The sequence below is a fragment of the Muntiacus reevesi genome, chromosome 17, assembly GCF_963930625.1.
Source record: "Muntiacus reevesi chromosome 17, mMunRee1.1, whole genome shotgun sequence".
NCBI lineage: Eukaryota > Metazoa > Chordata > Mammalia > Artiodactyla > Cervidae > Muntiacus > Muntiacus reevesi.
In genome coordinates, this window is record NC_089265.1 from 36,225,482 (window position 1) to 36,345,741 (window position 120,260).

Consider the following 120,260-nt stretch of genomic DNA (forward strand, 5'->3'; position numbering starts at 1 on the left):
GCAAGAATACTGGAGTGAGTTGCCATTTCCTTTTCAAAGGGATCTTCCTGACCCAGGGATCAAATCTTCATCTCCTGCATTGGCAGGTGGATTCTTTACTGATGAACAAAATTAGAGAAGTTTAAAATATACCCTGCAATAAGCGAAAACCTCTGATTGTGTTGCAAAATCAAGAGTAATTATGGGGAAGTGGTATGGTGAAAGAGCATTGGTGCTGCTTTCAGAAGAGGTGGATTTGAGACTCAGGGTGTGTCATCTTAGGCAAATCCCTTAACCATCCTGAGTTTCCATTTTTCACCTAAAATTAGTATTAAACCTATCCTACCAACCTTGCAAACCTGTGTAATGGTTAAAATGATAGAGTGGGAAGGCCCATACAAAAGTAAGATCTAATCATTGTTAAAGTAATGATGACTGTTTTTTTTTAATGTATTATTTTATTTATGTATTTTGCTGTTTATTTTTGGCTGTGCTGGGTCTCTGTTACTGTGCAGACTTTTCTCTCATTGCACCAAGCAGGGTCTACTCTTTGTTGCAGTGGGCAGGCTTTTCATTGAACTGGCTTCTATTGTCGCAGAGCACTAGGCTCTAGGACACACAGGCTTTAGTAGTTGTGACTTGTGTGCTCAGTAGTTGCAGTTCCTGTTTACCCGGCTATAGAGCACAGGCTCAATAGTTGTGGCACGAGGGCTTAGTTGCTCCACAGCATGTGGCATCTTCTAGGACCAGGGATCAAAATTGTGCCTCCTGCATTGGCAGGTGGATTATTTACCGCTGAGCCTGGGTAATTAATAAGCCTGGTAATTCCAGGGAAGCAACCCTTCCTGAATTAAATAAACAATATTTAGCCTCAGGAGCATTTATTTCTCAGAATAACCTCAGTTGCTCTCTACGAAAAGGAAAACTGTAAAAACATTTCATGTTTGCAAAGAAAATCTTGAGTGACAAGACCAGGGATTCAAATCAATTTTGAGACAACACCAGGATTCTAATCTTACTAACCCACGTCACTTTTCATCATACATTACTCAAATACATTTCTCATTCTTTATTATAATCCACAGAGCAAGTGATTCCGACACACACCTGAATCTGAGCACCTCCGCTCTACTGCATTAGGTGTAATAGTGTAATCGTTGTCTTTATCTTTTATTGTACTTATTTGATAAAAAGCTTTATTGAGGCATTATTCACCAATGCTTACAATTCGCCACTCTAAATTGTACAATTCAATGGTTTGAGTATAATCACAGAGTTGTGCAGTTACCTCCACTATCAATTTCACATTTTCATCACCCAGAAAGAACTTCCCGGACAGCAGTCATTCTGTATTCTCCCTTCCCCTCAGCCATTGCCAAACACTAATCTACTTTCTGTATGGATTTTCCACTTAAGACCTTTCATATAAAGGGAAACATATGACATGTAGCCTTTTGTGATTGTCTTCTTTCATTAGCAGATTTTCACGGACTACGCTCTCTTTTAAAATTATCAGTGTATCAACCGTAGATATAGTTAAAGAAATAAGACGAAACAACCCATAATCCCATTCTAATAGTCATTATCATACTTTTATTTTTTCCCCTCTGTAGGTGCATTTTCATCTTATTGGAAAACAGATGGAGAGCGACCCTCGCTCCCACCACGACCCCACGAATCCCGCGCCACCGGACTCCCAACGTCCCAAAGCCCGGGCCAAGGGGAGCCTTGGCAAGGGAGGAAAAAACGGCCCCGCCCCGCCCCTCCCCGCCGGCGCCTCACTGACGTCACTGCTCCGGGACGCAGACCCCCGCCCTCCTTCCCCGTCGCGGTTGCTTTGACAGAACGCGATGGCGGCGTCCGGGTCTGCCGGAGTACCGGCGACCGTGTCGGGAAAGCAAGAGTTTTACCAGCTTCTGAAGAACCTGATCAATCCAAGCTGTATGGTGCGGCGGCAGGCAGAGGAAATCTATGAAAATATCCCAGGTCTGTGTAAGACTACATTCCTCTTAGATGCCGTCAGAAATAGAAGAGCGGGTTATGAGGTGAGACAAATGGCTGCCGCCCTGCTACGACGGCTTTTGTCCTCTGGGTTTGAGGAAGTCTATCCAAATCTGCCTTCTGATGTTCAGAGGGACGTCAAGATTGAACTGATACTGGCTGTTAAGTTAGAAACACATGCTAGTATGAGGAAAAAACTTTGTGACATTTTTGCAGTGCTGGCCAGAAATTTGATAGATGAGGATGGCACTAACCACTGGCCTGAAGGTCTGAAGTTCCTTGTTGATTCAATCTACTCTAAAAATGTGGTTCTATGGGAAGTTGCACTTCACGTTTTCTGGCACTTTCCGGGGATTTTTGGGAACCAGGAGCGGCACGATTTGGATATCATCAAACGGTTGTTGGACCAGTGTATTCAAGATCAAGAACATCCAGCAATCAGGACATTATCTGCTAGAGCTGCAGCTGCATTTGTACTTGCTAATGAGAATAATATTGGTCTTTTCAAAGACTTTGCAGACTTGCTTCCTGGAATCTTACAGGCTGTGAATGATTCATGCTACCAGGATGATGATTCAGTGCTAGAATCCCTTGTGGAGATTGCAGATACTGTACCTAAATATTTGGGTCCTTATTTAGAAGATACTCTGCAACTGAGTCTAAAGTTATGTGGAGACTCTAGACTTAGTAATCTGCAACGCCAGCTGGCACTTGAAGTAATAGTGACCTTGTCTGAAACTGCCACCCCAATGTTGAAAAAACATACAAATATTATTGCACAGGCAGTTCCTCATATATTAGCAATGATGGTTGATCTACAAGATGACGAGGACTGGGTAAATGCTGATGAAATGGAAGAAGATGATTTTGACAGCAATGCAGTTGCTGCTGAGAGTGCATTAGACAGACTGGCTTGTGGGCTCGGTGGAAAACTTGTTTTACCAATGACTAAGGAGCATATCATGCAGATGCTACAGAGCCCTGACTGGAAATACCGACATGCTGGATTAATGGCCTTATCTGCTATTGGAGAAGGATGCCATCAGCAAATGGAATCAATTTTAGATGAAACAGTTAACTCTGTTTTGCTTTTTCTTCAGGATCCTCATCCAAGGGTGAGGGCAGCAGCCTGTACTACACTTGGACAGATGGCTACAGATTTTGCACCTAACTTCCAAAAGAAATTCCATGAAACTGTGATTGCAGCTCTGTTGCGTACTATGGAAAATCAAGGTAATCAGCGTGTACAGTCACATGCAGCTTCTGCACTTATTATTTTTATTGAAGACTGCCCCAAATCATTGCTGGTTCTATATTTGGATAGTATGGTAAGAAATCTACATTCCATCTTGGTGATTAAACTTCAAGAGTTGATTCGAAATGGAACTAAGTTGGCCTTAGAACAGCTTGTGACAACCATTGCCTCAGTTGCAGATACAATAGAAGAAAAATTTGTACCATACTATGATATATTTATGCCCTCACTAAAGCATACTGTTGAGCTTGCTGTTCAAAAGGAACTCAAACTTCTGAAAGGAAAGACTATTGAATGCATTAGCCATGTTGGTCTTGCTGTTGGTAAGGAAAAATTTATGCAAGATGCATCAAATGTGATGCAGTTATTGTTGAAGACACAATCAGACTTAAATAATATGGAAGATGATGACCCTCAGACCTCTTACATGGTTTCAGCATGGGCTAGAATGTGTAAAATTCTTGGAAGTGATTTTCAACAGTACCTTCCACTGGTTATTGAGCCTCTTATTAAGACTGCTTCAGCTAAACCTGACGTTGCTCTCTTAGACACACAAGACGTGGAGAATATGAGTGATGATGATGGATGGCAATTTGTAAATCTTGGAGACCAGCAAAGTTTTGGAATTAAAACTTCAGGACTTGAAGCAAAAGCAACTGCTTGCCAGATGTTGGTTTATTATGCTAAGGAGTTAAGAGAAGGATTTGTGGACTATACAGAACAAGTTGTAAAACTGATGGTTCCTTTATTGAAATTTTATTTCCATGACAATGTTCGAGTGGCAGCTGCAGAGTCCTTGCCTTTTCTCCTGGAATGTGCAAGAATTCGTGGGCCAGAGTACCTTGCACAGATGTGGCAATACATATGTGATCCCTTAATCAAGGCTATTGGGACGGAACCTGATACAGATGTACTCTCAGAAATAATGAATTCTTTTGCAAAATCCATTGAAGTAATGGGAGATGGGTGCCTTAATGATGAACACTTGGAAGAACTGGGAGAAATACTGAAAGCAAAACTTGAAGGGCACTTTAAAAACCAAGAACTAAGACAGGTTAAAAGACAGGAAGAAAACTATGATCAACAGGTTGAAATGTCTCTGCAAGATGAGGATGAATGTGATGTTTATATTCTGACCAAAGTATCAGATATTTTGCACTCATTATTTAGTACTTACAAGGAAAAGATTTTACCGTGGTTTGAACAGCTACTTCCATTAATTGTAAATCTAATTTGTTCTAATAGGCCATGGCCAGACAGACAGTGGGGATTGTGCATATTTGATGATATCATAGAGCACTGCAGTCCAACCTCATTTAAATATGTTGAATATTTTCGGTGGCCAATGCTCCTAAATATGCGAGACAACAACCCTGAAGTCAGGCAAGCTGCTGCTTATGGCCTGGGTGTTATGGCACAGTTTGGTGGAGATGATTATCGTTCTTTATGTTCAGAAGCTGTTCCGCTGCTGGTAAAAGTTATTAAGTGTGCAAATTCCAAAACCAAAAAAAATGTCATTGCTACAGAGAACTGTATCTCAGCAGTAGGGAAGATTTTGAGGTTTAAGCCTAACTGTGTAAATGTAGATGAAGTTCTTCCACATTGGTTGTCATGGCTTCCATTGCATGAGGATAAAGAGGAAGCTATTCAGACTTTGAGTTTTCTCTGTGACTTAATTGAAAGTAACCACCCCATTGTACTTGGTCCAAATAATTCCAATCTTCCAAAAATAATTAGTATAATTGCAGAAGGAAAAATTAATGAGACTATTAACTATGAAGATCCTTGTGCCAAACGCCTAGCTAATGTTGTACGTCAGGTACAGACTTCTGAAGAATTATGGTTGGAATGCATTTCCCATCTTGATGATGAGCAGCAGGAAGCCTTACAGGAATTGCTAAATTTTGCTTGAAGCACTTTAATATTACTTGAATGTCATCCCCCATAAAAGTAACTCCAAATAAGTGTTGTGAGTGGATTCCATTATGATTGAGAGATCTGTTCTCTCCCTGCTAAGCAGTTTATATTCCTTCCCAGTGTTTCTCCATGATTAGTCAGTGTTATAGCCTCTGTTTACCTCGCATGTTTTATCAAACACAGACCTTGGTGATAACCTGTGCTTCTGTTGTCTTAAAATGTTTGTCACCTATTCTCTATTTGATGTGAAGTATGTACGTTGTTGCTATTTGTCTAAAATCCTGATGCTGGGCAAGCAGTGTGCTTGGTGTTCAGGGTGTCATGCTGCCTAACACAAGATGTTAAGAGTGCACAAAGATGGGATAGAAGAACTTCCAGGACAAACTCTTTGGAATTGTGAATGAAGAATATAGTGGCAGGCTTATTCCTCTATGATACTCCTAGTTTTCAGAGTAATGGGAGGATACTGGTATTGGAAAGGAGTTTTGAGATACTGCAGAGGATGTGGTGAGTTTTCTCCATAATCAAAGAACTTTTTAATAATGTCCTCCTGAGGCTGAGACATATCCATATTCTAGTTCCCAAGGTGTCCAGCTGATAGTTAAGAGAACTTTAAAATCTTGGCCAGATCAGCCTGTCTTTTTTAACTTATCCAGGATCACAGGACTCTTCAAGGACTCTTAAGGACCACAGTTACTGTAAAGGGTATCCTGGTACATCTAACATTGGTAGCATATAATGTACTGTAATACAGTATTTGACAAAGAGTAAATGATTATTTGTGGGAGTCAATCACTGTTAGGTGTTTGAGAAGAATATTGCATTGTGTGTGTATGTCATTTTTCCCTGCAAAGCGTTCAACAAGAGAAGCCCTGATTCAAAATGGGGCTTAAATTTCTATTTTGAAGAAACTCTTAGTTGTATAGTAGCATTAAAGAGAATTCAATTGTGGTCATGAAAGGGAAGCAAAATTAATCTTTAAACATGAAAAAGAAAACAGCTTTGAGACAACCATTGATTTAGCAGTAAGCGTGGATTCTAAGAAAACAGTTCTATAAATCTGGGGTTACTTATATTAATTACAATGTTGGTCTTTAATCTCAGGCTTTTTGTAGGGTAGAAAAAAAAGCTTTCTACTCAGCAAATTATTTATCCAGAATTTAAGAACAAATACATCTGTCACGGATTTCCTGGGGCTGTTATGAGTACTGTGTATGTAAAGTATTTAGTGAGTACTTAAGACCTAGTAAGTGCTTAATAAACGGTAGCTGTTACTACTGTTGGTGTTTGTACCTCTTCTGTGTTCTCTTTTATGGTCTGGAATTCCTTTTACATTAAAATTTGTTTCCCCTCCTACTAGTTCATGAGCAGGACATCTAGGCCACTATGGACAGAGATATGAAATTTAGATTTTAAATATGTAATTCCTATACATTCCCTGCAATTATTTATTGTTAATGAAGGGGAAAAAAAGAAAAGGACATTGTTGGGGTATAGTCATAATTTTAATAAGATTAAATTTAAAAGTATAAATGAATAAATAGGAAAACCCCACCACAAAGTATCAATAGAGGTTTTCTATGGACGGTCTGATTGAAAGGCAGTTTTTCTTCTCATTTATCTGTACTTCCTAAAAGCTCAAAGACCTAATTCTACTTTCATAATAGTTAAGATAGAAGTTAAGATAGAAGTATAGTCCATGGGGTCCCAAAGAGTCCACAGGGCTGAGCGACTTTCACTCATGGGCTCTGAGAGAGAATGCTGTAAATGCCTAATAAATTACAAATGTCTGATGAGGTAAGAGAAGATCTAGATAAACTAGATGATGGGTGTGTGTTTGTGTGGGGGGGTTGTCAATACTCTAAAACCTTAAAAGCGCTGCCATTCAACTCTTACCTAAGACTGCTATCTAACATACTGGACCCCTCTCTCCCCTGCCCCCCAAAAAAGGAAAAAGCTTTTTAGTTTTGAATTTTATCAGTGCTTTAAAGGTCCACACTGATGGGAAGTAAAACAGTCTGAAGAGTCAAAATATCCCAATCATTTTGTTATGCATCTTTACTTTTAAAATGTTTACTTTCTAAAATTTTGATTTTGTATTCAAGTAATTCCACGTTTCAAGCAAGAGCGTCCTGTGTAAGCAGAAAAAGGAATATGTGCATCTTTGAAAAAGAACATGAGAAAATAGTAATATCTGCATTAAGGAACCGTTACTTTCTCCTCATTTTTAAGCAATATGTCAACTAATGGAATGATAACCTCACTTCTTGGACATTCCCTAAACAGTAATTTTAAAATGTGAGATTGAAAGGTCATGCTAACGACTGTTAAATGCTGCAGTTCTGATTTGAAATATTTGAAGACTAAGTCCCAAGGACTTTAAATAAGGTTCCATTCCCTTCCTTTACTCTTCTTAGCAGATGTCAAAAATTGAGAAGGTGGGGATGTTTCTTCATTTTAACGGAAAACATGGGATTAATTTCCAAAATAGGAACTGATGTTAAGACTTGGGGACAGGAGTTTTAGAAATTCGAGTTCTACACATCTTTTTCTTTTGCATGTGAACATATGTTCCAATTAGTCGAGTTCTTGAACCTTTCTAAACTTTACAAAATGCCAATTCTACGTTGAAAAAATAGCAGTCACGGGGGGGAGGCAGTGTGCAAAGGGAAATTTTTAACAATAGGATAGGATTTACACTCGATGTCTACTTACAATTCACTTTCCATCAACGAAAGTTGTCTAGCAAGCGCCTGCAGGATTAATTTTAGCGCTAACTGGTGTCTCGCGGAACAACTATCCTCTTAGCACAGCCCACTTCTAAAACCCTTTCAACCTCCCACTCAGGAGGTGGCGAGCAAAGCCCGGCGGCCGCTTTGCTTCTCTCTTCACTCCGCCCCTTCCAGTTGGCTACAAACTGATGACATCATTGCTCCGCGCAACCTACCAGGCCTCAGGGTCTGAAGCTGAGACGAAGTCCTGGCTTTCACGTAGCGGTACGTGAGGTGGGGGTGGTGGTGTTCTACTACGCATGCCCACCGTCGACGGCGACGGTGCCTCTTTCTTTGCTTTTTTCCACAGCTCGCCCCAACCTGGAGAGCCGGGGCAGGGGGGGGGGGCTGAGTGCCCTCCCCCTTCTCTCCCGGCCCCTCCTCTTCCCCCCGCCCAGTAGGGCTTCTAACTGACAGTTGTCGCCAGGCCCCGTCCGCGCGCCGCCTCCTCCTGCCTGGGTCCCCCGCAGGTAGAGAGGGGCGGGAGGGGGTGTGAGGGAGAGGAGGAGGAGGAGGAGCCCGAGCCGCGGTGGCCCGGCGTTTCGGCGCCCTCCGGGGAGGCTAGAGAAGAAGCCCACTTTCCTCCTCGCCCCCTCCCTGCCTTCAGGCCGGCCCGGGAGGGGGTGGGGCGCGGAGACCAAGCCAGGCCTGGCGGGTTAAGAGCGGCCGGGCGGGGCGCGGAGGGGTGAGGCAGGCTAGGGCCGTGCGCGCGCGCCGCCGCCGGGGGGAGGGGAGAGGAGGGCACCTAGGCTCTCCTCTTCTCTCCCCCCTCCCCCGCGCCCCATGTAACCCCGCCCCGCTGGCGGCAAGCTCGAGACCCCCGCGCGCACCGAGCCGAGCCGGCGGCTGAGGAGAGCGAGGCCCGATGCGGCTGAGGCTGCGCGGCGCCCCTGAGCCCTGAGGAAGCGGTCCGCGCTCACGCGTGCCCCGGCGCCTCGAGCGGCCCCTGCACACCGCCCAACCTGGGCCTGCCGGAGGCATGAGCGCGCCCGGGAAGCCGGGGGAGATGGAGCCGGCTGGAGAAGAGGAGCGGCCGCCGGCGGCGGCCGAGGAAGAGGACGACGACGAGTTGGTGGCAGCGGCCCCGGCCTCACGGCCAGCCCGAAGGAGTGCCTCCTCGAGGGAGGACGCGGACGACGACGAAGAGGAGGAGGCGATGGTGGTTGGGGGCGGTGGCTGCAAGGAGCAGGAGCTGACCTACGAGCTGCAGCAGGGCTACCGCATCCTGGGCGAGTTCCTGCAGGAGAAGCACCGAGGCCTCACCGCCCCATTCCTCCAGCCCTTGGGGGGCGTTGCCACCAGGGAAGAGGAGGCGGCCGAGGGGCCGCGCGGCGGAGGCCGGGGCAGTCGCGCCCTCCCGCAGCAGCCCGGTCAGGGCATGTGTCTGCTGAAGATGGAGGAGAAGTTCGCCAGCGGCCAGTACGGGGGCATCACCGAGTTCGTGGCGGACTTCAGGTTGATGCTGGAGACGTGCTACCGCCAGCATGGAGTGGACCACTGGATCTCCAAACAGGGCCAGAAGCTGGAGATGATGCTGGAGCAGAAGTTGGCGCTTCTTTCTCGGTGAGTGAGCCCAGTTCCCGGCGGGACTGACGGACTGACACAAACACACCCTCGCACGTGTCCGAGGATGGGTTGGGCCAGGGGCCGGGGGGCGTCGCTGATAGGTGCTGAGTCAGAACCCCGGGAGGAGGAGCAGTGCTGGGCGGGGGCCCGCAGGGGTGTGGTGGGTGTGGGCCGAAAGAACCCCACGCCCAGGCGGGAAAGAACCCGAGGAGAAAGCCGAGAACCGAGCGCTGAAGAGCAGGTAAAGTTTGTGGAAGTAAAGTGAAAAGGTGCCCGTAGGAAGAATTACAGGAGTAGGGAGAGAAAAAGTTTTAGTGGGATGGAAGTTGGCTTTGCAACTTTTATTAGACAGTTTTGGCAAGAAAATTTTAAACGTTTTTGGAATGAAATATCATTAGAAATTTATTTTGGCGCTTGTAAAAGGTGGTTTCAAACTTAAGGTTATATCGTTTTAGTATTCAGCTCGGTTATTGGAGATGTATAGTGTTATTAAGTGGTTAACAGTTACTGTGGCATATTCTTGGTTTTTTCTCTCAGCTTCATCTGAGAGGACTGAATTTTTGTATTAACACAAACATTTTAATACGCTTAGGATGTTGGTGTTCATTCTCCCAGAAGTCATAGGCAGGTCAGGTAGCTCGACGCTCTCGTGCACTCTAGGTAGGTGGGTGAGAGGGTGAGTGGGTGTGTGCGCACTCGGTACACTCCAGGTGGGGGGGTGTGCTTGGTCGCTCAGTCGTGTCCGACTCTTCGCGATGCCATTGACTGTACCCCGCCCGGTCCTCTGTCCATGGGGATTCTTCAGGCAATGCTGGAGTGGGTTGCCTTGCCCTCCTCACACTTTAGGTATACTCCACCCGTATATCTACTCAATTATTTTTCCTTTGTAAGAAGTGATAATGTAACACAGGAGGCTACCAAAATAAACATTAATTTATATCTCTGTGATTGATAGGAGTCAGTTGAATTTTTCTAGCGGAAATTCGTCAGGAATAAAAAAGTAATTGAAAGTTGTTGGAAATTGTGGTTGAAAGTGATCCAGTTGTTTGACCCTTTACTAGTGGAAGTGAACTTGCAAATCACTCTACCTTTTTGGCCTCAGTTTCCTCATCTATAAAATGAGGATAATGACAGTACCTGATTAATGGGGTTGCTGTTTATTAAATGCATTAATAAATGTAAAGTCGAATGTGCCAGTCCCATATAGTTAGCTCAAGATAAGTTTTAACCATTATAATACTAGTAGTGGTAGTTGAATAAAATGAATATTCTCATATCTGAAACTGGGACGTGTGCGAGTACTTTTATCCAAAAGTACCTGAAAAGTTGTGTTAACTTTTCTGTCCTTGATTTATAATTGTAATTTTAAAATAATCTAATCTGTCGCTGGCTTCCAGTTATGCTGTTTTCGAGACTACCAGTGACTTTCACTGAAAACAATGGTTAACTTAGTGCTTCACTCATTAGGGCGGCTCTGTTTAAGGAACCTCTTCTTGAATCTTTTTCTAATAGTGAATTATTTGGTAATAGAATAATTCACAAATTTGTATATTACTTTTAATACTTTAGTGGTGTTTTATTTGTGTAGTGTGTTTGTTACCCTTGTCTTCACAGTGTTTCATAGCTACGACTCACATAGGAAACAGTCCATTCACTTTATTTTAAGTAGTAAAGTATATTCCAAGTTGATGTCACAAGATTTTAGATGTGGAAGAAGCTAAAGAGTTTATCTAGTCCAAGCATCTAGTTTTACAGATTAGAAACAGGGATTTAGGGAATTCCCTTGTGGTCCAGTAGCTAAGACTCTGTGCTACTGATACAGGGGGGCTGGGTTTGATCCCTGGTTAGGGAACTAGATCCCACATGCCACAACTAAGACTCTATGCAGCCAAATAAATAAAAATAAATGTTTAAAAAAAAGAAACAGGGATTTAGAATGAGGCTATGATCTAACAGCATCCATACTTAAAATATTCTTTTGTTTATAAACATAATAATGTATTTCTGATGTTCTTAGTCCAGGAGAGAGAAAATTCTTGCAGTTTAGTAGTAAATAGTAACATGATGATCTCAAAGAGATAATTAAGGCTCTTTGAGTCCCTCACTTTTTTTTGTATTTGATATGTACAAACATTTTGTAAATAATAGGTTCGACAAACCACAGTTGTAGATCTAGGAAATCATTTCTTTTTCTGTACTAACCTAAAATCCGAGTCATTACTAATTAAATGCTTTGAGTGAGCACCACTTCAAGAAAAGCGTAGATTATGACTATTTAGTATGCAGTTAGGATATATAGATGCTCCGGAACAATACTCTATTATAGTAGGCTGTCCATGTGACTATGATTTTCAGCAAATAGATGATTCAGATACTTTATTTCTAAATAAGTGATATGTCATATTTTAGTAATAAAAAACACTTAGATATTAAATTTGTTCTCTTTTGTCTTCTCATATGTATTTGTAAGATACTGAATTAACCTTTATTTTCAAATTTGGAGAATTTTACAGCTGCTTCATATATTACTGAGCAAGAAATGAGGTACATCAGATAGAGAGGGTGTCACATTATTGCAGAGCAGTCCAGTAGCATGTACCTTGGGCAGATTGTATAACTTGAATCTCAGTGTTTTCATCTGTGCTTTGAAAGTATTGATTGCACAAATGTGTGTCTTTCAGAACTAGACATTCAGATATCAAAAGAGAGGTTTTCTACTCTTTTAAGTGGTATATAGTTGAGTAGGGGAAAAGACACTTAAAAACATTGATGATTCTACAATATAATGGAGTTAAAAGGTATAGAGAAGCTTATATTTGAACTATTTCTTAAAGAAGTTGAAGATTGCTTCTGGATTTTCTTAGAGGGTTTGAGAGAAACATTCCAGAATATTGAACTACAGTGAATGCAAGGCATGGGATAGCAAGGTGTTTCTGGGAACTACAGGTACTTCCTCTGGCTACAGTATGGTCTCCAGAATAGTGTCTGCTTCTCAGCAGTTATGCAGGATGATCAACTGGGGAGAAGAAAGAAAACATTACAACTTTAGTATATTTTATTTTTATTTTATCCTGTTAACATTTCTAAATTTTTTGGTTTGTGTCTTGTGTTTATGATAGCACTACATGTATATGATCTACAAATGACATTTTATCATAATGTAATTATATTAGTAATGTATAACAATATGTTTTATATATATAATATTTGTGATAGAACTACGACTAAGACTAGCATATCTAGTCTCATAGTTACATATTTTAGAAAGGATCTCATTTATGTATTTGAGGCAACTGAGGGCTTCCCAGATGGCGCTAATGGTAAAGAATCCACCTGCCAGTGCAGGATATGGTTCAATCTCTGGGCTGGGAAGATCCTCTGGAGTAGGAAATGGCAACCCACTCCAGTGTTCTTGCCTGGAAAATCCAATGGATAGAGGAGCCTGGTGGGCTACAGTCCATGGGGTCACAGAGAGTCAGACTTAACACGCCCACACACCCACGAGGGAAATAGCAATTAGCATTAAAGAATAGGGAGAAAATCATCTAATAAGTGGAAAGGAATAGAAAATACTTAATAGGAAGTTATGCCTACTAAGAATTTTTGCCTCTTCTGAATTTTAAATTATATTTTTGAATGCTTTTAAATTTTAAAGTATTTTTGAAAGCTTTAAGAATGTTGCCATGTAGTTTTAATAAGTTATAATTACAGAGTAGGCATCACTAGTGACCCCAACAGAGCTGAATTTGAAGTTTTAGTTTTGGCCATTTAAAATAATATTTTGGTGAAAATAAGCTTGAACATGATATATCCTTGTTAATTTCTGAGTTAAGTTGCTGTTAAAGAGAGGCACATATAATGGGTTATTTTTTTTAAAAGGCTCCCTTAAAATATAGGTAAAGATAACTTAGTTTTGTAATTGCTTTTTAGTCAGACATGAACATACAAAAGCATCATTATGAAGTCTCAGAAATTTAAAAACAGAGGTTTCCAAGTACAAGTAGTAAGTGAACTACATATGGATTTTGACCATTGATTTTAATCTCCTTCTTAGTTAAATTTGAAATTTGTTGGCTTGCTTATTCTCGGCTAAGATCAAAACCCAGAAATTAACTGAGGATTTTAACAAGGCGTTTCTTATTCCCTAGTAGTTCAACTCCCACTGGAATGTGTAATTCTATCTTTTTTATGTAAATCTTTAAAAATTGATACCTTTGGTAATAGAATCTGGGTTTACTTCTTGTTCAGAATTATAGAATGTTAGTGCTTGATATGCCATGTAGTTCAATTTATTATAGTTGCCATTCTTTTAAAAAAAAAAGTGCTATTTAAGAAGATTTAGAAAATGTTTTAAGTGCAGTGATAAAAGGATGAAGGAAGGATTTCAACTAACAAGACATTTTTTGAGCTCCTGCTTTGTTCTGTGACTTAAGGGACAGTTTTGGCCCAAGAGGTTTGCATTCACAGTTATGGTAAAGGGTTAAAATATGTTAAAACTGATTTTCAGACGTGATCCATTGTCAAAACACCTGGAAGTCATGGGGCTGTTTACAGTGCATCCTGAGATATTGATATATTTAGTTGTATGATTTTTTGCTAGGGGATAAAAAAGGCTTAAAACAAATTATGGGAGGAAACCCTTAATGATGAGATTCTGCTGAGCTCCTCAGATTTTTCTCCCTACAAACTGGGAGAACATAATCATTTTTGGATTTTTGGTGGTATATGTTGGTTTTGATGCAGTTGAAAATCTGCATCTAACTTGACCCTGCATAGACCTTCCACATATTTTGTTGTTCTGTGACACGGTCATATCTGACTCGTTGGGACCCCATGGATTGCAGCACGCCAGGCTTCCCTGTCCTTCACCGTCTTCCGAAGTTTGCTCAAACTGATGTCCATTGAGTCGGTGATACCATGCAACCATCTCCTCTATCGTCCGCTTTTCCTCCTGCCCCCAGTCTTTCTCAGCATCAGGGTCTTTTCCAGTGAGTCGGCTTTTCTCATCAGGTGGCTATAGTATTGGAGTTTCAGCTTCAGCATCAGTCCTTCCAATGAGTATTCAGGGTTGATTTCCTTTAGGATTGATTGGTTTGATCTCCTTGCTGTCCAAGGGACTCTCAGGAGTCTTCTCTAGCACCACAGTTCAGATGCATGTACTTGGTTCCTCTCTATCGGGGGTTCTGAATCTGCAGATTCAACCAGCTGAATCCAACTGAGGACCGTGTAGTGCTGTAGTATTTCCTGTTGAAAAAGATCTGTGTTTAAGTGGACTCAAGCAGTTAAAACATCTGTTGTTCAAGGATTAACTATATATTCTAAGGGTGCGTTCTTTGAGGACTACTTTATTATAGAGTTTATTATTGAGCTTTATTATAGAGTTTTATGAAAGTACAGAGGAGGGATTAACTACTCGAAGGAGGTGGGAAAGCTGAAATTGAAAAAAATATTTTATTAGATTTTATTTTAGAGGTCATAATTTTGAAAGGTGAGTAGACTATTGATAGGTGAAGTTGAAGAGTTCATGAAGCAATTATTTGACCTATGATGTAGTTTGTGAAGCCCTGTGGTTACAATGATAAACATGACTTTATCCCTTACTTAAAGGTGATATGTAGACAGACAATTACATGTATGGAGGCAGAAGAGGGTATATTGCAGAGGAGTGGTTTATATCCAGTGGTTGGTTAGTGTATAGAATGATGAGATCCTGTAGTGGCAGATAAGTCTCGAAAGATAAGCTGGGACTAATTATGGCGAATTCGTTCAAAAAGACCCTGATGCTGGGAAAGATTGATGGCAAAAGGAGAGGGGGGTGACAGAGGGTCAGATGGTTAGATAGTATCACCAACTCATTGGGCAAGAATTTGAGCAAACTCAGGGAGATGGTGAAGGACAGGTAAGCCTGGTGTGCTGCAGTCCATGGGGGTCACAAAGAGTCAGACATGACTTAGCGACTGAACAACAGCAACAATAATTACGGAGGACCTTGATTGCTTGCTAAGGAATTTATAATGTAGGCATTGTGGATTCATCACAGTTTTTAGCTAAGAGAGTGACATGATTGTACTACTGTTTGAAAGCTAAAATGGAAGAAGAGAGAATGAAGGAAACCTATTAAAAGGCTTTTGAGTTAATACCATCAAAAAATAATAAGCAGTAGAAATAAATTGGTGGATAAAGCTATAAGAGAAGTAAATTCCATAAGTAAAAGTAGTATAGTAGCAAGCTACTGGATGTGGGTGTGATGGAGAGGATGATGTCCAAAATATGAATAAATTTGAGCCCAAGTGATGGTGATGTTGAGGGAATGTGAAAGGAGGTATGCATTTGAAGATACGAAGCTGAGAATTATTAGAAGGCTGAATATGGAGCTCAGAAGTGACTTGTGCTAGATTAAAGGTGTTTAATTAGGAATTAACCTGCAAAAGGAGAATGGTTGAAGAAATGGGAGGGAATAAGATTGCCCAGGATAGAGTCTAGTAAAAATATAAGGGGATCTAAGACAGAACCTTGTGTAAGGATTTGTCTTCAATTTGGAAAGATTAGAAAAATATGATTAAATTGTGTATAATTTTATATTAAAAGTTGAAATGCTTAATTGAGAAAAGACAGTTAATGAAGCTGAGAAGAGTTTATTCTGGAGTAAATAAGTGCTTTGCTGGTGTCTCAGTGGTAAAGAATCTGCCTGCCAATGCAAGTTAACACAATTTATGTCCCTGGTCCAGGAAGATCCCACATGCCATGAAGCAGCTAATAAGCCTGTGCACCAAAAAAAAAAAAAAACGTTGTGGAATAAATAAAAGGTATCAGTTGGAATATAGTAAAGTTACAGGCTTTAGTATTTTAGGAGATTTTGTTCCATTTGAAAATGATTTAGATATAATATAGTAAAAAAAAATGCCCTAATAGACTGTAAAGTGTTTTGCCTCAAAGTTTGTTTCTCATTGTATTTGTGCCCTTGTAATTATTTTTATTTCTAAGAAAAAAAAGTAGAGCAAGGGTAATAAATCATGTTTTTGGAGAGAAGATTATGTTTTTTTGTATTTGTGTTTTAGCTCTCAAATGATCTCTAGGTTCTCTCCACAAGAGTAGAGAACAAATAATAGCTGTTTTCATTTCCAAGGAGCTTCCATAATAATATGAATCTTTAAAACGTATTTTAAATTACTTGAAGAAGTTGTTCTTCTTCTTTTTTAATGGGAAGCACTAATAAACCCCAGTGGTGGTATTATCTGATAACCAAGCCCTTTGTTACATCATCTTCCACTTGGGACCAGTAAATGTTCCACAATTAATTGTGCTTAAAATCAAGATATTAGTGAGAACTCACTACCGTCTCCTCATCGAAACTGAGGTCCAGCACGTTGCCAAAAAAAAAAAAAAAAAAAAAAATCAAGATATTAAATATATACACTTTGAAAAAAAGACTTATGAAAACCAATAAAGTGTTAATGGTGGTTATTCATTTTCCTTTTAAAATTTTCTTTATGTCAGATTTTCTGTGATAAGCAGATTACTTTTATAGTTAATAAAAAATTATATTTAAAGGAAATTAGAATCTACAACTTTGAAAAGAATTGGGTTAAAAATATGTATTATCAGAGTTGTAAGACAGTACAGTCATGTTAGATGCTGTAACTGGGTGGTATAACTGTGGGTGATTAATTTTCCCGTCCACTTTATACTTTTTTTTTTTTTTAGCAATATGTGCATGCGTGCTAAGTTGCTTCAGTCATGTCTAATTCTGCAATCCCTTGGACTGTTGCCGGTCAGGCTCCTCTGTTCATGGAATTCTCCACGCAAGAATACTGGAGTGGGTTGCCATGCCCTCCTCCAGGAGATCTTCTGGACCCAGGGATCAAATCTGTGTCTCTTATGTCTCCTGCACTGGCAGGCAGGTTCTTTTACTACTAGCACCACCTGGGAATCCCTGATTGTGTGTTATTGTTGTTACTTTTTATAATATCTTTTTTTTTCTTTTTTTTTGAACCCCCTTCCCACCTCCCTATAGTATCATTCAAAATATAAAATCTTCAGATTTTGCAGGTGCAGTTTGAAATGCTTGAAATAGCTAGTACTAAGAACTCAATTCAAGCTTTCATATTTAAAGCTTTTGAGTAGAGCCATCTGAATGTACCTTCATACAAAAATAACTCTTCTGATAGCTTGTTTTATATCTCTTCAACGGTAGTATATCTGGAAATTCAGGCTTGTTCATTTCTCTCTAGGCATCCCTCTAAAAGATAAAGAAAGGTGAGAATATAGATTGAGATAAACTAGTTTAAGGTGAAACTACCTCTTGTTATACTTTGTAAGTACTACTTTATTAATGTTGCTCTTTTGTGGAAGTTTAAGCCTTCTAAGTTACAATCAGTGAAAAAAATTTTGCCAGGATATAATTGCAGAAAGTATTTGAACTACTGTTTAGCACATGAAGTGTTTTGGAGAGCTTCTCTTTCCAAAAGATAGCCCCCTTTCTCCTTCAGATATGTCTCATCTGCTAGACATAAGGTTTCTTTCAAATGGTAACACGCCGATTTGTAATTACTACAGTTTAAGTTTGCAAAAGCTTTAAAGGTAAATAGTTGCGGTTCAGCTCTACAGTTTATACCAACCTAATACATTGACATTTATGGTAATGATGTATGTACATTTTCAGTTTTTTAAGGTTGAGATTAGAAAGAAAATCTCTCTTACAAAATGTGCATGCAGGTAGAATATTGGAATTACTTTCCCTGCAGCATTTCATGCTTTATGTTCTTAAACTTGTTTTCAATTTCAGTGGTAGCTTACTTAACAAATGCAGTAAGGTACACCAAGATTCTGCTAAATATGTAGTTCCTAGTGAATTCAGGGTCTGTTCTTGTGTCTTCATAAAATAAGAACAAATCCATTTCATTTGGCACTGAGGAGAGAAACAGATCATCTCAAAAACTTATATTACATAGAAGCGTTTCCCCATAGACATAAATGTGGATTGTTTCCATGTTCGCCCACGAGCCCAATTTTTAACATGTGAGTTACTAAAATTGGAAGATAAAAATACTAAAATATAATCAGTAAACAAAATAGAAGGCATATTTTATATCTATCTTCAAATACTTGTGCTTGAGGAAAAGCAAGTTTAAATTTGACTCTTCCCACAGATAAGCTCATTTTCTGTCTCCCTCACTTTCTACTCTGTTGCTACCTTATATGCAAGTCTTTCCCTCTGTCTGATCAGTATGTATCCTTTCTTAACCTTCTTTGTCTTCTTTCATAGCATTTATTGCAGCATAATGTATAATATGATTTAATTATATATCTTTTTCTCTTGTCTCACTAGAATATAAAACCTATGCAGGCAGGGACTTTTTCTGCTTGACTTGTTACTATTGACTTCTATAAATGTTAATTAAAAATTAAGTAGTAGGTGGCTATAAGTTGTACCGGTCATTTTAAAAGGTTTTGGGGCTGTGCCTCTCAAGAGTATTTCCTAAATCACCAGCATTAGAATTGTGTTAAAGGCAGAGACCTTGGCCCCAGAATAGCATACTTAAATCTGTTAACCCAGTATCTCAGGGTGGGGATAAGGAAGCTACATTTTTAATAAACTCCTAAATGATTTTTATGCAAAATAAAGTTCCAGGACTGATACCTCAGGATATAGTATCACTGTTTCATGCCTGATTTCACCTCAGAATTTTGAAATTTCTTTCATTGAAGTATTTTTTTTTTAATCACTGCTTTTACACTTGTCAGCCTTTAGGCAGAATGAAGGGAAGGTAGGAGAGAATTAAGAAGCAGATTTCATATAGTCATGTGTTCTGTGAAATACATAGAGCTTGAAGAAGTGGTAACAAGTGAGGGATAGTGTTGGGGGAGGGGTGGGGACACAGGATACTAGGTGTTTGCATTTCTATTCCTTTGAAAAAGAAGGGAGAGACCTTTAAAGTCACATGTTTATCATAGAATATTACACAGAGCAATGTCTAATTTAGAATTAAAATATTCTATGAGTAATTCCTGTTACATAGGGTTAATGTGTTAAATAGTACCAGAATTTTTAAAAGCCTGAAATTAAAGATCCAAGATTCTATTCCTGTCACTTTTATGCATTTAAGCCTATTTGTATGATCTTACATCATAAATCAGCTGTGGATAGTAATGGTTTTTGTGTTTCTTATTTGATTTTGGGGAGCAATGAAAAGAGATCTAGGTTAGCTCTCATAGCTTTGCTCTGCACTATATCAGGCAAAGTAATGTACTAGTTGACCTTATAGTCTTTTGTTTTTTACATTTTGTATTTCTCTTTTATAGTTCAGTTTGAGTTCCAAGCCTTTATGATATTTAAAAATTAGAGTTCTAAAACCCCCTACCCCATACTGTATGCAGAAGTGTGTGTGGGACTGTGGACTGGTGCCTACATTTTATCTAGGGAGAGGGTACAAAACTTTTTATTAGATCAGCAGAGGAGCACAGACCGAAAAAAAGTTAAGAACTGTAATTTTAAGACACAGAATTAACAAACATTCAATAAGTTATGATGATGTTTGGTTAAAGTAGAGCGAATTCCAATTAAATGAAGGAAGAATTAGGCTTTTAACAGAAATAACAGAATTTGAATAGTACCTGAAGATAGTCTTACATTATGCCTGTGTTTATACTATTTGGTGTTCAGAGAGACTTGTTTATTAAGTAGTAGTGTTGCTCTGCATTAAATTGAGAGGAAAAATGTTTTAGAAATTGCCCTCTTGGTATTCTAGAACTCTGAAAGAGTTAATATATGACTTACTGTACTGAAGATGTCTTAACTTTGGGAGTAAAGTGAGTTTAATTCTGGTTTTGCCACCGACACTTGTGTTGAACTAGACATTGACTTTCTCTGGAATTCAACTTCCAGTTGTTGCCATCAATGTCATCAAATTCAGAGCAATTTCAAAACATCAGGAGTGTCTTTTCTTCTCTTTTTTCTATGTCTCGTGAAATACTAATTATTATCTGAGGCTCAGCTCCGATTTTACCTCTTCTGTGAAGTCTGATACAGAATTGTTTTTTCACTGCATTCCATGATTCTTCGCTTTGCATTTGGTTATAACACTTAAAAATTGCATGGTAGTTATGTGTCTGTCTGTATTGTGATATTAATTGGTAATTCTTCAGTTAATGAAATAAATGAGCTTATCAAAATCAAATAAATACTCAGTTATATCAAGTCAGAATTGCTGCTTTTTAAAAAATATTCAGCAAAATTGTTATCTCATAAGGAGAATCGCACAATTTCTTCCTCCTTTGTTTCAGCTTGGTTTAGGTATATTCCTCTGTTCTTAGCCCACTTTTTGTATTCATATGATTTGTATTGAAGTTTTTGAATATCATGATATTGAAGCTATCTGTTTGCCCCACCAAGTTTAAGATTTTCTGATGCTTTTGTATTTCTAGAAACCGGCTCTTCAAGGGCAGAGAAACTCAGCATATATTTAATTAAGTTGAATTCAGATACCATATCCTGTCTTGAAGGATGGCTACAATAAATAAAAGCATGATAGAAGGTAGAGTATGGTTAATGTAGAAAGATGGGTAGTGTTCCTTACAGTCAACATATATTTACAATGCTTATTATTTGATCAGCAGTGTAGAGGGGTTCAAGGTGAAAATGGAAAGATGAAAGCTGATAAACTAAGTTGATGTGGAGGTCTTTCCAGGCAACAAGAATAGCATACTCCAAAGTGCAGAGCAACAAAGTCACTGTATGTAGTTAGGGAATGGTCAGTAGTTTAGTTTGGCTAGAGTGCTAGTTATATATAGAAAAGTAATGACAGTTGTGACTGAAAGAGCCAGATTATGGAGCCAGATCTTAAAGGGTCTAATATGCTGTGCTAATAGAGAGTTTGATATTCCTTGATAGTGAGTTATTAAGTTAAAAGGTTTTAAGCTAGAGAATTACAAGAGACACATAGATGGGATGAATTAGAAGAGAAAACTAACATCAGTTTGATGTTTTCACATCCCTTAATTTTAAGCTTAGTTAATAGATTTTAATTTTACATTTGACTTTGCTTCTTTTAGCAGATTTGGTGAAGGATTAAATAGAAATGTATCCATTTGCATTACAGAAAAGGATTTTTTATTAAGCAAAAATCTTAGAATAATGCTAGAAAGAAGAGACAGTATTTTCTTTTGCTAAATAACTTGGATAATATGCCATGTTTAAATATCTAAGTTGGAGTTAGTTTTATTTCTTTAAGTGGATAATTTCAGTCTTTCAGTTTTCAGGGGAAAAAATATGTTAAATACAGAATTTTACCTATTTAAATAACTATATCTTCCAAGTTATTTTCTATAACTTTGTTTACCAGTAACCAAAAAAAAAAAAAATGCATAGGACAAATATAATTATTACATTGTAAGTACATATTGACAATATCAGCTAGTTATGTTTAATTTGTCAGCTTGATTTTTATAGACCCAAACCTATATTTGTAACTGATAGGTATTTATAAGAACATAGTCTTAAACATCATAACAAGCTAAATAAAAGGTTTTTGGAAAAAACTAATTATGTTAAATATGACATTATTTCATGATGAGCCAAAGAGCACTCAACAAGTATGAGAACCATTAATATCCTCCAGTTTATCTGAATCCCTGCTAATGATACAACTGCCTGTACATTATTAAGTTCCTCTACTTACTAATTCCATGATAGGAAATTTGGTTGGTAGTGAAAATGAAATTAACTGTTATTTTTAAAGTTTTTTTGGCAAGTGGGTAAATGATAGGATAACTGAGATCTGTTTTTAATTTTTTAGTTCAGTTCAGTCACTCAGTCATATCCGACTCTTTGCGACCCCATGGATTGCAGCATGCCAGGCCTTCCTGTCTAACACCAAATCCTGGAGTTTACTCAAACTCATGTCCATTGAGTCAGTGATGCTATCCAACCATCTCGTCCCCTTCTCCTCCCGCTTTCAATCTCTCCCATCATCAGGGTCTTTTCCAGTGACTCAGGTCTTCACATTAGGTAGCCAAAGTATTGGAGTTTCAGCTTAGATCAGTCCTTCCAATGAATATTCAGAACTGATTTCCTTTAAGATGGACTGGTTGGATCTCCTTGCAGTCCAAGGGACTCTCAAGTGACTTCTCAAACACCACAGTTTTTCAAAAGCATGAATTCTTCGGTGCGCTTCTTTCTTTATAGTCCAACTCTCACATCCATACATGACTATTGGAAAAACCTTGGCTTTGACTAGATGGATCTTTGTTGGCAAAGTAATGTCTTTGCTTTTTAATATGCTGTTTAGGTTGGTCATAACTTTTCTTCAGAGGAACAAGTGTCTTGATTTCATAGCTGCAGTCACCATCTGCAGTGATTTTGGAACACCCCAAAATAGAGTTTATCACTGTTTCCATTGTTTCCCCATCTATTTGCCATGAAGTGATGGTACCAAATGCCATGATCTTAATTTTCTGAATGTTGAGCTTTAAGCCAACTTTTTCACTCTCTTCTTTCACTTTCATCAACAAGCTCTTAGTTCTTCTTCGCTTTCTGCCATAAGGGTGGTGTCATCTGCATGTCTGAGGTTATTGATATTTCTCCCGGCAATCTTGATTCCAGCTTGTGCTTCATCTAGCCTGGCATTTCACATGATGTCTTCTGCATATAAGTTAAGTAAGCAGAGTGACAGTATACAGCCTTGTCATACTCCTTCCCTGATTTGGAACAAGTCTGTTGTTTCATGCCCAGTTCTAATTGTTGCTTCCTGACCAATATACAGATTTCTAAGCAGGCAGGTCAGGTGGTCTGGTATTCCCATCTAAGAATTTGCCACAGTTTGTTGTGATCCACACAAACAAAGGCTTTGGCGTAGTCAATAAAGCAGAAGTAGATGTTTTTTTGGAGCTCTCTTGCTTTTTCCATAATCCAACAGCTGTTGGCAGTTTGATCTCTGGTTCTTCTGCCTTTTCAAAATCCGGCTTGAACATCTGGAAGTTCACGGTTCACGAACTGTTGAAGCCTGGCTTGGGGAATTTTGAGCATTACTTTGTTGGCTTGTGAGATGAGTGCAATTGTGTGACAGTTTGAACATTGTTTGGTATTGCCTTTCTTTGGGATTGGAATGAAAACTGACCTTTTCCAGTCCTATGGCCACTGCTGAGTTTTCCAAATTTGCTGGCACATTGAGAGCAGCACTTAACAGCATCATCTTTCAGGATCTGAAATAGCTCAGCTGGAATTCCATCACCTCCACTAGCTTTGTTCGTAGTGATGTTTCCTAAGACCCACTTGACTGCGTTCCAGGATATCTGGCTCTAGGTGAGTGATCACACTATCTTGATTATCTGGGTCATGAAGATCTTTTTTGTATAGTTCTTCTGTTATTTCTTGCCACCTCTTCTTAATATCTTCTACTTCTGGTAGGTCCATATCATTTCTGTCCTTTATTGGTCCCATCGTTGCATGAAATGTTCCCTTGGTATCTCTAATTTTCTTGAAGAGATCTCTAGTCTTTCCCATTCTGTTGTTTCCCTCTATTTCTTTGCACTGATCACTGAGGAAGGCTTTCTTATCTCTCCTTGCTATTTTTTAGAACACTGCATTCAGATGGATATATGTTTCCTTTTCTCCTTTGCCTTTAGCTTCTCTTTTTTCTCAGCTATTTGGAAGGCCTCCTCAGACAACCATTTTGCCTTTTTACACTTCTTTTTCTTGGGGATGGTCTTGATCCCTGCCTCCTGTACAATGTCACGAACCTCCATCCATAGTTCTTCAGACACTCTATCTATCATATTAATCCCTTGAATCTATTTGTCACTTCCACTGTATGATTTTAAGGGATTTGATTTAGGTCATACTTGAATGGTCTAGTGGTTTTCCCTACTTTCTTCAGTTTAAGTCTCAATGTGGCAATCAGGAGTTCATGATCTGAGCTACAGTTAGCTCACAGTCTTGTTTTTGCTGACTGTATAGAGCTTCTCCATCTCTGGCTGCAAAGAATATAATCAGTCTGATTTTGATACTGACCATCTGTTGATGTCCATGTGTAGAGTCTTCTCTTGTGTTGTTGGAACAGGGTGTTTGCTATATGACCAGTGCATTCTCTTGGCAAAATTCTGTTAGCCTTTGACCTGCTTCGTTTTGTACTCCAAGGCCAAATTTGCCTATTACTCCAGGTAATTCTTGGCTTCCCACTTTTGCATTCCAATCCCCTGTAATGAAAAGGACATCTTTTTTGGGTGTTAGTTCTAGAAGGTTTTGTAGGTCTTCATAGAGCCATTCAACTTCAGCTTCTTCAACGTTACTGGTCAGGACATAGACTTGGATTACTGTGATACTGAATGGTTTGCCTTGGTAATGAACAGAAATCATTCTGTCATTTTTGAGATTGCATCCAACTACTGCATTTCGGACTCTCTTGTTGACTATGATGGGTACTCCATTTCTTCTAAGGGATTCTTGCCCACAGTAGTAGATATAATGGTCATCTGAGTTAAATTCACCCATTCCAGTCCATTTTAGTCTACTGATTCCTAAAATGTTGATGTTCACTCTTGCCATCTCCTTTTAGACCACTTCCAATTTGCCTTGATTCATGGACCTAACATTTCAGGTTCCTATGCAGTATTGCTCTTTAACAGCATCAGGCTTTACTTCCATCACTAGTCACATCCACAGCTGGGTGTTGTTTTTGCCTTGGCTCTGTCTCTTCATTCTTTCTGGAGTTATTTCTCCACTGACCTCCAGTAGCATATTGGGCACCTACTGACCTGGGGAGTTCATCTTTCAGTGAACTCTCTTTTTGCCTTTTCATACTGTTCATGGGGTTCTCAAGGCAAGAATACTGAAATGGTTTGCCATTCCCTTCTCCAGTGGACCACATTTTGTCAGAACTCACCACCATGACCTGTCTGTCTTCGGTGGCCCTACATGATTTGGCTCTTAGTTTCATTGACTTAGACAAGGCTGTGGTCCATGTGATCAGATTGGTTAGTTTTCTGTGTTTGTGGTTTTCAGTCTGCCTGCCCTCTGATGGAGAAGGATAAGAGGCTATGGAAGCTTCCTGATGGGAAAGACTGACTGAGGGGAAACTGGTCTTGTTCTGATGCGCGGGGCCAGGCTCAATAAATCTTTAATTCAATTTTCTGTTGATGGGTGGGGCTGTGTTCCCTTGCAGTTTTTCACCTGAGGCCAAACTATGGTGGGGAGAAGGCAATGACACCCCACTCCAGTACTCCTGCCTGGAAAATCCCATGGATGGAGGAGCCTGGTAGGCTGCAGTCCATGGGGTCGCTAAGAGTCGTACTCGACTGAGCGACTTCACTTTCACTTTTCACTTTCATGCATTGGGGAAGGAAGTGGCAACCCACTCCAGTACTCTCACGTGGAAAATTCCATGGATGGAGGAGCCTGGTGGGCTACAGTCCATGAGGTCACAAAGAGTGGACTCGACTGAGCAACTTCACTTTTCTTCAAACTACGGTGGAGTGGTAATGAAGATATTGGTGACCTCCTTCAAAATGTCCCATGCACACAATGCTGCACTCAGTACCCCAAGCTCTGCAGCAGATCACCACCGAATTAGCATGTAAATCCTTTTTTACAAATAGTTAACATTTATCCCTTCTTTCTATATGTGATTATAATACTTTTCTAAGCATTCTGTGTGCTCTTTGAAGAGGACTGGAAACAAATGAAAAATTGTCAAAAAATAAAAATACAAAATCACCTATCCCATCAGATATCACTTGTTAGTCTTCTTTACCTCATCTGTATATGTATGTATTGTTTACTCACAAAAAGTTCAATACAGAATTTGAATTTACCATATGCAGTTTATGTATTTTGACATATATTCTGCTTATCACTTACTAGATTTGATTTTACTTGTTATTTGATTGTTATGTATGTATTGTTACATGTCAGATTACAGATAGCAAACTGTAGGACCCTTTCCTTTAGTGATGATGTTGTTTTGTTTTGTTTTGTTTGACTCTGTAGTTTTTTCTTCTAAGGTTATTTTTTCATCATGTGGATTAGCCATCTTATGCTTTGAAAGGCTACCAACAAAAAAATGCAAACTGCTTTTCACTAAAAATTAGCATAATTTATTAAGAAATAGGTTGAAGCCATCAGTGATGGCATGATGAATTTGTGAAATTTATAGATATTAAAACTATTTTTAAGTGTTTTCAGTCACACAAATTCTAATATTTTCATTACTGTATAGCTATTCTTTTAAACAATACATGTGATTAATATTCCAGTTTACAACAGGGATTAGCAGCAACCTGCCTTGGCTGCATTATGCCAGTACTTCCACTCTGTTTGATAGGCTTTATCTATATTAAATTGTTAATTCTCACAACTCTTGAAGTAATTAATAATTTACATAACCTATTTTACAAATGAAGAAATGAGATACAGGAAAATTAGTTTACCCAAACTAATTAGTGGCAGAACCTGGATTTGAATCTGTTTAGCTCCAAAGCCTAGGTGCTTAATCACAGTGCTTGCTGTTTATGATCTAGAGCTATAGAAATTGCGAGAAAGAAGCCTTTCTACCTGAAAGAGAAACTGGAGAGAATAGGATCATTAGAGATTTCAGGGTAGAGGGAGCATTTAGATATGTGTGGTGGTGAGATTGACAGTATGTGTTTGCAGTATACATTATTAAAAACTATGCTCTTGAGAAATCTGTATGCAGGTCAGGAAGCAACAGTTAGAACTGGACATGGAACAACAGACTGGTTCCAAATAGGAAAAGGAGTACGTCAAGGCTGTATATTGTCACCCTGCTTATTTAACTTATATGCAGAGTACATCATGAGAAACGCTGGTATGGAGGAAGCACAAGCTGGAATCAAGTTTGCCGGGAGAAATATCAATAACCTCAGATATGCAGATGACACCACCCTTATGGCAGAAAGTGAAGAAGAACTAAAGAGCCTCTTGATGAAAGTGAAAGAGGAGAGTGAAAGAGTTGGCTTAAAGCTCATTCAGAAAACTAAGATCATGGCATCCGGTCCCATCACTTCATGGCAAATAGATGGGGAAACAGTGGAAACAGTGGCTGACTTTATTTTCCTGGGCTCCAAAATCACTGCAGATGGTGACTGCAGCCAGGAAATTAAAAGACGCTTACTCCTTGGAAGGAAAGTTATAACCAACCTAGACAGCATATTAAAAAGCAGAGACATTACTTTGTCAACAGAGGTCCTTCTAGCCAAGGCTATGGTTTTTCCAGTGGTCATGTATGGATGTGAGAGTTGGACTTATAAAGAAAGGTGAGCACTGAAGAATTGATGCTTTTGAACTGTGGTGTTGGAGAAGACTCTTGGTGTTGGAGAAGAGTCCCTTGGACTACAAGGAGATCCGACCAGTCCATCCTAAAGGAGATTAGTCCTGGGTGTTCATTGGATGGACTGATGCTGAAGCTGAAACTCCAGTACTTTGGCCATCTGATGCAGAGGGCTGACTCATTGGAAAAGACCCCGATGCTGGGAAAGACTGAGGGCAGGAGGAGAAGGGGATGACAGAGGATGAGATGGTTAGATGGCATCACCTACTTGACGGACATGGGTCTGGTTGGACTCTGGGAGTTGGTGAAGGACAGGGAGGCCTGGCACGCTGAAATTCATGGGGTCGCAAAGAGTCAGACACGACTGAGCAACTGAACTGAATGATGCATGAACTGATGCATATAAAGTATAACTTCTGTGATAATCTAAAGGAAATAGTGTAACTGATGTACACTGACTTTGCTTAGCAATTCAGTAGTGTTTGTTTTGTCAATAGTTTATTAATTTAAAAAATAATGTATACATCTTGGTGGCAAAAAATTAAATGGTAGGAGAAGTATTACAGTAAAAATGTCTCCTCTTCATTTGCCTGGTCCCCTACTAAAATAGGTTAATACTCTCACTAGTTTCCTATATTCATTTGGATGTCTCGGTTTTGTTTTTTTTTCTGTTTGTGGGAAGTTTTACCATTTTTTTCTTTTTTTCTTATTGAAGCATAAATTGATTTACAATATTAGTTTCAGGTGTACAATATACTGATTGAAAATTTTTATACATTATACTCCATTTAAATGTATAAAATATAAGCTATATCTCCTATGTTGTACAATATATCCTTGTAGCTTATTTATTTTGTACCTGGTAGTTGGCATCTATTTAATCCCCTACCCCTATGATTGCCTCTCCCTATTTCCCTGTCTCCACTGGTAAATGTTAGTTTGTTTTCTATATCTGTGAGTCTGCTTTTGCTAATTTTATTTATTTGTTTTATTGTTTGGATTCCACATATAAGTGATATCACACAGTATTTGTCTTTCTCTGTGTGACTTATTTCATAAAGCATAATACCCTTCAGGTCCATCTGTGTTGTTGCAAATGGTGAAATTTATACTTTTTTATGGCTCAGTAGTATTCTGTTGTGTATATTTTATACACATACACACAAACCACATCTTTTTCAATCCACTCATCTGTTGATGGACACTTAGGTTGCTGTCATATTTTGGCAATTGTAAGTAATGCTACTGTGAACATTGGGATGCATGTATCTTTTTGAATCACTGTTTTCATTTTCTTTGAATGTATATCCAGGAGTGAAATTGCTGGATCATGTGGTTGTTCTGTTTTTAGTCTTTGAGGACTGTGCTTGGGCCAGTTGACATTCTCACCAGCAGTAGGTAAGGGCTCCCTTTTCTCAATATGCTTGCCAGTATTTGTTATTTATGGTCTTTTTGATAATAGCCATTCTGACAGGTATCAGATGATATCTCATGGTGATTTTGATTTCCATTTCTCTGATGATTAGCAATGTTGAACATCTTTTCATGTGCCTGTTGGTCATCTGTATGTGTTATTTGGAAAAATGTCTTAGTAGGGCTTCCACCCATTTTAAAATTAGTATTGGTGTTTTGATACTGAGCTGTATGAGCTGTTTGTATATTTTGGAGAGTAATCTCTTGTTATTTGCATTGTTTGCAAATATTTTTTCCCAGTGTAGGTTGTCTTTTCACTTTATTGGTGGTTTTCTTTGTTGTGCAAAAGCTTTTGGTTTAGTAAGACCTCGTTTTTAAATTTTTGCTTTTGTTTCCTTTGCTTTAGAAAAGGAAATATCACTACAGGAAAGGAAATATTTAAAAAACATTACTATGAATTATATCAGAGAGTGCTCTTCCTATGTTTTCTTCTGGTAGTTTTATGGTTTTCCATCTTATGTTTAGTTTTTTAGTCCATTTTGAGTTTACTTTTGTATATAGTGTAAGAAAATAATCTAATTTCATTATTTTACTCCATTTGTTGAAAAGACTTCCTTTCTGCATTGCATATTCTTGCCTCGTTTGTAATAGATTAATTAGCCATAGTTGGGAGGGGGGTTGTATTCTATTCTGTTGCATTGGTCTGTGTGTCTGCTTTTGTGCTAGTATTGTACTGTTTTCATTATTGTAGCTTTGTAGTAAAGTCAAGGAACCTGATACCGCCATCTGTCTTCTTTTTTTCTCAAGATTGCTTTGTCTCTTCAGTGTCTTTTGTGTTTCTGTACAAGTTTCCAAATTCATTGTTCTAGTTCTGTGAAAAATACTATTGGTATTTTGATAGGGATTACATTGACTCTCTGTATTTTCTTGGGTAGAATAGTTATTTTAACAATACTAATTCTTCCATTCACTGAACATGGAGTATCTTTCCATCTGTTTATCATTTTCAGTTTCTTTCATTAGTCTTATAATGTACACTGTACCAAGTACAGATCTTTTATTTCCTTAGATTTATTCCTAGATATTTTTCCTAGATATTTTATTCTTTTTGGTTTGATGGTAAATGGGATTTTTTTTAAATTTCTCTTTCTGAGAGTTAATTGTTTGTGTATGGAAACTCAACAGATTCCTGTATATTAATTTTGTATTCTGCAACTTTACTGAATTCATTGATGAGCTTTCGTAGTTTTTTGGTGGTGTCTTTACAATTTTCTGTGTATGGTATCATGTCATATGTTAACAGTGACTGTTTTACTTCTTCCTTTCCAATTTTGATTTATTTTCTTTTTATTTTCTGGTTGCTGTGATAAGGATTTCCAATACTATGTTGAATAAAAGTTAGCCATTCCAAATTTTAGCATATTCAAAACGGAACTTTAGGGACTTCTCTGGTGATCCAGTAGCTAAGAATCTGTGCTCCCAGTGCAGGGGGTCCAGGGAACTAGATCCTGCATGCAGAAAGTAAAAAGGATCCTGAATGCCATAGTGAAGATCAAAGATCCCGAGTGCCACAACTGAGACCGGGGACAGCCAAATAAATAAAGTATTGAAATTAAAAAAAAAAAAAACACACCACTTAGCTTTAGGTTTGTTTTTTTTTTTTCTAAGCCTATCCTTGCCTTCTGAGCAAATGATTCCACTATCTGTGAAGTTACTCTGACCAAAAAACTAGCTCTTTTCATTGATTCTTCCTTTTCACTTGTTTCTCATTTTAAGTATATCAACAGTTTCTGAGTTTTCTTCCTCTGAAGTATATTTAAATCTTGCACATTTCTCTTCACTGTCTCCCCTTAAGTACAAACTTTATTATATATTTCTTGACTAGAATACTGCTATAGTTTGCTGATTTGTTTTTCCTGCTTCTGCTTTTTTCTCTTAGAGTCCATTTTCTACCCAGCAGTCAGGGTAAACTTCAAAAAAAAATGTCCATTGAGATATCAGTACCTTGCATCAAGCACTTCATTGGCACTTAGGCTATAGTTAGGAGTTTAGCTTACTCTTCTTTATATACCTGCCAAGCCATTTCTCACCTCTGGGCCTTTATACTTGCTCTTTCTTTTACCTAGAACACTCTTATCCCCAAAGTTTTCTTCGGTTTTTTGGTTTGCCTTTTTTGTTGTTTGTTTTGATCATGGCTGGCGGCTCCTTATCATTTCCTCGGAGAAATTATTCTTGACTGTCTTTCACAGAACTTAGAGTATCTTATAGTTAGAACTTATGTGTATGTATTTGTTTGCTCACTTTTTGTGAGTTTTTTTCTTCTTACTAGCATGTAAGCTCAGCAAGGAGGAATTTTGCCTGTAAGTTTTGATGCCTACACCTAACTCAGTATCTGTGAGAACTTAGTGTTGAAAAAAGGAATAAATGAGTCTGGTCAAGGAGTGAGGCTGAAGTTAAGCTTTATTTTTTACCTCACATCCAGCTATTTGTCACAGCATCATTTTTTTCCCCATTGCTTTGATATACTGTTTTGTAATATTGATATATTAAAGTATTTGGATCTACTTTTGAACTCTTCACTATACTCTTGGTATGTTTAACTCTTCATCTTCCGGCATTAAAATTCTTTATTACTGTGACTTTTAAAATCCATTTTAATATCTGATTAGATGAGTCCTCTGTCAAATGATTTTTTCTTAGTTTTCCAGAAATGAAATTTTTATGTTCTTATTTTTACATAAGGTTCTTTTTATTTTTTTTTTTTTTATAGTATTATGGAATCAGCATTTGAACCACTCATTTTTGGGTCACTTGGCATAAGAAATAAGTAAGAGGTGGAGAGATTAGCTAAGATGACAGAGTAGAGAGACCCCAAGCTCACCTCATCTCACAAGCACACCAAAATCATAACTATTTGCAGACTAGCCTTCAATGAAAAAGACCAGGACCTCCCAGAAAAGATCTTCTGTAACTAAAGACATAAAGAAGGGACCACAATGAGATGGAGTTGAATGATTATTGTCAAAGATAGAGAAGTCTCCAAGGAGGGAGAGATTTGGCTTGGGTTTTGAAGAAACAAGCTCACCAGATGGTGAGGGGAAGAAAGAAGAGAGAAACTGGTGCAGAGGTGCAATACCAAGCTGCATATCTGAATGGAAAAACGCAAGAGAGCAGTAAGTACCTGGAAGACAAAGACCACTGCCTTCTGAATCCCCAGCTCCCAAAGCAGAGCCTGGGACCCAGCAGTGCTCACTAAATGTTTGTGGAGTAAATGAGAGGCAGTACAGCCGAATAAAGTCCTGTAACACACACTAAACCTTGCAAAATCCAGAGGGCAAGGTAAAACAACTGAAGATTTTTTAAATCAGAAGAAAAATATAATTCAGAAATGAAAATTTTAAATATTTGTTTTTGGTTATGTGACCCAGTGGAGGTGTTAGCTAACCCTCTGGTAATCATTTTGCAAAATATTTGTGTATCAAATCATCTGGTAATCATTTTGCAAAATATATATGTATCAAATCAACACATCATACTCCTTAAACTTATGCAATGGTTTATGTCAGTTATATCTCCATAAAGTAGGGGAAATGAAATGTTCATTTTTGAATTAAAAGTATATGAGAGAACAATAGGAATTACTAGTTTGTGGGGAGTAAGAATGACATTCTTCCCATTCTTGAACAATAGAGAAGTTGGTAGCATTACTTATTTTCTATAAACACCATGATATCCACTTTCTACATCTTCCTAATTTCTTTTAAGTCTTCAGCTCTTGTCAGGTCCCTACATGTCTTTTTTTATGATCTGTTATTTCAAGTAGGTAGAGGCAAGACTCACTCTAGCTTTCCCAGTTTTCTTCTTTGTGTCTTTGTCACATCTGAAAGTATTCTGAATTTACAGTATCCCACTTTAAATTCTCATCAATACTTCGCAGATATTTTGAGACATTAGCCAAGAAAAGAAGCCAGAGTATCTGCCTGCCCATTTTGCAGACTTGTCACAGATTTAGTGTTTTCTAGGGAAAAATAGCATAACCAGTCTCTGAAAGATAGTGACCTAGGGAGCCCTCTGTTCTGCCTGTACTGAGAACTCCTGACTGCTTCTGTGTGATAAGGAATAGCTGTAAAGTTAGTAAAATGTTCAACAGGGCAGCCCTAACTTACGGAAAATGCATATCAGAGCCCTCAAGGTTGGTAAGGCACTTCTCAGTATCCTTCCTATGTAAATAAAAACTTCACATTTACCTTTGTGCCTTCCTTAAATTAGAAAGGGAAAATCAAGAAATGGACATTTATTCTAAGCAAAATGATTGGTTTTGAGGGGTGGTCTTTGGTGCTTCTTTGGGGGAGGGGTGTTATTGTCAATTTTTTTGATGCCCACTTCAGGTATGAGCAAAAATTCTGAGATATTTTTTAACTTACAAAGTTATTTCTGATTATTCCCTTATTAAAGTTGCCCTCTTGAATTTTACTAATGAATGTATTCTTGCTTAATCCTTGGCTTTTACTTAGTACTTTCCATCTCCCTGGAGGATTAAGTAGTTTAGATCACTTGATATTAAAACTTTTCTCTTTGTTGGTTATTGCGCTATTTCTTGTCTTAAAAATAACTTATCTTTTGAATCTTCCTCTTCTTTTGCTACGTTTTTCTTTATAATTATGGATGATCCCTAATGTTATGCTTCTAGATCATGTCTCCCTATATTTGTTCCTCTGTGGAGAGATTGTTTTTTATGACTTTATCGCTAAGACTTCCACATCTATATCTTCAGCCTTTCCTTTTGTTTTAGTTTCCTATTTCTGTCCATAGAACTTTCACAGCTGGTTGTGTAACTGTTATGTGAAAATGTTAAAAACTAAGTGTGTTTCTAACCCAGGCTTCCCAGATTTCCTGTTTTTCTTTTCAACTCTCACTTTTATTTTCCCCCAGTGGTGTCACCATTGTTTCAACCTGATTATATGCAAACTGTCAGCATGTCCTTGCTGAATCCCAGTTGCTCAGTAAATATTTTGAATGAATGAATTTGAATACTATGAATGAATAGTTTTCTTCTTAATTAGTATTACTTCTCCACTCTTGCCTATCCATCTAAAACTATTCTTTCTGTAAAGTCCAGGTTAAAGTCTTGACAGGAGAGTAATTGGATGGTATAGAGAAGTTGAGTGAATAAGAAATGAAAAATTATCATTTGAATTACATAAGTAGGAGATCATTTGGGAAGAGGAATTTCAGTGGAGTAAGTGTAGGCAAATGATAGTTTGAAGTGTGAAAAGTGAAACAGACCAAGAGTTTAGATGTGGTACTTCTTGAGGGGAATGGTTTGTATTTAATAAAAACTTGGACATGTTTATATGCTAAAGGCAACTAGCAGGGACAGGCTGAAAATGCAGGAAATAATGAAATACAAATTCTGAAAACCTACTGCTGGATTAGTTTTTGATAAGCACTTTTTTGCAAGTTAAAATTCAGATAAATTTTGTTTGAATTCAGATAAGTTAATTTTTTGAGAAACAAAGTTAATGGAACTCTTTCTTTAAAACTACTATTTTCTGTGTGAAATAGTAGTAAGCAAAGTCAGCTATTACGTGATAATGGATAGTGAGGTGAAGCTTTTGAATAATGGTGACATTTGTAGTTGCTGTTATGGATAACCAAAGAGGGAGTTGCTTCCTTCAAAGAAGTCATCTTAGGTGAGTCCAGTGTAGGTTACAGTTAGACAGTAGACTACAAAGTGGTGATTTTTTTTTTCTACTGTCCTTAGTAGTGAAGGTATAGGAGTGACGGATCTTTCAGCTGAGATGCAAGAGGGAGATAGGGTGCCTGAGACAGAAAGATATATTGGTCAAGGGAGGTGAGATAAAAGAAGAGGTGAGTCATGGGACTTCTCTGGCAGTCCAGTAGTTAAGACTCTGCACTTCCACTGCAAGGGGTACAGGTTCTGTCACTGGGGAGCTAAGATCCCATATGCCGCAATGTGCAGCTGAAACAAAAACATGAAAAAGAGAGGTTTAGTGTCATATATGATGATCAGTGGACCCCAACTAGTTATCTACATGAGGCTGAACTACGTTAGAGTAAATGGAGCAAATAAAGAACTCAAACAAGGAACTGGAGGGTTGGATAAAGAGAAGTTAAAAATGCACAGGGAATAAGAGTAACAATTGGGAGAATAGAAAGTAAAGAAGATCAATTAGGAAACAGATTTAACAGTCTGTGATAAATGTGTGTTTGGATGAAGATTTCTTTGTTCTGAAAACTGAGATATCAGATATATTATATATACCTGAGATGAGAGAAGTCTCCAAATTTTTATGGTCTGGCTCTTCAAGCGGAAGAAGTTTCCAATATGTATCCCAATTGTATGCATATTTATTTATAAATTATGTATTGATTCTTCTGTCCAGTTGTACTGTATATATTGTAAAACATTATATAACATTAAACTACATAATTGAAATGAGATTAAGCATATTTTATTTTTTTTTAAAATACCAATTTTAAAAAAAAGTTATTTTTTGTAGGATGTTTTGATATTTTGTTAGTTTTTAAACATCTTGTTTTAATCCTTGACTCTAGGGCTATTTGAAAGGTTTGTTTTAAGTTGGGGTTCTTTTGGTACTTGATTTCAAAGACTGTTGTAGTTCGGAGTGGATAGCCTATCCCTTCTCCAGGGGATCTTCTCGACCCAGCAATTGAACCAGAGTCTCCTGCATTGCAGGCAGATTCTTTACCAACTGAGTTATCAAGTAAGCTCATTTCAGAGTTCATAAAGATTCACAAATACAGATGGAAAAAGTGCATGACAGACTGGGCTAACTGCATAATGATGCTTATCTATCAAACATGCAAAAGGTTTTGTTCAAATCCACCAAAAAAAGTTCTACCTTCCCTAATTTCAGTCAGTTACTCTTGAAAACCAGTACTAAACTGTTGTGCTGGTTATTCTTCATTCAGTTCAGTTCAGTCATTTCCGACTCTTTGCGACCCCATGTACTGTAGCACGCCAGGCCTCCCTGTCCTTCACCAACTCCCAGAGTCCAACCAGACCCATGTCCGTCAAGTAGGTGATGCCATCTAACCATCTCATCCTCTGTCATCCCCTTCTCCTCCTGCCCTCAGTCTTTCCCAGCATCGGGGTCTTTTCCAATGAGTCAGCCGTCTGCATCAGATGGCCAAAGTACTGGAGTTTCAGCTTCAACATCAGTCCATCCAATGAACACCCAGGACTAATCTCCTTTAGGATGGACTGGTCGGATCTCCTTGTAGTCCAAGGGACTCTTCTCCAACACCAAGAGTCTTCTCCAACACCACAGTTCAAAAGCATCAATTCTTCAGTGCTCACCTTTCTTTATAAGTCCAACTCTCACATCCATACATGACCACTGGAAAAACCATAGCCTTGGCTAGAAGGACCTCTGTTGACAAAGTAATGTCTCTGCTTTTTAATATGCTGTCTAGGTTGGTTATAACTTTCCTTCCAAGGAGTAAGCGTCTTTTAATTTCCTGGCTGCAGTCACCATCTGCAGTGATTTTGGAGCCCAGGAAAATAAAGTCAGCCACTGTTTCCACTGTTTCCCCATCTATTTGCCATGAAGTGATGGGACCGGATGCCATGATCTTAGTTTTCTGAATGAGCTTTAAGCCAACTCTTTCACTCTCCTCTTTCACTTTCATCAAGAAGCTCTTTAGTTCTTCTTCACTTTCTGCCATAAGGGTGGTGTCATCTGCATATCTGAGGTTATTGATATTTCTCCCGGCAAACTTGATTCCAGCTTGTGCTTCCTCCATACCAGCGTTTCTCATGATGTACTCTGCATATAAGTTAAATAAGCAGGGTGACAATATACAGCCTTGATGTACTCCTTTTCCTATTTGGAACCAGTCTGTTGTTCCATGTCCAGTTCTAACTGTTGCTTCCTGATCTGCATACATTCAGTTCAGTTCAGTTCAGTCCAGTCGCTCAGTCGTCCGACTCTTTGCAGCCCCATGAATCGCAGCAGGCCAGGCCTCCCTGTCCATCACCAACTCCCGGAGTTTAACTCAAGCCCATGTCCATCAAGTCAGTGATGCCATCCAACCATCTCATCCTCTGTCGTCCCCTTCTCCTGCCCTCAGTCCCTCCCAGCATCAGGGTCTTTTCCACTGAGTCAGCTCTTCGCGTGAGGTGGCCAAAGAACTGGAGTTTCAGCTTCAGCATCAGTCCTTCCAATGAACACCCAGGACTGATCTCCTTGAGAATGGACTGGTTGGATCTCCTTGCAGTTCAAGGGACTCTCAAGAGTCTTCTCCAGCACCATAGTTAGCCCCCTTCAAATCTATCCTCTACCCTTGTGCACTATGCTGTGTGTCCTGGAAGGCTGATGTCTAAGGACTCCTTCAGTTTGTCTGCCTTGTTCTCTGGCTTCTAATTGGATTCAGTGAATTGGAGGCACTGACAGAGATAGGAATATTTATTCTAACAGCTTCATTTTTGCTGTGTTGCAGGTTGTCGGTAACTGTGCATCATCGTGTGTGGCTCTCTCCTACAATGGCAGCTTCTTGGTTTTAGTAACTACTCCCTCCCCTCCCCTATTGAGTCTAGAGTGATCAAATGCTCTCTGGCTGGTCCACAAGTGCTCCTCCATCCCTTCCTAGTTTCCCTTAAGCTTAGTTGCACATTTGTAAATAGATTCTTCATTAAACATCACCTCCTTTTGAGTATTCGCTCTTCCTTGTCCCAACCCTGAGGGCTGTATTGCATTTAAAATTTTTTAAGTAAATGGGTTTAAAAAAGGTTGAAACTGTTCATATAGAATATTTTTAAGCAGATTAGATCATTCTGTTTCCAACTTTTAAGTATACAAAATTTTATAGGTGTCACTTTTACATTGTTTTAGTAACCTAAAGTCATGTAATAGTGGAAACGTTTCCAAATATCTATATTTAATAGAGGGTCAGTGTTAGTCCATATGTTAACATTAAGTAAAACTCAGCTCATTTCCATCTTAATGTTTACTTTAGTCATTTTAAACAAAATTGCACCTCTGAATTCTGAAATTTGGAATGCATCAACAGCACAGAAAAGACCTTTCATGCTTTGTGAGTGGGAAAAAAAGGATAACTATAAAAGTCAGTGAATCAACTATAATTGTTGCTTAGCTTTTACTTACAGTTAGCAATCTGTTATTTTCAAACTACTGCCAGACTGATTTCATAGAATAATTTTCCTAGTAGGAAGGAAAAAGCTTCAATTTTAGAAAAGGGGAGTTATTTTTTGTATAACTTGAAGGTTGATTAACTGTCTGACAGTTCCTATTTGGAAGTGAGACTTATGTTCATCTTATTTTATTGCCTTTTATTCTCTGATGAATGAAAATGAAAACTACTGGTTAGCAAGAGATGTTTAATAAGGATTCTTTTACTGTGAACAATAGAAAAGACAACTGGAATTTTTCAACTTTATGTGTGTAAATTTAAAATATAGTTTGGCTTGTATCCTTTTTTTTTTTTTTTTTTTTGGCTTGTATCCTTTCAAATACTATGTATATTTAGTATTTGAGGCTCTGAAGACAATGGCCATTAACAAAACAAAGTCCTTATCCTCCTGGAGCTTTCATTGTGGTGAGGAGATGGATAATTACCAAGTAAATAGATAATTATATCATGTAATTTATGATGAGTAACATGAAGAAAAAGAAACTGGAGTAAGGGAATAGAGAATGACAGGGAATCTGTTACTGGTTGTGGTAACAGACAAGAAAGCCCTCTCAGATATGGTGACATTTTAATAGAGATTTGAATAAAGTGATAATGCCTAGCCATACAAATATCTAGGGGGAAAGTGCCTTATAGGAGAGCGATCAAGTGCAAAGCGAATGTTGGTGTGACTGAGAATCATAAGGAGACATTTGTGACCAGAACACAAAAAGCTAAAGGCAGAATCATAGAAGATAAGGTCTGCAGAGGTAAATGAGAGCCATATCACACTAGCTCTTGTAGACCATCGAAACTTAGCGTTGTATTTTAAGTATAACTGGAAGGCTTTAGAGGAGACAGAGCAGGGCATTGACTTAATCTAATTACCTTTTTAAAAGGATTACTTGGTTTGTTGCCTAAAGGATAGAATGTAGAGAAATCTGAGTAGAAGCCAGGAGACTGTCACAGAGAGACTGCAATAATCTAGGTAAGAGTTTGAACATGTACACAGACACCCATTACTGGATGCCATATGTATGTTTACATGTGAATATACTTGTATATAATTCCTTTGGGTTAAAAAAATATGTTTTGGCCAGAAACAACTTTTTTACATTCAGCAGTATAATAAGGACATCTTTTATAGAGAGTACATACAGATTTACCTATTGCTTTTAATAGATGATGATATTGTGTGGTGTGATGTGCGTGCTCAGTCATGTCTGACTTTTTGCAACCTCATGGACTGTAGTCTACCAGGCTCCTCTGTCCATGAAATTTTCCAGGCAATAATACTGGAATGGGTTGCCGTTTCCTTCTCCGGTGTGATGTTTTGTGACTTTATTTGATCTCTTACTGAAAGACATTTGTTTCTATGTTGTTCTTTTTGAATAACAAACGCAATTGTATGTGTGTATTATTGCTCACAGTCGTGGATATATGTCTGTAGGCTAAATTCCTAGAAGCATGATTGGTCTAAGGATATGTGCACATTAAATCTTAATGATTATTACCAAAGTGACTTCGAGAAGACTGTGACAGTTTTACATACCCACTCATGTGGGATAAGAATTTTTTCCTTAGACTCTTTTATCTTTACATATTGATACAAGACAAACAGTTTTCTTTGTATTTGAATTTTGAATGATAACTATCAAAGTTTATAAATTCTTATTTCTGATGAGTAATAAAGGATATTAATTTCTCTTTGTTCTGAGAAAATAATGTTTAAAAAAGTAGTTTGAAACTTCATCTTCTGTACTTAAATGACTGAAGTTAAAGGGTAAAATTTAGTTTCTGACTTGTTTACATAACAGTTTAAGCATATGACTTAATGTTTCCCTTATCTCTTCTTCGCCCCCGTGCTCCATGCCCTGTGACTTCTGACATGTCTCCATATTTTAGTGTAATATTATCCATTAATGTCCTCTTCTATTAGTATTGACGAGGAGATAAATAAAATTACAGAACTAGTCAGTCTGCCAGTGTGAACACACTACTAAAATGAACCCACAGATACCCAGTATCTGTTGTTGCCAGTTTATTTTCCTTGGGCCCACATTTCTTACTCCCAGCCCTATTAACTATTATACAGATGTATGCTGTTGTGCTTAAAAGATCACAGCCTAAAATAGTATGGCTCAAGTTCTTTAGCAACACTGGAAAACCAGTTTAAAAGTTCATGCCCTGCCAAAAACTGAATTAATTAAAATGTTATTTCCTCATAGTAAAGAAAACACGTAACAGTGCCACAGTTCAGTAGACCCTTGAAGTCATACTATTCATGGGACCTAGATGGCCTGAGAGTAAGACTGTTATAAAGTTATTCTAACTTAGAGTAATAAACCACTGTGGATACAGTCCAAGACGTACAGGAGTTTATTTCACGCGATAAAATCTTGTTTTGGTGATCCTTTAGCTTATTTGTATTAAAGAAAGCTGTGCCTGTAGGACAGTAGGGAAATAACAGCTACAGGATCGACTTCTATTCTAAATTTATATACATTCCTTTCCAGCATAATGAATGCTTGCTTTTAAGACTAATTTGATTTTACCATTGTAGAAACAACCTGTACAAAGCTTTCAGAGGCTCTGGCATGTTTTGCAAAGGTACAACAGCAGTTATTTTCCCTAATGCTTTTCACAATTAGCTCATAAATTCAGAAGTCAGTTTTTGGTCTAGGCTTAAAAATTTGTAAGATTAATTTAGTGTTTCTCTGGTGTAAAAAAATAGTTTTTATTCAATTATGGTAATTAAGCAAACTGCTGAGAAACTTTTTCATCATTATCTTTAAGCATTAGGTTAGTTTGTATTACTAAATATAGGGTAAGGGAGATATTTATGGTGAGGTTGAAGAAGAACTCTAGATTAAGTTCTTTATATAGTTTAGTCAGAAAGTTTCTAAATTTACAATTATATATCATAATGCTTACCACTTAATATTGATATATTATAATGCTTCATTTGTTTATAATTTCTTCAACATGTTTATGTATCATAAATTTTCTCTCCCAAAATATTTTTTTTTATTATATACTTTCCCATACCGATGATAAGTAGTAGGAAATCTATAAAGAGATGTAAAGATGTGCTACATTTAATTTTACAAATTTTTTAATTAAAGAAATCTTTAATTCTTAATTTACTGCTTCAGTTTTATATTTTTTAATGTAGGGAAGACACTATCACTTAGACTGATTTTATGACATGAGTAAGGAAAATGAGAAATTATGTAGCAAGGATAAAAATCTGAAACATAGCTAAGCATGGTTTAACTAAGTTTTATGTAGTTAGCAAAAAGGATTCTTCTTAAGATGCTGGTTGAGGGGGTTTATTGCTTACCCAGAAGATTTGACCTGTGAATGACTTATTCTTCTCCAAGGCACTTGAGAGAAAAGACAACGATAGCAGTTACATCTAGAGGCTATTATGGATTGGAGGATGAGAAGGGAACTGCATGTACTTCAACAAGGCGTCGGTCAACACCACGAAGTTTGGCAGGCTTGACAAGTGGAGTTTTTGAATCTGTAATGGTTCAAGTTTTGAGACAGGAAGAACAGCTGAGAGCAAAAGAAGAAAAAAGGTAAATGTTAAAAAAAAAAACACACAAAAAAAGCAGTTAAGTTTCATGTTGTTTAAATTCTCAAGAACTACATTTCAGAGAGTAGCTGTGTAACTTTTGTGTGCCCATATCAAATTTCTGGGCCCTAAATATGAGTTAATACTGAAATATCAAAATGGAATTTGTTTCAAAGTACAGTTTTAAATATTAAATCAAATTATTTTAAAGCTATACAAAAATAATTTTTATGAAAGATTTCAGGTTGCTTTCTATACTTCTGGAATTAGTCTCAATTGAATTATAAATTTTAAAGGAGAAGAATTTTGAATAGATTTGTAGAACTTTAGAATAGAAGCACAGACCTCTAACATTTAAAATTAGGAGAACCTCTGGAGATAATGTAGTTCAAAGTGACATATAAGTTCACTTATGCCAGTTCCTTCAATGGTATTAATTTCCTGGATAACTATGCTTACTCTGAACTCATCAGGAAAGAATGTTGTGCTCAATTAGTATTAACTTTTAGGGTCGGGGGTACATAGATTGATGACCTATCTATAAGGTTTTTTAAATAGCAAGAGAGTAGGGCCCAGAGAGGTAAGTGATTACTCAGAAAAGACTGATAATTTTTATATTAAATCATATCTCAAACTATATTAAGAGCAATTGCTGATGTAATAGAAAACTACTAATGCTCGTCAAAGTCAATTTATTATATATTGTTACTCCTCTTGTAATAATAAATTTAGCTTGCTTTGTAAGATTAAAATTCAACCTGAGACTTTCTGTACCACCATACTTTTTAATAATGTTAGTTATTAAATAAATTAATAATGTTAGTTAGTTGAGAACCCACAGTATTCTCAGAAAAAAAAAAAAAGCCACTTCTTTTCCTTGTATAGAGACTCATAAAACTACTCCTGCTATAGAAAAGGGGGTTGTATGGAAGGGGCTAAAGATTAATCTGATAATAGTATGTAATAGATTAGTGTAGAGAGAAATTGAAGAAAAGGAAAAGGAAGAAGGCTGTAGGAGTCTAGTGCTCCACTGCTGATGACCAGAAATAGGAAGAAGGTCAGATTGTTCTGGAAACAATCAGCAAAACTTAGTACCTTCCTTGATATAGGGGGAACATAGGAAGGGACAAAGAGGAGTCTGGAGATAATTGTAATAGTAGCAATAAGAAGAAAATAAAAAAGAATAGTTAACGTTTACTGTGCAGGACTATTTGCCAGGTTCAGCTCTAAGTACCTCGGATGTATTCAGTATTTGTCCTGAGGCAGATAGACGAGTAACTTGCCTAAAGACAGGCAATTTTTGAATGGTAAATTTAAGATTTGAACCAGAGCATTGTGATTATAGAGTTTGTACTCCTGAGAAGTATACTGTCCCTGTGCCCTAAAAATGATGGAACCATCAAAGAAAATAAAAGAGCTTGAGTCCACGGTGTGGAGACAGATCCGTGAACTGCAGTCTTTGATAAGTGGTTTGAAGTGATGAGGAAAACATTTAAGCAAGTAAGTAGGAGTGGCTAGGAAGAATCTGGAAATATGAGAATCCTTTTCTCTTCTCCAGTTATATATATATATATGTGTGTGTGTGTGTGTGTGTGTCCTGTGCTTAACATCAAATAAACATGGCTGAATTAAGACATGGGGGAAAAACCCTCCTTTAAATGTCTAGTAACTATGATAATTTAATATGAATTAAGCTTGCTTTTTGGGTAAAGCATGAACCTTTTCTAACTAGGGATATTTTAAGCATGGAACAAAGAATAAAATCAAAGGCCTTGGTACCCACTACTCAGCAGTTTTTAAAACAGTTTTAAGTTTTGTTATTTATTATTCATAAGTTACTTTTGCATCTTTGCTAAAAATCAGTTGAACATATGTTTGTGAGTTTTTCTGGACTTTCTGTTCTTTTCCATCTATAGATCCGTCCTTAAGTTATGTTGACTTGATGACTGTGGCTTTATAATAAGCTTTGAAATTTGGTAGTGTGAATATTCCAACTTTGTGTTTTGTTTTTTGTTTTTTTTCCCCCTAAAATTTTTAGGCTATACTGGGATCTTTGCATTTCTGTATAGTTTTAGAATCATACTGGAAATTCTACCAAAAAAAAAAAAAAACACTTGAGGGAATTTTGATTGAGATTGCATGTAAGTTTTGCTAATCTTTTTTTAATGTAGTGTCTAATCCAGGAAACTTTTTTATATCAGAGTTTGTATTTTTTCAGCTCCAGAAGTTACATTTGTTTTTTTTAATATCTTCATTTCTTATTATGTTCCTTTTAATATCCTTTTCTGCTAGCTCCATCACCTTTGTCTTTGCTAAGCCAACTGACCAATTTTTCTCCTTGTTATAAGTAACATTTTTCTGCTTCTTGACATGTCCAATAATTTTTTATTGGAAATTGTATGTTGTGAACATTACCTTATTGAGTATTTAGATTTGTATTTACCTTCTTAAAAGAGGATTGAGCTTTGTTCTTCCAGGGAGTTAAGTTCCTTGTGGATCAGTTTGATGATCCTTTCATCTCCGGGTTTTAAGCTCCTACAGGTTGGGTCTAGAATAACCTTCATTCCAGTTCAGCACTGCTACTAACTAAAAAGCCTCTTGATGAAAGTGAAAGAGGAGAGTGAAAGAGTTGGCTTAAAGCTTAACATTCAGAAAACTAAGATCATGGCATCTGGTCCCATCACCTCATGGGAAATAGATGGGGAGACAGTGGAAACAGTGTCAGACTTCATTTTTTGGGTCTCCAAAATCACTGTGGATGGTGACTGCAGCCATGAAATTAAAAGACGCTTACTCCTTGGAAGGAAAGTTAAGACCAACCTAGATAGCATATTAAAAAGCAGAGACATTACTTTGCCAACAAAGGTCCGTCTGGTCAAGGCTATGGTTTTTCCAGTGGTCATGTATGGATGTGAGAGTTGGACTGTGAAGAAAGCTGAGTGTCGAAAACTTGATGCTTTTGAACTGTGGTGTTGGAGAAGACTCTTGAAAGTCCCTTGGACTGCAAGGAGATCCAACCAGTCCATCCTAAAGGAGATTAGTCCTGGGTGTTCATTGGAAGGACTGATGTTGAAGCTGAAACTCCAGTACTTTGGCCACCTCATGCGAAGAGTTGACTCATTGGAAAAGACTCTGATGCTGGGAGGGATTGGGGGCAGGAGGAGAAGGGGTGGACAGAGGATGAGATGGCTGGATGGCATCACTGACTCGATGGGCATAAGTTTGAGTAAACTCCGGGAGTTGGTGATCGACAGAAAGGCCTGGGATGCTGCGATTCATGGGGTCGCAAAGAGTCGGACACGACTGAGTGACTGAATTGAACTGAACTGAACTAAGATCTAATAAACTTTCCTGGTGGCTCAGCAGTAAAGAATCCTCCTTCTATTAAGGAGATACTGGAGACAAAGGTTTGGTTCCTGGGTCTGAAAGATCCCATGGAGGAGGAAATGGCAATCCATTCCATTATTATTTCTGGAAAAATCCCATGGACAGAGGAGCCTGGCAGACTACAGTCCATAGGGTTGCAAAGAGTTGGACTTGACTGAGCAACTAAGCACATACTAAGATCTGACCTCTGTGGAGTCTCCACCAAATGCCCCCAAGTGATGACAGAACTCCGCACTTCCTCTGGTCTCCCTACTGTGTCTATGAACTCCTTGATCTTACGATTTTCTAGTCATTCTTGTCCTACTTTGTACCCTTGTATAGATTTCTGAAGCTCTTTTCTGCACAACTTCCTTGTTTTTAGAATTATCTCACAACTTCTCGGTGCCTTACTCCCCTAATGCTGATTTTCATCTCCCACTCAACTCCACTGGACTATTTGGTTTTCTGCTGTCTCTTCTCATGGTCTGGAAATTAATTGCTTTTAGTTAGGACACCAGTCAATAGTAGGGATCACCTCATTTGTTTCATTTCTTGGGGATCACAATCTTGTACTGTTTGATAATCAATGTCTGAAAACATTTGTTTCATGTATTTTATTCAATTTGTAATTGTTTACAAAGTGAGGGTAAGATTGGTTCAGTTACTGCATCATGACCAGGAAAAGGAGGTCATTTCTGGGCATTTTTTATGTATATATTAATAGATAATATAGCATTGTTTTGTATGTCTTTAACCTTTATATAAATGGCAGTCTTCTGTTTTCACTCAGCAGTATGTGTCTTGAGATTTAGCTGTGTTGAATTATTTCATTGTATTTTATTTCCAGTGGTAGTGTATAATATTCCATTATTTGACTGTATTACAGTTTATCCATTTACCTGATACGATACACATTCTGGATTAGTTCTAGAGTTGCATTATTATGGAATGCTACAGTAAGCATTCATGTACGTGTCTTCTTTAAGGATGAGAATATGGATAGATAGATGTGTGGCTGTATATCCATTCTACTTTGTTTTTAATTTTGTTTTTCTTCTTTATGTTTTGACTCACTCAACCTGTTTTCCCAACTCTCCCCATTCTCCTCTGGCAACCACCAATCTGTTCTCTTTCTCTCTCTTTTTTTTTAGACTCTACATATAAGAGAGATCATACAGTTTTATCATTCACTGTCTGACTTTTTTGTCACTTAGCGTAATGTCCTCAAAATCCATCCATGCTGTCAGAAGTGGCAATATTTCCTTCTGTTTTGTAGCTATATAGTATTCCATTGTGTATGAATACCACAATTTCTTTATCCATTCATGTATTGATGGATACTTAGGTTGTTTTTTTTATCTTGACTGTTGTGTATAATGCTGCAGTAAATATGGGAATATATATCTTTTCAAGTTAGTGTTTTCATTTTCTTCAGATAAATGCTCAGAGGTGGAATTGATGGATTATATTGTAGTTTTGCTTTTAATTTTTTGAAGAACTTCCATACTGTTTTTCATAGTGGTTGCACCAGTTTATTCTAACATCAACAGTGCTCAAAGGTTCCCTTGTCTCCACATCCTAACCAATGATTTGGTTTTTTTTGTCTTTTTGATAATGGTCATTCTGACAGGTATGAGGTGATATCTCATTGTGATTTTCATTTGCATTTCCCTGATGATTAGTGATGTTGAGCATTTTCTCATGTACCTGTAGACCCTCTGTGTCTTTGGAAAAATGTACATTCTGATTTGTCCATTTTTTTAATCAAATTGTTTGTTTTCTGCTATTGGGTTGTATAAATTTTTTTATATATTTTGGATTTTATTCTCTTACCAGATACATGATGTGCAGATATTTTCTCCCATTAATATCTTGCCTTTTCATTTTGTTGATGGCTTCCTTTGCTGTAGAGAGCTTTTTAGTATAATGTATTCACACTTAGTTATTTTTTTCTTTTCTTGCTTTTGCTTTTGTTGTCAGATCCAAAAATCTTTACCAAGACCTATGTCAAGGAGCTTACTGACTGTCTTTTTCTTCCAGGAGTTTTATAGTATAAGGTCTTACATTCAAGTCTTCAATCCATTGGAGTTCATTTTTGTGTATGTTGTAATATAGTGGTCAAATTTCATTCTTTTACATGTAGCTGTCCAGTTTCCCCAACACCATTTATTGAAGGGGTTGTGATTTCTGCACCATATGTTATTGTCTCCTTTATCATAAAGTAGTTGATACAAATACATGGGTTTATTTCTGGGCTGTCTGTTCTTTTCCATTGACCTGTGAGTCTGTCTTTGTGCCAGTAACCAACTGTCTTGATTACTGTAGCTTTGTAACATCACTTGAAGTCGGGGAGCAGGATGCATCCAGTTTTGTTTGGTCTTTCACCTTCTAGGTACTTCACTCTTTTTCATTCAATTCTATATTCATTCTGCCTTTAATCTTATGGTCATAGCAAGTTCTTTAGTGCTTTAAAGAGTGTTGCTACACTAATAACTACAGTAATATGTTCTTAAAGTTGTTGTAGGCAAGTTATATTGATAAAGTAGTTACCATCATATTGGTTTTATATAAAGCATTTAATTAGTTATGATAATAAAGTATCTTATTATGTATATTTAAAGAGTAAATTTAATATACCTATTTTCCTTCCCAAGAACACATGAATATTTAAACTTTTTAACTCTAGGCACTCCCCCTCGGTCTTAAGTGCCATCATTGTTCAATATTTAGTTCTTTCTGGTTCTTAACTGCCCAACAGTTACCACAGCTCTAGTTTTTTTCTAAGATTCTCTCCTTTCTCATGTTATACTTTCTTCATAAGTGATTTCATTCATTCCCATACCACCTATATATAGAAGACTTACATGTCTCTTGCCCAAACTTCTCTAAGTTTGAAGCCTAATTGCATACTTAATATAGTCTTTGGATGTAAAACCTATTGGTGATGTTATCAGTGTATCTCATCTCTCAGGAAATAGGTGGCAAATTCAAAATGGGATAATTCAAGAGGGTTTATTTCCAAAGAAGTTGAAATATAGCTGAACGTTAAGACATGAAGCTGAGATACATTCGTTAGATCACTCCTTTCTGCCCTTGGATGCTGTCAATAAGCATCATCGACGTCTCCCCACTCCACTGCTGTCATGTCTAAGTCAGAGTCTCCCAAAGAGCCCAAACAGCTGTGGCAGCTCTTCATCGGAGGACTGAGCTTTGAAACAACCACTGAGGGTCTGAGAAGTCATTTTGAGCAATGGAAAATGCTCTCGGACTGTGTGGTAATGAGGGATCCAAACATCAGGCGCTCCAGAGGCTTCAGGTATATCACATATGCCTGTGAAGGAGGTGGATGCAGCCATGAGTGTGAGGTCACACAAGGTGGATGGAAGAGTTGTGGAAGCAAAGAGGGCCATCTCAAGATTCTCAAATACCTGGTGCCCTCTTAACTGTAAAGAAAAAGTTTTTGTTGATGACCTTAGCAACACTGAAGAATATTACCTGAGAGATTATTTTGAACAGAATCGGAAAATTGAAGTGATTGAAATCATGACTGGCTGAGGCAGTGGCAAAAGAGAGGCTTTGCTTTTGTAACTTTTGATGACCATAACTCCATAGGCAAGACTATCATTCAGAAATACCACACTGTGAATGGCCACACTGTGAAGTAAGAAAAGCTCTAAGTTAGAGATAGCTAGTGCTTCATCCACCGAAGAGGTCCAAGTGGTTCTGGAAACTTTGGTGGTGGTCATGGAGATAGTTTTGGTGGGAACAACAACTTTGGTCGTGGAGGAAACTTTAGTGGTTGAGGTGGCTTTGGTGGCAGCTGTGGTGGTAGATATCATGGCTATGAGAATGGCTATAATGGATTTGGTAATGATGGAAGCAATTTTGGAGATGGTGGAAGCTACAATGATTTTGGCAGTTAAAGCAGTCTTCAAATTTTGGACCCACGAAAGAAAGAAACTTGGGAGGCAGAAATTCTGTCCCCTATGGCAGTAGAGGCCAATACTTCACCAAACCATGAAACCAAGGTCACTTTGGTGGTTTCAGTAGTAGCAGTAGCTATGACAGTGATGGAATGTTTTAATTACTAGCAGGAAACAAAACTTAGCAGGAGAGGAGAGCCAGAGAAGTGACAGGGAACTACAGCTTACAGCAGATTTGTCAACTCAGCCAAGCACAGTGTTAGCAGGGCCTAGCTGCTACAAAGAAGGCATGTTTTAGACAATACAACTGGAGGACTGTACTTGTGATCAATTGTATAACAGGTAATTTTAATTTCTGTTCTGTGGAAAGCATTCCAACAAAATATTTTAATGTAGTTTCTTTTTTTTTTTTTTGCACCCATGCTGTTGATTGCTAAATGTAATAGTCTGATCATGACTCTGAATAAATGTGTCTTAAAAAAAAAAAAAAAAAGACATAAGGCTGTTAGGAAACAAGGGGGATTAGTTACTGGTACCCCAGAGAGGAGTACAGAGAAGAGACTATTGAGTTGATACCTTCTTGTTGAAGGACACAGCTCCCCCCACAAAACTTTTAAGTTCTTTTATAAAAGTTTTATTCTGCTTACATGAACTTAATACACACGTTCTTAACAGTTATGCTTACATTATTCATGAAAATTTAACAGGACATTAAACAGAGCTAGTCATCATCTCAAGTTATTTCCCTGTTATTGTTTGTATAGCACATGCGTGTTAGGCAAATACCAAAAACTTCACAGAGGCAGCCAAGGGAATAAATACTTTACCCTACTTTCCTATCTTGCCAAGACTCTCTTGACTAAGGGAAGCTAGTGAATGAGGTTGCCTACTGATACAGATAAAACTATACAGTAGAGAGTAGATCTGGAGGCAAACAAAAGATATTTGCCATAGATCTCTTCTTCAAAATTATTACATCAAAAATTAATTATGAAAGCCTAATGCTTACTCCTAAAACTTGATCTCACTGTGGTGCTCCCTATGTTTGTGAATGCCACCACCATCTGTTAGATTTTTTTAAATTAGAAATCTGAGATTCATACAGGACATCTTCCTTTCCCTTATACACAAATCAAAATTCACTCCCAAATATTGATGTTTTATTTCCTAAATCTCTCTTTAATCTGCTTCCCTCTATCTTCTCTGTCTCCATCCGGTTCCTTAATCTCTCACCTAGATAACTATAATCTTCTCTGTTAGTGAAACTGTGTCCATGCTTACCCTCATTCTATTCTGTTTTTCACCTTAAAGGTAGAATTTTGTTGTTGTTCAGTAGGTAAGTCGTATCCAACTCTTTGCGACCCCATAGACTGCATGGCTTCCCTGTCCTTCACTGTCTCCAGAATTTGCTCAGATTCGTGTCTAAAAAGTAGAATGAACTTTTCCCAGTGCAGATTTGATCATGCCACTTCCCTGTTCCCATTACTTTTTACCTCCTCAAAACAAAGCCAGGTACACACAAGAACTTTAATGGCATAATATAGTTTATAAGACCCTGCTTTCAGCTTTTGACCTCATCCTGTCTCTCTAACCCCATTTTACACCCCTTACCCCACATTCTTGCTATCCTTGCCATGCTAGCCTCTCTTTTCTCTCTTATGTGCCAAGAAATTGTTAACTTTATGTGCATCCAAATTTAGAGTTTACATAAAAACATGTGAAATGTATCAGGAATAGTTACACCTTTTTATTTTAACCTTTGTTTTCTAAACTTTCTAACATAAGCATGATTTTCTTTTATAATTGAAAATGCAGTAAGTATTAAAATTTATAAAGTGCAACCTAACTAGTGGGATAAGCAATTTTTTTTGTTTTTGTTATTTTTTTTAACATCTTTTGGGCCTTTCCCAAGATTTTTTGGTGGGAATAAAAGGAAGGAAAATATGATATGTCTTCAGAAGGAAAATATGACATTTAATCAGCAGCATGTAATGTGGTACATGGGAGTGCTAAACAAAGCCTCCCTCCCTATGTACAATTATTCTACCAGCTATCATGATTTTATCAATCTGTCAATTCTGTCAGTCTAATTATCCTGTCGAGAGTTAGTCAGAGACTAGCTGAGAATATGGCTACTGAAAAATTTGGTCTGAAAGGGACTTTGAAAACATCATAAAGAAAGGTCAGATTGAAAGACAGGGAAGGTTGCAGAGATCATATGGTTACTGTAGTTGTGCTTAAAACCTGAGTATAGCTTTCTCTTTGTTGTTTTTTGATTAAAACTTCTGGCATAAGAAGTGGGAAAATAATGTTCTCCTCCTGTTCATTAGCTTTAAACAACTTTTTATTTGATACAGTGGAAATTCAAGTTGGCAGCAAGCTGAATAATTCTAGTCCATATTATGGTAATATGGCAATACTTCAGTTAACTGACAGGTATCTAATCATTTTTAGGTGATCATCTGGGCAGACACAGACCTAAAAGTAAACTATTTTAAAAAATCTTTTAAGTCCAACAGTTAGGTCTCTGATTTGTGATCTATTTCAGTTAAAGGAAGGGAGTTCTTACTCTGTATTTTATTTTTATACAGTAGGTAGGTTCCCTTGCTTGTACAGTATAGGCCATAAAAACCATGGTTTCTTAGATCAGATTACAAAAATCCTGACATTCCTATACTATTTTCTTTATTTACCTAGATGCATTGGAAACAATGCAGAGGAGATGGCAGATGATGCATATTTAACAAAGAGAAATAAGCATTGAGTAAGGGTTGGTGATGGACAGGAAAGGCTGGTGTGCTGCAGTACATGGGGTCGCAAAGAGTTGGACCTGACTGACTGACTGAACTGAACTGAGTGAGGGGTTGGTAATCTGGCCTTCTCCAGGTAAATGCTGTTAGGGTAGCAGCCAGTCTTGGAGCTGATTAGAGTAGAGAGGCACTGTTGATTTAGAAGACAGGAGCACTGTTAAGTCAAAGTTCTAAGAAAATGGAATGAAAGGGCTGATGAATGTGTAGTTGCTGGAATAGTCTTTAAGCTACTCATGACCACTGCATTTTGTTAATAATGGTGACGTTGACTCATTAAGGAAAGGTTAAACTATATTTTGTGTTCCTTGTTTATTAAGCCAGAATGTATGTAATACATTTTAGATAACTTTTTAAAAAATAAAATTGTTAAAATTGAAAGCTAGCTTTCCTCAAGTAAATTTCAGTTAATCCAAAATATGACAATATTAGGTAGCAGTTTCAATCAAATAGCCTTGTTAAAAATCTTGGACCACTGCACCGTTCTTTTCTTTGCAAAATGGTTTGGATTGCCAGAAGTAGTGTGCATGTTTTTAAGTTGTATAAACTTATTGGTATTTTATTGATCTGGAAATTGCTGAAGTTAAAAGTAAAAATGTTTTCCACATTTTTGTGATTTACAAATTATGACTTACATTTGATTTATTTTCAAATTCTTAATAACCTAAAGTAACAATGACTTAATGAAGTAAACATTTGTCATTTGTGACCACCCCGCATTTTTGAACAGTTGCCCTACATTTTGGTAATTTCCCAAACATATAAGCCCTAACATCACAAAGCAGTTCAGCTCAGTTCAGTTGCTTGGTCGTGTCCGACTCTGCGACCCTATGGACTGCAGCACGCCAGGCTTCCCTGTTTGTCACCAACTCCCAGAGTTTGCTCAAACTCATGTCCATCGAGTTGGTGGTGTCATCCAGCCATCTCATCCTGTGTCATCCCCTTCTCCTCCCGCCTTCCTGACTTCGCAAAGCAGTTGCCAGGAAATCTGTATTCTCATACCCCCTCACAACTTAAGGTAAAAAGGTCCATGACTAGTCATGCTCTTCTCACTTGAAATTGCTTGGGACCAACATGAGGTGGCAGTCTTAGGCAGGGAAGTTTATCTTTTGACAAAGGTGGTGGTGGTAGCTTCTAGTTGTTCTAGGTTCCTAGTATCAGAAGTGCCAAATAATAGTGGCAGTCTAATTTTTCCTGGAGAAGTTGTCAAAGTGTAGTTGTGGTTCATATCTGTTAAGTTTGGTTCGTAACAACAACAAACCCTTAACAGAGCTTAATTCCTTTTCTACTTAGCTGGAAGAGATTCTTGTTTGTAGCTAAGTGAAAAGCTTGACTAAACAATATCAATGATTGCTTTTCCTAAAATACAATATTTTATATTGAAAATGTAAATGACTCTCTTGCTTTCCTTTTTCATTCAACCAGCTTAAACATTGTGTTATAATGGTTTTTCAGTTAATGGATTATTTTGCATTGCAGCTCCTGTATATGTTTCTTACTAGATTGTAAAGTGTGTGGCCCATACTTTCACCTCTTTATATTCTTATACATGATAGGCATTAGGTAAAATTTATGAAACTACTAAAATTAGGATACTTTAAAACATATAATAACTTTTTTGTAAAGCTATTTACTCATGAATGATGTTCCTGCCAAGTTATATATGACCAAAATAACCTTAGGCACAGCTTCTATTAGTATTTTACATAGTAACAGATCAATGTTCTCTAAGCCAGTAAGGAACAATCAAGAACTTGTCCAGGAAAAAAAAATTTTTGTTTATTTTGTAGTGTTTACCTTTACTAACAGTTTTATTGAGAAATGATTGATATATATCACTGTGTAAGTTTAAGATATACAGCATGATGGTTTGATTTACATAAATGATTACCACAGTAGGTTTAATTATATCAATCGTCTCATATGGATGTAATCAAAAGATGAAACGTCTCCTTGTGATGAGAACTATTAGGATCTACTCTCTTTAACTTTCCTTTTGCCCATTAGTGAATGTGGCTTTTATAAGTATCCTCAGGCATCACCCAAATACTGAAGGCTTAATTTTTTGAACTAACATTTTAGAAACATATAGCACTGTATCTGATTTTAGTAGAACACCTCAGAACAATTTTTTAAATTGAGAATAACTTTGAAAGCTGTTTTTTTTAATCTGTCCTTGTGAGCACACTGTGGTTTGCTTCAGCATTTTTTGATATAGTGTCTTTTTTAATGTTTTACATATATTTTAAGTGTTTATTTATTTTTTTCATTGGCAGATTATAGATATTGACTCTAGAGGTCTTTGGCAAGCTCCCATTCCATTTGTACCACACTGCTGAGGACAGGATGGAGACTCACAATTCCGATTCTAAAGGATTATTCCACATTATGCTGGCCTGTACCAGACCAGACTTTCTCTTCCTCCTGCCTCTTCAATACTGATGGTTTGAATTTAGAATCCATCATTGTTTCCTAAAAGGTTTAGTTTAAAGGGAACATGAGCATGAGTAGCAGCCCTTGAATAACTTCAGGCAATGTCCATATTTGGCTGCATCATAATACAACTATGTCACGGCCTTTCCAGGTACCTGATCTTGCAGAATGCATGAATTATTGCCCAAATTTTCTTCTTCCCAGAGTAAGCCAGTTGGTGCTAACTTTAACCTACCAGTGGCAGACTGTTTATATTGCTGATTCTTACACTAATACACTATGTAAGCCTAAGGAAATTATCTCATTGTCCTTCTATGTCCTTAATGTCCCCATATGTAAGTTGAATAGTGTCCGAAATTGCCGTATCTCTAGCCTTTATTGGCCAAAGGTTGCTAACACTGTTTTAGGCAAAAACAAGTCCGTAAAAGTGTTTTGGTCTGCTTCAACTCCTCGTTTCATTTTCTTCCCTGAGCACTAGTTTTTACTCTTTCACCTGTACCAGAAGCAGAGCATAATTGATTGTGACATGGTTGACCAAAATCAGTTTCAGTACCAAGTATACTAAATGCACTTTTTGATGGTTGATATTCAAACAGATACAATTTCCTATACCAAACCTTTAAACTCTTGAGTTAGATTTCATGAGAAATAAATTGAAAACCTTTTCTTTAGTAAACAGAACATTGAATAAATGATTACCCTTCTCAGTATATATTAAGTGTAGAGAAACTCAATTTCATGTTAAGACACAAATATACATAAATCTAACATGGTAAGAAATACAGTCTCTATAAATCTTTCTCGTTTTGGCTCTTTTATAGCTCCTGGCTAATATTCTTTAGCTTTTAAAAAGTTGATTTATGAAATTTTTTTAAATTTCGTTGCCTGTATAGTTTAAAAATCACATAGTACTACTGAGGCTTTTAATGAAAGACAGCAACCCTTACTTCAGCTCATCTTCAAATTCATGACTCCGAAACATCCACCTTTAACTTTTTAGGTAATTTTTCTAGTAATTATTTCCATATTTCTTAATATATGCTTATGTTGCTGTTAATAGTTCTTGATTTTTCAGCTTGGCATTATCTGTTGACATCCATCTGTGGAAGTCAAGGTTTATTTCACTTATAAGTATTTCCACTTATTTGCAAGTTACATGCTCTCTTTCTGTTAATATGGATCTTTTCTGCCTCATTTGTCTTATGTATTATTGATTAAAATTCAGCTCTATCTCATTTTTTACCCCAGACTAGACATTATTCTTACTGTTTTTTGTAATAATGTTTATTTACCCACATGGTTCACAGTTGATTTGTTCTTCAGTCCTTCTTTCATCTTAGAACTTCTATAATCATCTTTTTCTTGAAGTACATACTGTAGAAGTATTTTCTCTATATCTTTAAATTTGGATAGTTTCTATTACTGGCTTCAAGTTCACTAATCTTTTCTTCTGCTATGTCTAATTTGCCATTAGTCCCATTCAGTATATTTTCATCTCAGACATTGTAGTTTTCATCTCTAAAAGTTTAACTTGAATCTGTTTTATATCTTCCATGTCACTATTTAATTTTTCATGTCTCTACTTAACTTTTTGACTGTATGGATTACAGTTTCAGTTACTACTTTAATGACCTTATTTGCTAATCCTATCATTTGTTTCGTTTATGGGTCTATTTTGATTGATTGATCATTTATCTCATTATGGATCATGTGTTTTTACTTTGTTGTATGCCTAGTACTTTTGGTTTGGATGCCAAACATTGTGAGTTTTATCTTGGAGGGTGCCAGATATTTTTATATTTCTATAGGTCTTCTAGAGCTTTTTTTCCTGAAATGCAGGTAATTATTTTGAAACAGTTTGGTCATTTTGGATCTTTTATGATTTGTTACTTGAGTCCAAAGCAATGCTCAGTCTAGGGCTAATTGTTCTCTACTACCTGTGCAAGACTGTGCAAAGGATGCTGTCTAATATCCTTTGAATTTTGAATTTTTCCAGTGTGGCTTATGGGAATAAACACTTTATTTTCTAATCTTTTGGTTATTTTTCCCTCAGCTAGTTTTGGGTTATTTCCTTGCATGCTACTTTTGGGTTATTTCTTTGCATGCATACACTAGTCATTGCTCTGAAGTTGAGGAGGACTCTAAAATTTTGCTCTTCTCAGTTTATGCAGCTCTTTGCTCTTGAGTTTTATCTCTTGTAGACTCTGACTGCTTTGGTGTCTCTGGACTCTTGGCTTCTCATCTTGTGGAGTCTGCTAGACTCTTATCTGGGTTTCCCTTCCTGCATCATGGCCTGAAAATTCTCTGAAAGCAACAAACTGCAGTAGTTTTTGGTCTCACCTTCTGTTTCGCATCTCTCTGAGATCACTGTCCTTTGCTTGATACTTAAATTCTTACAAACCATTGTTTTATGTATTTTGTCAGGATTTTTTGTTTGAAAATATCTTTATTTTTGTCTTAATTTTTGAAAGATACTTTTGCTCTGAATGGAAATTTACATTGATAGTTATTTTTTAAGTACATTAAAGATATTCCATTGTCTTCTGGCTTCCATGATTTCTGTTGAATTAACTGTAAATCTTTTAAGTTCTTAGTTTCCATATTTACTCATTTACCTCAGTTCTTTTTCATACTACCTTGTCATTTTAAAATAATCTCCTCTTTACCCATGTTTTCAGTTTCTTTTCACCAAACCTATTTTCCACCTCCTAAATTTGCCATATCTATGGTTTTTTTAGAAGTCATACTTTTTTTCCTGAGCCTCACAATAACTTCTTTCCTTTTATGTTTTGGGTGTTTTGTTTTGTTTTGTTTTGTTTTTAACTCATTCCTTGTCACTGTATCTGTGTGGGGGTTCCTTAAGATCCAGTTAAAAAGTGCGTTGCCTTAGCGGTTTAATTTTTTTCTGTTCAAGTCATGGGACTACATTTTGACATGAGACTACGTTAAACTTTTTTGAGCACCCAGGAAATGTGAATGTGGGCAATAAATCCACATTAGTCAGCTTACAGTTATAAATTCTTAGAAGAGAATTTGTTTTTTTCCGTCCACCAGTCCTATTGTGAAGACAGTTTTCCTTTCAGGCCTTTAGCTGGGGCCAGAAGAAGGGACTGTTATTGCTAGTACACCTTTCTGCTAATTCTGTGAACTTTTGGAATCTCAGCTTCGTACTAGGGAAGCCAAATTCTACCGTCCCACCACCACCCCCATTCAATGAAAAACTGAAACTCCTCAAAACCATAAGCACTTATGAAAAAAAAATTGTTTGTTAAAATCTCTAATGTTTGGATATATAGATGTAATTAATATACTTAAACACCAACATTTTATGTTTCTCTGTTAACTTCTTTAATGAACCAGACTACTTGATCAGATAATTTGTTTTATCAGTAATAGCAAGGTAGTTATAGTGTGACCTCTCAGCCAGAAATATAAAAGTAGGCTTTTTTGATAAAATGAAAAGTCCCAATACTGCTAAAATAGTGTTCTTGCTGTGTTTTAACAGATTATAATATGATAGTACAGAAAAATAGCCAATGTCAGACATTATACCTCAATTTTCATTTAGAGTTCATGAATTAATCACACCTTTATATATCTGTTCTAGAGGAAGAGTTCACTATTGAAAATTCAGGAATAAGAGAATTTATTACATTTTCCCCCCTTTGTTGTCGTATTCTAATGTCTCTCCTAAAACCTTATATGCTTCATTTTTTAAAAATACAGATTTATTGTATCATACACCATAGAATTCACCTATTTAAATATAAAATCCTTTTGTTTTTTGTATATTCACAGAGTTGTACACTCCTCACTGCAATCAGTTTTAGAACATTTCATCACCTAAGACAGAAAGACTATTAAGATGCTTCCCATTTCCCATACCTTTTCAGTCCTAGGAAACCTCTAATCTACTTTCTGTCTCCGTACATTTCTGGACATTTTATATAAGTGGAATTAAACAATATGTGATATTTTGTGGGTGACTTCTTTCACGTAGTATTTTGTTTCAGAGTTCATCCATATTGTAACATGTATCAGCACTGTATATTTTTTATTGCCAAATAATATTCCATTGTATGGATATGCCACTTATTTATCCATTGGACAGTTGATGGACATTTGATGTTTCTACTTTTTGACCATTTTGAGTAATTCCACTATGATCATTCATGTACAGGTTTTTGATATTTTCATTTCTCTTGGACATGTACCAAGGAGAAGGATTCCTGGGTCACATATTTAACTTTCTAAGGAACTGTCAGATTGCCTTCTGTACCCTTTACAGTGTATGAAGTTTCCAGTTTCTCCACATTTTCACCAATAATTGTTATTATCTCTCTTAGAATAATCATCTTAGTAGACATGAATTGGTATCCTATTTTGATTTTTGATTTACATTTCTTGAATGGATAATGATGTTGAGCATCTTTTTATTTGCTTATTATTCATTTTATATCTTCATTGGAGAAATTATCCTTTGTCCATTTTTAGTTGGGCTATTCTTTTTTATTATTATATGTGTTCTTTCATTTTCTAGATACAGATCTCTTACTAGATATATGATTTTGAAAAAAATTTTCTCCCATTCTGTCGTTGTCTTTTCACTTGATGATGTCCTTTAAAAGCACAAAAAGCTTTAGTTTTGATGATATCCACTTCATCATTTTTCCTTTTGTCACTGTGCTTTTGGTGCCATATCTAAAAACACATTGCCTAATGCAAAAATCACAAGACTTCTATCTTTTTATCTAATTTAATTTTTTATTTAAGAAAATTTAAAGCAGTGCCCATAAAGAAAAATTTTTGTTTTTACAGTTTCAACATGAGGAAATTTTATTTTATTTTATTTTTCTTTTTAAATGTATTTTTTATTGGAGGAGGAAACCTCTTTGAACTGAAAGGCAACTGACACCAAAAAAAAAAAAAAGTAGAAACCAATAGTCACCTTAAAGTAACCTTCAGTGGCATTCAAATGTTTTGCAACCATTGCTTCTATCTAGTTTCAAAACGTTTTCATCACTATGGGAGCTCTCTGTACTATCTTTTTTTTTTTTTTCCATTTATTTTTATTAGTTGGAGGCTAATTACTGTACGATATTGTAGTGGTTTTTGCCATACATTGACATGAATCAGCCATGGAGTTACATGTATTCCCCATCCCGATCCCCCCTCCCACCTCCCTCTCTACCCGATACCTCTGGGTCTTCCCAGTGCATCAGCCCTGAGCACTTGTCTCATGCATCCAGCCTGGGCTGGTGATCTGTTTCACCCTTGATAATATACATGTTTCTATGCTGTTCTCTCTAAACATCCCACCCTCGCCTTCTCCCACAGAGTCCAAAAGTCTGTTCTGTACATCTGTGTCTCTTTTTCTGTTTTGCATGTAGGGTTATCGTTACCATCTTTCTAAATTCCATATATATGCATTAGTATACTGTATTGGTCTTTATCTTTCTGGCTTACTTCACTCTGTATAATGGGCTCCAGTTTCATCCATCTCATTAGAACTGATTCAAATGAATTCTTTTTAATGGCTGAGGAAATTTTAATTTAATCAACATGGGAAAATTTTAAAGGGGAATAAAACACTCATAATCTCATTGACCTAGGAGTCATTTATGTTTGGAATATTGTCATTTCCTTATTTAATATGTGCATATATTTATTATTGATATTGTTTGTTAAGTACTATGCTGTGTTCTGATTTTTTTTTGTTTATAGGTTATATTCATAATTTTAATTTAAAGGCTATATAACATAGCCAGCTTATTTCCCAGCTATGTAATACAACTTCTTTATAGTTTTTTTTTCTTACATAGAACTCCAGTTAACACTGACAGACATGTAACTTTTGCTTCTATTGAATTATCTTCCTCATGTAACTTTTTAGGAATGGAATTATGGGATTAAAGGATGTAAACATCTTTATAACTCTTATGTGATGTCATATTTCTTCTAGAAAACATTAAACTGTGCTTTTGTTTAGTAAACAGTTAAAATTTTTTTCCATTTATTTTGAAGTTGATGGACATTGTGATTTGAATTTTACTTTGAGTGGCAATGTCAGTGATAATCCTCCATCCATAAAACTCAGTATCAAGTTGTATGTGTATTTCTTCATCTGAAAAAAATAAAAGAAAGAAAAAATAGCAGTACATCTAAACTGGAAAGCCTTGTTGTCTGAAGATAAATATGACATACTTAAAATTCAGTATTTTATGGTATCCTCTATTTTAAATAGTAATAATGTAATTTGTTAAATTTTTTTAGGCTTCGGGAGCAGGAAAGGAAAGAAGCAGAAGAAGCTAGTCAAAAGGAAATAGAAGAATGGGAAAGGAAACTTCTAGCTCAAGCAGCTCCAACTTGCATGGAGACCATGTGGGAAATTCCGGCCATTGGGCATTTCCTTTGTTTAGCCCAGCAAATTTTAAATTTGCCAGAAATAGTCTTTTACGAATTGGAACGTTGTCTTCTGATGCCTCAATGTAATGCTTTTCTATCTAAAATAATGACTTCTCTATTAAGTCCTCCCCATCGCAGACCTACCTTACATCGAAGACCTACTTTGCCTTATAGGACCTGGGAAGCAGCACTGAGGCAGAAAGTGCAGCAGTGGTACACGGCTGTAGGGCAGACAGAAAATCCTGACAACTGTGCCGAAAAACTTGGGTTGTGTCCTCAGTTTTTTAAAGTTCTTGGAGAAGTCAATCCATTGGAAGAAAAACCTTTTCATGAACTACCTTTCTACCAAAAAGTGTGGCTACTTAAGGGTCTTTGTGACTTTGTGTATGAAACACAAAAGGAAGTTCAAGATGCTGTTCTTGGGCAGCCTATTCATGAATGCAGGGAAGTTATTCTTGGTTATGATTATTTGGAGAATGCTTATGTACATTTTCCACAGTTTTGTGGTGCAGATGTACGGATTTACAAACAAAGACCTTTTCAGGCCCCAGAATTTCCAGTTCCACCCATTAAAATACAAAGAGTACCTCGAATTAAACTGGAGAAATTGAAGTGTGACTATGTTAGTGCAAGTAATGGAGAGCATAGGTGTAGTAGAGAAGGCCTGCCCTCTGCCTTCAGAAAAGAGCAGGAAATTAATTTTGATCCAACCTGCTGCCCTGCTAAAATGAACTTAGATAATCATGGCATCTCTGTTGAAACGGAAGTGAAATCTAACTGTGAAATTAGAATTCGAAGGCCCTGTGAAATGAATATAACTGATTGTTGTAAAGAAAATTTAGAGAAACCAGGAAGTCCAGGGGAGGTTACTAGCTTTGGAGAGCCTCTCAGTCCAGGTGAAATAAGGTTTATAGAAAATCAGGAAAAATATGGTGAAGCTTCTAGAGTAAAGCCTGAACCCAGTCCATTAAAAGAAAATGCTCTGAAATCTTGCCAGATACATGTAAATGGAAGCCACAGTGACCATCCAGACATTAACTGCCACAAAGTTGTAAGGGATATTCTATTAGAACAGTCACTGCAGAGCCACAAGAAACTCAAACTAACTAAAATGAGGGCAAAAAAGAAGAAAAAGAAAAAAAAGAAATTGAAAGATATTTTGAATGAAAACTTACAGAGAAAGCGTGAAAGTCTTCATTCCCTTGCATTCAAGTCTTACAAACCTGAGATTCAGAATAAGTTACTGATCATCAAAAAGAAAGCAAAACACAAGAAGCACAAATCTGGTAAGCTGACACAGATGGGCAACGATTACATTTTAGCATACTTCAAGTAGTTCTTTCAATTAGGCATCATGGAAGGCTCTGATTGATGAAATGAAATATATTTTGAGTGTGTGTGTGTGTGTTTGAATGTCAAGTTTTATATTAGTCCCCATAATTAAAACCCAGAGCAGAAGAGGTTTTACATACTAGCAACAACAAAATGCCGATGTAATACATTTGAATTTAATTCTCAGTTGAAAATCTTTGAAAATTCTCTGGACCGGTTTCTCCATAAGTGATCCTTGCCATTCTTTTTAAGAAGTGTTTTTCCCCAGCTTAAGGGCAGTTCCATGCAATGGACAAAGCACTGATATCAGGAGCTATCATTCCTAGAACTAAAATTCACAGCAACTAGCTTCTTAAATCAAGGCAAGTTAGATTATCTTTCTGGGTCCTAGTTTTTTCCCACATGAAAAGTTTTCTTAGTATATATTTTCATATCCAGGAAAAAATGTTATCTATAAGGAAAAAAATTACATCAACTTAATAACTTATGAAACTTATTTGTTTTAAGGATTTGTAAGTTTGTCTTACATCAAATTTTAAGTACTCACTGTATTTGTCACAAGCCTTTTTGAACTTTAACAAGAAAATCTTACTAATAAAGTTTTCAGTGAGTGATTGTGCTGCATTTTAAATTACTCAGGGGCTTTTGCTTTTCCTGTTGTTTGCCATTTAATCAATATCTGTCTCAGTTACCAAGAGAATAGATGAGATAAAAGCTTTATTTTATTAACCCTAAGAAAATGTTACCTGATTGGGTAAAGCTTGAATGTTTTACTGAAACGAGTTGTGGTTTATCATCATTTGTGGGTTTCAGTTTTTTACTCCTTCCCTCAGTAACAGAGATAATTAAGATTAGACAATAACTTAATGAGTTGGCAAGTGAGGGAAGTGAACTTTGTTTAGTTGATATAGTTGCTGTTATACCTTAGTTGTTTAAATCATTAAATACAATTAAATATTTTTAAATGTATATGTAATATATAATTGATAAAGAAATAGTATAAAATTTACTATCAAGAACAGGCTTAATTTGTTGAACTAAAAATTGCAGAGTGATCCACAATGATCTATATGATAAAAAGTTACCCTTTTTTAAGGTAACTCTCAGCAATAAATCCATTAAATTTTACAAGCAATCCATTAGGCTATATAAATTTATTTTGACTGATTTGCCAAATTCTCTTTGAAATGTTAGCCTCTAAAATAGTAAGTAATATTTTTAAATTTAAAAACTTTTTTCAATTCTAAAGTATGTAGTATTGTTTTATTAATACCAGTTGTCACCTAAAACCTTTTAAGTGTTCATTTATGACCTACTATTCATGTGTTCAAATGTAGTTATGACTTATGATGGTTTATAGAATAGATATTGATGTAGCTCCTATACAGACTATCAATCGCAGAAGAAAAATATTAGCTCCTGAGGATTGAATTAAAAGGAGTTTGTAATGTGAACACACAAAGTGTTGCTACATTTTTTAAATGAAAGTTCGGAGTGTGTGTAGGTCAGATATAAAATTTGTGGGAGTTGCATGTCCAGTTCTAGACAAGTATATGAAAAAAACTCAAAAGCAAATTCAGTGAGTACTTTTGCAGCTCTCAGAGCCTGTTGTTGGGAAGAAAAGGCTTTGAGCATGAAGTAGAAGAAAATAATGCACTTGCCTATACACTTTCTCTTGTTTTCTTCAGAGCAAATTTTAGAAAGTCAGTTTTCAATGACAGAAATACTAGTATCTGGCTAATACAGTTTTCCTCTCCCTTGTTAATTTAATACTGAGTAAGCATAGACCAATTATTTTTCTTCATTGGACACTAAACTTCTTACTGTCATAACAGTATTATGTAAAATGATACAACAACAAAACATTTGTTTTACATCATTCTGTATACTTGTCTTTCTGAGACTTTGCCCTGAGCTTTTTTTTATTAGATATGTGACATCAGGGCCTTTTATAATTGGTTTTGGGCATATCCTAATCCAGTGTTTTCTTTCTTACTCTTTTTAAAAGTGAGCCTCATGGTCATAGGTTTGGGAACTCTTCCTCTTATAGACTCACATTTTGCATTAATACAGGTCCACAATGCAGGTTACAAAACTTTTTACTAGGTGTTTCAGAAATTTTCAGATTTTAGAAGGGTATGCTGATGCATGTAATGTTTATTCAGTAACATCCCCAGTGGACCTTAGGGCAACCTCTGTAATCAAATGTATAATTTCTACAGGAAAATGTATGGCTAGTCTAAATGAGATGAAGACTATAAAGAACCTCATAACACTTTATCATGTTTTGATATAATATAAACTGTTTTTAAAAATTTTAGTTTTCAGAAACTTGGACTTCAGAATTACACATATATGATTCTAAGCTGGTGTATTAAGGACTCCAGAAAATCTTGACGAAAACTGTTTAGTTTTGTTTAACCTAGTATTTTTCAACTTTACTTGAATATAGAGCTTTTTTTTCATGTAATAGTATTCTGTAGAAGAGCAGTCTCCAAGCTTTTTTGGCACCAGGAAAGACACTTTTTCCATGGTTGGGGGTGGGGAGTAGCTGGGGAGGGTGATGGTCCACATGGTAAGGAGGGGTGGGGAGTGGCGGATGAAGCTTTTCTCACTTGCCACTCGCTGTACAGCCCAGTTCCTACCAAGCCAAGAACCAGTACCAGTCCCTGCACCAGTTCCAACCTGAAGCCCAGGGATTAGGGACCCTTGCTATAGAATATGCTTTGGGATAAGCTGTGTCATCCATGGCTGATTTATGAACCTCTATTTAGGGTGGACTAAATGTGGTCGGTCTGGATTTATGTAGTCAGCCTGGTCCATTTTCTGTTGATTACACATGCCTAAAATTTTGGTGGAATCTTCAGTTCAGTAAAACCTTCTTATTGTAATGGCAGATGATTTTTAGTAGAAGGCACAAAGACAAATTGGGTGAAAATGATTTGCCAATTTTAGTGCAGTGAGGCAGTTTTGTGACCTGTAAACATTTTAGTCTGTTTTCAGAATTAGACTTTTCTTTCTGCTGTTTTTAAATATAATTTTGTTTTTAATTTGTGTATATGGCTGTTCTGGGTCTTTATTGTTGTGCAGGCTTCTCCCTAGTTGCAGCAAGCAGGGGCTACTCTCTAGCGGCAGTGCACCGACTTCTCGCTGCACTGGCTTCTCTAGTTACAGAGCACAAGTTCTAGGGCACATGGACTCAGTAGTTGTGGTGCACAGGCTTAGTTGCTCCGCAGCATGTGGAATCTTCCCAGCCCAGGGATTGAACCTGTGTCTCCTGCACTGGCAGGTGGATTGTTTACCACTGAGCCATCAAGGGAGCCCTCTTTCTGCTTTCTAAATTTTGAATTTATTTTCAATTATTTAAACCTGTTCCTTATTTTTAGAAACATTATAGAAATAAAAACATTGTCATTTTTCCCAGTTGTGCATACTTACAGCACCAGATACTTCTCATTCATAATACTTATTTATAAAATTTATTCTTAATAGTTGCATTTATTTCTAGGTTATTTTGATTCTTGTCTCCCCTCATTTCTATAACATCCTTGAGAGTAGGATTATTTTTGGTTTTGCTCCCTAATACTTAGCACAGTAACTGACACATTGTGTAGGAATCTATTGAATGAATAAATGAACACACATGATATGATTCTCCAAGATATATTAATAACTAAAATTTACTGTTTAACATGTATTTTCATATTCTTTCAAAACACTTTTCTTTTTGAATAGGATTATACTACACATACCATTTTGCTGTCTGCTTTTTTCGCCACATGACAGTTTACCATGAACATCTTTGTGCAATAAATAGATCTCTGTACCATCATTTTAGATGAGTGCCTAGGATTCTGTTATGTGTATTGTGTAGTTCATTTAACTAGCCTCCTTAATGGACATTTTGGTTGTTTTCAGTAACATACTATTGTAGATTGTATAGAGCAAATAGAGTTGACCAAAGTGAGTTATAAATTTTAAAATGAGAGGATTTTTTATTAAACCTGAAAAACTAAACAGAAATGATTCGCAATACACTGACTGTTATGAAAAAGCTTGTGGTATTTTTAAGTCATTTATTTCAACCAGTTTGGTTTGGAAGGTTTTTCCCTACTTACATGGTCATTATTTTCAACCAGATCATTTTGTGTAGTTCATCTAAACCAATTAAAATAAACAGGATAAGTGTTGTTTTTTTCTTATAGGTGAAGAAATTAAGATTCAAAATTAGTAAATAGCCTCATTTAATAATTGTTAAGTATATGGTAAAGACCATACAATCAAAGGTCAGAGAGGATAGATCAATGTGTTCTATAGTATGATTTTATAGAGGATGAAGGACTTTGAAGAATAAGGGGGATTGGGTAGATGAAAAATGGTTAATAAGTGAGCAAAACCTGGAGGTATAAATAAGCAAAGTGTCACTGAGAAAAAGTAGAGTAATTAGAGAAGAACTAAAGGAAAAAGTTGACAGTTTAGAAGGTGTTTGAATGATGGAAAATATGCCATTGGGGGTGATATCTTTCTGGGTTTGTGGTGCTGTTTTAGATAATTGAATCAGGAATACAGTCTGGGAAATGAGGTTGAAATAAAATAAATCAAATGTGTAAAAAGTAATGAGCTGCTTTTAGGGAATGATTGAGAAAGTAATGTAATCTACAATATTTTGATTATATTGTATAATCAAATAACCCCAGGCCCGTATTTTTGAAACATTTGTATAATTCTGTGCTAATATTACTATAGATATGTGTCTTTATGGAGAAAATTCTTAGAGAACCAACTCAAGATGTCAAGATACAGGAGTGAAAGAATTGATTATATTCCATGGCCTTTTATTTTAATGCCTTCTACTTCCCCCACCCCCAAAAAGCCAGTACTCTTATAATGCTTACTGTGTACCAGGCACTATTCTAAGCCTTTTAAGTCTCGTCTAAGTCTTAGAATAAATAAATAAAAGTAAAATGCCAACTTAAAAAAAAAGAATATATTAGCCAAGATATGGACATTTAGTAAGTAAAAATCGTATTTAGACTTCCTGTGACTTTACAGTCTAACAGGCACTTGCCAGAATTGCTGACAATACAAATGCCATTGGGTTTCTAATTTTAACAGTGATCAGTGTCTTAGTATAGCGATCAATGTCTTAGTATTCATTCACATCAGGATCCCTAAAATGAAAGTACTGAGACAGAAGTATATGTGTTGAATAGTTTTTAAACATGAGAATGCTGAATCTAGGAGCATTGAAGTGGAAATCTGAGTAGTTCAAGGAGCCAAGGAGTGAATAACAGGCAGGGATACCAGGTGAAGGTAAAAATGAAGAATAAGAGACTGAGGAAAGAGTTGGATTGGGAATGATAGTCACCTTAATTTTTCTGATGAAGTATATCTCCTTATTCTCGACAACTACAATTCTATGCCTATGTTATAGTGTAAATCTATATTTTTAATTCTGTCTTTCCCTGTTAAGTTAGGCTTCCTTCTAGAGCTGATCTAAGCATAATTTTTAAAATCTTCATTAGGTTGTGCTTATATCATTATTTAGGAGGCCATATTTAGGTTTCCTTTTCCATTTTGAGGTGCATGTTGATACTTTTTGCCATGTCTATGTTTTAGGCTCAGGAATTGTGTTGACATTTTTTATATGTTTTAAATTGATTTTTGACAGTTATATTTTATGAGACCAGGTGACTTAGTGCAATGGGTGTGTAAAACTCTGGTATGAACAAGTTTGCCCTCTATATAGCTTGTTGTTTTTTAGTCATTTCCAGCTCTGTGACACTATGGACTGTGTAGCCTGCAAGGCTTCTCTGTCCATTGGTTTCCCAGGTAAGAATACTGGAGTGGGTTGCCCTGGAGCAAAAACTGATTACCAAATAAAGGCTATGTGGTTTTATAGTATTCCATTCTCCATTTTAAAAGCAATAGTTAATGAACAATAACAGTTTTTATTGATGAATACAGGAAACTTTATATTCATATTGTTCCATTGAGGACAAAGATGTTAAGTAATAGTGAATATGCAAATCTTATAACCCTAATTAAAGGAATGTTCTGAAACCAGTCAAATACAAATTACATCCCTGCAGATAGTCTGAAGAAATGCAGTATTATACCATAAAAAGAACACAGCTTTGAAGTGAGACATATGTAGTACATATAGGTGCTTCAGTGCATATTAGTTTTAAGTTCTCTGTTAATTTATTTATCTGCTTATAGCCTGTTTATTTCTCTGTGAAAAATGAACTAATACTTATCTTGCTGTAGTTTCACAAAAATTAATGGAATAGCAAATGCATGATACCTTGCATGGTGCCTGGCACATGGTAGGAATCAATAAATGGTAACTATGATTTTTAAGAGGTTAGAATTATATAATGGAAAAAGCGTGAACTTTGGAGTTAAGAGTCCCTGGCTGTGGGGATTACTTATTATAGTGTAACACTTAAGTAAGTTAAGTAACATTTTGATCTTCATTTATCCCACTTTATTTTTATTTTATTTTATTTTATTTTATTTTATTTTGTATCCCACTTTAAAATTGAGGTTTTGCTTACCTTGGAAGGTTGTTTTCAGAATTAACTGAGATAATTTATTTATCACCTTACTAAGTGTCTGGCACATAGTAAGTGCTCAATAAATGTTAGTTTCCTTACTACCATTCCTAGGGCATGTTGTGAAACTCTTTGTTAAATTGTGTAAATTATTTAAATTCTTTGTCAGTGTTTTCCTCATTATAAAGTGGACTCAGAATTGTAAACAATTACCTGCCTCCCTTTTCCTACCCCCAGCCTGAACATTTCTGATGAAGAGTAGGATTCTTATATTTAAGGATCTTAACTTGTATACAAAATGAATAATGGGATTTTTGTTATCAGTAATTCCCAATCTAGTAAGGAAGAGAAACATGTAAACAGATAATTGTAACACTGTATAGTAGGTGTTACATTAATTGATATATGTACAAAGTTGAGTGGTAACATAGAGAACATCAGAACAAGAAGAATTAAAATGAAGGAGTAAGTTAATAAAATAAATTGGAGAAGGTTAAAAAATAATTAACATTTTGTTTAAACTCTTTTCACAATGTATCTAAGGCAGATGAAAGCCACTAACATGTGTTGCTGATTTACCCTGTGCCTAATAGTAGTCTAAACTCTTAGCATGCTTTAACTTGTATAATTTTCACAAAGTTGGTGATATTATTATCCCTGTTTTGGTGAAGCTGCACAAGGAAATAAAATAATTTGCTCAAGGTCTTGCAGCTTGTAAGTGGTTAGAGCTGAAATTCCAATCCAGGTAGTTTAGTTCCAAAACTCAATTCTTAAAACTACTACCCAATACTACTTCCAGTTTCTTAATAACATTTAAGTTATCTAAATGACATGATGAAAAGAGGTACCCAGTAACCACCTCAGCTGCTTAATTTATTCAAATAGAGTGGTTTTTAGAGTTAATTGAGAATTTATTACCTAAGTTTAGTGTCTCTGTGACAACAATATCAAATTGATTGGAAATATCAAAAATGTCCACTTGTGCTTATAAATAAGTAAATACAAAATAAAATTATTTTTAAAAAACTAGTTAAGAGGAGTTCTGAGGGGTGGGAATAGGAATGAGGAAGAATTTCATTTTCTTCAAACTGTCTTAAGTCAGCAAGCAATTAAATCTTTTCCTATAAACTTTCGATAATAGTAGAGGTAGCGTGTCTCAGAGGAGAGACATTTTGGTGTTCAGATTCATCAGTCCACTTGAGAGTTACCTATTGCCCCCAGTTTAGAAATCAGTTATTAGCTGTTTTATATAGTATGATAGTGCTCAGTCATGTCCAGCTCTTTGTGGTCCCCATGGACTGTAGCCTGCCAGGCTCCTCTGTCCATGGGATTTTCAAGGCAAGAAGACTGGAGTGGGTAACCACTTCCTACTCCAGGGGATCTTCCAGACCCAGGGATTGAACCCACGTCCCTTGCATCTCCTGCATTGGCAGGTGGATTCTTTAGCAGTAGCACCACCTGGGAATCACTTGTTGGATATTGCTAAAGCAGCCCACCCACTTACCTATTTTTGTATAAATTTAGTTCTAATATTTGTACTGTGTGAGCACATAAGCAAATATAAGAGTAATGAGAAAAGAAAATATATGTTAGGTTCTTAAATTTAATTAAAGGCAAAAGTCAGTAGCAGGTTGTTACCTATTAGAACAAAACACTAAAACCCTTGTGAATCTCAGCAGTTGAAAATTTGCAGTAGTTCAAGTGTGGTATACTTCGATTCTATTGAGTCAAAGTTAGAAATGATTCAAATTACAGTTCTGTGACCTGATTTAAAAAATACAAAAGAAAATACAGTTACATTGTAAACTAGAATGTGCTTATGACTTGAATAAAATGCTGCAATCAATTTGATTGTTTTCTTGCAAAATCATCATATCTATTAAGAAAATATTTAGAAAAGAACGGTAGGGATTATGTAGTATAGCAATTTTCTCTTTTGAAAAAATAGTAGTTTTTAAACTGATTTTAGCATACAAATGATTGTGAGCTAAAATTAACTTTAATTTTTTATCCCCTTACATTGTAAACTTTTGGAGGGCAAGGTTTCCATTTTATAATTCTTTGTTGTCCCCATAAATTGTACTGTATCTCGTGTTTGTTAAATAAATAATTTATTAATTGATTTTCCAATTATAAATGGGGGAAAAACATTTACTTTAATATGTTCCTTACTAAAATAAGATAGAGGCTGTATGTATGCGTGTATTTCTTTAATCTGGTTAAATAGATATTGTAGATTATATATACTTTGTTATAAACTGAAATTCTTTAAGAATATGGATTTATTTTTCCCTGTGGTTTCTGATTGCACAAATGATGAGGTGCACTTTAAAGGGAAATGTTTACCTTGTTTTAAAACTGGTTATTGAATACTGCCAACAGCAGTCCATTAGGTGAGTGCAGAGCTAAAGAGATAGAAGGAAAATCTTGTTTCCTAAGCTACTGAGAGGATTTTCACATTAGGTTGAATAAAGACCATAGTCTTCAGAGTATAGTTCTGTGCAAGTTCCTGACTACAGAAGTCGTTGTTAAAGGTAAGGTTTTTTTCCCCTTATGTAACCTCATTTTAAGTTGTGAGTTATATTTTAACTAAGCAGTAGTAATATGACTTTTTATTTTCCAAATCTTATTGTAATAAATTCTGGTACCGTGTAACACATTAGAGATTATATAATAGTTTGGCTTTTATATAAAGAAAACACCATTTGTTAATATGTCTGTTATGGGTAGTTATAGTTTGATGTTTGCTTTTGCTGGGGCTTGTTTTGATTCATCATTTTTATTTGACTCACTAGAAGCCATCTGTTAGTTATAATTTAACTTTCAAGGTTCTATGTAATTTGCTTTTTGTTAATGAAATGCTATAAACAGCATTATGAAGCTTTTCTCTTTTAATCTTGAAAGGAAAAAAATCCATATCTAAAAAAGCAATCACAAAGAAGAGGAAAACTGTCACAAAGTCACCTACTGTACCAGAATTTCAGGTAAATGTTTCAATTTTGTCTCAAAGTTTTTTAGTTTAATTTTTTGTATTGGTGTTTACCTTGTTCCTCAAGAGACTGGCCAAGTTCCGCCATAAGACACAATACTTCAATGAAATATTTCCTACTGTGGCTTTTTCCCTGCAAATGCAGACATAGCCATGATTTAATCTGCTAGTATTTCAGAAATTTTTACCTCTCTTTTTGTCTCTTGATATTAAAAAAAATCTGTGGTTTTTTTACGCTGTGCTATCTTATGGAAGGGGTTTAATAGAAATATGTTAAACTGTTTACTACAGTATAGCATATAGTGTATATCTGTATATATACACACATAAATATACACACACATATATATATAAATGTGTGAATGAAAGTCTTCCAAGAACAAACTCTAGTTTGTACATGCTAATATTGCCTAGGTAATCTATTTTAATTTATTTGGGCACTGTAGAAATGATAGATTTATTAACTTAAAAAACAGGTTTTTTTCTTAACACAGTTATATATGACCTTCAGAGAGAATATTAACTGAATGGTTTTTAAACATTTCTGCAAAAAGAAAAAAGTACTTTTATGTTCTGCTGTGTGATTATGTGAAGAGTTTTCTGTTTGAAGCTGATACTGGAATAAGCAGAGAAGTTTACCTTAATTAAATAATACTTTTATTTTCTACTTTATAAAAGATGAGTTTTCTACAACAAGTGACTCTCTAAAAATTTTCTTGTAGTAGTGTGTCCTATCTATTTCTGGTTTAGATTATAAAACTAACAGTTCCAAAAAATATAAGTGATGTTAAAATTAATTTCTGCGAGTATAACAAAGAAGAAAATAAAGGAGTAATAACTGTGAAAATATTGGTAATATGTAATATGAGTTTAGCAATTACATATATCCAAAAATGTAGACACATCCTTTTTTTTTAAGTAAAATTTCTATTTTGGAAGTGTTTTTTTTTAATGGAAGTTACTAATTGGTCAAATTTAATACTTTTAAATGAACAATAAAGAAAATAGACATGTTTTTCTCTTAGTACTTTAGAATATTTTTAATGACATCCTTAGGATGAATAATTTCTACAGAATCCTTTTATATAAAGTAACCCTGGTTCCAGCATATTCAGTAAAAAGAAAAAAAAAGTATTTACTGTTAATTTAGAGACCTTTCTACCATTGCTTGTGTGCCTTATTTAATGCTACAATAGTATATGGTTGTTCATTCTTCCTCTGATTTTGTGCTTCTCCCACTTATTTTTTTTTCCTTAATACCTCGAAGTATTCATCCTGGGAATATGAATCTCAAGACAAATCTGGTCCATTGTTGATATTTGCCTTCATGCCTGTATTAAATGAATGATTTTTATATGTAGTAACACTGCATAAAGTATTGTTTTTCTTTAATTGAAGGTGGTACTTATTAATGAGGCATGAAAATTAATTTAGTATGTTACATGGCCAGCATTTCTTTTTTAAGGTAACACAGTTAAAATAGAAATTTTAAGAGTGTGTCAAATATAGTAAAGGTAATGTTATTTCATAAAACTTTGGTTTCCATTGTGTGTGTTTACTGACATCCAGTGTAAAATGTATTTTTGACCATGAGTTCTGGGCAAAAAAGTATGAAAAACATTGTCTTAAGTGATGCTTTTAGTTAGTTACTGACCGTTTGCTTACCACTCAGAAACTGAAGGTCAAAAGTACATGTTTTGCTGATTTGAACTGTTTAAAATAAACAACGTCCTCTTCCTGGTTCTTAAGGTGTTCTGGAAAGAGGGCAGAGCTGTGTGTTGGCGGGGGGAGGGGCTAGGGATGGGGAATAGACTTATGAGAACAGGGGTTCTTATGCCTAATTTATAATTTAAATACCATGGTAGTATTGAGAAAGAAAATTGACAGCCGTCTCCCAAGATATAGGTCATTTGCTTCAAATAAGCAAAGAATAGGAGATAATATTAGTCACTAGTAAAGTTTTTTGTTACATGCAGAACTTACAGTTTTGTCTCTCAGAATAATTCTGTTACAGTTTCTTGTCTCCCACATGTAAGAAGATTGGTTTATAAAACAAAGAAGTGAATTTATTTCATTCTCAAAAAGCTTTAACAGTATGACATTTAGCACTTCAGAAACATATCCAGGGATTAAATTGCATGAAGTTGTTTTGTTTTTTTTAAGGTTCTGGTGAATTGAAAAAGTAAATCCTGTCTTTGACCTCAAATACTTTTTAATTTGATAGTTGTTGATTTTTTTTTAGTTAGATGAAATGTGTAAGCCTGTTTGCTTCAGGAAGAATCCATGTTTATTCATATAAACAAGTGATACCTATACTTCAGGACAAGGCAGTAATCATCCCACCCGTATTTAAAGTATACACTGTAAGCAGTCAAAGGCTTGTTGTATTTATATTTGTGTGTATATTATAATGAGACTGACCATATCTGTACCAGTTTTTCCTAGGAGTTATATCAGTGGTTCTCAAATGTTCAGTGGCATAAAAAGAAACTTATACTTTTATTAAAAACGAAAAATCCTGGGTTTCATCCTCTAATCGTCCATCCTTGATTCAGAGGGTCTAGATAAATATTACTAATCTGGATAGTGCTTAAGCATGTGGATTCTGGAACCAGGCTACTTGGGTTAGAATGCCACCTTAGCACTAATTCTGTAACTTAACTGCTCAAAGCTTCGAATTTCTCATGTGTACAGTCAAGTAATAATAATAGTTCCCACCTCATAAGGTTGTTGTTAGGATTAACTGATAGGACTTAATGTTTTATTATCTTATTTTTCAAACAAGCATGTCAGATGCTTCAGACAGTACTGTACTTATGAGTAGGAAAATCAATTATTAATTTAAAGGCATCTATTACTGACCTTTACCACTTTCCCCAGCAACTGAAGATCTTGGAATAAGTCTCAGATTTGGTCAGATTTCATCATTAAGCCTACAAGTATTTGAAAAGTGAAAAACCAAGCAGTATTATTTGTATCATTATATTAGGGGGAAAAACCTGTGCTTAGCCCTTCTTACTATAGTGCTATCGAGAGTTATACATTTGGCATATAGGGGAAGTTGCCATGTTTTTGCTTAGCAATAGTCGCAAAAAGTCAGGAAATATTTTTAGTCTTCAGCATGTGGGTGATTTAAGCTTTTGTGTCAGATTTAACAATTTTACTGATTACTTTGTTAAATTGACTAGATTATTTTTTTATTTTTCTGTATCAGTTTTGTAGTACAAGGAAGACTGTTAGATTGAAAAATAAATGTTGATTTTCTTAATAAAGTTAGCTTTTACCAAGAATATTAATATGTTTAATATTTGAAAGAGAAGTCTAATATTATGTGAACTTTCTTTCTGTGCACAGTTATAACAGAGTCATAGAAAATAGTCCTAAAATGTAGTTTGTCAAGTCTCAATAAGATACAGTTTTAAAATAATTTAAGAGCCTTAGTTACCATGACTCTGCTTTTTATTGGTAACGGAAATCTTCCATGTCATGTGTGCTTGCTCCTATCCATGTGTGTGATTTATTCTAAAGGCTTCTTTGCAGAGGAAATAAGATTTATATAGAAGTATTGTTTTTTAGCATAAGCATAAACTCACTGATCCTTAACATACCTCTGAAAAAACTCTGTTGCTCCATTTGACCAATGGAGAAACTAAGGGGTATGAAATAAAGTACTATCCTCAATGTGACAATTTGGGATCAAAATTAAAATTAGAATTTTCTGCCTTTTGATTATATTGTTATTTTGAATTGCTGCCTCTATAATGAGTATTTTCAGCTTCAGCTTTTTGTTTCACTTTTAACATCATGTAATTTTACTTCCCCCTGAAATTTTTTTCCATTTTTATATATTGTGTCTTGAGAGAAACACCAATTTTTACTCATATAGTGGTATAAAAATGTTTTGATTTATTAATCAGACTTGTCATGTTGCACATGATACCTTTATTTGCAGGTTTTGAAGTAGTCATTATTGCTGATATGATAATCATAAGAAGTGAGAAGGAATGTTCCTGTCCTAATAGTTTTAACAGATGTCAATATAATTTTAGTTTAAATATAACATAGATTTTGAATTTACACCATGCATTTATTGGTTTGCTTATAATTTTATAATAAATTATTGGAATGTTTTATTAGAATGGTAGTGAACTTGATCTATTTTATTTGGACCTATTCATTTTGACTTCTCTGCATTTCCCTTTGCTTTTTAATGTAATTTACCATATTTTACTTTTGTATGCTATCTCATGTTCTTTTTGGAACAAATAAAGTAAATATCTCTCAAACCTATTAAATTTATACCCAAAGGACATAATATGTAGCTTAAAATAGTGATTTACTTTGTAATTTTTCTGAGATGTGATTATGGAGTTCTTTTGATCTCCACAGGGCCTCCCCTTCTCCACCATATACACTTATTTCTATAGACTATATACACATATTTTCTGCTTCTTGAGTTGGAGAGAGGGCCTTTTAATATTTACATTTAATAGATATAAAAGCTTAGATATAAATTAATTCCTAAAACTATAATGTGGTGCTCAGTCGTTCAGTCCTGTCCGACTCTTTGCGACCCCATGGACTGTAGCCTGTAGCCCACCAGGCTCCTCTGTCCATGGGATTTTACAGACAGAGCTGAAGTGGTTGCCATTCCCTTCTCCAGGGGATCTTCCCCACCCAGGAATAGTACCTGCATCTCTTATGGCTCCTGCACTGGCAGGCGAATTCTTTACTACTGGCGCCAGCTGTGAAGCTCATAACTGTAATACACGTTCAATTATTGTTAGATTTTTTTTTTAATTTGCTTTATTTTGCTTAGAACCCTTAAAGAAAATGATGTAAGAGGAAGAGGAGTCCTAGGTTCCATGGTATCCCTCTATTGAGTGTGTCGTCTTTGGTCACTTCATCTGTGATAAACTAGCTTGTGAATTGGAGATACCCCTCTTTAGCCTTGGCCAAGGTTTGGACCAAATTACTTTTTTTTTTCCTTTTGGTCCCTTTCAGCTCTAAGATTTATGACTTTGTGACTCTGTCACGAATTGTACCAAGTGAAAGATTAATTTGAGGGAGAGTTGAACAGCCTTGAAGAGGTTCTTCCTGGGAGATAAAACTCTTCTTGTTAACCTCTGCAATATGACTGAAAACCTTCTCTTTGAGTGTTGGCAGTGTGTCCTGCTGCTGGGGAGCTTTCTTTCACCCTTGGAGGCACTTAGCCCTAGATTTTTTTTCCCCAAAATTTAAGGTAATGAAGGAGGTCTTAATAATGTGCTTTTGCTTTGTTCAAAAAAATTCATGTTCTCCTTATTAAAGTGAACTTTTCTTATTGGATTGATTTTGTTTTTAAAAGCATCACTTGAAATTAAGTTGAATTTAAAGCCCGCACACACAAAAAAAGGCCACACACACACACCTTACTTTGTAAAGAGAAGAGTGTATAAATGACAGAATTGGCATAATTATTTTTCCCTTAAAATATAACCTCAGAATGATAATTATGACATAAATAATTATTTTTCCCTCAAAATATAACCTCAAAATGATAAGTAACAAATTTAGAATAATGTTCCCATACAAGAATTTTCTAATACCTTGACTCTATATTTGGAGTATATATATTACATATTTATGTAGAGGGAGGTATATATTATACTTAAAGAGTATAAATTGTTAGGTAGGTATGAAGTCACTTTAAGATAAGTTCAAAGTAAATATTGCTAAAAATATTTTAACCCTCAATTCAATAAAATTTATGTTTGAATCATGGCATTTAAGGAATGTTTGTGTATTAACATTGAACATTTGTGCTTTTAATTCAGTATTCTATCCCCTATTTAAAGATAAATCTTTTAAAATTTTGTACTCGTTTAGCTCCATACTACCAAATGTTTCATGCTTTTACTAAACCATGCAGATTTGCAATTCATAATCATTTCGTACATAATTGCCCGAAAATGTGAGATTTGCAACCCATACCTGGGAACTTGTTAAAAATGTAGAATCCTAGGTCCCACCTCAGACCTACTAAATCAAAAACCTCATTTTAACAAGATTCCCAAGTGACTACTGCGCATTGACATTTGAGAAGCACTGATTTAATACAGCTTACTAACTAGGAAAGTATTTTTTTAATATATAGCTCTTAAGGTATAGAAATCATTCCTAGTTTGACTTCAAAACTATGTTACCTATTTCCTTAAATGAAATATAAATATTTTCTGATCTCATCACTAATTGCTAGTTAAAAGATCTTAAATTTTTTAGGATGTGTTCAGGTATTGGGGTATATATTTTCATTGTTACTGTAAGTTTCTACAAAGTACAAACAAAATGTACCGTTACTCCATGTATAATGAGACAGCTAAGTGAAAATGCAAGTGAAAATTGCTCTGAGCTTTGCCATATGTACAAATGAGAAATCCATGCCATGTCATTAACTAGTACACCAAGTTCAGTGAAAGGGGTGTAACCATTTGCAAGCTCCATGCCAAATTTGACGTGGTAGTCATAATAGCAGATTATACAAGTTTAGTTCCCATTGAGTACTTACTAGAAACCTGGTATATGGCCAACATAGTTCTGATAGAAGTTGAAGACATTATCTAGTTCTAAAGGCACTTACATAATCAGCCACTTCACTACTTAACCATCAGCATTTCTTCCATAATTCTAGATTTGGCAAATGGAAATGTGTATAATGTGTCAGCAGCAATATCCTACTATTTAGTTGTTATACTGGTATTTTCTACTCTGAAATTGTTAATTTGGGTTACTTAAATACATGTTTTCCTTGCTTTGTCAGTTCTGTGAGTTTGAAATTATGTAGATGTTTCTAATCATTGTTAATACTAAGTATAATTTATATTATCTGTGATAATTCTTTCTTAGTCTTTTAGGTTGAACCATATTGTCTTTTTTGTAGATCAAAGGCATATCAACATTTCATATGGTTCAATTTAAAGTGTGGAGGCTCCTAGTCTCCCATTTTTGTCACATAGTAGTCACTAGGAATGATTTTGTTGTAATCCTCTTTTGCTTTGTTGTTTTTGTTCATTTTCTTCTAAAAGAAAATATGTCTTTTAGGAAAACAGTGCCCTTACCAGAAATTAATGAATTTAAGAAACATGAAACTAATAAAAAATTGATGAATTAATAACTTTATAAGTATAGTATTTTTCATTTATACAGTATATACATTATAAGACTTTCATTAAATCTAAAACTTTTCCCCTGTGTGTGATTGCAGTTCTGTTTTAGAAATCTTCTATTTCTTTTTCATAACAGATTTTTTAAAATATAAGCTTAAATTATTTTAGAAAAAAAGTTGAATATTATCAAACTGATTGAAACATTCAGTATAACTTTACAAGAACTAAAATGTAGTAACTAATATTTTTGTTATGTTGCTGATGCTTCACTGTTTAAATATTTAGCAGTTAAGCCAAACTTGTTTGATTATTAATTAATAATTAAAGACCAATTGTTTTGACCATTTGCCAATATTACCAAAGTGAAATAAAGTGAACCACACAGTTATGAAAGGCAATAGATGCTATCTTTGGATCTGGTTTTATTAAAGACTACTAAGATCATATAAAGAGTGTACACTTAATTTCATTAACTTCTTTCAATATATTCATATAGTTGGAGCCCCTCTTTATTAGCAGTCCCAACAGCAGTGATACAATTTGTTAAGTTATATAGTTAGCAACCAAAGCAAAAGTAAAACAATAGTTCTCCAGGGGTGCATTTATTCACCTGCTCGGAGACTGCTTGATGAAACATTTCATAAAGGTGATCCAGTAACTTGTGAAATCTAGGGTGAGTTTCCAGATCTTTGTCATTCTGGGCTGAAAGTTAAGAATGTTAAAAAAAAAAAAAAAAACTGGATTATAAAGCAAACTGAGATGGGGACGTGGGATGAAACCACCAATGTTGAAATTTCAGCTAATTTTATACTAAGCCTGAAGTTCATACATCATAACAAGTAAATATCTTTTAAAATATCAAACTGTGGAGCTTTCTTTGCATTTTACTGTTACAAAGACAAATAATTGTGAATTCAATGTGTGTTAAAACAACTTCTGTTACCACATTTTGGGTGTTTTATATTATGTGTTATCAAGCTGTGTTTTTGTGTTTTATTTTAGCTTATTTGCACTAATCTTGATGAACTCAGGGAATTAATCACAAAAATCGAGAATGAACTCAAAGATCTGGAAAACAATAGAAAAAAATCGGTAGGTGTTGATCCAAAAGTTCTATCTATTATTGTCAGCATTAAAATTTATTCCTGCTTTTTCTAAAGCCTTTTTAAATCTTGTTGTCCTGAATTACATATAAATTTGCTTGAAAAATAGAAAGATGTTTCTTTTATTTTTCCTATGTGGTCTAGTTTTCACTTTTAATAGACAAACATGGTGCTGGGGCAAGTAAATTAATTTTGTTTGCCTGGTTTCTATCAGGTTTAGTTTTATGTATTTCCCAATATACTGGTTGGTTGTTTTCTGACTGGTAGTTTTGGGGTAGTGTTTACCTTACAGATATTCTTAATTAATAATTATGTGCTTTTAATGGATTAGCTCTGACATAAATAACATGTAAATTATTTAATCTTGCCCCAGATGTTTTTGATACATGCTTAACAGTGTATCTTAAGAACCTTTAGCATCTAAAGGTCTTCTTTTAACTTTCACTATACTAAATTCACAATTAATCTTTACCTTTGCTTTTAACTATTCTTGAGAGAATACAGTATAAAGGGCTTTATTTTTATTCACCCAGCACTTGGTAAAACACTCAATTATGTTATATATTAAATCAGTAATACCCATTTAACTGACACAGTTATATTATATTGTAGATTTGAAACACAAACACCAATAAATAAATGGAGAAGGCTTTAAGCATTGAATTGAAAAAAAAATCAGTCACTATTTTTAAAAATCCCTTTATTTTATGCCTCAGGAATGTCATGAAACCACATTTAGGAATTTGTTCAGAACCTGTTAATCTAGAATTGTGTATGATAATAAGGTTAGAGGTACAGCAAGCTTCATTCATATCAGCAGACTTGTAATACTCATTTTATATGTTGTTCAGAAAGGACATATTGGTAGCACTCTGAAGGAAGGAAATTAAAGTACTCTGAGATCATTTAATACAGAGGTGAAACAACCTTAAGCATTTCAGAAGTCTCTCACATGATACCCCTGAGACTATTGGCTATAATATAAGAGATGAGATAATATAAGGATAGCCATCAAATGCATTAAGAAAGCATCATGTTCAATACACTTTTTGTAAAATATATAATCTGAGAATGCAGAAAACTTTTAGAATTATTTCCATTAAAAATGGTTTAGATCATTATAAGACTGTGAGAGGTTATCTGTTTTGTTTTGCTTTGTTTTGTTTTGAATATGTCAGCAATCTCTTGGTGTGGAATGAACCCTACGTGTTGTTTTAAAACAACCTCTGTGATATATTTCTCAAACTATATTATATTAAAATATTTTTTCCTCAATCAGTGTTTTTTTTAATGTATCTTATGTGTATGTTTTTAAAGGATTGATTCTATTATTTAATGGGAAAAAAATCTTATAATCAGGATATTTAGTTTTTTTGCAGGAGCCCTTTATTTTTAGTGACTTGTCCATACTTCATGACTCTAAACAGAATTCTGTTAGGAAAATTTGTTATTTGTTTTTTATTAACTGCAATTAAACAATAACATTCATCTTAATTTGTTCTCATATTATAAATTAGCATTTTGTTTTTAATGGATAGTTCAAAGCATAATAGGCTTATGTGCTTACTTATGGTATGTAGTGTAAGACAAAAAGACTTTTGCAAGCATCCTAGAGTTTTTCTGTAAGCCATCCACCTCATTTCCATTGGTAGTATAAGGGATTAGCATATTGCCTTCCTTCACAGAAGTAATTATAAGAGTAAAAGAAAATATAAATTACAAATATTTGACTCTAGAGTACTTGGGGGTATGTTTATCAGAAAATTTTAAGTTATGTATGGGTTTTAATTGTTTAGATTTTGTCTCTAAATTTTTTACTTGTCCATAACCCTTAGTATTTGCATATTAGTTTTAAAATATGTTTTCTGCTCCTCAAGAAATAGAAGTTCTTTGAACTTTACTTATTGGGAATAATTGAGATCACCAGTATACAGGCTACTTGCCCTAAAATAAACTGACCAAAAAATTGTTTTCATGAATAACTTACCTTAATCAATGAAATGGCCAGGAATAAAGGAATAGTAAAAGTTTGCATCTCAGTGTCATTCCTTATTTTTTACAAAAGCTGATACTGAGTGTGATAAACTTTATTGAACTTTTATGTTGGTATTGAATACTAGTTTGTCATCATTTGGGAGTAGAGGTTCCACTTAACTGAATTTTCTAGAAAACCTAGACATTTAGTACTAAAATCCTTACTTTAATCATTTAATGAAAAAGATTTCCCTGCCACCTGGTACTATACTGAACATAGTTGAACCCTTTTCTTGATAACTCAGGGATCATTATGAATATCCATAATTGTACTGATAGCCTAAAACTCTGTTGATGTTAGTAAGTCTTATTAAACATTCACAGATAGGCCTTTAGGTTATATATTTTGAAGGTTTTTATTTCTTTGCTTGCTTTTATTCTGTCTCTTCATTGTCAGTCTGTCATTTCTTGTGTGTGTCCATTTACTTGCCCTGCCTGATACACTGTCGGTTGCAAAGCAAGGAGCCATATTGTCAAAATTGGGCTCATGGTAAGGAGCTGAGAGATTTTATTAATAATGAAATGTATGAACTTGGTGATAGTGATAACCATTTTGTTTATTCCTTGCATAGTGAGCTTCCTTCACCATTGCCAGACAAATGAAGTTATTAATATTGTTCTTCTTAAGAGGATATCACTGTGAAAAATAATGTCAAAATAACTGTTCATCATCAACTTTCATATCCATAATAATGACTTCAATAACAAAGAAGATGTATATTCCATATAAACTTTTGGTTGTCATAAATGTCATTACTAAAGATAGAAATTACATATATGATAGAGGGTTTTTAACATGGATTCAATTAAACACCTGGTTGTTTGGGGAAGCTTCTCTACAGGGCATTTCAAAATGTTTTTCTTACCAAAGCAACAAGGAAGAATTATCCCATTTCCTCATCCAGGTCAACGTTTCATTAAAAAAACTTTCTTAATCTCTTGGAGGTTTTGCTGTGAACTGCCCATTGTACTGGAAGAGTTAGTCTTTTAAAATCTGGATTGTTTACTCATTACTGCAGGACAGTTAATTCTACTTACGATTTGTAGTGTGAAGAGAGAAATAAATGATTTAATTTTCCCGAGTTTACTTTAGTTCACTTGATCCCATTACTTCATTTAAAGGTTTATTCAAAGAGGAATCAATGTCCTTTACCTCTTCCAGTGCCATACCAATTACCTACCCGAGTTTTGTTTAAAGTTAGACATCTGACAGAGATAAATAGAATTATATAGTTTGACAAAATCCTTTTAATTTTTGTCTGTCTCATCATTATTTAGATCATAGGGTTTTTTTTTAGTGCTCTGAAGAAGAATCATGATATTTTTTGTTTTTATCTTTGTGAGTTTAATCACGAGATAAAAGTTGTACTTTGGAAACGTATTTGTTTTCCAGAAAGATAGTTTTACACCTAAGATTGATAAATTTTCCTGATCCTATTATATTTGAAATTTATTAAATGTCTTTGCTGTATAAATAATCAAACTTGATAGATTTTTGTAAGACTAATACAGAAATGATTATTATGTTTCTTAATTTTTCATGTGACCCTTTTCTCTCATATTTGCATAATTTCCTTATGTTTTATATTATTGCTTAGACCTTAAAAGAGTTTTCAGTCTTTTTGATATTGAAAAGTCAGTTTAGAGATGGGGTATATGGAAAAGTGAACATTTGGCAGAAAACAAAAAGATGTAAGAAAAGAAACCTTGTCTGGACTACGACATGATAAATGATAGTCATCAATATAGATAAACTAAAATTTAAAATATAATACCATATCTTTCTAATATACCTTTTAGCAGTTAAGCACCTCAGCACCGAGCAGGTTTTAAGACTTCAGATATTTCTGGATTTCACATTCATATGTAATAAAAGCTATAAAACTGTCTGTTCTCTTTGGTCCTGTAGTCCTAGTTAGTATTTAACTTTTATCCTCCCCATTTTGCATACTACTCCCCTATCCCCCCAAAAGTAACTTACACAATATTATGTTCAATATCTCTCTCATAGTAGAGAGAGCAATAATGTTAACAGTGGTGTGTCATAAGGCTGATAAAATATTTGTAGGTCATTGTTACTATATGGAAGTATTTGTGAAATTGTGAACTTTTAAAAACATCCAAAAATATACACACAACAATTACAGCATGTCAAAAGGCATAGTTTTTTGTAAGACATGTTTTAAGAGAATTAGAAAGAAATTACAAGTCAGGAATAAAATTAATCTTTACTGTGTCCTTGAAATAATTTAAATTCATAATAATAGGACTTCTCTTAACCCAAGGCTATGCATTAATAGATCAAACATTAGAGAAATCAGAAGCTTAGATCAAAGATGATTACACCCTAGTTTTTGTCAGAGTTTTGTACAAGCCAGTGGTTATCAATGAGGGATGATTTTGCACCCCCACTGTGAGACTTTGGCAATGTCTGAAGATATATTTGATTGACATAGTTGAAGAGGTGGTACTGGCACTTAATGGATAGAGGCCAGTAGTGCTACTAAAAATATTCTACATTGTATAATCTTACAATGCACATGATAGCCCCCCACAACAAAGAATTATCTGGCCTCAAGTATCAGTCATGCAGAGATTGAAGCAACATCTAAATTATCCTTAAATAAGTTTTTTACAATTACATCATTATGTATCTTATTTTCTTATTCTAGATCTTTTGATAAAGGTTAACAGAACTGAAAAAAACTCTCAGGCGTGGGGGGAAAGATGCTTTGCTGCTAAATAGTCATATTTAAAGCTTTCAAAAAATTAAAATAACATTTTGGAAATCCTGTATAATAAATAAGTTCCTTTACCTGTCATATTCTAGTCTTATTCATTAGGCACATACATCCTCATTGTGGTCTGTGTGCTGTACATAACAGCAAAGAACTTGGTAGATATTCAGAGACTGGAAGTCTTTATCCTCAAGGAATTCACTTTAGAGCTTAAGCTTTTTCTCCCCAATTCTAAGGATAAATCTTTAATCAGGATTGGTTGGGTTGACTCCTATTCTTTTTATAAAAGACTTGATCTTTGATTTTCAAGCCATTTTTAAATTCAGGAGTCACTACTTCTAGACACTTGCTTCACTCACTTAATGACATGTTTATGTATTATTTGGGAGTAAGGGTAGAAGGGTAGATAACATATGGACTTTATGAAGAATCAGATATTAACTGACATACTCAAAATAATAGTAAGGAAAGATAACTAGATGATGGGAAACATGAACCAGAACAATAACTGGCTAGTAAGACAAAGCTTCAATTGACTATAGTCACCAAATTATCTGAGAATGCATTATTTTCATTTATCTGTGGTAGGTCTCATTTTGGGGCCTTTTTTTTTTTGACATTTAATAACTACTCTGCTCAACTGAGAACTGGGTATTAGCTCCTATTAATAGTGCTTACTGTTTCCACTTACTGGAATTTGGTGTAGTGTGTATCCCATCAGGGAAGCTTTCTTAAAAGTAATATTTGAACCTGTTTTCTCCCAATGAAAGTTCCAATTAAAAAGGGAAAGTATTTTATATTTTTTACATCAGCCAGAGAATTATTACTGCATGTTCTCATCGTGGAGTGAACTTCAAGGAAGAATTGAACTAGGTGACAGATCCTTCTATAGTTAGAGCTTCATATTGCAGCTTTTGCAATTTGCCTTAAACTGTTTTGAATTACATATCATACACACTTACTCAAATATAAGTAAATTTAAATGCCAAATATTTTTCAAAGCCCCAAGTAAATTTTTATTATTTTCTGTTTAATTTATCTATTTCTATTTAACTCTACTGCCTTTCACTGACAAGAGTTCTGACAAATTGAATTTAAATCCCTGAGGTACTTGAGACTAAAAAATGAACTTCACATCATTCTGTTTATTTATATTACAGAAGAAATCAAAATCTTTGGAAAGCCCCCAAAATTTAAAGCTGGAATAGTTTAATACCTTTTGTGAACTAGGGAAGAATATTATCCAAACAATAGAGAAGATTAAGCACTAATAAAACTTCCCTACCGTCTTATTATCCTCTATAGGTATGAAGGTAAAAGTGATACACTATATATTAAAGGAAAATTAATCCAGATCTACCAAGGAATAAAAATAAGTCTAAATAGAAGACAGAGTCCACATCTGGATCTCTAGCACTTTAAAATAGGGGAAAAAAAAAAAAACATATATATATATATATATATGTGTGTGTGTGTGTGTATCTCCTTGTACGGAACCAGTTTCTGTTAATGAAGATATGATGCTAACTAGTTGTAGTAGGTGCTGTTAATTAGGACAAAAGTATTTTAAGGCAGATTTAATTGAATGAAATACTGATAGACAATTTAAAAAACAAAAAAGATTTTAGGGTCCAAAATTAACAGTAATCAATTACCACTTAGTATAGAAATATAGGTTATAGCCCTGTAAATCACTGCTTTAAAATATGAAACAATGGCTTGTTCATAATGATGAACAAGTCAGTAAGAGTTAAATTATATTCATTGTGTGCTCAGAAAATCTGGAAGACATGTATTTTAGGAATGTTTTTATCAATTTTTAAAAATCTTTTCAGCTAAGTAGAAAATCTCAGCTAAGAAATTTGCTTCTGTGGTTTGAATACTTACTGTGGACCTACTGTGTGCTGGGTATTGAGCCTGAGAAAGTAAAAATAAGTAGAATACTGACCCTGCTTTTAGTATATCCCCAGTCTTAGTTTCACTTACATGGAACTTTTTATGCTCTGATGTTACCAATGTAGCATTACTTAGTGATTCAGATTGTGCTGTGAATTGCTTGAGAACCCACTTTTCTTATAACAGGTATAGATTGGATTAAATATTATTAACCTCTTTGCTACTACCAATTTACTAAAAAGAGTCAGATTCAGATACTACCCAGTAGTTAATTTCTAGTTCAGGATTTTTTCTTCTTTATGAATGGAAGTGGTTACATACCATCAGTTATATCCATATTGTTAGATTTTCTTCCCCGGTAATAATGACTACTTCACTGGGAATATGATCTGTCCACTGTCTCTACAAAATCAAGTGACATTGAAACTTACAGTATTATCACTGATGTAGTTGTTTATCATCATGCTTTCTAGTTAAATGCTCATTTAGAAATACAATGGAAACATTGTACGTGCTGTGCAGTGTTGGATATTGTTAAAGGCTTTTGTTTCCTATTGAATTAGTATTAAGAGTTTCTAAAGAGCAAACACTAGTATATGATAGAATAGTTCATATTAAGACCTCTGGTAATGTTAAAATACTTTTTTTAACTTCTTCCTTACTAATATTCAAACACTTCACTGTATTGTTTAACGTGCTTTTTCAAGAGACTGTATACCACCAAGATGAATGTGATATTTTACACCCAAAACTGTGAATATGCAGGAATATATTAATACAGTGGTAGTTTCTTTAGGTGAGCAATAAGAAAAAAAAAGTAAATACTTGTTACCTTTTTATTTACTATTACTTAGATTAAGGAGAATGTGAAATAATTAATTATTAAAATGCTTAATTCCAGTTAATTTGTGCTATGTTTTTGTCCATTTCCATTAAGTTATTTGCAACCTAACTTTGGGTATTCCTAATGTTTTTAAATAAGACATGTTTACATATAAATCCATTTGACTTTTCTAAAAGCTATTTGAATTTTATTGGAAAAGCATGATGTATTATTATATTATAATCCCTTTCCACCGTATGATTTATGCCTGTGACAAGAACCAAACCTATAACAAAAAATGCTCTGTTTTATGATCCCTGTGGCTATGCTCCAACAACACGTGTAAGTAGAAGCATGTAGAAAGAGAGCAGTGATGCCTTTTTCATATACATTTTGTTTTTGTGCTCTTCTTTTTAATAAAAATTTTATTTTTATCATCACAATAATATCATTTCAATTTAAAAAATATTCTTTACCTATTTATATATGATAATCTTTTTCTTCATACAACGGTTGATACCGATTTTGTTTATAAATCGGTGTAAGAAAATCTATAAGTAACAGAATGAATTGTATAAATCAATTATTTTCACCTAATATTCAGAGTATCTAAACTTATTAAATGTGCAAAAGATCCATAGTGATGAGACATTTAATAAATCTAGAATTTATTTGTTTTCCTCTTTTCTTCCTTCTAGATGTTCAGTGTCCCCAGCATCAGTAGATTGCCAATTCCCTCTCCTCGCAACACCCCAGCCAGTATTAATGCTGGTCTGTCATACCCATCCCAGATTACTGCAGCAGAATGGAGTTTTTCTTTAGTTGTAAGGTAAGTTTCCCTCCCCACTCATTTCACACACACAGACTTAGCTTTCCATTTTACAATATTGTGTAGTTTTGTAAGTTTTTTCAGAGTATCTTTTCTCTTGTGGTTCCTTAGGTTATTAACATATCACATTACAAAGCTTATAAAACTGCATAATATAATAAAGCACTTATCTTGTGACCATAGACGAACTCCTTGTTGTAGTAATCCCTATCAGGTTATAAAACCTTTAGTATTTGACAGTTGAGCCATCTCATGGAAAGGGAGCTGGCAATCTACAGCTGCTGTGGACATTGGATGAGAAAATATTGCAAGGTAAGCCTCAAATTTAGATCATATTGTATACTTTTGGTTCCATGGTGTGTGCTAGAATTCATACTTTTTGTTAAACTTTATAGTAAATATATAAAAGAAAGATATATCACTCTCTTCTTTTTAAAGTGACCATCAGTAAATATTTGGATTATTAAGTTCATGTAACATATTGGGATTATTTTGGAAACATTTTTTATTCCTGAAAATAGAATTCTAATTATTAGAAATGGTTCATTTATCACCCTATTGACATACCTGTTTATAAAGAAAAGTCAGGACTAAACTCATATATGTAAAGCTTATTGAATGTATTATATTTTTTTTATAATTTTATTATATATATATAACTTTATTATAGAAACAGTTATAACACTGTTCCACAAATAACCATTTACTCCTTAATCTTTCTTCCTACCATCTTTATTTTTTTCCGTTCTTTTCTTTTTAATTTTAATTGGAGGGTAATTACTTTATTGTAGTGGTTTTTGCCATACATTCACATGAATCAGCCATGGGTGTACATGTGTTCCCCATCCTGAACCTCCCTCCCATCTCCCTCCCCATCCCATCGCTCAGCGTCATCCCAGTGCACCAGCCCTGAGCACCCTGTCTCATGTATCAAACCTGGACTGGTGATCTATTTCACATATGGTAATATACATGTTTCAATGCTATCCTCTCAAATCATCCCACCCTCACCTTCTTCCACAGAGTTAAAAAATCTGTTTTTTACATGTGTCTCTTTCGCTGTCTCTCATATAGGGGTCATCGTTACCATTTTTCTAAATTGCATATATATATGCGTTAATATACTGTATTGGTGTTTTTCTTTCTGACTTTTTCTTTTCTGACTTTTCTGGTGTTTTTCTTTCTTACTTAGCTCTGTAAAATAGGCTCCAGTTTCATCCACCTCATTAGAACTGATTCAAATGCATGCTTTTTAATAGCTGAGTAATATTCCATCGTGTATATGTACCAGAGCTTTGTTATCCATTCGTCTGCCAATGGGCATCTAGGTTGCTTCCATGTCCTGGCTATTATAAACAGTGCTGCGATGAACATTGGGGTACACGTGTCTCTTTCCATTCTGGTTTCCTCGGTGTGTATGCCCAGCAGTGGGATTGCTGGGTCATATGGCAGTTCTATTACCAGTTTTTTAAGGAACCTCCACACTCTTCTCCATAATGGCTGTACTAATTTGCATTTCCACCAACAGTGAGAGGGTTCCCTTTTCTCCGCACCCTCTCTGGCATTTATCGTTTGGAGAGTTTTTGATAGCAGCCATTCTGACCGGCGTGAGATGGTACCACATTGTGGTTTTGATTTGCATTTCTCTGATAATGAGTGATGTTGAGCATCTTTTCATGTGTTTGTTAGCCATTTGTATGTCTTCTTTGGAGAAATGTCTGTTTAGTTCTTTGGCCCATTTTTTCATTGGGTAGCTTATTTTTCTGGAATTGAGCTGCTTGTATATTTTTGAGATTAATTCTTTGTCAGTTGCTTCATTTACTATTAATTTCTCCCATTCTGAAGGCTGTCTTTTCATGTTGCTTATAGTTTCCTTTGTTGTGCAAAAGCTTTTAAGTTTAATTAGGTCCCATTTGTTTATTTTTGCTTTTATTTCCATTACTCTGAGAGGTGGGTCGTAGAGGATCCTGCTATGATTTACGTCAGAGAGTGTTTTGCCTATGTTTTCCTCTAGGAGTTTTATAGTTTCTGGTCTTATGTTTAGATCTTTAATACATTTTGAGTTTATTTTTGTGGTGGTGTTAGAAAGTATTCTTAGTTCAGTTCAGTTGCTCAGTCATGTCCGACTCTTTGCGACCCCATGAATCATAGCACGCCAGGCCTCCCTGTCCATCACCAACTCCCGGAGTTCACTCAAACCCACATCCATCGAGTCGGTGATGCCATCCAACCATGTCATCCTCTGTCGTCCCCTTCTCTTCCTGCCCCCAATCCGTCCCAGCATCAGGGTCTTTTTAGTGAGTCAGCTCTTCACATGAGGTAGCCAAAGTACTGGAGTTTCAGCTTCAGCATCAGTCCTTCCAATGAACACCCAGGACTGATCTTCAGGATGAACTGGTTGGATCTCCTTGCAGTCCAAGAGACTATCAAGAGTCTTCTCCAACACTACAGTTCAAAAGCATCAATTCTTCGGTGCTCAGCTTTCTTTATAGTCCAACTCTCACATCCATATATGACCACTGGAAAAACCATAGCCTTGACTAGATGGACCTTTGTTGGCAAAGTAATGTCTCTGCTTTTTAATATGCTGTCTAGGTTGATCATAACTTTCCTTCCACGGAGTGAGCGTCTTTTAATTTCATGGCTACAATCACCATCTGCAGTGATTTTGGAGCCCCAAAAAATAGTCAGCCACTGGTTCTACTGTTTCCCCATCTATTTGCCATGAAGTGATGGGACCAGATGCCATGATCTTAGTTTTCTGAATGCTGATCTTTAAGCCAACTTTTTCACTCTCCTCTTTCACTTTCATTAAGAGGCTCTTTAGTTCTTCTTCACTTTCTTTCATAAGGGTGGTGTCATCTGCATATCTGAGGTTATTGATATTTCTCCCAGCACTCTTGATCCTAGCTTGTGCTTCCTCCAGCCCAGCGTTTCTCATGATGTACTCTGCATATAAGTTAATTAAGCAGGGTGACAATATACAGCCTTGAGGTACTCCTTTTCTTATTTGGAACCAGTCTGTTATTCCATGTCCAGTTCTAACTGTTGGTTCCTGACTTGCATACAGGTTTCTCAAGAGGCAGGTCAGGTGGTCTGGTATTCCCATCTCTTTCAAAATTTTCCCCAGTTTATTATGATCCACACAGTCAAAGGCTTTGACATAGTCAATAAAGCAGAAATTGATGTTTATCTGGAATTCTCTTGGTTTTTCGATGATCCAGCAGATGTTGGCAATTTGATCTCTGGTTCCTCTGCCTTTTCTAAAACCAGCTTGAACATCTGGAAGTTCACGGTTCATATATTGCTGAAGCCTGGCTTGGAGAATTTTGAGCATTACTTTGTTAGCTTGTGAGATGAGTGGAACTGTGTGGTAGTTTGAGCATTCTTTGGGATTGCCTTTCTTTGGAATTGGAATGAAAACTGACCTTTTCCAGTCCTGTGGCCACTGCTGAGTTTTACAAATTTGCTGGCACATTGAGTGCAGCACTTTCACAGCATCATCTTTCAGGATTTGAAATAGCTCAACTGGAATTCCATCACCTCCACTAGCTTTGTTCGTAGTGATGCTTCCTAAGGCCCACTTGACTTCACATTGCAGGATGTCTGGCTCTAGGTAAGTGATCACACCATCGTGATTATCTGGGTCATGAAGATCTTTTTTGTACAGTTCTTCTGTGTATTCTCGCCACCTCTTCTTAATATCTTCTGCTTCTGTTAGGTCCCTACCGTTTCTGTCCTTTATTGAGCCCATCTTTGCATGAAATGTTCCCTTGGTATCTCTAATTTTCTTGAAGAGATAACCTAGTCTTTCCCATTCTATTGTTTCCCTCTATATCTTTGCATTGATCACTGAGGAAGGCTTTTTTATCTCTCCTTGCTATTCTTTGGAACTCTGCATTCAAATGAATATGTCTTTCCTTTTCTCCTTTGCTTTTCACTTCTCTTCTTTTCCCAGCTATTTGCAAAGCCTCCTCAGACAGCCATTTTGCTCTTTTGCATTTCTTTTTATTGGGGGTGATCTTGATCCTGTCTGCTGTACAGTGTCACAAAGCTCTATCCATAGTTCATCAGGCACTCTATCAGATCTAGTCCCTTAAATTTGTTTCTCATTTCCACTGTATATTCATAAGGGATTTGATTTAGGTCATAGCTGAATGGCCTAGTGGTTTTCACCACTTTCTTCAATTTAAGTCTGAATTTGGCAATAAGGAGTTTATGAGCTGAGCCACAGTCAGCTCCCAGTCTTGTTTTTGCTGACTGTATAGAGCTTCTCCATTTTCGGCTGCAAAGAATATAATCAGTCCAATTTCAGTGTTAGCCCATCTGGTGATGTCCATGTGTAGAGTTATCTCTTATGTTGTTGGAAGAGGGTGTTTGCTATGACCAGTGCTTTCTCTTGGCAGAACTCTATTAGCCTTTGCCCTGCTTCATTCTGTACTCCAAGGCCAAATCTACCTGTTACTCCAGGTATTTCTTGACTTCCTACTTTTGCATTCCAGTCCCCTATAATGAAAAGGACATCTTTTTGGGGTGTTAGTTCTAGAAAGTGTTCCAGTTTTATTCTTTTACAAGTGGGTAACCAGTTTTCCCAGCACCACTTGTTAAAGAGATTGTCTTTTCTCCACTGTATATTCTTGCCTCCTTCGTCAAAGATACGGTGTCCATAGGTACATGGATTTATCTCTGGGCTTTCTGTTTTGTTCCATTGATCTATGTTTCTGTCTTTGTGTCAGTACCATACTGTCTTGATGACTGTAGCTTTGTAGTAGAGCCTGAAGCCAGGCAGGTTGATTTCTCCAGTTCCATTCTTCTTTCTCAAGATTCCTTTCGCTATTCAAGGTTTTTTGCATTTCCATACAAATCGTGAAATTATTTGTTCTAGTTCTCTGAAAAATACTGTTGGTAGCTTGATAGGGATTGCATTGAATCTATAGATTTCTTTGGGTAGTGTACTCATTTTCACTATGTTGATTCTTCTGATCCATGAACATGGTATATTTCTCCATCTATTTGTATCATCTTTGATTTCTTTCATCAGTGTTTTATAGTTTTCTGTATATAAGTCTTTTGTTTCTTTAAGTAGACTTATTCCTAAGTTTTTTATTCTTTTCATTGCAGTGGTGAATGAAATTGTTTCTTTTTGTTTTCTCATTAGTGTATAGGAATACAAGAGATTTCTGTGTGTTAATTTTATATCCTGCAGCTTTACTATATTCACTGATTAGCTCTAGTAATTTTCTGGTGGAGTCTTTAGGGTTTTCTATGTAGAGCATCATGTCATCTGCAGAGTTTTACTTCTTCTTTTCCAGTCTGGATTCCTTTTATTTCTTTTTCTTCTCTGAATGCTGTAGCTAAAACTTCCAAAACTACATTGAATAGTAGCGGTGACAGTGGGCATCCTTGTCTTGTTCCTGACTTTAGGGGAAATGCTTTCAATTTTTCACCATTGAGGATAATGTTTGCGGTGGGTTTATCATATATGGCTTTTATTATGTTAAGGTATGTTCCTTCTATGCCTGCTTTCTGGAGGGTTTTTATCATAAATGGATGTTGAATTTTGTCAAAGCCTTTCTCTATCTATTAAGATAATCATATGGTTTTTATCTTTCAGTTTGTTAATGTGATGTATCGCATTGATTGATTTGTGAATATTAATGAATCCTTGCATCCCTGGGATAAAGCGCACTTGGTCATGATGTTGACCTTTTTAATATGTTGTTGGATTCTGTTTGCTAGAATTTATTAAGGATTTTTGCATCTATGTTCATCAGTGATATTGGACTGTAGTTTTCTTTTTTTGTGGCATCCTTGTCTGCTTTTGGTATTAGAGTGATGGTGGCCTCATAGAATGAGTTTGGAAGTTTACCTTCCTCTGCAATTTTCTGGAAGAGTTTGAGTAGGATAGGTGTTAGCTCATCTCTAAATTTTTGTCTACCTACCATCTTTATCTTTTATTCTGTATTGATTGGTGCAGATGAAGATTGTAAGACCCTTTCTGATTTTCATTGTGTCCATATTTTCTCATGTATTTAGAGATGGGGAGCCTGCTGTTTTCCTTGTTTTTTTATTCACTTTTAAACTCTAGATCACCATAGTTTTAAGTACTATTTTAATTAAAGTAAATTTTAGAGATTTTAATATTTGCATCACAGAGATATGTAAATATAGGAATTACACAATACGGTCTCTTCTTTAGGAACTGTCTGTATGCAGGCCAGGAGAAGTGACTGTGCAGTGGTAGGAAAGTGGATTTTAGCACTCAGGAGATCTAAAGTTCTAAAGTCTGCTCCCACCTACAAGTACTTCTCTGTTTACCTTAGACATTTTCCGTCTGTAAAATTATATCTGCTAAGTTCCCTTTTAATTTTAACAATTTCATCCTAGAAGCATGATAGTTTTTCCTTTCTCTGTGTATATAAAGTTGGCCAGTCAGAAAAGCTATTGCTGACTTTAAGTTAATCTGATTGAAGGTTCAGGAAATACTTGATTTTAAATAGATTTTTGTTTTATATTAGATCTAAGTTAAGTCAGATTATTACCATTTGGCTAACTTTATTTAAAAATTCATAACTTCTCTACATTAGTTCCATTGTATACTGTGATGCTCTTGAGATCAGCACTGGGTAGAAAAGAACATACTATTTTAAATCCATTTGGGTAATATTGACCAAATAAGATAATAAATGAAAAAAGCAGTTTGAGTTTCTCTTTTACTGTCAAGTGATTAAAGTACATTAGTGCATCAAACACCAGTCCCAGAGCAGTGAGTCTGAATTTTTTTTTAAACATGTCCCACCTTTTGATCGATAACACACATACCCCATGGCAGGTGTAGGGATGCCCTTTTGTTGAGGTCATTATATCCTTTATGTGTATCTTCTTCTGGTCAAAAATTTTATCAGCCTTTACTTTCTGTAACTTGTGTTATGAAAATAATAAACTTTTTTTCAAATACAGAGTGATTAAATAGGCGTTTTCAAATATAAATTAGTAGCTACACCATCACTACCCCAAGTTGAAATATGTAGAATAAAGAAAGGGAAGAAAGACCAAAAAAATATATAAAGTTAAAAGGCTTTAGACATTTACAGACAGGTCGGGAGTGAAACAGAATTATACGAAAGTTAGAACTCTGTTCTCTATTGAATTTGTATGACCCCTTCCCTGTGTGCTGTTAGTTCAGTCATATATTTTCTGGGCATTAGATTAATTAAAATTTAGTATTAATATTGTAATTTAATCAAGGCACAAACAGAGCTGATAAATGTCTTTAAATAGTATCCAGTTACACAGTCTCCACTTCATATGTCTCAACTACCTAGTCCTGAACATCCTGCAATTCTGTTAGTTCTGTATTCTCTACTCCACCACCACTATGCTAACTTATACAGCAACCATACTGCCTAGGTTAACTCAAATCTGTCATTCTTCTTCATATTAATTCCCAGTTAATAACTGGGGGAAGTCATGGCTGTCCACTCCATATTCTTGCCTAGAGAATCTCATGGACAGAGGAGCCTGGTGAGCTATACAGTTCATAGGGTCGCAAACAATCTGACACAACTCAAGTGACTTAGCTTGCACGCACAATAAGGAGTTCAGTATGTTGGCACCCGCTAGTCTTTTAACGCTTTTCCACTTAATTGTACCAGGAAGAGCATATTCTCACCTGCTTCATTCCTTGTATCTTTCCTCTTTCTGCTCTCTTTAGCTTCAGTTCAGTTTAGTTCATTTGCTCACTCATGTCTGACTCTTTGTGACCCCATGGACTTGAGGACGACAGGCCTCCCTGTCCATCACCAACTCAGGGGAGCTTTCTCAGATTCATATCCATCTAGTTGGTGATGCCATCCAACCATCTTCTCCTCTGCCGTCCCCTTCTCCTGCCTTCAGTCTTTCCCAGCATCAGGGTCTTTTCCAGTGAGTCAGTTCTTCACATCAGGTAGCCAAAGTATTGGAGTTTGAGCTTCAGCATCAGTCCTTCCAATGAATATTCAGTACTGATTTCCTTTAGGACAGACTGATTTGATCTCCTTGCAGTCCAAGGGACTCTCGAGTCTTCTCCAACACCACAGTTCAAAAGCATCAGTTCTTTGGCGCTTAGTTTTCTTTATGGTCTACTCTCACACCAACTCTTACATCCATACATGACCACTGGGAAGACTATAGCTTTGACTATATGGACCTTTGTTGGCAAAGTAATGTCTCTGCCTTTTAATATGCTGTCTAGGTTGGTCATAGCTTTTCTTCCAAGGAGCCAGCATCTTTTAATTTCACGGCTGCAGTCACCATCTGCAGTGATTTTGGAGCCCCCCAAAAATAGTCTGTCACTGTTGCTACCGTTTTCCCATGTATTGGCCATGAAATGATGGGACCAAATGCCATGATCTTAGTTTTCTGAATGTTGAGTTTTAAGCCAACTTTTTCATTCTTCTCTTTCATTTTCATCAAAAGGCTCTGTAGTTCCTCTTTGCTTTCTGCCATAAGGGTGAGTATTTTCTGTATATCTGAGGTTATTGATAATTCTCCTGGAAATCTTGATTCCAGCTTGTGCTTCATCCAATCTGGCATTTTGTATGATGTACTCTGCATTTAAGTTAAATAAGCAGGGTGAAATATACAGCCTTGAGGTACTCCTTTCCCAATTTGGAACCAGTCTGTTGTTCCATGTCTGATTCTAACTGTTGCTTCTTGACCTGTATATAGATTTTTCAGGAGGCAGGTTAGGTTGTCTGGTATTCCCATCTCTTAAAGAATTTTCCACAGTTCCTTGTGATCCACACAGTCAAAGCCTTTGGCGTAGTTAATAAAGCAGAAGTAGATGTTTTTCTGGAGCTCTCTTGCTTTTTGTATGTTTCAAGGGATGTTGGCAATTTGATCTCTGGTTCCTCTGCCTTTTCTGAATCTAGCTTGAACATCTGGAAGTTCACAGTTCATGTAGTGTTGAAGCCTGGCTTGGAGAATTTTGAGCATTACTTTGCTAGCGTGTGAGATGAGTGCAATTGTGCAGTAGTTTGAACATTCTTTGGCATTGCCTTTCTTTGGAATTGGAGTGAAAGCTGACCTTTTCCAGTCCTATGACCACTGCTGAGTTCTCCAAATTTCCTGGCATATTGAGTGCATATTTTAATGGCATCATCTTCCTGGTGGCTCAGCTGGTTAAAAATCTGCCTGCAATGCGGGAGACCTGGGTTCAATACCTGAGTTGGGAAGATCCCCTGAAGAAGGAAACACCCTCTCCTGTATTCTGGCCTGTATAATTCCATGGACTATATAGTCCATAGGATCGCAAAGAGTTGGACATGACTAAGCGACTTTCCCTCTTTAGCTTAGGTAAAGTTTATTTCCACACTCACCATTTCATTTTTGAACCAAATAGAAGTTGAGATGTAGAAAAAGGAATGTTGTTAATAAGCCTTGTTAAAGGGAAAAGTCATCTACCTATTTTCTACTTTTTATTGAAACAAAATCTTGCCTCGTTCCAAAAAGCATTTAGGGTGACTATCATCTAGCTTTTCATCTTCTCAGATAGCTTTCCATAGGTTAAAAGTATTTTTTGGCTCAATTTTATTGTTCATAGTCTAAAGGTTCTACTTTCATGGGTTAGAATAAGCGCTTTATACTACCTCATAACATTCCTTTGAGAAAAATAACTTGAGGTATAACTTCTTGTTAGTTGGATCCTTTTAGAAAGCTTTTGACAAGATAATCTGTTCAGGTTAGTATATTATATGAAATAAAAATTAACTTTTCTTAAAATTTTTTCACATACTATAATTTCTTATGCTGCTGCTGCTGCTGCTAAGTCACTTCAGTCATGTCCGACTCTGTGATCCCATAGATGGCAGCCCACCAGGCTCCCCCGTCCCTGGGATTCTCCATGCAAGAACACTGGAGTGGGTTGCCATTTCCTTCTCCAGTGTGTGAAAGTGAAAAGTGAAAGTGAAGTCTCTCAGTCGTGTCCTACTCTTAGCGACCCCATGGACCGCAGCCTACCAGGCTCCTTCATCCATGGGATTTTCCAGGCAAGAGTACTGGAGTGGGGTGCCATTGCCTTCTCCGTTGTTATGCTGCTAAGAAGACACAAATAAAGATGGGAATTTTATGCACAGATTAGTATATGCTTTACTCTCGGGAGTGGTTATTTTCCTGCTTAATGTTCTGCCTATATGCAAATATGACTCAGAGTTCCTGTGGGATGAAATCTAGTTTTATACAGGTTAAGTGTGATCTGTGATATATGCTTGTATGTTTTTGTTGTAAAAGAAGTAAAGTGAGTGGATGGTGTGGTATGTAAATTATATCTCAAAGCTGTTTACCAAATAAAAATTACAACATGGTTATATATAACAGTAAATGATAATAGTGATAGTGGTGGTAATGTTGATAGATGTGGAGAAATTGCTTACCTAAGGATATAACTTCTATAATCTTATTGTTCCTATGGTATACAGATAATTTTATGGGTACTGTGAAATATATCTTACTAGAGGTTTTTGTAACCTGTGTCAGACTGAATTTATGTGATACAGTTTTTAAGAGGTAGTGATATAGCTAGTTCTAGAACTTGGACTACACCAACAGGCAGATATGGGTTTAAGTCAGAGAGCCTTTAAACAAGTCATTTAATCGCCCTGACCCTTAGTTTCATCATTTGTTAAGTAAGACTGAAAATGCACACACTTTAGAAGGTTTTTGTAACTGCTATTTCATGTACACACTCATGCTCACTCAATCTCTCTCTCCCTGTCTCTTTCTCTCCATGTACGAATGAAATACTTGGGATAATACTTAGTAGATGGGGGGGGTGTCAAATTGTTATCCCCTATTATAGCATGAAAATAATGGAAATGGTGACCACTTGTTTGCTTTTCATTTTAAAACATTTTAAAATAAATGTTTTAAAACATTTTAAAATAATTGTAAAATTTCCTAAGGAAGTTTGTTAGAGGACTGCTTTTGGACATGATAACAATTTGGGTTTTTCTCTTTCTTTTTTCCCCCAGCCTTTTGGAAAAATTACAGAAACATTACAGAAATGAGCCATATAATTGACATAATTATGTGAATGTATCTTTACATGCATTTTCGTGATTTATTGAATATTTATAATTGACCCAATTAAAAACTTTAAAAAACTTTTTATGTCCTGGTTTGATTAAATGGGTTTTAGATTTCTCCTGTATAGTTGAAAATCTCTAAAGTATATTGAAGAAGATTTATTATAGGACATTTTTCTCCTTTCTGCAACCTTCTGAAGAAGAGATATTACTTATTTGATGGGTATCGGCATTTTGTTTTGTTTTTTACTCAGAAAATAAGTCTTGGTGTTGACTTCTAGATTAAATCCAAAGGATTTACTTTTCAAATTGTGTTTTTAGGGCAAATGGTATCATCGGAGGCAAGCTGTAAAAGAATTACATAGTACATTGATACGTCTTTTAAACGAATTGTTGCCATGGGAACCAAAGTTAATGAAAGCTTTTCAAAGAAACAGGTAAATAAAGCCTTATTAAATGTTTTACTTAGTTTAACACTCTTACTTTTATGATTATGGAAGATGCCCTGGAATTAGTAGTGTCCAGTTGATTTGTAATTCAGATATTTTTGAACCTGTGTGCATGGCATTTCCTAAGTCCTGACAAGGTAATGTTAATTAAACAAAACCCCTACTGTGTGGTTTATATTATTTTTCCCCATTTTTTTCATTGTGGTAAAATGCACAAATAAAAGTCACCATCTTAACTAGTTTTAAGTGTATGGTTCAGTGGTATATTTAATACTGCTTTTTTTTAACATTCATAATGTTGTGTTTCTCTCAGCCCATCCATCTCCAGAACTCTTCATCTTGTGAAACTGAAACTCTGTATCTTCCTTCCCCCATCCCCTAGCAACCACCGTTGTACTTTCTGTGTCTATGATTTTGACTACTCTAAGTACATCATATAATTTAAAATATTTGTCTTTTCGTGACTGTCTTTATTTCACTTAGCATAATGTTTTCAAGGTTCATCTATGTTGTAGAGTTTACTTCCTTTTAAAGACTGAATTAAAAAAAAAGACTTATTTGAAAAGACACTGATGCGGGGAAAGATTGAAGGCGGGAGGAGAAGGGGACAAAAGAGGATGAGATGGTTGGATGGCATCACTGACTCAATGGACTTGAGTTTGCATAAACTCCAGGAGTTGGTAATGGACAGGGATGCCTGGCAAGCTGCAGTCCATGGAGTCACAAAGAGTCAGACATGACTGAGCGACTGAACTGAATATTGCACTTTATGCATATACCACATTTTACTTATTCATTCATCTGTAAGGGTCATTTGAGAGGCTTTTCATGTTTTAGTTATTATGAATAATGCTGCTGTGTACATGGGTGTACAAATGTCTAAGACCTTGCTTTCAAATGTTGGGGATGTATACCTAGAAGTGAACTCTGGTAATTCTACTTTCAATTTTTTTCTAAATGAAACAAAGACGAATATTTTAAATGATAGAAGGTACATTTCACAAAGAAGATAGCCATCATAAACCTGATTTTTTGAGGAACTATCATATTGTTTTCTATAGTGTACATCATACGTGTACAAGAGTTCCAGTTTCTCCACATCCTCACCAGCATTTGTTATTTTCTGGTTTTTTAATAGCCATCCTAATGAGTATAATGTGGTATATATTGTATATATGTGTATATATGTATATATTGTATATATACAATATACATGTATGTATGTATAATATATGCAATATGTATATTGTATATTGTATACATATGTATATATTGTATGTATACAATATATGTATATATTGTATGTATACAATATATGTATATATTGTATATATTGTAGTTTGGATTTCCACTTCCCTAATAATTAGTGAAATTGAGTACATATTTTCAGTACTTATTGGCAATTTGTCTTTGGAGAAACGTCTAGAGATTTTGTTGTTGTTGATTGAATCTCCTTACTAGTTATGTCTATTCAGACAAACTCAAATGTCAGATGATGATAAGTGCTGTGAAGAAAAATGAAGCTGGTTTAAGGGAATAAGATATACTTGTTTTGCATATAAATTACAATATGTAAAATAGATAGATAGTAGAAATTTGCTGCATAACGCAGGGAACTCAAATCAGGTGCTCTGTGACAACTAGAGGGGTGGGATGAGGTGGGAGGGAGGTTCACGAGGAAAGGAACTTATGTACACCTATGGTTGATTCATGTTAATGTAAGGCAGAAGCCAACACCATATTGTAAAGCAATTATCCTATAATTAAAATGTTTTACTTGTATTTTATTCAAGTACAGTTGATTTACAATGTTGTATTGATTTCTGCTATACAGCAAAGTGACTCATCTATACACTGTATTCTTTGTTGTCTTTTTCATAATGGTTTATCACAGGATATTGAAAATAGTTCACTGTGCTATACAGGAAAAAAAAAAAAAAAGCTTGTTTTTTACTTGCTTGGTGGTCCAGTGGTTAAAAATCCACCTGCCAGTGCAGGGAACACAGGTTTGATCCCTGGTCCAGGAAGATTTCACATGCTTTGGAGCAGTGAAGCCCATGAGCCACAGCTATTGAAGCTGCCACGCTCTAGGGCCCATGTGTTTCAAGTACTGAAGCCTGCACACCCTAGAGCCCATGCTTCTCAACAAGAGAAGCCACTGCAATGAGAAGCCCATGCATCACAAGTAGAAAGAAGCCCTCACTCACCGTAACTAGAGAAAGCCCAAGTGCGGCAACAAAGACCCAACACAGCCAAAAATAAATAAATACTTTTTTAAAAAGAAAGAAATGCTTGGTTTAGATGGGATGATGATTGCTCTTTTACAGGGTGTTGGGTAAAGTTTCCTTAATGAGTTGGTATTTGAAAAGAGACCTGAAGGAAAAGGGGAGAGAACCATGTGGATATCTAAGATGCAGAAGCTCTAAGGTTGAAGTCATGTTTGACATTTATAGGAAATGCAAAGGGGTGAGAATAAGCAAAGCTGAGTGAATGAGGAGGAAAATGGTAAGAGTCTAGAGTCAAAGAAATACAGAGAAAGGTAGCCAGATCACGTCTTTTCCAATGAGTCAGCTCTTTGCATCAGGTAGCCAAAGTATTGGACCTTCAGCAGAAGCAGGGCTTCAGAGGATGAGATGGTTAAATAGCATCATCAACTCAGTGGCCATGAATTTGAGCAAACTCTGGGAGATAGTGGAGGACAGAGGAGCCTGGCACGCTACAGTCCATGGGTAATGAAGAGTCGTAAATAACTTAATGACTGAACAACACAGCCAGACCATATAGGAATTTAAGGAGTTTGGCTTTCACTCTGAGACAAAAAGCCTTTGAAGGGTTTTAAACAGAGGAATTACATGATCTGAATTTTTTTAAAGCATTCCCTCTGCCTGCTTGGTTGAGATTAGAGTGGGACAAAGATACAGGCAGGAAATCAGTTACGCTTAGCAGTACTTCAGGTGAAAAATGATAGTGGCTTGGACGACAATAGTAGCAATGCAAACAGCAAAGAGTGGTTGAATTCTGGATATATCTTGAAAGTAGGACTGGTAGAATTTCCTTAAGACTTGCATATGGAATATCAGAAAAAAATGAGAAAAAGGTGGTGCCCAATATTTTTATCTAAACAGCTAGAATAATGAAATTGCCATTAGTTGAGATAGAGGAAACAAAGAATTTTGGGGAGGGGATGGATTGAGGAGTTAGGATTTCAACATATTAAGCTTGATATACCTTTCAGCCATCTAATTGGAGACACTGAATAAGCAGTTTAGTATATGAGTGGCAATTCAAGGGAGTAAGCCAGACTGAAGGTATAAATTTGGGGATTGTCAGAATATAGATTATACTTAAGCTATGAGATAATAGAAATCGTCTAGTGTATGAGCACAGTTAAGAGAGACTGAACCCTGGGACATTCCAGCATTTAGATGTGGTGGAGATGGTAGGACTCAACAGAAGAGACTGAGGAGGAGTATTCAGCAAGATAGGCGCATAACCAAGAGAAATAGTGATGTCTTAGAAACAGGTAAAAAGTTTCAAAAAGGAAACTACTCATGATGAACTGAGGAAAATGAGGGTAGAAGTCTGTCTTTTGAAGAGAATGAGGGGTAAGGAATTGGAGTTTTTCTGTAAAAGTAGAGCAGAGAAATAGGGCAGTACCTGGAAGGACAAGTTGGAGTCAAGAGAGAGTGCTTTAATTTTGTCCTTGTTTGTTTTTCTTCCTGGGAGAAGTAACATGTTTGTATACTGGTGGAAACGATCAAATAGAGAGGCAGAAATGGATCAGACAATGGAAGGTACTTTGGAGATTCTTGACTAGTTGAGGGAGGATGCATAAGTTGTGGAGGGGTTAGCTTAGAGAATATGAGGAGTTAGATGGAAAATACGAGTACAGATGAAGGTTTTAAGTTGCAGACAAGGTGTGAGCATATGAAAGTTCTTGTCTGATTGCTTCTTCCATTTTCTGTGAAATAAGGAGTGAAGTCTTTAGCCAAGGTGAGAAGAAGACTGAGAAGGGAGAAACTTTGTACTATCCCCATTTAGATAGTTCTAAAAGGAAATTAAATTTAGTTATCCTTTGATAATCCAGTCTATTATCTTATAACTATCATCTGCTCTGTAAAACCCTTAAGCAGTCATTGAAACATAAATATATTGAGAGTAATTATTAACTAACATTTGTTAAATATTTATGTGCCACACATACTATAAGTATCTTTGTATCTTTGTACACACAAGTAAACTGATGCTTAGAAAGTTTAAGAAACTTGTCCGAAGTCTTACAACTGTTAAGTGACAGAGGTGAGATTTATACTCCGGTATGCACAGATAGGGATTTGTAACAAAAGTAAATTGGAGAAAGTATGTACAGATTTTTTTAAACAAACAAAATAAACAGAGGTTAAAGTAGAATAGAGAAACTCAATTGAAAGCAAATGAATAATAAAGGATTTCTAAAATACCATGCAATCACTTGGAAATGTTTCTATCTCTTGTAATGTCATAGAAATGTAAGTACTATGTTTTTATGTGAAAAATCACTTTCCAGCTTTGTTTCCCTATACTTAATTAAAAAAAAAAAATTCTAGTGAGACCCAAGGTTTAGATAGGATTGCTTTCAGTATTAAACAAAGGATTATTTTTGTTGTTACTCCTTGCAGGAGTCAAAAATAATAGATACTGTTTCTTAGAATTTTTTGATTAACACTTTTAAGTGACCTTTTAAACAATATTATAGTGAATTTTAAGACTATTTCAAGTCTATTTCTGTCAGTGCAGTTAGAAAAAAAAGTTAATCTTTTTCACATTTTCACATTTAATAGGTCTCCCAGTAGCCTTTAGAATGACAGTGGGTGGTATGTGCAAATACTTTACAGATACAATCTTTAAGTTTCCTATGCCTATACCCTATGTTGTGTCTTCTTGAACAATCATCATTGGATTAATTGGACAGCAGGAGTAATTTAACAGCAGAAAAAAAATGAATGTTTTTTATTCTTTAGAGTCTCTCTCTAAAAAAATCTTACACACACTTGTTTAAAACATAGGTTTAGTGACTTAATTGAAAATACTGAAATAAATAGTTTGAAATGTTGAGTTACTTTAGCCTCCAAGAGATTAACACATATGTATTTTTATGCTGAATATTTTATTTCAGGAGTCGCCTAAAGAAAGACTATGATGACTTTAGAAGACAGCCTGACCATGATAAATTTGCTAGAGAACTGTGGACTAGTGAAGAAGGTGAAGGAGATCCTGGAAGAGAAACCCCTAAAGTAGAAATCAGTAGCAAATCTATAGACACCACAGAACCTCTAGATATCCTGGAGAAGGATCATTTTGATTCAGGTAGGCATTCAGACTTTCTCTAAATCAACACTACAGGCACAAAGAGAAATTTTAGTCTTTTGTGGAGATAGAAGATAGTCTGGTTAATGAGGTTTATTGGGGAAATCTATTATGTTTGAAGGTGTGCTAATGTCTTATTAAAGGTTCTTTGGAGTCATTATTACTGTTCTAGGAGTTTCTGGAACCAGTATCTGACTCCAAACTATAGGCATGTTATTGCTCAGTAGAGACCACACATCGTTAATATACAATCCCTTTGAAATAGGTGTACTCTCTTCTTTTTATTGTTATTATTTTTGAAACAATATATCTGGTGTTTGCTTAAATGAAACTTGGCAATTCTTTAATAATCATGAAGTGGTTTTTGTTTTTGTTTTTTATGTTGATGACCTAATGAGACTAGAGTGGACACCTCATTCTTAAAAGGAGGCTGGATAAGATTATCTTTAATTCCTTTCCATTTGTCAGATTATATTATTCTGTAAATCCAGTTAAATAACTTTCCTTAGTTATCTAATAGGTATGAAAATTTGTGCTTAATGTATTAACCTATTACATTTCATGTCTTTGGTGAATTGAAAAGGTATAACTTCTCATCGGTCCAGTTTGACCAGATATGAACATAAATTTTTTACTGTAGGAATAATTGAACAGCAGAAAAAATGAATGTTTTTTATTCTTTAGAGTCTCTCTCTAAAAAAATAGAAAATAGGGAGAAACATCTCTCTTTGATATGAAGATTTCTCTGTCTAGAAGGAGAAAAGTAGACTAGTAGAGTACTAGTCTACTCTAAATTCTGAGCCCTAGTTGCTGGCTTCAGTATCTCGAGTTGTAAAGTTTCCTTTTACACTTGTATTGACAGTAGAATCTGACCAAAAATAATTTCCTCATTAATAATATGTTGTTCTTGGGAATGGTTACAATATCAGGATTACCATGTCAAAGGTCTCCTTACCTTAATTTCCATCAATGGTACTGAGACTTTTGAATCACACTACAGTTTTTTTAATAAATTGCTGGCTCAAAGATTGACTTTCTTTTTTATAATTGATCTTATCATTGCTATTCAGTTGTGTTATATAAACAAAATGCTTGTTTTTATCATTTTCAGATGATATGAAATTGTCAGAAATAGATTTTCCTATGGCCAGAAGTAAGTTGTTGAAAAAGGAATTGCCTTCTAAAGATCTAAAGACACTGCCTAAAACACTTAAACGACAGTCCAAGCAAATTAGTTACCTGGATGATAGCACAAAAGAGCTTTCCCCAAGGAAGAAAGCTAAGTTAAGCACAAATGAGACAGTGGTTGAGAATGTAGAAGGTGATGTGCAGATGGACTGTTTGAATGAATCAAAGCATACAGAGCCACTGTTTCCAGAGTCGTTTGCCTCATTGGATTCAACACCAGTGTCTACTCTCCAGAAAGGGACCAAACCTATTCAGGCCTTGCTTGCAAAGAATATTGGGAACAAAGTGACCTTAACAAATCAACTGCCCCCTTCCACAGGTAGAAATGCCCCTGCTGTGGAAAAGCCAGTTATATCTCCTCCAGAAGCAAGCCCCATAAAGCCAGCATTGACCTGCCACACCAGTACAAAAGGTCCTTTACAGATGGTATACAAAATGCCCTGTGGTCAGTGGTTGCCCATAGATCTTCATAACAGCTCTGTAAAGATTCAGATGCAACCTATGCTAGATCCTAAATCAGGAGAAAAAATTATGCAACAGGTTCTCATTCTGCCTAAGAGTTTTGTGATTCAGCACAAGGAAGGGAAAGCAGTTGCAAAAGAAATACCACCACTTCAACAAAAAGGTACAGAACAACATGGTTCATCTTTCCCACAGACAGCAAATGTAAACTCCTCTTTACCATCAGTTCTTGTCAACCCAACAGGAACTGTTTCTACCCAACTATCTAATACAGTTTTCAACAAGACAGTTACCCCTTTGTCAAATGTGAGTAGTGCTAGACCACAGTCTTTGACACCTGTAACCTCCATAAGTAATTTGTTAGCACCACCAGTTAAGACTAGCCAGAGTGAGGCAGGAAAAGTCAAGAACGCAGTTTCAGCCGCCGCATTCCCACAGCCCATTGCTTCACCCACCACCTCCTCAACAGTTCAGCCTCAGTTACCAGCAACAACACTAAATGGATCTACAAATCCCAGTAGTTCCCTCAACTGTTTTGCACAACAAACTTCTGATTCTTCTGAAGCAAAGCAAGAACTGAAAACTGTGTGTATAAGAGATTCACAGTCAATTCTTGTTAGGACACGAGGTGGAAACACTGGAGTTGTAAAAGTGCAGACCAATCCAGATCAGAGTTCACCCAGCAGTTTATCTTCAGGTTCAGTTTTTACTATTGCTCCTCAGCTTCAGGCATTTCTGGTACCAAAGTCATCAGTTTCCTCATCATCTGCTTTTCCGTCGGTAGCTGGAACAACCACTACATCTAGTCTCCCATCTTTTGGCCAAGCACCTACTTCTGTTTCCATTCCAGCTGGCTTTAATCCATCCACGGGGAAAAATCTTAAATTTACATTAAGCCAACCTTCCTGCAGTGGTAATTTGGGCCATACGATAGATAAAACTTCACCCATGCCTTCCTCTCCCTTAAAGTCCTCTGTTTCTTCCAGTACTCTATTACCATCAACAGCAAATAGTTCAGTAAGTGTAATTAGCATATCAACAGGAAATTTTGGACAAACCAATTCAAATGTTATTCGTGCACCAGCGAAACATCAACAAGTAGATTATGTCACAAAAAGTTACCCTGTTACAAGATCAGAAGCAACAGCAGCAGCAAGTGGAAATACCATCAGTGGGACTCCAGTGCAGAAACTTATGCTGGTGTCAGCTCCATCTGTTCTTTCTTCTAGCAGTGGAACTGCGATTAATGTGGCACCAGCACCAACATCTCCAGGTGTTTCTGCCCAGAAATTAGTTTTTATAAATGCTGCAATTCCCAGTGGCACTTCAACCCCAACCATTGTAGCAGAACCATTAAAACAAGCTCTTCCTTCTCCATTGAGTAAAACATATGTTAAGTCTCCAGAACAGCCCCAGATAGTACTAATTCCATCTACAGTAGGAACACCAATAAAAATAAATTCATCACCAACTGTGTCTCAGATAAAAGATGTGAAAATTGGGCTAAACATAGGCCAAGCAATTGTTAATACTTCAGGCAGTGTGCCTGCTCTGCCATCAATTAACATACTGCAAAATGTAACCTCAAAAGGAGAAGAAAAAAGTAGCAAGGGCTATGTTTTACCATTGTCAACAAGTGGCAGTTCAATTCCAGTAAGCTCAAATTTTATGAGTCAAAATATTACTCCTGTTAATGAATCAGTGGTTTCTGCTTCAAGAACAGTAAACATGTTTTCAGGAACAGGAGCAAATGTATCTTTGGGTTCTGTTTCAGTGACCTCAACCTCTGCCTCAGTTGGGACACGACCTCCTGTTTTAGTCAGTGGAAATGATACCTCTTCAAGAATTATGCCTAGTTTGTCAAACAGACTTTGCACGTCAAATCTCGGAAACACTGTGGCTATATCAACTGTGAAAACAGGACATCTTGCATCATCTGTTCTGATTTCAACTACACAACCAACAGTGTCTCCGAAATGTTTAACATCAGCTTTGCAAATCCCTGTTACGGTTGCCTTGCCTACACCTGTGACTGTGTCCCCTAAAACAATCAACACAGTTCCACAAGCAGCAACAGCACCAGGAGCCACACGTTCTGTATCTCTTTCTAAAAGACAATCTCGGACTTCGGTCCAGTTTCAGTCACCGGGGGTTTCAACTACAGTGCCAACAAATATAAACACAAATAAACCTCAAACTGAATTGCCATCCCTTTCACCAAATCCAGGTAAAATAATTAACATTTCCAATTTTGCTTCTCTGCCAAACCAGCAAATGTCCCCTTCTTTCTTAAAATCAACCCCTAGTTACAGTTCTACTCCAGGTGTCACTGCCATTCACACTGCTACAGCACCATCAAATGTAACTAGTGTAATAGGGAGTCAGTTCAGTGAACCTTGTATTCAGCAAAAAATAGTCATCAATACCAGTACACCTTTGGCGCCTGGTACTCAGATCATGATTAATGGAGCCCGGTTTATTGTTCCACCACAAGGTCTTGGAGCTGGCAGCCATGTTCTTCTTATATCTACTAATCCAAAATATGGACCTCCCTTAGTTCTTAATAATGCCCAAGGCACTCAGCCTACACCAGTAGATAACCTGGCCCAGAAGATCACACTAGCATCAAATAATTCCTTAAGTGGGCAACCTGTAAAACATTGTCTAAAAAGCTCTACAAAAATTGTAAACTCTCTTGGGAATGCAAGTTCTCTATCCACAGTACCTACAGCACCACAAATCATAAACCCGACTGCTAAAGTTTCTGTTCCACCTCCAGTACCAACAGTGTCACTGACTTCAGTAATTAAGTCTCCTCCAGCAACTCTTTTGGCTAAGACATCTTTAGTTTCTGCCATTTGTTCTAGTAATCCTCCACTGCCAAGTAACACTTCAGTATTTCATTTGGACACATCAGTCAAAAAATTATTGGTCAGCCCAGAAGGAGCCATTTTGAATACCATAAATACTCCACCATCTAAGGTTTCTTCAGCCTCTCCATCACTCTCTCAAATTGTATCTGCCAGTCGAAATCCTGCGTCTGTCTTCCCTGCTTTTCAGTCATCTGGCTTAGAGAAGCCTGACACAGCTGCATCTTGAATTTAGACTAAACGAGCCAGTTTTTAAATAATGGGGCATTGTTTTGACTCCCATAAAAATTTTAACTGTTTATTATACTGTTGAAAACATACTATACATAGTTTGTGTGTGTGTTAATGTATCTTCATTAGCTTGCAACAAGGCTTTGTTTTTCTTAGGGAGGGAAAAATCTGTTCCATTTCACTCATTGGTATGAGTATGTTTTCAAAGGTTATTTGTTTAAAATAAACAGGATTTACCTGTCTGTATGACATAAATTGAACAGTCAAGTTTGACTAGTTTGGAATAAGCTAGGGTTTTGCACACTTGCATTGACATGTTTCTTCTTGAATTTGGACTGTTGCAGCGTATATCTCCAATATGATATTCTGTGTCTTTAGTGGAATAATATTTTTGTTTCTGTAAAAAAATAGATATATATATATTTATGCATTGTGAAAATGCAGTCCATTGTGTAAAATTGTACATATCCCTAAATCCTTAACAACCTGTACTAAACTATATGTACAAAGAACTATGCTGTCTTATTTATGTTTTGTTTACATAATGTATAGTTTTTTAAGTATTTTAGTAATTTTGGACCAGTGAACTGTTAGCATCAATGCAGAAGAATCTGCATGTAATAAACTGAGTTGCTGTATTTCCTTGTTTGAATACCATTTTTGAAGTGCGTTCTTGTTCTGTTGAAAGATAACATGATATGAAATGAGGACAGATCTTTACGAAAAGGAATTTTAAGTTAGGAAATTTGAATCACTAATAGCATTTTTACAAAGCTTTACAATTTACAAACTTTGTTTCCACATATCTCATTTGACTTTCACAGTAATCTTGAAAGCTTAAATGGTGTGTTGTAGGTCACTCAGCTAGTGGATGGTATGTACTGTGCTAAGTCGCTTCAGTCATGTCCGACTCTTTGCGACCCCGTGGACTTAAGACCCCCAGGCTCCTCTGTCCATGGAGTTCTCCAGGCGAAAACACTGAGTGGGTTGCCATTTCCTTCTCCAAGTAGATGGTATATTCAGTATTTGAACCTAATGCTTTAAGTCCTTTTTGCATAACTTTACATGACTTCTGCTTTAAAATTTCACTCTGGATTTCATTGTTTTAACTTTTTTTCTTAATTTACTACTAAATTCTACATTGATTAAAGTAAGTAATCTTAAGCCAAGTATATGTTTTCAACCTTTTATTTTTAAATAATTTTAGATTCAGAAGAAGTTGCAATGATAGTACGAGAAGTTTCAGGTACCCTTCCCCTAACTTCCCCCAATACATTTATTTTTACATTGAGGGGTTGGTTCATAGTGCTTTTTCAAAATGATATTTAAAAACATGAATTTTTTTTTAGTTTAGAGTGACAAATGCGAGCACCTTTTTAAATTATTTATGAGTACTCCCTCCTTTTTTGCATATTTTTCAGTACAGAGCAGTTACTTAAATTTCATGGTAAAGCAATGTTTGTTACTCTTACTCTTGTGGTTTAACATTATGGTATTTCAGATTTGCCTCATCTTAAATAAAAGGTAGATTTTATATTTACTCAGTGTTTGTATCCATTATCTTATTTGGGATAATGATTGTATACTCGTCCACATTCCATTTGTAGTGATATTATTAAACCTCATCACATGGAGTAAATAGGCCAGGGTTGAAGATGGTAGGGAAGAGTAGGCCTAAAGACTTCTTTTGAAACTACATTGAAATTTATTAGTTATCAAAATGAAGAGGGCAGTGAAAATATTCCTGGAAAGTTGTTAAAGTCTCTCGAAAGCCTATATTTATACTCTAAGGCAGTAACACTGCTAATCATGTGTATGTTGTACTCTAGTCACCTTCCCCATTTCCTTGTCAGTTTAGAAACAGTGGTTGGATTTCAGGGAGAAGTGGGTGATGTTTAAATACATTGCATTGTATTCATACATACAGGTGTGCAATAAACGGATTTATTAACCTACTCAACTTTTAAAATCTAAAACCGTTCATCTTTTGTCTGAGAATTCTCTAGATCAACTTCCAGAAACTAATTTACTTAATTACTTATGACTCACTTTATTCCCAGTGAAGGCTGTCACTTATTAACCAATTCTTTTCTAACTCGTAAATCAAAATCCTAATATGACTTTCAAAGCTCTGTGTGGTATGGTGAACCTTAAAGTCCCTCCTCCCTACTTAGGGATCTTCAGTCTGTGCCTGCGTCACTCTCCAGCTTCATTTTAATTGACCTTCCTCCTTGCTTTCTGTACTGTAGTTTTCTTTTAGTTCCTAGAAAGTTTAAGACATCACGGTCTTCCCAGATGTTCTCTTTGACTTAATGTTTCATTATATATGCTCTCATTATGTATTACATAACTCTCTTTCCTTATGCCAGCCTGCATCATGTTATTGTACTAACTCAGATTGAGGTCGGAGTGAGAAGTACATGGAACTCCTTCAAAGCTGTAATAAAATTCTTTGTATGCAATTATTTAAGGCCTGTCTTCCTTAAAAAGAGAGAGACCTTGTTAGTCATTTTCATCATTGTCACCCCAGCATTTGGTACACGGTAGGTAGAAGGAGAAGGCGATGGCACCCCTCTGCAGTACTCTTGCCTGGAAAATCCCATGGACGGAGGAGCCTGGTGGGCTGCAGTCCATGGGGTTGTGAAGACTCAGACACGACTGAGTGACTTCACTTTCACTTTTCACTTTAATGCATTGGAGAAGGAAATGACAACCCACTCCAGTGTTCTTGCCTGGAGAATCCCAGGGATGGGGGAGCCGGGTGGACTGACGTCTATGGGGTCACACAGAGTCAGATACGACTGAAGCAACTTAGCGGCAGCAGGTATTCAATATGCATTTGTTGAATGAATGAGGAATCTAGTTAGCTTATATTATTTAAGGTCTAGTTTTCTTTTTAAAAAGTAATACCCCATTTTTACTAGAAATGTGACTAAATTAATGGATTTATATAATCAAAAAGTCAGTTTTTCCACTGCCTCCAGTTTGGTAAGTTATGTGGACTTCTGGGATCTTGGCCAAAGAGTACAAAGACAAATTCCCCAGTTCTTTGTGTTCAGTGTTAGTTCAGTTCAGTTCAGTCACTCAGTCGTGTCCAACTCTTTGCGACCCCATGAATCGCAGCATGCCAGGCCTCCCTGTCCATCACCAGCTCCCGGAGTTTACTCAAACTCATGTCCATCGAGTCGGTGATGCCATCCAGCCATCTCATTCTCTGTCGTCCCCTTCTCCTCCTGCCCCCAATCCCTCCCATTATCAGGGTCTTTTCCAATGAGTCAACTCTTCACATCAGGTGGCCAAAGTATTGGAGCTTCAGCTTCAGCATCAGTCCTTCCAATGAACACCCAGGACTGATCTCCTTTAGGATGGACTAGTTGGATCTCCTTGCAGTCCAAGGGGATCTCAAGAGTCTTCTCCAACACCACAGTTCAAAAGCATCAATTCTTCGGTGCTCAGCTTTCTTTATAGTCCAACTCTCACATTCATACATGACCACTGGAAAAACCATAGCCTTGACTAGGAGGACCTTTGTTGGCAAAGTAATGTCTCTGCTTTTTAATACGCTGTCTAGGTTGGTCATAACTTTCCTTCCAAGGAGTGAGCATCTTTTAATTTCATGGCTGCAATCACCATCTGCAGTGATTTTGGAGCCCCAAAAAATAGTCAGCCACTACGGTTTCCCCATCTATTTGCCCTGAAGTGATGGGACCAGATGCCATGATCTTGGTTTTCTGAATGTTGAGCTTTAAGCCAACTTTTTCACTCTCCTCTTTCACTTTCATCAAGAGGCTTTTTAGTTCCTCTTCACTTTCTGCCAGAAGGGTGGTGTCATCTGCACAGTCCGTCACAGCCAGCGCGCTTCTACGCCGTGTTATCATATAGTATTCTTTAAAGGTCATCCATTAAAGTGTCCATGTAAAGGAAGAAAAATCACCACAATGCTACCTGCAAGACTTCATGATCCTAGCAGAGTATGTTTCCACGTTTAGTATCGAATTAATAGGCCCCATTTGGGTGTCAGTATTTAGTATCATTTTAAATACTAAGTTAAAACATGCTGAAATAACATTCCTCTTTCTCATGTATTAGCTCATTTCTTATGACTTTTCCTATCAAAAGATTTTCCTTTGTGATTTTGTATATATATAAAATACTAAGTGGCTGTTTAGATCTCTCTTTTCATTCCGGGGCTCTAATTTTATTGGTGTATTTAATATGTAATTGACATCAATAATTTTATGATCAAAGCAGTGATGGCTATAATATACACTAAGATAAATGAAAATGTTTATGATCTAGTTTATCATTGACTTAGAGTGAATTAAAAAATATTTAATATTAAAAGCTTGAGAAGGTGGCAGGATCTGAAAGTGATCTAAAAAATATGATGGGGAGTTTAGTTATTAAAAATTATACTGTACTACAAAACAGAAATGATATACAACTTAACCTTCATTCCAGAAGTTGTTTGCCATCACTTGAACTTGAAGCCTCATTGTTGCTAATAGGCTGTCATCTGCCCCAGGTATTGTCCCTCATTTTGTCAAAAAGCATTTATATATACCATGGTGCTTGATGCTTGGTTGTTTACTAACAAGAAAGCTGAAGGGGATAGTATGGTTCCAGTTCTTATAGATTAACTGGGACACAGACTCTGAAAATCTATAATCAAATCTATAGAAAAAAATCTATAGTTAAAAATGATATATGAAGTTGTAGAGAGTCAAAACTATGTGTGTTCTTATGTATATCATTGTTTTGATGGGGGTAATGTTAAGTCTTCATTGGGGCATGCAGGCTCTTAGTTGCAGCATGCAGAATCTAGTTCCCTGACCAGGGATTGAACCCAGGCCCCCTGCATTGGGAACATGGAGTCTTAACTATTGGACCACTAGGGAAGTCCCTTTAATTCATTCTTAATATATATAATTATCAACATAAATTCAAGGCATAATTTTCAACATAAAATCAAATTTGAAGAGTTGTATAAACTCATTCTACACATTTATTGAGAACAATATAATACAAAAGAGGCTGTAGTAACAACATAGATAAGTTTCCATCCCTGTCCTCAACACAAAAATCAAAAGAATATAACAAGTTAAAAGTAAATGTCAGAGGAATAAAGAACTAAGAGTTTAGTAGGGAACTGCCAGAGGTTTTATACACAAGGTGGTTGTATTGAGATAAAAGAGTATGTTTAGAATTCAGCCTGCAGAGACTCAAGGTGCAGAAAATCACAAGGAAGTTAACATCACTACTGTATACTTGAAAGTGGCTAAGAGTAGATCTGAAAAGTTCTCACCACAAGAAGAAAAAAATCATTTAACTGTAGGGAATGTTAAAGTGATTATATGTCAATTGTACCTCAATTTTTGAAAAGGAAAAGTGCAAGGAATATAGAGGGAACAGAACATTTGGGTTTGAATAGAATAATACGGGTTAAGAGGATTAATGAAGAAGGGTTAAAAATTAACTTGCGTTGGGTGAAAGAGGGCTGAAAAATATGCTGAAAGTAATTAGGAAGCTAAGGAAGCTTTGAAAGCATAAGTAATATGGGTGAAGATAATTAAATTACCATTCATGATTGCTGTGGGAATTAGGTGAGATAATGCCCGCCACATAGTAAATGCTAATAAATTTGGAAAACTCAGCAGTGGCCACAGGACTGGAAAAGATCAGTTTTCATTCCAATCCCAAAGAAAGGCAATGTCAAAGAATGTTCAAAACTACCATACAATTGCACTCCTCTCACATGCCAGTAAAGTAATGCTAAAAATTCTCCAAGTCAGGCTCCAATAGTACGTGAAGGTGAACTTCCAGATGTTCAAGCTGGTTTTGGAAAAGGCAAAGGAACCAACATCCACTGGGTCATCAAAAAAGCAAGAGACTTCCAGAAAAACATCTACTTCTGCTTTATTGACTATGCCAAAGACTTTGTGGATCAAAACAAACTGTGGAAAATTCTTAAAGAGAATTGGGGAATTCAAGATGGAAATTGGGAATTCCAGACCACCTTACCTGGGATTACCAAGTATTCCCAGGGGAATACCAGACTACCTTACCTGCCTCCTGAGAAATCTATGTGGGTCAAGAAGCAACAGTTAGAATTGGACATGGAACAACAGACTGGTTTCAAATTGGGAAAGAAGTACGTCAAGGCTGTATACTGTCACCCTGCTTATTTAACTTACATGCAGAGTATGTCATGCAAAATGCCAGACTGGATGAAGCACAAGCTGGAATCAAGATTTCTGGGAGAAATATCAATAACCTCAGATACACAGATAACACCACCCTTTTGGCAGAAAGCAAAGAACTAAAGAGCCTCTTGATGAAAGTGGTGAAAGAGGAGAGTGAAAAACTTGGCTTAAAACTCAACATTCAAAAAAAAACTAAGATCATGGCATCTAGTCCCATCACTTCATGGCAAATAGATGGGGAAACAATGACAGACTTTATTTTCTTGGGCTCCAAAATCACTGCAGATGGTGACTGCAGCCATGAAATTAAAAGACACTTGCTCCTTGGAAGAAAAGCTATGACCAACATAGACAGCATATTAAAAGGCAGAGACATTACTTTGCCAACAAAGGTCCGTATAGTCAAAGCTATGGTTTTTCTAGTAGTCATGTGTGGATGTGAGAGTTGGACTCAAAAGAAAGCTGAGTGCCGAAGAATTCATGCTTTTGAAATGTGTTGGAGAAGACTCTTGAGAGTTCTTTGGTCTGCAAGAAGATCAAACCAGTCAGTCCTAAAGCAAATCAGTCCTAAATATTCATTGGAAGGACTGATGCTGAAGCTGAAACTCCAATACTTTGGCCACCTGATGGAAGAACTGACTCATTGGAAAAGACCCTGATGCTTGCTAAGACTGACAGCAGGAGGAGAAGGGGCCAGCAGAGGAGGAGATGGTTGGATGGCATCATGGACTCTATGGACGTAAGTTTGAGCAGGCTCCAGTAGTTGGTGATGGACAAGGAAGCCTGGCATGCTGCAGTCCATGGGGTCGCAAAAAGTCAGATACGACTGAGCAACAACTGAGAGAGAGGAAGGCTGATTGATTACTAGGTGAGTTGAGCAGGTGATGTGAGGACCTGATACCCCCCAGTAATGGTAGCAAAAGAGAGGTGAGTTAAAAAAAACATGGGAACTTTTCAGGGTGAGAAGGATAAGGGTTTTTTGGGTTTTTTTAAGGGCAAGCTTTTTGACTATAAAATTCAGAGACATTTAAGAAGCAAAATGCAATGAACAAAGTATTGTCTGCCCTAAATTAACCTATGAAATTATTGCTAAACTAATGGAAAATCTAATAGGTTTAGTTGAAGGTGATATTTTGTTCAGTTTTGTTTGGGGTTTTGTTTTTGATGGGGTTCTTGTTTTACATTATTTTTAAATCTAAACTTACTGAATGTTTTGTTTTTTGTTTGTTTGTTTTACTAGTTTGTTCTGACCGTTCATAACATATATAGATGATCTTTCTTGATTTAAATATCTCTTCCTGATCATATGAAAACTCATTTACGGATTAAATAATAGTGGAACATTTAGTTCAATCTAAGTACAATTCTTTCTAATTCTAGAAAGTCTAATGGTCTGTTGCGCATAAGAATGGTATTATATTCATCTAGATTTGCAAAACACTTTCTTAGGAATTATAATTCTGTCAAACTTCAATTTGAGCAAAGGTAGCATCAATTAAGTAAAAGCAGTTAAACTGAAAAGAAATTTACTTAAATTATTTTTAAAGAGAGAAAACAGTCATATATCCTGCTGTGGATGTTTAGGAGCTGGCGGTGTAAACTTGAACCTAAGATGATGCTCATGCCTGTGCCCTCTGAGCTTAACCCTCCGCCTTCCTTGGGGACCTGAGGATTCAGAATCTCCTGATACTCTTCTACTTCTGTCCAGGGCTGCATGTGGAACAGTGTGGGCTATTTAGGAAAAGCTGGATTTAAACTGCTCCAGCCAATTTTATCTGTTTTGATTATTTTATCTTCTTAGCTAAGTAACTTTCTTTTTTTTTAACTTTTTATTTTGTATTGAGTTATAACCGATTAACAATGTTATAATAGTTTCAGGTGAATAATAAAGCCATACAAAGCCATATGTATCCATTCTCCCCCAAGACCCCCTACTATCCAGGCCCCATATAACATTGAGCAGAGTTCCATTATATGTGGAATCTAAAAAGAAATGATACAAATGAATTTACAAAATAGGAATAGACTCACAGACTTAGAGAAGGAATTTATGGTTGCTGGTGGGAGGGTTGGAGAGGGAAGGATAGTTAGGGAGTTTGGGATGGACGTGTACCTTCAGCTGCTGGACAACTTTCTTGAGCTTTTTTTCTCATGGGAGACAATCCAGCTTTGATAAAAGGAAGTGCTTCTTTCCAGCTCTTTCTCAAGGCCATCCCTTCTAGGGATCATCCTTCTGATGTATATGACATATTTTTGTGCACTTTGGAACATTTCTTCTCAATTTATATGCAGTAAATTCTCTCCTTGATTGGTTTTCTGCAAATTTGCATCACACGTTCTTAATTCTCAACATAGTTCAGACACTATTTGAAGTTCTAACTGAAGTTTTTGGACTTCACTTTCAAACTATTTTCAGCCTGCAAAGACTTTGTCTCCTTTGGAGAGCATTCATTTGAGCTGTAAGTGATTTGTTCATTTAATTTTCTTCACTTTTTAAATAGTCATGTCGGTTTTTCTCCTTCAAACCTTTTTAAGGAAATATTTGTCAGGGTCAGTGGATTCCTTCAAACTAACTTCTTTTTCTTTCTATTTTTTTTTTTTTAGTGAGAAAGATAGCTAATTGAGTTGTTTTTTTTTTTTTTTCATTTATTTTTATTAGTTGGAGGCTAATTACTTTACAATATTGTAGTGGTTTTTGTCATACATTGACATGAATCAGCTATGGATTTACATGTATTCCGCATCCCGATCCCCCCTCCCACCTCCCTCTCCACCCTATTCCTCTGGGTCTTCCCAGTGCACCAGGCCCAGCACTTGTCTCATGCATCCAGCCTGGGCTGGTGATCTGTTTCACCCTAGGTAATATACATGTTTTGATGCTGTTCTCTGGAAACATCCTTCAAACTGACTTCTGATTGACAATCCAGAGAGTTCTCAAGTTTCTGCTTTTCTCTTTATCTAATTTCAAATTGCCATCAACCATGTAATCTCTAGAGAAATCAGTCAAACATTGTCTTTAGTGCAGTTTCAGAGATTTTAATGGGCTCTCTTTACCATGGAAAGCCTCTTTCATTTGTGTTTTCAAGTTGTCAAGCATTTTTTCCTATTCTTTTATTTTCCACTCTTTTCCTCCATCTCACCCATAGCTTCTTGGGATAGCAGTTTTAGGCTTTCTTTAAAATAAGTGTTTTCAAACCATCCATGATCTCCCTTTGAAGTTGTTCTGTGTCCTTCTGAAATGTTTATAATATGTTCTGAGACAGTCACTTGAGATTGAGGGATTTTGATGCAACTTTTAAGTGACCTGGGTCTCCTGCATTGCAGGCAGATTCTATACCGTCTGAGCTACCAGGGAAGCCCTTAAGTGACTGTCCTTAAAATCAAGCCATGGAGTGAGAGTTTAGGGGGCTCACTTTTGTTCTTTTGGGAGAAGATCTACAATGTTCTCAAATGACGAGTGGACCTGTCCAGATATGTATAAGTACTACCAAACTCAGTGTTTGTAACTTCCGAGAACTGGTCTCTACTGGAGGTGACTTGAGCACTTCATTGGTTTGTGTAATCAGTCTGGTTTTCTCACTGACTAACTTGAGCAAAAAATCTTTTTGCTAGCTTTTTTTTTCATCTTTACAGTATCAGAACCTCCTCAGGAAAGGAGACTTGTGGAGACTTGCACCTTATCTCAAAAATGACAAAACAGCTTCTGAGGGCTGGTGCAGGGCAAGTGGACGAGGGAAGACCAGAACTGTCTAACTTTGCTCTGCTCACTGCACAAATAGTGATATTCCGTGCCCAGTGCATTTGGATAAGTGGAAAACACTGATTGCAGCCAGAGGAGATCACCCATGAGCTCTGACCACTCTAATCTTAACCCAATTCTGCAGGAAGCCTCTGAGATCAAAGCAGCTCCATGCCATTATGTATTCTCTACCCATGATCTGGACAGGCATAATGGTGAGGCATGCTGCAGTAGAAGACTCATGCCCACAGCCCAGGGTGAGGCTCATTGCCTTGAATTATAATTGCCTTCAGCAGGGTGGAGGCCTAATCCTGGCTGCAAAGGTCACAGAGACCTCTCTCCCCTGGAGGCTTCTGGTTTCTGTTTGGTCAGTTCACGTGTGCAGGGGC

The 120,260-nt window shown here is 36.1% G+C and overlaps 2 protein-coding genes across 7 annotated transcripts; both read left to right on the forward strand.

Annotated features, from left to right (window-relative positions):
- The first annotated feature begins 1,809 nt into the window (after positions 1 to 1,809).
- Positions 1,810 to 6,426, forward strand: RANBP6 (RAN binding protein 6). Of its 3 annotated transcripts, none has more exons than XM_065908148.1 (2): positions 1,810 to 2,024; positions 3,081 to 6,426. In XM_065908148.1, the coding sequence occupies exons 1-2, from the start codon at positions 1,830 to 1,832 to the stop codon at positions 5,145 to 5,147; spliced, it is 2,262 nt and encodes a 753-aa protein (XP_065764220.1). In that variant the 5' UTR covers positions 1,810 to 1,829; the 3' UTR covers positions 5,148 to 6,426. The 3 variants fall into 3 exon arrangements, with proteins under 3 accessions (XP_065764220.1, XP_065764222.1, XP_065764219.1); XM_065908150.1 differs by having other exon boundaries at positions 1,810 to 1,965; positions 3,081 to 3,295; XM_065908147.1 differs by having other exon boundaries at positions 1,810 to 6,426.
- Positions 6,427 to 6,660: 234 nt separating this feature from the next.
- BRD10 (bromodomain containing 10) lies at positions 6,661 to 111,852 on the forward strand. Of its 4 annotated transcripts, XM_065907716.1 has the most exons (8): positions 6,661 to 9,486; positions 41,744 to 41,944; positions 60,743 to 62,160; positions 71,668 to 71,747; positions 79,900 to 79,989; positions 99,705 to 99,820; positions 104,988 to 105,178; positions 106,290 to 111,849. In XM_065907716.1, exons 1-8 carry the CDS (start codon positions 8,903 to 8,905, stop codon positions 109,925 to 109,927), a joined length of 6,318 nt encoding a protein of 2,105 aa, XP_065763788.1. In that variant the 5' UTR covers positions 6,661 to 8,902; the 3' UTR covers positions 109,928 to 111,849. The 4 variants fall into 4 exon arrangements, with proteins under 4 accessions (XP_065763788.1, XP_065763789.1, XP_065763790.1 ...); XM_065907717.1 differs by lacking the exon at positions 79,900 to 79,989 and having other exon boundaries at positions 106,290 to 111,852; XM_065907718.1 differs by lacking the exon at positions 41,744 to 41,944 and having other exon boundaries at positions 106,290 to 111,848.
- Positions 111,853 to 120,260: the final 8,408 nt, after the last annotated feature.

Excerpts from the sequence above, each read along its gene's own strand:
- RANBP6 (XM_065908147.1), top strand. The coding sequence starts at position 1,830 with ATGGCGGCGTCCGGGTCTGCCGGAGTACCGGCGACCGTGTCGGGAAAG.
- BRD10 (XM_065907716.1), top strand. The coding sequence starts at position 8,903 with ATGAGCGCGCCCGGGAAGCCGGGGGAGATGGAGCCGGCTGGAGAAGAG. Across the intron at positions 71,748-79,899 it reads CTACTGTACCAGAATTTCAG|CTTATTTGCACTAATCTTGA; the intron begins GTAAATGTTTCA and ends GTTTTATTTTAG. Across the intron at positions 79,990-99,704 it reads AAAACAATAGAAAAAAATCG|GGCAAATGGTATCATCGGAG; the intron begins GTAGGTGTTGAT and ends TTGTGTTTTTAG.